This window comes from Pelecanus crispus, chromosome 2, assembly GCF_030463565.1.
Source record: "Pelecanus crispus isolate bPelCri1 chromosome 2, bPelCri1.pri, whole genome shotgun sequence".
NCBI lineage: Eukaryota > Metazoa > Chordata > Aves > Pelecaniformes > Pelecanidae > Pelecanus > Pelecanus crispus.
This window is the reverse complement of record NC_134644.1, coordinates 120,615,010-120,749,011: the sequence shown is the minus strand read 5'-3', so window position 1 is coordinate 120,749,011 and position 134,002 is coordinate 120,615,010. Positions and strand designations below refer to the sequence as shown.

The 134,002-nt window shown below is 40.0% G+C and overlaps 1 protein-coding gene across 1 annotated transcript; it reads left to right on the top strand.

Annotated features, from left to right (window-relative positions):
- Positions 1-31,079: 31,079 nt before the first annotated feature.
- On the top strand, positions 31,080-122,997 carry SMCHD1 (structural maintenance of chromosomes flexible hinge domain containing 1). Its single transcript, XM_075705054.1, has 48 exons — positions 31,080-31,262; positions 43,649-43,724; positions 44,183-44,344; positions 54,302-54,384; positions 54,477-54,607; positions 56,491-56,605; positions 56,752-56,871; positions 58,935-59,101; positions 61,366-61,459; positions 61,724-61,934; positions 62,787-62,910; positions 63,012-63,195; positions 63,699-63,896; positions 64,030-64,143; positions 64,601-64,707; positions 64,982-65,064; positions 65,217-65,330; positions 70,320-70,397; positions 70,480-70,599; positions 79,443-79,587; positions 79,800-79,896; positions 83,443-83,515; positions 85,222-85,361; positions 86,374-86,508; positions 87,394-87,621; positions 88,341-88,489; positions 90,427-90,515; positions 91,680-91,798; positions 92,503-92,670; positions 93,947-94,072; positions 97,168-97,247; positions 98,783-98,940; positions 102,210-102,325; positions 102,783-102,844; positions 105,957-106,044; positions 106,455-106,586; positions 107,935-108,084; positions 111,088-111,214; positions 111,379-111,498; positions 112,897-112,982; positions 113,968-114,090; positions 114,357-114,547; positions 115,357-115,466; positions 116,818-116,888; positions 118,477-118,648; positions 120,672-120,830; positions 121,549-121,666; positions 122,687-122,997. Exons 1-48 carry the CDS (start codon positions 31,080-31,082, stop codon positions 122,832-122,834), a joined length of 6,144 nt encoding a protein of 2,047 aa, XP_075561169.1. The 3' UTR covers positions 122,835-122,997.
- Positions 122,998-134,002: the final 11,005 nt, after the last annotated feature.

The following is a 134,002-nucleotide window of genomic DNA, read 5'->3' as shown; positions in this document are numbered from 1 at the left end:
CCTCTTTGAAAATATCAGTAGTAGTTATACAGTAGTCTTGTAAATAGTCTAGAGAAAGATAGATAGTCAGTTTGAAAACAAAGTTCTATCTCTAACTGCTCATAGTCCCAGATGAAACCTCACTCTACTTCTTGAATATGTATATCAGAGATAGCTCAAAGTAGGACAATATATGAATTCTGGTAGCAGAGTGAATCGCTTGTTGATTTGGCTAATGTTGGATACATCAAAATGGTCTAAATTGAGTCTGCTTGTTGTTCTTGTTAGAACAGTAGGACAAACTCTATTTGATTTTTCTTCCTCAGGAAAGTAGCAGTAAAATTAGTGCATGGGGAGCTACAGTCCAAATACATTGAAGAAAATGTAACCCCACCTCTTGAACATGTACTTCTTTGTTTGGTGCTATGTGGAAGTATGTCTCCTTATCTGCTCTGTATATACCTTTGTATTTTAAAAAAAAAAAAAAAAAATCCGTATTTATGTCTTGGATAGTTTAGTTTGTGAATGGTATTTCCTAATAAAAGTATTAAACTATTTGAGTGGTTTTAAGAGTTCAGTGATAAATGTCACTGATTCAAATATATGACAAAAACAATTTTGCAGTCTGTTCAAAAGTTTTTTAGCAGGTGATAGCTAAATGAAGTTTCTCCTTAATTCTATAATTAGACACAATATTTGGATGAAACGCAGATCCCTAGGATATAAAACAAAACTTAAGTTGGACCATCTGAACACAGACTGCAAATAAAAACTGAATTGTCTAATTCTAGGCTATTTTTGCAGAGCATATATAAAACTCAGTTGTCCTTAACATAGTGTGTGAAACTTGTGGCTCTGGTATGAGTATTTTGTTTCAGATATTATGATAATGATGGAATTATTTAAGCTTCTAACTTTATGTTCTTTTGTTATACTCCAGAAGTTTAATTTGACAGCTATGAAAGTTTTCTGACAGGTGGGTAGTGTTTCTGCTTTCTTCTGTTGTCCTCTGTCATTTTATCTTTACAAACTCTTACTGTTTTTCTGTAACAGCCTAATCCTTATCAAACCTCAGTTCGTTCCCTTTAGAAGCTTTTTTCTTTTGTGATCTTCCTAATATTTTTGTCATCTAAAGCAATATTCTTCTAATTAAGCAAAACTGTGAACCACACAGGATAATCATGTTCCTTTAAAATATGTGCTTATTTAGGGGCTATGCTCTCTCTTGGCTGTTTCATACCTGTTTGTCCCTGCTTCTATAACTGACTGTTCTTGTGTTCATTAGTGTCTGCAGGTTCTTTGCCATGTGGAGTAATCAGTTGACTGAGTAAATGAAAGCAAAATAAATGACATTTCCAAGGACTAATATTGACCTAGTGGTAATGGCTTAAAGAATCAAGGTCACAATGACCTTCCTTCATGTACTGGCAAATGTAGTATTCTGATATTAAGTAGTCTGAGTAATAAAAAGTCCATAGTTGTAATGTTGGCAACATGTTTTTGTTATTGGGCTGAACTATTGGTCTGCATGTCAATTAAACTGAATTGACTTTAGAACGAGCTCAGGCTTTGACCTAGGTTCTGTAAAATACTGTGGGGATTTTCATGTTGTAATATAACATAGATTAACATTAGCCAATGTTTACTAGGTAATACATCTTCACATTTTAAAATGGAGGTAATTTTTCAGTGCTTTTTGAGCTTGGCTCCTGTGTGATATTTGAAGTCAGGTGGTCAGTTACTTTTGATTTGTATTCTTTTAAATTTAGACAATAGACACTAGAACATAATTACTGCTCTTGATTTTGGTTTTGTTTCCTTTTTACTAGAATGTAAAGTCTTAATCAGAATGTACCGCTGGCACCTGCACATTTCAGTAGTGTGAGTTGTTTGTAAACTTTTTTGGTTTTTGTATGGATACATTTCCCTCATTGCTAGTGTATCTTTTGTACAGTTTACTTAATATGCCTTAAGTTTATGTATTTTTATACTCAAATAAAGCTTCTTAAACCTTTTTCTCTGAAGGATAGATTCTTACTGCAAGTATAGAAACATGACATAAAAAGCACAATTAATTTGATTTCCTGGAGGAACTAGGTAATTATCTTAGCAGTAGATACTAATTCCCTGACTGTCCTTGCTCTTAAGCATGCATTGTGTAGAAGAAAAATAAATATAGAAATGTCTGTTTCCTACAAATTGCAAAGGAATAAAAATTGTCATAGCCTTTTTAAGATAGATGTGTTTTTTAAATAGATGTGTTTTTAAAAACTCTAAGGAACAGAGGTCCAAGCTACTTTGACAACTGATTTATGTGTGTAGGTATCCCTTTGGTGTTAATCTTCCCAACTAACCTTTTGTTATCTTAAGCATGAAAGGACTATTTCCTTTACATGACCACTCTTTCATCTGATTTTTTTTTACCTAATTATAAAAAAAAAAAAAAACCACAAAAACAAAAAACACAACACTTGATGCTGTAGAAGCATGGTAGAACTCTGTGTATAGCTCTGTTCTCTTCCCTGGAGTATGTTGTTCAAATTTTGTTGTCAGAAACTTCCATCACTGTCAAGAACTGGGTAGTTCTTTTTGAAGTACCTCTTGAGTGCCTTATATGAGCCTGATAAGGCTTTAACTGTGCAGTGTCCATTCAGCTCATGTGTATGAGGCTACTCGGACCTTTCTCATTGGTTTTGCCAACGTACAGTACTGCATGTCTATGCAAGTCTTTAGTTCCAAGCTGGATAACAATATGTTGTTCTCCATTGGTTCTGTAATACTTCAAATATTTTGTGTACTTTGGCCTTTAATGGGAGTTCTCATCCCTGCTCCACCTTTTGTGGTAGAGTTGAAAAACCATGTATATATTTTTATCTTCTTTCTGGAAAGAGTACAGAAGAAAAGGCCAACAGCTGAAGACACTCCCTTTTCAATAAGAGAAGGGGAAACTCCCTGCAGTGATGCTCTGTAGTAAAAAGGATTCATGCCATGTGACTCTATGCAAAGCAATGGAGATTTTGTGGACAAAGGGTACTGACTACTACTTGCCTATGCCTATTCTAGAGATTATTTTGTATGTAAGTCTTTTGAGCACTGCAAAGAATCTGAAGAGACTAAATGTATTATCTTTCCACTCTTCTCTGGGGAGCATTGTTTTGTTTTAGTACTGGAAACCTTAATGTCTTCTTTCGAGGCATTTAACCTTTGTCTTTCGGCAGTAGTATAGAACAAGGACTTGACCTGGGTTTTTTTTCAATACTTGCTCTTTCGAGATTTTGGCTGTGAAAGGGTCCTGGCATGATGAAATCATGTATTGTTGAGGTTGAGGTCTTTTTCCTTGCAAAGATCTCCACCATATAGGACTACTGTATCTTCATTGGAGTTTTACATTTTAGGTGCTTGTTGAAAGTTTTTGATGGTATTCATTCCTTTTTAAGTAATGGAAGGAGCACAGAAGGCTCATACAGCCTTCGGTGTCCTCACCGGATGGGGGACTATTGATGCCTTAGCCTGTGTCATACCTCAGGGAAGTGCACGGACACCCTCAGTCCTGTATCAGGAGCTTGACTGCTCTTAATTTTGCTGGCTTTTTTGTAGAACTTGATTTGTTTACAGGATTTTTCTAGCAGATGTCAGTTTGCATCAGTACAACAGTAAGATCTGGCAGAAGACTATCTGCATGCAGTTTTGCTGTCTGTTTTTCAGATTTGCAGATTAAAAATTTACTAGAGGAATAAAAGGCAGTTGCTACTTATCACAGTAATGATCACCAAGCAGAGAAAATGCTCTGGGTTATTGCTCACACTTGAGACTGTCCATGGTACTGGTCTGACCACAGGGTACAACATAAAACATTACAGATGCCAGGTCTGCTGTGCTCTGCTCCACTCTGGAGAGTGGACCTTTTGTGAACCCCAGTTCATAAGAGTCTGCCAGTCCCAATATTTGCCCAAAGCAGATAGGATCACGTCTGTCTACAGGACCATTGACTGTGACAGCTTCATGATAACAAGGAGTCTTTGTGATATGTGGTCTGTACGGTGTTTTCCCTAGCACCTCATGCATGGGATCACAATTTTAATTGGCAGTGTCTTATCTGATCAGCATTTAAGTCTTAAGAACCCTTTGCACAGGGCCAAGATTTAAAAGGCACATGAAATTGTGTCTGTCATTCCAATTTCACCCCCGTGAAATATTTACCTGTTTGGCAACACTCCAAAGCAGAAGGAGAGACAGGTGCTGATGGAATATGTATAAATATTTTGAAACAAGCAAGATGTATGGAATTTGGTTTCACTTTTCATACCAGGATTCAGAATAGCAAATGCCTTTGTATCAGTAAAAACCACATGGCCCTTCCGAGAACACTGAACGCTAGCGCAGTCATGCGTGACTACTGGTGCATCCAGCTGAAAGGAAATTCCGTCACTGTTCTGCCTGGAAAAGAGCATCTGGAGTTACCAGTTCTCATCATCTGGCAGGTCTTAATTAGGAAGGGTCATTATGTTACATTTGAGGTGCAGAGAGGACACCAAAGTAATGGGCTCTGTTTGACTAATACTGTATAGTGACTTACTGTCCTCGCCCCCTCCCAAGGGTTTGGCCATCAGTTGTAAGAAAGTCCTAAGGAAAGCTGCAGTCACATGTGACAAGAAACCGAAAACTACAGCTAGAGGTTGCACTGTTCAGACAAGTGTTGGTTTTTTTAAGAGGAAAACCATCACCTTGAAAGATACAAAATTGTAAAGGAATAAACAGGAAAGTGGAGAATGGCAATTCAGCATTGCTGAGGATCTCTTCCAGCAAAGATCAATCTTTCCCACCTGACTGATTACTCAGAAGATATTCCTCAGGTGTTTTACTGCAGGTGCTGAGTACACAAATGCTTAGCCTAGAAGCTCCTTAAATCCTAGCTGACTTTTGCACGTGCTACAACAAAAAATCTGTGATACATGCTTACAGAATCTCTGCATGGCAAAAGATGCCCACAGTGAGAAAGGGCAATGGTTACTGTGTCACCATCCCAAAATCTGGAGCACAGGGCAACACCATGCAGAGACATTTAAATGGCTAAGCAGTCACCTGGTCTTGCCTGGCCTTTTGGCTTGGACTCCATGGTGCCACCGCTACTGGAGCTGGTGCTGAGAGGGTGCTCCTTGATGGTTCAGGAGAAAGCAGCCATTAGCTCAGGATAAAAGCAAAGAGCGAGAAAACAGCGCCAAAAGCCAAGGTGATACAAAGAGTAAAAGGAGGAAGAAACCTTCCAGAGGAAAAGCAAGTAGTAATGATGCTCATCTAAAAAAAGGCTGCAAGATACTCAAATAAGACCCTGTAGCAGCAATATCAACTTGAATTGAAATGCATAATGTCCCACACATCTAGTGGGACCTTTTCTGTGGCAATGTATTTATGAAGTTTTCCTATTTCTTACACATCTTACAGGAGAGAATGATTAATTTGATCCCAGTCCTTATGACTTGTAAGAGTGTGGTTGGAGTGACTTCTTCAGATGTGGCCTTAAAAAAAAAAAAAATCTTTGCAAGCATAATAGCAACAGTGTTCTATTAAAATACTAATGCTTGAAGACATTAATTTTATACCCCAACAGCCTTTCCACAAATTAAAAACTGTGTTTTCTCCCAGTGTGTATTTGTCAGATACATGTTTTTACATACTTGCTCAAGAATCATGATGTTTCTTTGTCTCTCGCAGGAAGAAAACTTTTAAGATTTGGTCTATTGTCATTCAGTTCCTGTGAGAGAGGTGACTGGTACTCACAAGGTGCAGCAGCTTACTATCAAACTTACTTCACGACCACTGCATTTTTGGCTGCAGTCATTTGTCCCTGGCAGGGGCTTTTTGCTGGTTCACTTTTCACAGAGGTTCCCTGGTATTGCCATGGTTTCCGTCAAAGATTTCCATGATAATCCTAGGAGAGCTGCCAGGCTAAATCCCACAAGTATCCATCTAGTCTGATGTCCTCCTTCCAAATACGACTTTGGAAAATGGTGCAAAAAATTCTACAATGATCAGCTATGGGATGACTTATTTTCCAACTTAAACTCTTCCTACTCAGTAATATTTGGATATTTTATCCTAAGGCCAACGTATATAATTTGTATGTCTCCTGGTAATAATTTCATTATTTATTTTTTCTTGTTCTTTATCTCCTTTCTATTCATATAAAGAAAAAAATAGTTTTAAATCTCACTAAATTATTAATTCCCACTATGTGAAAACATATTTCACAGTTCAATCAAATGTTTTGTGAAAAGTATATCTTCCTATCAGTTCTGCATGTTTTTTAATATAATACCATGGCCCTTCTTCTTGCTTTAAAAGATAGACTACAAGTTCCTGATTATCTTTCCTATTTTTATACTTTCAACTATAATATTTTCTTAGTTCAGAAATCCCAGTCATCTTAGGCACACTTACCACAACTAGTTATATCCTATCTGTAGCCGTCAGAGCCATTATTTCCACTGGATATTAAACGAACATAGAATCATAGAATCATCTAGGTTGGAAAAGACCTTTAAGATCATCCAGTCCAACCATTAACCTACACTACCAAGCCCACTCTAGACTAATCAAGGGTAGACCAGACTAAACCATATCCCGAAGTGCCACATCTACCCGTTTTTTAAACGCCTCCAGGGATGGTGACTCCACCACCTCTCTGGGCAGCCTGTTCCAATGCCTGACCACCCTTTCCGTAAAGAAATTCTTCCTAATCTCCAGTCTAAACCTCCCCTGGCGCAGCTTAAGCCCATTTCCTCTTGTCCTATCGCTAGCTACTTGGGAGAAGAGACCAACACCCACCTCACTACAACCTCCTTTCAGGTAGTTGTAGAGAGCGATAAGGTCTCCCCTCAGCCTCCTCTTTTCCAGGCTAAACAACCCCAGTTCCCTCAGCCGCTCCTCATAAGACTTGTTCTCCAGACCCTTCACCAGCTTCGTTGCCCGCCTCTGAACACGCTCCAGCACCTCAATGTCTTTCTTGTAGTGAGGGGCCCAAAACTGGACACAGTATTCCAGGTGCGGCCTCACCAGCGCCGAGTACAGGGGGACAATCACCTCCCTGCTCCTGCTGGCCACAGCATTCCTGATACAAGCCAGGATGCTGTTGGCCTTCTTGGCCACCTGGGCACACTGCTGGCTCATGTTCAGCCGGCTATCTACCAACACCCCCAGATCCTTTTCGGCCAGGCAGCTTTCCAGCCACTCCTCCCCAAGCCTGTAGCGTTGCATGGGGTTGTTGTGACTGAAGTGCAGGACCCGGCACTTGGCCTTGTTGAACCTCATACAGTTGGCCACGGCCCATCGATCCAGCCTGTCCAGGTCCCTCTGCAGGGCCATCCTACCCTCGAGCAGATCGACACTCCCACCCAATTTGGTGTCGTCTGCAAACTTACTGAGGGTGCACTCGATCCCCTCATCCAGATCATTGATAAAGATATTGAACAAGACTGGCCCTAAAACAGAGCCCTGGGGAACACCGCTCGTGACCGGCCGCCAACTGGACTTAACACCATTTATCACTACTCTCTGGGCTCGGCCACCCAACCAGTTCTTTACCCAGCGAAGAGTATGCCTGTCTAAGCCGTGAGCTGCCAGCTTCCCGAGGAGGATATTATGCGAGACGGTGTCAAAAGCTTTGCTAAAGTCGAGGTAGATGACATCCACAGCCTTTCCATCATCTACCAGGCGGGTCACCAGGTCATAGAAGGAGATCAGGTTGGTCAAGCAGGACCTGCCTTTTGTGAACCCATGCTGGCTGGGCCTGATCCCCTGGTTGACCTGTACTTGCCTGTGGAGTTCGCTCAAGATGAACCTCTCCATAATCTTCCCCGGCACCGAGGTCAGGCTGACAGGCCTGTAGTTCCCCGGGTCCTCCTTCCGGCCCTTCTTGTAGATGGGCGTCACATTGGCAAGCCTCCAGTCATCAGGGACCTCCCCTGTTAACCAGGACTGTTGATAGATGATGGAAAGTGGCTTGGCAAGCTCCTCTGCCAGCTCCCTCAGTACTCTCGGGTGGATCCCATCCGGCCCCATAGACTTGTGAGCGTCCAGGTGGCATAGCAGGTCATTAACTGCTTCCTCCTGGACTATGAGGGCTCCATTCTGGTCCCTATCCCTATCCTCTTGCTCAAGGGCCTGAGTACCCTGGGGATGACCGGTCTGGCTGTTGAACACAGAGGCAAAGAAGGCGTTAAGTACTTCAGCCTTTTCCTTGTCCTCGGTGACAATGTTCCCCCCCACATCGAGCAAAGAATGGAGATCCTCCTTGGCTCTCCTTTTATTGCTGATGTACTTATAAAAGCATTTTTTATTGTCTTTTACAGCACTGGCCAGATTGAGTTCTAGCTGGGCTTTTGCCTTTCTAATTTCCTCCCTGCAGGACCTAACAAGATCCCTGTACTCCTCCTGAGCTGCCCGCCCCTTCTGCCAAAGGCGGTAGACTCTCCTTTTTTCCCTGAGTCCCCGCAAAAGCTCCCTATTCAGCCAGGCCGGTCGATTTCCCCTCCGGTTGGTCTTACGACACACGGGGACAGCCCGCTCCTGCGCCCTTAAGACTTCCTTCTTGAAGAGGGCCCAGCCTTCCTGGACCCCTTTGCCCTTCAGGACCGCCTCCCAAGGGACTTTCCCAACCAGGGTCCTGAAGAGGGCAAAGTCTGCCCTCCGGAAGTCCATGGTAATAGTTTTGCTGCCCCTCCGCTTAGCATCACCCAAAATTGAGAACTTTATCATGTCGTGGTCGCTAAGCCCGAGACGGCCTCCGACCTCAACATTTCCCACAAGCCCTTCTCTGTTGGTAAACAGCAGGTCAAGCGGGGCACCTCCCCTGGTAGGCTCGCTTACCAGCTGCATTAGAAAGTTATCCCCCACATAACATGTCACATTGTATTTTTGTTAACAAAGTACACAATGAACAGTGAGAATTTACATGAGTTTTACTCACAAAGCTCAGCTGACAGAGTTAATTTGGACCACAGGAAGGTGAAGGAACGGTTCATTGTGCCTCCTGCTCCTCCACCATCTCTCCCTGTATTGCCTTCAATTTTTAAAAATATAATTGAATCTGTTATCACATTGGTCAGATATATCAGAATCATGGACTGTCTTTACAGTCCTCTCAACTTGACTAACTGGATTGTGTTTCACAAATTTTGTCACTTTAGTTGCTCACTTTTTTTTTTTTTCAAGTTACTGAGAAGTAAATGAAAAAAAAAAACAGATAGCACTTCAGTAACCCACTTCTGCACATCTACCTTAGCTTACATGTTATGAAGACAATTCCCTGTCTATTTCTGTTCTTCAGTTCCTGTCTCTCAGGCGGTTTTCTGAGTAATGACGCGGTTCAAGGAATGCTGCTGGTTTGTTTTGCGCCTCAGGGGTTCTCACTAAGGTACTTTTTGTAACGGGCCATGTCAAAGGTCTATGGAGTTCTAAATGCAAGATGCCACAGGCTCCTCTTCTATAAAACCTTTGTTACCTTAAGGAAGAGCAGTGCTTCTTGTTAGATAATTTGGAATTTGTAGTTTTGTAGCTACAAACCATACACGTAGGCAGCAGCATCCAGTATCACTCAATAGACTGTGCCACTGCAACAAGCCCTACTAGAGGGGCTGTGTGCTTTATTCTAGTAAAGAGACAGTGATTTTCATTACATGTATACAAAATATTTGCTATCTAAAAATGTCCAGTGCTGGAACTTATTTCATTTTTTCCCTTAATACAAAGAAATCAGATACTTAATTTATTCCTTGAATGAGAAAAATAGATACACGCAGGACATAATGCTAAATACGTTCCCACACACACATAAAAAACACACTCCTGAGCATCATCTGAAAAATCAAATGGCAAGATGAACAAATAATTGGTTACTCTACCGCTACTATTAATTTTGAAAAATAGTGTGACATCTGACTTTAAAATCCAGTAGCTCAATATAAGCAATATTCCTTTTTCCAGCAAAGTTCTTTTCCATGATGACTGAAAATAATTACTCAGTTGTTAATAGAACAAAATACTTCATACTGCAGAATTAAAACTTTGCAACTGTCTGCACTCTTTAAACCAGCTTTTAACGGCTGAATAATGAGGAACTTGTTTTCATGCAAGTGAAGTGCCTGCATTTCAGGTAGAACCATCCTTCCCCCACTTGGCATATTAATTTTGAAACTACATGAAATAATTCACCATTTTTTTCCCCAAAAATACTTAGCATTCTGAAATGGAAGTGCTGTCTCAAGTCTAGAAATATTGCACTAGTATGCTGAAAAACAAAATTCTGTTTAATGAACTCATAAAGTGATGAGGTTTGATATGGCCTTCCAAATTTCATCAAGTCATCATTTAGAGGGGCTCTGAGTAGTAGCCTACATAAAAACTCTTAAGAAACCCTTCCTCTCTTAACTGGGTAGCACAAATGTTCTTTGTTCTCACAAAGCTCTGCAGTGCTCTATTCCTCTACGCAATTTGCTTTCTTACAGTCCCACTGCACATGGCGGTGTGCTCCCCGCCTCCCCCACTGCGTAGGCAGTAACCAGCAGTGGGGGTCCTGATGGCTGCATCCACCTTATGCTGGACTTTGGAGATGGGTGGCAACAGCGTAGCCAGGGGCTGTCTGCAGCAGGGACCCAGACCTGCTGGTTTGCAAACACGACTGTAAGTCAGTCAATGTCCTGGTTTCAGCTGGGATAGAGTTAATTTTCGTCCTAGTAGCTGGCATAGTGCTGTAGTTTGGATTTAGCAGGACAATAATGTGATAACACACTGATGTTTTAGTTGTTGCTAAGCAGTGATTATACTAAGTCAAGGACGTTTCAACTTCCCATGCTCTGCTAGCGAGGAGGTGCACAAGAAGCTGGGAGGGGGCACAGCCAGGACAGCTGACCCAAACTGGCCAAAGGGCTATTCCATACCATGTGACATCATGCTCAGTACAGAAACTGGGGAGAGTTGGCTGGGGGGCAGCAATCACTGCTCAGGAACTGGCTGGGTGTTGGTCAGTGGGTGGTGAGCAGCTGCACCACTTGTTTTTCCAGGGTTTTGTGTGTCCCCCCTGCCCCCTGTGTTTTCCTTTTCATTACTTTTTTTTTTTTTTTTTAATTTTCAATTATTAAACTCTTCTTATATCAACCCATGAGTTTTCTTACTTTTGTTCTTCAGATTCTCTCCCCGATCCCTCCAGGGCAGGGAGGGTGAGCAAGCATTTGTGTGGTGCTTGGATGCTGACAGGACAGTCTTTTTTGGCACCCAACCTGGGGCACAAAGGGTTTGAGATAATAACAGATTGACCAGACTGTATTAAGGAATTCATATCTGTTAACAGCTGCGGGTCACAATATTGATTCATCTGTTCTCAATATTAGTTTATCTGATGTGCACCATGCTCTTTTTTTTTGCTGTACATGTTAAAGATTGGTGTTGGGTTTTTCAGTTTGCTGTGCTCTGCAGTGATTAGCAATGTTTTGCCTGGGAGATTTGTTATTAAAACACTGGCCTTGAGCTTAACCTGGTATTTGAGTTTTGTACTGAACCCACTACTGTAATTTGGGTACCACCTCATGGAGACAATTAGCAATTATACTTCTTCCTCTGAGAGTTTTTTTAGGGAGAAAATACAGAATGGCACCTTCGCTACCTTCTTCTATGATATTTCCTCCTTCATTACAATAACTTTTCAGTGTTTTGAACATCCTTGGGTAGTTAAGATACTTCTATTTCTATTTCTTAGGAATATTGTTTTGATTTTGTCTAAGGTTAATAAGCAATTTAAGAATATCATCCAGAGATCTGCCCTGAGGCCGCAGAGTTATGAGTAACAGGGTGTGTGGGATAGCATGGGCAAATGCCTAGGACAGTAGGCACCTCCAGTGTTTTGGAACTTCACCCCTGAACAAGTGCAGAATCTCGAAAAAATTAGTAGAATATTTGGAAAAAGTGTGCTGCCACCCTGGCAGTTCTAGGGAGACACAAATCACTGCAATGTGCTGGGGCCTGGCCCATGCCTACCAAGCCCTGTTCAACAGTATTCAGTACCCTCAACGGGAAGAGAAGGTCTCTGGATCTGACGACAAAACAGGCACTGCAGCTACTCCAGCCCCCACGACAGGCACTGCGGCTGAACCAGAGAACCAATCTGTGCGGTATCAGTTGCCCCTATACACAAGAAGAAATATTGGAAGCAGAAGTCAACTCATTTAGCAAGGGATGAAGAAGCTTCTTCTAAGAGGGAGCAGGAGGAAGAAGTAGGCAAGGCAGACTACTCTGAAGCAGGGCCATCACAATAACAGGAGGAGGAAGAACTCATAAACGAGGTGATAACCACCCACTACCTATCCCTGAGTGAGCTACGAGATATATGAAAAGATTTCAGCCATCATCCAGGCGAGCACATCATCACCTGGCTGCTCTGATGCTGGGGTAATGGGGCCAGCAGTCTGGAATTAGAAGGTAAGGAAGCCAAGCAGCTGGGATCCCTTTCTAGGGAAGGGGGCATTGACAAAGCAGCAGGAAAAGGGGCACAAGCTGTCAGCCTCTGGAGGCAACTCCTGTCTGGTATGAAGGAAAGGTGTGCCTTCAAGGAAGATGTTATATGTCACCCAGGCAAGTGGACCACCACAGAGAGAGGTATCCAGCACCTGAGGGAATTAGCCATGCTGGAGGTGATTTACAGTGACCTGGACAATGAGCAGTTATTCAAAGATCCAGTCGAAGTCCGGTGCATGCAACCCATGTGGCGGAAGTTTGTATGGAGTGCATCGTGGTCGTATGCCAACTCATTGGCAGTAAAGTCCTGGAAAGATGGAGAGGGACAAACGGTGGATGAATTGGCTGGCCAAGTCCAGCAATACGAAGAAAGTCTCTCTTCCTCCCCCATCTTGCCTGTGGAGAAACTGGTCCAGCAACTCAAAGAGGATAGAACCCACTCCCCACCTGTGCAGACCAGTATCTCAGCTATTAGGAGTAAGCATTCCTCTGCTCAAGAGGGAGGATATAGCAGATACACACCACAGGCCACCCCGTGGTTTTACCTGCGTGACAGTGAAGAGGACATGAGGAAGTGGGATGGAAAATCTACCTCGACTCTAGGGGCATGTGTGCATGAGTTGCAAGGAAAAACAATCACAAATGGGGGTTCTTCCAGGAAAATTGCTGCTCCAGTTTCCAGTGGGCAGTTCCCCAGACAGAGTGGAAGGGCTGATCTTACTCTTGATCTTAATGAAGGGACTTCTGATTCATATTTACAAGAACTGAGTAACAAATACTATGACCAGCACTAGAGGGGCCCTGCCTCCAGCCAGGTGGAGGAAAGGGACAACCGGGTTTACTCAGCTGTGTGGATTCAGTGGCCTGGCACATCAGACCCACAGGACTATAAGGCTCTAGTGGACACCAGTGCACAGTGTACCCTAATGTCATCAAGCTATAGAGGGGCAGAACCCACCTGTATTTCTGGAGTGATGGGGGATCCCAACAGCTAACTGTATTGGAGGCCGAAGTGAGCCTAACTGGGCTTGAGTGGCAGAAGCACCCCATTGTGCCTGGCCCAGAGGCTCTGTGCATCCTTGGCATAGACTGCCTCAGGAGAGGGTATGTCAAGGACCCAAAAGGGTACCGGTGGGCTTTTGGTATAGCTGCCTTGGAGATGGAGGAAATTAAACAGCTGTCCACTTTGCCCAGCCTCTCAGAGGACCCTTCTGTTGTGGGGCTGCTGAGAGTCGAAGAACAACAGGTGCCAATTGCTACCACAACAGTGCACCAGCAGCAATATAGCACCAGCCAAGACTCACTGATTCCCACCCATAAGCCGATTCATCAACTGGAGAGCCAAGGAGTGATCAGTAAGACTCGTTCACCCTTTAACAGTCCCATATGGCCAGTGCAAAAGTCTAATGGAGAGTGGAGATTAACAGTGGACTATCATGGCCTGAACAAAGTCACACCACTGCTGAGTGCTGCCGTGACAAACATGCTAGAACTTCAATAAGAACTGGAGTCAAAGGCAGCCAAGTGGTATGCCACAACTGATATTGCTCATGCATTTTTCTCAGTCCCTTTGGCAGCAGAGTGCAGGCCACAGTTTGCTTTCACTTGGAGGGGCATCCAGTACATTTGGAATCAACTGCCCCAGGGGTGGAAACACAGCCCTACCATTTGCCATGGACTGATCCAGACTGCATTGGAACAGGGTGAGGCTCTGGAACACCTGCAGTACATTGATGACATCATTGTGTGGGACAGCACAGCAGAAGAGGTTTTTGAGAAAGGGAAGAAAATAGTCCAAATCCTTCTGAAGGTCAGTTTTGCCATAAAACAAAGTAAGGTGAAGGGACCTGCACAGGTGATCCAGTTTTTAGGAATAAAATGGCAAGATGGGTGTCGTCAGACCCCAATGGATGTGATCAACAAAATAACAGCTATGTACACCCCAACTAGCAAAAAGGAAACACAAGCTTTCTTGGGTGTTGTGCGTTTTTGGAGAATGCATGTTCTGAATTAGCCTGATTGTAAGCCCTCTCTATCAAATGACCTGGAAGAAGAACGATTTCAAATGGGACACTGAGCAACAGCAAGGCTTTGAACAAATTAAACGTGAGATAGTTCATGCTGTAGCCCTTGGGCCAGTCTGGGCAGGACAAGATGTAAAAAATGTGCTCTACACCACAGCTGGGGAGAATGGCACTACCTGCAGCCTCTGGCAGATAGCACCATGGGAGACTCGAGGTCAACCCTTAGGTTTTGGAGTCAGGGACGCAGAGGATCCGAGGCCTGCTATACTCCAACTGAAAAAGAGATATGGGCAGCATGTGAAGGGGTTCGAGCTGCTTTGGAAGTGGTTGGCACTGAAGCACAGCTCCTGCTGGCACCCCGACTGCTGGTGCTTGACTGGACGTTTGATGGGAGTGTCCCCTGTACACATCATGCAACTGATGCTACATGGAGTAAGTGGGTCGCACTTATCACACAACAGGCTCGAATAAGAAGCCCCAGTCACCCAGGAATCTTGGAAGTGATCATGGACTGGCCAGAAGGCAAAGATTTCAGAATATCACCAGAGGAGGAGGTGACTCATGCTGAAGAGGCCCCACTGCATAATAAACTATCAGAAAATGAGAAACAACATGTCCTGTTCATGGATGGATCCTGTTATATTGTAGGAAAGCATTGGAGATGGACAGCTGCTGCATGGAGTCCTATATGACAAATTGACGAAACTGCTGAAGGAGAAGGTGAATTGAGTCAATTTGCAGAGGTGAAAGCCATCCAGCTGGCTTTAGATATTGCTGGATGAGAAAAGTGGCCAGTACTTTATCTCTATACTGATTCATGGATGGTGGCAAATGCCCTGTGGGGGTGGTTACAGCAATGGAAGCAGAGTATGGGTTGCTGCATTGTGGCAAGATATTGCTGCCCGGGTAGAGAACCTGGTTGTAAAAGTACATCACGTAGATGCTCACATACCCAAGAGTCAGGCCACTGAAGAACATCAAAACAACCAGCAAGTAGATCAGGCTGCTAAGATTGAAGTGGCTCAGGTGGATCTGGACTGGCAACATAAGGGTGAATTATTTATAGCTTGGTGGGCCCATGATACCTCAGGTCATCAAGGAAGAGATGCAACATATAGATGGGCTCATGATCGAGGGGTGGACTTGACTGTGGATACTATTGCACAGGTTATCCTTGAATGTGAAACATGTGCTGCGGTCAAGCAAGCCAAGCGGTTCAAGCCTGTCTAGGATGGAGGATGATGGCTGAAATATAAATATGGGGAGGCCTGGCAGATTGATTATATCACACTCCCACAAACCCACCAAGGCAAGCGCCATGTGCTTACAATGGCAGAAGCAACCGCCGGATGGCTGGAAACATATCCTGTGCCCCATGCCACTACCCAGAACACTATCCTGGGCCTTGAAAAGCAAGTCTTATGGCGACATGGCTCTCCAGAAAGAATTGAGTCAAACAACAGGACTCATTTCTGCAACAAACTTGTTGACTCACAAAGGGAGTTCATTACCCGGTGTGCAACAATCCAATCCACACACTAAGTCGAGATATCGATTTTATTTCATTTCTGTGCAGAGATGGGTGCTAGGTGGTAACTTCACAAAGCGAGCACACTGAACGAGACTTTCTGCACCGTATTTATATACAAAACTTACAGAGTTAGTAATCATTCTTTTTACAATGATTGGTCCTTAATTACCATCCTATCTGCTATTGGTCAACTATATTCTAATTAGCCTCGCTTGCTATGTAAATTAGCACGCATGCTTCTTACGGGTGTGGGGGGAGCAAATCTTTTTGGTCCTGAATTGAGTTGGTGGTCACGATCTCCCCCTGCCAGAATTACCTTTCCCTCAGTTACTGTTTCTTGGTGCCTTCTGGGGTAGGATGTTCCCTTTTATCAGTTTCTCGGCACCTCTTCAAGGTCTAGTTGCTCCAGGATGTCTTTGGTTAAAGGATACTGAATGTTTGTTCTCCTGATTAGGGATGATTAAGTGTCCTTTACTTGCCAGCTTACAAAAACATCTTGGCTTGATACAGCATTAGCTGAGTTTCAGAGTTAACCTTCAACAACCTCATAGACAGCTGGGCCAAAGAGCATGGCATTGAGTGGGTATATCACATCACCTATCATGCTCCAGCCTCCAGGAAAATTGAACAATACAATGGACCGTTAAAGACTACTCTGAGAGCAATGGGTGCTAGGACATTCAAACATTGGGATACACATTTAGCAAAGGCCACCTTGTTACTCAATACAAGCGTTCTGCCAATCGAGCTGGCCCTGCCCAGTCAAAACTTTTACACACTGTAGAAGGGGATAAAGTCCCTGTAGTGCACATAAAAAATATGCTGAGAAGACAGTCTGGGTTATTCCTAACTCAGGCAAAGGCAAACCCATTCGTGGGATTGCTTTTGCTCAAGGACCTGGGTGCAATTGGTGGGTGATGCAGAAGTATGGGGAAGTCTGATGTGTACCTCAAGGGGATTTGATTTTGGGTGAGAATAGCCAACAATTTGAACTGTATGATACTAATTGCTACATAACACTGTATGTCATTACTACTACAGTTGCTGTATGCCATATCAATGGTATTATAGAATCATAGAATCATAGAATCATAGAATCATCTAGGTTGGAAAAGACCTTTAAGATCATCCAGTCCAACCATTAACCTACACTACCAAGCCCACTCTAGACTAATCAAGGGTAGACCAGACTAAACCATATCCCGAAGTGCCACATCTACCCGTTTTTTAAACGCCTCCAGGGATGGTGACTCCACCACCTCTCTGGGCAGCCTGTTCCAATGCCTGACCACCCTTTCCGTAAAGAAATTTTTCCTAATTTCCAGTCTAAACCTCCCCTGGCGCAGCTTAAGCCCATTTCCTCTTGTCCTATCGCTAGCTACTTGGGAGAAGAGACCAACACCCACCTCACTACAACCTCCTTTCAGGTAGTTGTAGAGAGCGATAAGGTCTCCCCTCAGCCTCCTCTTCTCCAGGCTAAACAACCCCAGTTCCCTCAGCCGCTCCTCATAAGACTTGTTCTCCAGACCCTTCACCAGCTTCGTTGCCCGCCTCTGAACACGCTCCAGCACCTCAATGTCTTTCTTGTAGTGAGGGGCCCAAAACTGGACACAGTATTCCAGGTGCGGCCTCACCAGCGCCGAGTACAGGGGGACAATCACCTCCCTGCTCCTGCTGGCCACAGCATTCCTGATACAAGCCAGGATGCTGTTGGCCTTCTTGGCCACCTGGGCACACTGCTGGCTCATGTTCAGCCGGCTATCTACTAACACCCCCAGGTCCTTTTCGGCCAGGCAGCTTTCCAGCCACTCCTCCCCAAGCCTGTAGCGTTGCATGGGGTTGTTGTGACCGAAGTGCAGGACCCGGCACTTGGCCTTGTTGAACCTCATACAGTTGGCCACGGCCCATCGATCCAGTCTGTCCAGGTCCCTCTGCAGGGCCATCCTACCCTCCAGCAGATCGACACTCCCACCCAATTTGGTGTCGTCTGCAAACTTACTGAGGGTGCACTCGATCCCCTCATCCAGATCATTGATAAAGATATTGAACAAGACTGGCCCTAAAACAGAGCCCTGGGGAACACCGCTCGTGACCGGCCGCCAACTGGACTTAACACCATTTATCACTACTCTCTGGGCTCGGCCACCCAACCAGTTCTTTACCCAGCGAAGAGTATGCCTGTCTAAGCCGTGAGCTGCCAGCTTCCCGAGGAGGATATTATGCGAGACGGTGTCAAAAGCTTTGCTAAAGTCGAGGTAGATGACATCCACAGCCTTTCCATCATCTACCAGGCGGGTCACCAGGTCATAGAAGGAGATCAGGTTGGTCAAGCAGGACCTGCCTTTTGTGAACCCATGCTGGCTGGGCCTGATCCCCTGGTTGACCTGTACTTGCCTGTGGAGTTCGCTCAAGATGAACCTCTCCATAATCTTCCCCGGCACCGAGGTCAGGCTGACAGGCCTGTAGTTCCCCGGGTCCTCCTTCCGGCCCTTCTTGTAGATGGGCGTCACATTGGCAAGCCTCCAGTCATCAGGGACCTCCCCTGTTAACCAGGACTGTTGATAGATGATGGAAAGTGGCTTGGCAAGCTCCTCTGCCAGCTCCCTCAGTACTCTTGGGTGGATCCCATCCGGCCCCATAGACTTGTGAGCGTCCAGGTGGCATAGCAGGTCATTAACTGCTTCCTCCTGGACTATGAGGGCTCCATTCTGGTCCCCATCCCTATCCTCTTGCTCAAGGGCCTGAGTACCCTGGGGATGACCGGTCTGGCTGTTGAACACAGAGGCAAAGAAGGCGTTAAGTACTTCAGCCTTTTCCTTGTCCTCGGTGACAATGTTCCCCCCCACATCCAGCAAAGAATGGAGATCCTCCTTGGCTCTCCTTTTATTGCTGATGTACTTATAAAAGCATTTTTTATTGTATTTTACAGCACTGGCCAGATTGAGTTCTAGCTGGGCTTTTGCCTTTCTAATTTCCTCCCTGCAGGACCTAACAAGATCCCTGTACTCCTCCTGAGCTGCCCGCCCCTTCTGCCAAAGGCGGTAGACTCTCCTTTTTTCCCTGAGTCCCCGCAAAAGCTCCCTATTCAGCCAGGCCGGTCGATTTCCCCTCCGGTTGGTCTTACGACACACGGGGACAGCCCGCTCCTGCGCCCTTAAGACTTCCTTCTTGAAGAGGGCCCAGCCTTCCTGGACCCCTTTGCCCTTCAGGACCGCCTCCCAAGGGACTTTCCCAACCAGGGTCCTGAAGAGGGCAAAGTCTGCCCTCCGGAAGTCCATGGTAATAGTTTTGCTGCCCCTCCGCTTAGCATCACCCAAAATTGAGAACTTTATCATGTCGTGGTCGCTAAGCCCGAGACGGCCTCCGACCTCGACATTTCCCACAAGCCCTTCTCTGTTGGTAAACAGCAGGTCAAGCGGGGCACCTCCCCTGGTAGGCTCGCTTACCAGCTGCATTAGAAAGTTATCCCCCACATGCTCTAGGAACTTCCAAGACTGCTGCCTCTCTGCTGTGTGGTATTTCCAGCAGATGTCCGGCAAGTTGAAGTCCCCCATGAGAACAAGGGCTAGCGATTGCGACACTTCTGCCAGCCGCTTATAGAATGCCTCATCTACCTCTACCTCCTGGTTAGGTGGTCTATAGCAGACTCCCAACAGGACATCCGCCTTTCCAGCCTTCCCCCTCATCCTTACCCATAAGCATTCCACCTTGTCATCACCACTGTCAAGCTCTATGCAGTCGAAACACTCCCTAACATACAGAGCCACCCCACCGCCTTCTGAAGAGGTGTCTATCCCTTCTGAAGAGCTTATAGCCCTCCAGTGCAGCACTCCAGTCATGAGAGTCGTCCCACCACGTTTCCGTGATGGCGACTATGTCATAGCCATCCTGCTGCACAAGGGCCTCCAGCTCCTCCTGTTTGTTGCCCATGCTACGTGCATTGCTGTACATGCACCTAAGCTGGGCTGTCGATTTTGCCCCCAATGTTGCCATGCCGCCCCTGGGCTCCTTACTAGCGGGCCTGTTTATATCCCCTTCCCCCTTCAAACCTAGTTTAAAGCCCTCTCAATGAGTCCCGCCAACTCTTGGGCGAGAATCCTTTTCCCCCTTGGAGACAGCCGATCCAATTACAGTAACAATCACGCAGATTAATGAAGAATGAACTTTGATGAAATGGAGCAAAGTGCAGCTGTGATGCAATCAGAACTGACTTCAGCATGCAACAATCCAACACCACATATCATCTCTCCTGCCCTGAAAGACTGTTATAACAGATGGAACCCAAAGTCATGGACTGAATGAACCCAACAGACATTTTAGAGGGACGGTCCATAGACCAAGGGAATGATATCTGTGTGTATATGTGAAAAGACAGGAAAAGTGGTGGTGATTCATTGGAATGTATTGGAAAGTATGGGAGCAGGGCATGACGTAGATGGTATAGAATAAGGGGTGATAGTGTCCTGGTTTTGGCTGGGATAGAGTTAATTTTCATCCTAGTAGCTGGCATAGTGCTGTGGTTTGGATTTATCAGGACAATAATGTGATAACACACTGATATTTTAGTTGTTGCTAAGCAGTGTTTATACTAAATCAAGGACTTTTCAGCTTCCCATGCTCTGCTAGCGAGCAGATGCACAAGAAGCTGGGAGGGGGCACAGCCAGGACAGCAGACCCAAACTGACCAAAAGGGTATTCCATACCATGTGACATCATGCTCAGTATATAAACTGGGGGGAGTTGGCTGGTAGACAGCAATTGCTGCTCAGGGACTGGCTGGGCATCGGGTGGTGAGCACTTGCATCACTTGTTTTTCCAGGGTTTTGTTCTCTCTCTCTCTCATTTTTTTTCCTTTTCATTACAATTTTATTATTATTGTTATATTTTATTTCAATTATTAAACTGTTCTTATCTCAACCCATGAGTTTTCTTACTTTTGTTCTTCAGATTCCCTCCCCCATCTCACCAGGGAGGAGGGTGAGTGAGCAGCTGTGCGTGCTTGGTTGCCAGCTGGGGTGAAACCACAACAGTCAATCACCTTACTCTATAAATAGGACAGCCCAGGGCCCATTGAGCTCTCCTGCATGGTAGCAGGTTGCCTGCCAGGATCTCCTCTTGAGTAGGGACACCTCTCCAGGTTACTCCTTGAGGTTGAGAGATTCCTTGCTGCAAGAGATCCTCAGTAAGTGACTAATAGCATGCTAAACTTTGAAACCTTAGCTAAGTGATATAAAGGATTGATTGTGCATATAGAATCCTTTAAACATAAACCATTGACCAAGTCTGGGACTAGGATTGGATCCAGCCACACCTAGACTCCTCCCTGAGAAGTTTAGAAAGCAAGGGGGTCCTTTCTAAACCTCATGACTCAATGGGAGGGTCTCCCTGACAGTTTTGTCTGACCCTGTCCTCTATGCAGCATATAGTAGTAAATAACCAAGCATACCTTGCCATCAAATCTTGTTAAACCACTGTTGCATTTACCATTGAACTTTGTTAATTCACTGTTTTCTATCAATAAAGTCTATTCTTTGCTTTTCTCTTATGAGTGAAGTGCACTCTCTCTCCTGTGACCAATTGCCACAGTTGGCAGGATGGCAAGTAGTATCACTGATTATTTACAGTGACATGGAGTGAATCTGAGTCCCAAATTCTCAGAAGAATGGGCTCATAACAATTGGCATAACTGGAAAGCCATTGAAGAGCATCTAAAAGTAACTAGGCGCTGCACAAAGGATGAAAAAGAGTTACCTGCAAGATGCTAGGTACCTGTTTAGAAGCTACATATCAAGAAAGGAAGCATAGACATAGGAAGGAGCAGGACCTAGAGAAAGAAACAGAAGGTAGGAAGGCAACTGAGTTATTACTGTCTTTAAAAATTGAACAGCTGCAAAAACAATTACAGGAAGAAAAGGAGAAAAGACAAAAGTTGGGAGAAAAGGTTGAAAACATGCTTATGCAAGCTCCCCACCCCCCTGACATTGTACAGATTAGGAAACTAATAGTATCCCCTGAAGACTGGGATGGAGATATCTGGGGTGATCCCGATGACAGCAAGCCAGAAGAGAACAATCCTTTGTTCTCCAGAAATCCTCCTGAATATGAAACCAGACCTGTTGTTAAAACAGAAAGAACTGTGGGACCACGGGGTGGTCAACCAAGACATACTACGTGAACCATCTCCTGGGATCCATTGCAATTGAGAAATTTGCGAGAGAGATAGCAGGAAACCAGGTGACACTGAAGCTGAATACTTGTGACGAGTATGCCTAAGTGGTGGTGATTGAATAATGTTGAGTGAGGATGAAGCAAATGGCTATTGGGGTCCCGGAGTTTTCTTAAATTTAGGACCCGAACTGGCAGACACACCCCATTCTACACCAGCCAAGTAGGCCACTGGGCTGGAGGAATAGACACCATGGAGCATCATTCTTGAACCCCATCTAGCTACAAAAGGAGATGAGATCAAGACAGACACAGAACACAATGAGGAACTGGGTGATAATGCTTAAAATGCCCGCAAGCAACTCCTTGCATGGCCGGAATTAATGCACGGCACTGTTAACTACAGCTGTGAAATGGGCTGGGACGATGCACCAGCTGAAAACCTAAACCTGAAGCCCCGGGGAGATGATCACACAGAAAGACCCGTGGAACAGGGAACAGAAACTAGAGCGAAGGGCAACAAATTTACAAAACCCGCAAACAGAATCTCGAGATCAGAGAAATGAATTGCGGAGGAATGCATTATCCCCAGGCATTCCCAGAGCCGCGGTTCAAGGCCAGCCTACCGGCAGGATCTTGAGTCTGACTGAAGCATTCCAGAAACGAGACAGCAGTGAAAGGAAAGAGCGTGTTTCAGCTCCTCCGGCGCCAGCCCCCAGAAAGGAAGATGACCATTTACTCCCCCTTAGGGAGGAATTGCAGGGCACGATGCCAAAAAATGAGAAATGCCCGGAAGGCAATTGGGTCTGCCTGTCTGAACAGTGGAAGCTTAGCAGTAAGAGGTGATGATGGCCCGTACATTTTAACTCCAGTTGGTCCTCAAGGACAATTGGTGACATTTTTAATAGATACGGGAGCACAACTTTCAATACCAACAGAAGATGCGAGAAGCTGGGCGTGCAATCCGGACGGCAAAGGGTTAAGATTAGCGGTGTGATACGAGCGAGCTGCCAAACTTCCCCGGGTCAATTGATGGCTCCCGGGCGAGAAGCGCATGTCGACTACTGGCTCTGCAATTAAAGATCATGGTGAAAATATTTTAGGTTTCGATGTTTTAAACGGAGGAACCTGGCACCTGCCGAATGGCAGCGTGTGATCCTTCGGCTCGAAGAGCGATCCCGACCCCGGCAGAAATTCGGGAGGCTCCAGCGGGGGCACTTGGCGCAGCCCCTGCCCTCCCCGAGGCAAAAATCACTGATGGCACCGCAAAATCTGATTTCTGCTGCGGCACAAAATGGAATTTCTGAAGTCATAGCTGATATGGAGAAACGACAAATGATGTCCAGAACCCACTCCCTGTTCTCACTCACCTGCCTGGCCAGTTCGGAAAGCGGACGGGAGGTGGCGTTTAGCAATTGATTATTGGTGCCCGAATGCCAATAACAGCCCCGCTAACAGCTCCTCGACCGAAGGCTGCAAAAGGAACAGCTACTCTGCAAGCAGCTGTGGCACCCATGGGTGGCGGTGCTAGCTGTGAAAGATGCGTTCTTTACGGTTCCCTTAACAGAGGAGGATAAGGAGAAACTTGCTTTCACTCGGGAGGGAATACAATATACCTTTAACAGGCTCCCACAGGGGTACAAACGTTCACCCACAGGTGCTCTTGCCCCACTTTTACAGGTGGTCTCACTCCCCCAAGAAGTGAAACTGTGCCGGTAGACACATGCTATTCTGGTTGGAGGAATTTTCCCCGAGAAGGTGGGGGAAGCGGCAGCAGCAGTATGGCAAGCACTAAATAAAGCAGAAATTGAGATTCCACCCGGAAAATATCAGTGACCAAGTAAAGAAGTAAAATTTTTAGGTACTTGGTGGATAGCAGGCAGTGCAGTGATTCCTCCGGATACCTTAAGAAAAATCGCAGAGCTGCAAATGCCCCAATCAAGGAAGGAGTTACAACAATTAATGGGAACTTTAGGATATTGGAGGAAGCATGTACCTGGATTATTTAATCATTTCCCATCCATTATACTCACTCTTACAGAAAGGTAAACCCCTGGAAGTGGAAATCAGAACATAAAGAGGTGGTCAAAACTCTAACTGCAGAATTAAAAGCATATCAGTCACTGGGACCAATACACCCCTGAGACCCTGTTATAGCCTAATGGGGTTTCACTGAACACCTGTAACCTGTTCCAAATGGCCCAACGGGCCAAAAAGACCTTGATTGTTTAGCTCAATCGCATTTAAAGAAACAGAACAATGATACTCTGAACAGGAAAAGGGACTTTTATATTTAGTCTGAGCAGTTAAACAAGTTGAGAAAATACATCAGAGACAACCTGTGCAAACTAGAGGACCATTTAATTTACTAGAAGCAATCCCAAAGGGGACTGCTCCCTTGGAAGGAGTTGCACAAAAAAACATTATCAGAAAATGGTATGCCTGCCTAACAGGAGTTGCAGAAAATATGCAATTAACTGAAGGACACACTAAGGTTTCAAAATTGCAGATGACCATAAACAGAGACCCTTTAGCATTACAACAACCTTTTAAACCTTCGCCCTTTCTGGATGCACCGCCCCTCACTGAGGGTACACCAGCAGAAAACGGTTAGCTTACAGATGCTTCAGTAAAAAAGGTAAATGGTAAATGGCAATATAAGGCCATTGTTGTTGTCCCAAACAGGGCTCATTTACCTGGTGTGCAATAAGCCAACCTTCACACACTGAGATGAGATATTGTTTTATTTCATTTCTGCACAGAGATGGGTGCTAGGTGGCTTTCCACAAAGCTAGCACACCAAATCATCAAGTCAGCATCTGTTTATACACATTCATTACCATATTTAATTCCCTAATACATATGCAGTGCTATGATTGGTTAAAATCTCTTTTTGTTTAATATTTAAATTAGTGAGCATGCTCAATTGTCCTTCTATTTGAGTCTGGGGTGTAATTGTGGTAGGGGGCTCATGAGTTGGTGGTTGCGATCTCCCCCTGATGGAATTACCTTTCCCCTAATTTCCTTCTTGGCAGATCTTAAGCAACTTCTCGAGGTTTCCTGATCAAGTCAGTAATACATCACCCAGACTTCTGCTCTCAGACAATCTGTTCACTAAACAAAAACATATTGTATAACTCAGGGTCACCTAGACTTTTGCTCTCAGACAATCTGTTCACTAAGCAAAAGCATAGTTAGGGTAAGGCCTTACAATGGACATCTATAGCAGCAACAGTTTTGGACAACAATTGCATTACATATTAACACTGGCAAACAAGTAATAGAAGAAGGTGATGGCAGTGTACAAGTAGGAGAAATAAGAGCAGTTGTTTTGGCAGCACAGAATGGACCAAAAAATCATATATGTAGACTCTCATGCTGTGTGGGCCGGTGCCACACAGTGGCTCTGTCAGTGTGAAACCTTGAATTGGGAAGTAAATAGATCCCTGGTTTGGAGACATAAAGATTGGCAATTATTTCTAGATGCAGCCAGGAAAACACCTTTCCAGATGGGATGGGTAAAAGCTCATGCTAAGGATAATCAACCAGCAACAAAGTGGAATCAAAAGGTAGATGAGCTAACTAAAATTAGGAAAATCACCTTAAATCCTGAGTGGTATCAATTGGGAGAATGGTTACATCAAAACCTAGGCCACACAGGTAAAGAAGCACTTTGCCGCACAGAGTAAAAGCTGGCCTATAAACAGAAAAACTTGTGAAACTATTCTCACAGAATGTCCCCAGTGTAGACTGAAATTACAAGCAAATGATCCTGCTAAAGCACCACTGCTACATATTGATAAGGGGAAAACTTTACGGTCTACATGGCAAATTGATCATATTGGACCATTCAAATCCTCTGCGGGATGTCGATACATCCTCACAGGAGTGGAAGTGGTCTCTGGCTTGCTTATGGTGACTAAATGTCGGAAAGCCAATGGGCGAAATACAGTACCAGGGCTATTGTTTTGGTTCTCAAATCTACCTACTCCTGATGGTATCCAAAGTGATAATGGCTCAATTTTTTTGTGTAAGGAAGTGCAAAATTAGGCAAAACAAGACAGAATTAAATGGGTATTCCACACCCCATACTACCTTCAATCGAATGGGATGGTAGAAAGAGCTAATGGCTTATTGAAAAGGAATCTGAAACCACATGAGGCTCAATGGGATACGCCACTCCCCAAAGCACTCCAGCAATTAAATAATCTAAACGGGCCTACTGGAAACCCTGGAAGCTGAGCGTTCTCTGAAAAAAACTGAGCTTAGCACTCCACCTACTGGCAAAAGAGAATATCCGACAACATTACGGCCAGGACAGCCTGTGGAGGTCAATCTACCATCCATCGGTACCGTGCCTATGACTTTAACTAAACCTCGTGGCCCACTTGCCTGGGAAGCTACCGATAGCAGTGGTGCAAAACATCGAATTAGCGCACGATGGATTTTCCCTTCTTTTTAATGGGGTAACCTGTTTAGACTCTCCCCAATGAAACAAGTCCCTATTTTTCTCTTACAGCACCCCGCAGGATGACAAAAGGAAATGCTGTGTTCATGTTACTAGTCCAAACCCTGACAATGCTGCTTCTCTTAACCTGTGGTCAAAGAACACTAGAGCAGCCATGGTCTCAAGCTCGTGTTAAGTACACCGGGAGGATAGCACGCTAGTAAAGGAGATTTAAACCTTTCCACCACGGTCACATACGGAACTGAAACATACTTAGAAAACCAATGGAACTATACTCTATACATTAGAACATACCAAGCTTGGGCCCAACAAAAAGGAAACAAATGGCAAACTGTTGATGTTAATCCATGTGTTGTACAGGAACAATGAGGATTTATTTGTGAGAATAACACCATCAAAGCCCAAGACATTTGTCTTGACACTGAACCAAATGTTTGTCATTTTGAAATACATCCTGATGAAGCCCCTGAAACTGTACTTGTATATATTGGAAAAGGATGTGTCTGTATAACCCTTTGTGATTTTATATTCATAGATAACATTACTGTAATTACAAGCAATCACCCAAATATCTGTTTGTAACTTTACTAATGTCCTGGTTTTGCCTGAGACAGAGTTAATTTTCTTCTGAGCAGCTGGCATAGTGCTGTGGTTTGGATTAACACACTGATGTTTTAGTTGTGGTTAAGTAGTGCTTACACTAAGTCAAAGACTTTTCAGCTTCTCATGCTCTACCAACTGAGAAGGCTGGAGATGCACAGAAAGCTGGGAGGGGGCACAGCCAGGACAGCTCACCCAAACTGGGCAAAGGGATATTCCATACTGTATGACGTCATGTTCAGTACATAGAATGAGGGGAGCTGGCCGGGGCGGGCAGCAATTGCTGCTCAGGGACTGGCTGGGCATTGGTCAGTGGGTGGTGAGCAGCTGCATCACTTGTTTTTCCTGGGTTTTGTACCTCTCCTTTTTTTTTGTTGTTTTCCTTTTCACTACAATTTATTATTAATATTTTATTTCAATTATTAAACTGTTCTTATCTCAACCCATGAGTTTTCTTACCTTTGTTCTTCAGATTCTCTCCCCCATCCCACCAGGGAGGAGGGTGAGCGAGCAGCTGTGTGTGCTTGGTTGCCAACTGGGGTTAAACCATGACAACTAAAGTTATGGGATACGGCTTTAATTGTTCAGCTCCTGTTACATCTTATCAATTGTTACAATCTAATTATACATTCAGTCAAGATTTATTGCATACCCCCATCGGAATGAATCTTACATTGGTGAAGAAACTACTACATCACGATGACCTGTGTCAACTGCTAGAATGCATCTGAAACAATGGACACAAATGTGTAATGACCATTCGTCATGATACAGAAGAGATAGACCATGTCTTGGAAAGAGTGAAGAAGGATGGAGAACACCATTGGTGGGAAACTCTTCTTGGATGGTCACCAACAGCAATGGGAGTGTTTGCTCTTACGCTTCATCCGGTTGTGATTTTACTAACTCTAACTTCATTACTTATATAATATATATATTAATTGCTTTTAATTGTATTGTATATAAAGGTTTGGTACCCAACTTCAACCACCCAAAACATACAAATTAACGCATAACAAACGGCAGTGCTTCACTGTCTACTTACCATGGATCTATAGGCGCACAAACTATCAATATACCATTTATAGCACAGAGGCAAGAGGTGACAGCACCACCACTCTGTGAAGGTAGGATGAATTGACTATAGCCATGGGGTGCAGTGTGGTGGTGTGCTCCCCACCCCCCAGCCCCGCGTAAGCAATAACCAGCAGTGTGGGTCGTGACTGTGGCATCCAGCTTATGCCGGACTTTGGAGACGGGTGGCAACACAGTAGCCAAGGGCTGTCTGGAGCAGGGACCCAGACCTCTTCCTGGTATGCAAACATGACTGTAAGTCGTGTCACCTTACTCTATAGTGGACAGCCTAGGGCCCACTGAGCTCTCCTGCATGGCAGCGGGCTGTCTGCCAGGATCTCCTCTTCAGCAGCGACGCCTCTCAAGGTTACTCCTCAAGGTTGAGAGACTCCTTGCCACAAAAGATCCTCCGTAAGTGACTAATAAACTTTGAAACCTTAGCTAAGTGATATAAAGAACTGATTGCTCATATAGAATCCTTTAGACATAAACTACTGACCAAGTCTGGGACCAGGATTAGATCCAGCCACACCTAGACTCCTCCCTGAGAAGTTGTTTAGAAAGCAAGGGGGTCCTTTCTGAACTTCTTGACTCAATGGGAGGGTCTCCCTTACAGTTTTGTCTGACCCTGTCCTCTATGCAGTAAATAATCAAGCGTACCTTGCCATCAAATCTTGTTAAACCACTGTCGTATTTACCATTGAACTCTGTTAACTCACTGTTTTCTACCAATAGTCTATTTGCTTCTCTCTTACGAGTGGAGTCTCACTCCTTCTGCGACACTGCATGAACCTCAGTTCTTGCATGATGGAGTTTTTTTTCTGTTACTTATTCGTCACTTCCACTGTTTTACAAACCTCCCCTACGTGCTGTTACAATCCTTTCCTTTCAAAGCCAAGAGTCCTTAAAACAGAAGCACCTGCACTCTTCCGAGCATTCTTGTTTGTACATTTTCTACGCAAGCAGGACAGCGCATGTAGGAGGATGACTGTGTTCCTTTGGACAGTTTTCTCTCATTTCATATTCCTATCCTAAGAAGACTACACACCCTATGTACCCCTTGAGCACTGCTAAATGAGAGATCAGTGAACATGCAGTTTTGTACCAAGAAAGCTTGAAAGTAATTGATTTACAATTGGGGGGGGGGGGGATATAATCTTTTTAGAGGTCAAAAAATCAAAGTGTCCAGCCATATGTGTCTTCTAGATCTCAATCTGCACAAGCAGTTGTATCAGATAATGAAAACATCACCCTCAAATTAAAGTGACTACAAATAAAAATGTTTCCACTTACAACATTTATGTATTCTTGGACCAGAGACTTCTCTCAGAAATGACAGCAAATACTGAGGAACTGAAAGGCTATGCATAAAGTCAGAATATAAGAACACACAGCATGAAAGAATGAACTGCAAGTACAAGAACACACAAAACTCAGAACACATTGTTTCTGAGTTAAACCCATCAAAAGCATCAGCTGCATCTTCCAGAAACTTGAATGCATAAATTATTGAATTTCTTTCCCTAAGCTTGTTTATAAAGTGTATCCCAAGTAAGTCCCTATTGTTTACAACAGGAAGAAAAGCAATTAGTCTGCTCTACAAAGAATGACAAATCAAAAGCTCCTGACAGTTTCCTGACAAGTATGTTGCGCTGGTTCCTCAAAGACTGCGAAGACTCTATGTTTAATTATTTCAATTGCAGTTTTGCAGCTACTGTAGTCCTGCCATTCTTCTGTAACGGCACAATGCAAAAGCTATCAGGGTTTTACATACACAAAACCCCAAGAACGTTATTAGAAGTTTTAATTAAGTTTTAATGCCATTTGATTTTAAAGACTGAAGACAGGACACCAACTCTTTCCTTCAGAGGAGGAAAGCGCTTCAAGCAATAAACGTTAAAAAGACTAAGCAACAGCTCATGGATCTCGATCGCCCCGCGTATTTTAAGGCAGACGAGCGAGGCCTTCACGCCTCCAGGCCTAAGCCAAACGCCGCCGCAGCGGCCCCGCAGACAGGCCCCTCCGTCACGCCGCCACGGCAGCTGCCGGGCGAGCACTCGTCGCGCACGCCACTGCCCGGCCTCAGCCGAGGCGCTGCCGGCCGCCGCGGCCCGGGGTGGGGCGGCCATGTGCCGGCCAGGCGACGGCAGCCCGCTGGCGGCCCCGACCACGACGCAGGGCCCTCGCCGCCGCCGCCGCCGCCACCCCCCGCGTCGATCAGGCGCCGGCCTCGGGTGCCTCAACCGCCGGAGCGGCTGCGGCGGCCGGGCGCGGCACGCGGTTCCCCCGCCCAGGCCGCCTGCGCGCCGCCGCCGCCGCCGCCACCGCCGCCTCCTCCAGCGGCAGCGCCGCGCCTCCCGCTGCGGCCCGGCCCGGCCCCGCCCCGCCCGACGGCGGCGGAAGTGGCGTAGCGCGGAGGGCGTGGACTCGTTCCGAGGTCGCCGCGCGGGGGCTCGCTTTCGCTTCCAGGCCGCTCCCCGCCCGCCTGGCCCCACCCCTAGCGCCGCCACGGCCGCCGCCGCCGCCGCGCCCCCATCCCCTTCCCTTCCCCTTCCGGGCCCCGGCGGCGCCTCAGCCCCAGCCTCCCGCCTGGCTCCTCCTCCTTCCCCGGCCGGGGCTTCCGCGCGCGGGGCGGGCAAGCGCCAGGCGGGGGAGCTCGCGGGGCAGGCAGTAGGTGCCGCCGTTGCCGCCGCCATCGCTGCGGGACGGTTTCCGTCTCCCTCCGCTTCCCAACATGGCAGCGGAGGCGGTGGGAGGCAGCCGCGGAGCTCGGAGGCCAGTGCTGCTGACGCCCCGCGGCAGCGGGGACCGCACCGTCTTCCTCTTCGACCGGCGCCAGGAGCAGGCGGATCCGGATGAGAAGGTGCTCAGCTACGGCAAGGACAGCTACCGCGGCTTCCGCAGCGCCGTCTGCCAGGTACTGGCGGCGGACGGGGGGGACGGAGGGCGGGCGGGCGCGGCGGCGGGGCGGGCCGCGGCATTGACGCCCCTCGGGCGGCGGCGGCGGCGGGGCGGGGGGGTGGGGGGGGCGGGGAGGCGCGGCCGGGCCTCGCGGCGCGGGGGGTGTCCGGCACGTGGCGCATCCCCACGTGCGAAGGGAGGCGCGAGGGGGACCGGTCCCGGCGCCGCGTGCCCGGCCGGTGCCCGTTGGGCGGCCCGGGGCTGAAATGGTGGGGGGGTGGTGTGGTGTGTGTGCCTCCTCCCCGCCGGCGGGCCTGCCTCCTTCCCCCAAACTTTCAGGCCGGGACAGGTGGGCGGGCGTCGAGGAGAGACTGCGCCCGCCGCCCGGGCGTCCCCCTTCCCCCGGGCACCGCGCCCGCCGCCCTGAGAAGGCCCGTCCGGGGCGGCGGGGGGTGCGGTGCGGCGGGGAGGCAGCAGCCCCTGGCGGCGGGCGGGAAGGGAGCGGGCGGCCCGGCAGCTCCCCCGCGCGGCCAAGCGGCGGCGGCGCACGGGGCGGCGTCTCCTCGGGCAGAGGGCGGCGCGCCGGGGGGCCGGGCCGGCGGTGGTTCTGCTGTCCAAGGTGTCGGCGAGTAGCGCCGGTCCTCGCCCGCCTGGAGCCCCTGCCAGTGTCGCTCCGAAGTGCGCGGCGGCGGCGGCGGCGGCTGCCTTTTACGTGCTGTACCTGGCTGGTTCTGCGCTGCCTCGTGTGCCCTTTCGGTTTTCCTTCGTTATGCAAAACAAGGACTTGCTCTGTCGTCAGCTCTATTGGAGGTGGAGATTTCCTTCTACCTACGGGCTGTTTACTTTAGTTTGCTAGTGATACCGGTAGGCACCGCCTATTTTCTCTCATAGTTTCGTTTTCTGAGGGAGTGATAAATGACATAAACCCATTAGCTGCGTGTGTTTTGTATTGTGTAGTGCACACGAAAATCAGCTGTTAATCGTGCACTAATTTAGTCTGATAAAACATTGTGATTCGGTTGCCTTATCCAGTGTAATTTGCACTTTGTTCTCTAGCATATAAAGTCTTCGAGGAAATTGCTTGGTTTGTGCTATGTCTGTTTAACGTAATGGTTTCCTACGGCGAGGGAAACTGAGTTATCAATGTCGGCAAGAATAGCTGTCACACATGACTGCCTCCTCCTGGCACGGTTCTGCTTCGGTGTTCAAAACAGCGTATGCGTGTTCTGTTAGAGGTACTGAATCTGTACTACTCCTTAAGGTGCTACTACTCAGCAGTAACTTGGCTATGGAGTGTTAGCACACCCCTTGATCTGGTCAGAGCCCCTCAAGTTCAGAACACTGGAAGAAACAAGTAACTGAATGGAACAGAGAAATTGGTACACTTTATGCAATGTAAAACACTGAGAAGTTAGACAGTGGGGTGGGTTCATGGCCTTCTAAGAACCAACGTCCTCCTTAATGGAGCATCATTACAGGGTTCGTATCTCCTAAGAGCAATTATAAATGTTACGTGATTTCCTCCAACAGTTGTCTTAATGGATCCCATCTCAACTGTACCTAGCGGTTGAATTGCAAGGATGCTTCATATTTTCAGTATTCAGGGCAAATATGTTGATGACTAACCCATCTTTTTTCTTAGCTTTTGTACTTTTGTAATTAATTGATGGGCTGAGGTTACCACTAATTTGCAACTTTTTACAGACAAGAGAGTCTTTCTTTTCTTGGTTTTTTTTTATATATGCTGCACACTGCAGTGATTTCAGTTTCCGTTCATCCTCACGGTGTTCAGTAGTTCACAGAGCTTTTGGTATATTTGCAGTCTTCTGCAGAAATAAGCCATCATCACAAGATGTGACAAATCTTGGGTACAAACAGCTTCAGGGTTTCCTTATCTTGAAAATGTATTGACATTGTGGATTGGTACTTTAATGCCATTGGGCAGACCGCTTAGATGCGCAACACTGCGTTTGAAAAGTCTGGCGCTGCAAAGCAGAACTTGGTGTGTTTGGATTTAGTGCCTGTGAAAGTTAAATTTTCAAGTATAGTTTCTTACCATGTCAACACCATAATCTTTATCACCAGTCCTGGTGGCTGGTTTGGGGTGTTAAGGATAATGGAGTCTGTGCTCTGACAAACTTGTGCAACAAGGACCTCAAATTATTGTTCCCTTAGAGAAAGGCCTTCTCCGGTAATGTGTTGACTGCGAGTTCAGTCAGAGATGGCTCTGTCACAGCTAATTTCAGTGTGGTGACTCTTTGCACCTTAGAGCTTTCATTATCTTGCATATGGGACATCTAACTCTGAAAGCATGCTGAGACAGATGGTTTGACATGACCAGTAAATGCTGGTGCAGTGAAAACTGGACAGGCTGAGGTCCAGGAAGTTTGGTGTCTGATGTGTCCCACACCAACAGTGTACGGGCTCTCGTTAGGCTTCTGGAAGAGCATTCTGGCATTTTGGTGCCTCTGGGAGTTTTGTGCATTGTGTGTGTTTCTCTGGGTGTTGTACTCGAAAGTGCTGAATTTCTGGCCTCTTGAAAGTTGCAACTAACTAGTTTCAGGAAAAAGGTGATGAATGGCTTCACCTGATTGGGACAGACTTTCCCCACTTCATGGTGCTGAAAATGTGTCAGGGAAGCAATGATAGTTCAGGAAGAAAGGTTCTTCTGATAAGCAAGTTTTGAATTGTTCAGACTAAGATGAAGTGGAATGTTATATTTGCTTTTCTCCAATTAAAGCTCTTAGAGACCATCTGAGTGCGGGATCAGGCAAATGTTGCTTATCTGGCAGTGTTGTTTCCACAGCTTCCATGCTGTCCGGTGGCTCAGCCTCAGTACAGGCTCAGCTTTAAGTTGACTTTCATTGGCAGTTTGTCGTGTGACTGAATGATTCTACTGTAGCAGTGAGGGTGCACATACATTTTCCAGTCTGCCAGCTGGGCTGTGGGGGTGGTAATGTCTGACAGGGACGCCAGAAATATTAAGCTGTTGGAACTATTTCTGTTGCGAACATCTTCTTGTGGCGTAAGAGAACTCCTTTGGATGTAACTGGATACGTAGGAATCAAAGGAGAATATAAATCTTGAAAAAATAATGAAATTAAACATGATTGCAGTATGTGATGATTCTGAGTTGAAAATACTTGAATGCCTGAAAGCACAGTCTTAAGCTGCTACTTCTGAGACTTACGTTTTTTTCATAATGCAGAGAGAAGGTATTTTCTTGTTTGTGTAGCAAGATAACTGAATCTTGAGGCAAGAGATTCAGCCACCGAGAGGTCAATGTAGGAGCTGATTCATGTCCTCTCTGTTGAGGAAGAAAATAATTTTCCATTATTATTCAAAGGTTCTTTATTATTTTTTGAAACTTTTGTTTATTTTTTTAAGCAAATATTTGTTGTCACCTTGTGAATTTTTTTTACGATACCCTAACAACAAGTTAATGCATGGCAGTGTGGTTGGATGTGGGTTTTTCTACTGACAAATTAGCGTTTCCTTCTGAGTCGGGGGGGGGGGGGGGCGGGGAAGATTAAGAAAAAGAATTTTCTTACAAAATTTTTCTTACAAAAGAAGCTGGAGCATATATAGTCTTCACTCTTCTTCCTTGCAGTGATCAATCCTAAAGCGCAAACCTCTGAATTAAAAATGATCTGTTAGCTTGATTATTCCATTTGAGCAGTCAAGCATATGTGGAGCAGTCATGTAATTTCAGTTCCCAAAACCAAGTTTTAAGATGAGTAAGTGAATTAAATATGGAGCTTCACCTCTTTTTGGGAGTACTATCGCTTGTACACCTTCCTGTTGTCTTCTGTTAGGTATATGCCCCACTGCTTGTCCTAATGTTTAGAGTATAATATTTACCTGCAGTGAGCAGAATGGAGCTAAACTTTGTTGGCAGCTAATCCTAGATCCCATGCTCACGTTGTCCAGGTACACAGTGAAGCTGGAGCACTTCAGTTTGTTGCTAAGCTGGCAGGAATCCTTCCAGACACTTACAGAGGTCACACCCCTTTTAAAGCAGAAAGGTATCTGTGCTGAAAAATGCACAGAAGTTTTGCTATGTGTGAAGGGGTTTTTGAGAGGCGTTGAGGTGAAGTACCAGTCTGAAGAGAGCTAACAGTACTAAAATTAGTGTTACTTCTTAAATAGGAATTGAACACATTTGTAAATGCTTCTTTAATTCTTTTGAAACTTTTCACCATTGTTGTGACCTCCTTGTTTGGAGAAATATATAGGAAATACAGATCTGTAATCTGTATAGAAAGTAAATATCTGTAATTTAAGTAAATACTCAAAATTCAGACATCGCAATAAACAAAAATATTTTGCTTCTAATCTTTTGTCGCACCTTTTGATGAGCTTCCCATTGTATCCTAACAGTCTACCTATTATTTAAGCAGATTATTTTGCCAGTCCACCAAAATAAATTCCAGTGTATCAATAACCTAAGAGGTAGACAAGGATGTTCATTAAGAGGGAGTATGGAGAAGAAGCATAGCTGTGGTGGAAACTCAAGAAATAAGTGTAATTTTTTTTTTTTTTGGTGAATCTTTGCTTGCCAGTGCTTAATAAATAATGTATAATGAAATTATTTGTGATCGATGAAAAAATAGTAGCAACTTCTGCTGTTTGTATCACCAGAGGGTAACTCTTAAATGTATTTAAGAGGTATTTGGATTACTTACCAAGATACTGTTCTGATAAACTTGCTCAATAAAAGTACTTCCATTCTTAATGATGAAATCAATCCATCTTGCAATAATTATATTTTTGTGTTGTAAAGCCTATGTTCATTTACTCACTTTTCAAGATTCTGTATAATCATAAACTAAAAATTGATACATTTTAAACATGCCGTGCGTACACAAAACAAGTTTTTCCTTGATTTTTAAAGAAACTGTTGTAGGTACTGGGAGGTATGTATAAGATGCAACAATATTGTGAGTTTTTTTCCAAATCTGTCATTTTGTATTTTAGGCTTCACTGAAGTGCTTGTGAATAGCATCTTTGTTACTGACATTTCAGTGGGAAGAAGGATGCAGTTTGCATACCTTTGTGCACTTAGGTACTACCTTACTATGTGTTGACTGACTTGGAAAGCTGTGTGGTTTTTAAGTTCCTGCTCAGATTTGAGTGCTGGTGATACGGTCAGATGCATAGTATCTGCATTCTTTTAGCATTAGTTATACAGGTGCAGCTTCTTAGATGTGACCAAGTATTTTCTGCTTTTGAAGAGTGGCTTTGAAATTCTTGTTACTTTAACAAGTGATGCCATACAAAGTATTTTCATGGTGGAAGCTGTATGGAGTTGATGTCAAAATTTTGGCGGATCGCTGCACTCATTGGTGATTGTGCTTTTAGACACAATGGCTTGTGAAGGTCCGATGAAAGTTACTATGTTTGTCTAGACTCTGGATAAGTCTAGTGATGACAGTGTGCTCTTTGCAAAATTCTAGGGTCCCCAGCTTCTTTCCGCTTGTTAAATCTTGCAAATCTTGAAAAGATGTTTGAGTTAATTCATTGTTCTGGACAAGATTTCCTTGATTTATGTATGTGGCTTTTGTAGAGAGCTTCTGTCACGCAATTTCCCTCTCTCTGTTTTCTCTCTGTTTTTCCACCACAACTATGATAAAGCTTTAAGATACTGCATAAAAACTTCTTCTATTACTGGATCTTGTGATAGGTAGCAATGTTCTTAGTGTTTCTGTTGAACTGTCTGTTCACTTCTTAACACCTTTTATTGATATCTTTTTGTAAATATTTAGAAATGTATCTATTGAACTTCAGAAAACAGTGAAACTTTTAAGGACAAGGCACTTCAAGTTCTGCAAATGTTGTCTTCTGTAATTTGTTATTTAGATGGAGGTGACTGTCAATAAAGGATGTTTGGAAAATGTTTCAGAACACTAGTGTTCACTGCTAGGTTTTGTCTGTAGGTTGTCTGTAGTGACCATCTGCCCAGAAGATATGGGCTACTGGGTGTTCCTGTATTTCTGTGATGTACAACTCTTTGCTTTGAGCTCCAAGAAATGCCTAGAAATAATTTCTATCTTTTTGGAATGCGGCTGCTTTTCTAGAGACTTTTGGATCCCCTTTCTGTTGGTGTCCAAAGATGGTATACATTTGTGTTCTGACATTAGGCAAGCTCATTCAGATTATGATTAAAGATTATTGTTACCATACGTGCTCTGCTACCGTGAGTGCTCAGTACCAGATCCTCGCTACCAGGTCCTCAGCAGGTTGTTATCATGTTGAGACTAGCTGACCCAACAGTGGACTGGAAGAGTTTATCTGATTAGTACTCTTATGAGTTACATACAGTTGTTCTCAATTACTTCCAACAAGGTCTTTGTCTCCACTTAATCTGTTTGAATCTTAGTTTTTGTATTTGCTAATTTGTATGAATGACCTTAATATTATTTAGTTATATGAGTAATTGAGAGCGGTGATGCAAATATCTCAGTGTCCATAAGCACTACTGAAAGACAGTTCTTGATTTCAAAATCTGAGATTTGAGAATAAAATGCTTTTCCTTAAATGTGTGTTATAGTTTCATCCATTTGTTGATCTAAGAGATTTCTCTCAGTTTGGACTGATAATTCTTTTTAATGTGGCATAAAGCAGGATAGCTGACTGATAAATGTATATCTTCCAGGTGATAAATTGGCAAATAGCATGGGACATTCAGTTAATCACATGTAAAGTTACAGAAGGCTACAGGCCTCAGAGTTTGGATGTGACATTTAGGTTCTTTTTTTAGATTCTTGAATAAGTTCCTGCAAAGGATCCGCTGGACCAATGTGAAATACTCAAAGCTGTATTGCTTTTTATCACGTTAGGTAGCTGAGGTATGTAGATAAGTTGTGTGCAAATGAGTAGCTATGAAGGACAGCATTGAAAATGCCATTGCCAGATTTCTTTACATTTAACTGATACAGTTCAGGCCCCCTTTAAGAGGTTTGTATAGGCAATACAATTCCTTTAGCCCAGAAAAAAATTTATGGCTAGGTGCCACTTTGTGGAAGGTGGCTAGATGGATGTTATGTCTCTCTTATCCCTTGGCTACGCTGCCAAGCTCTGAGGCCAGTTCTTCACATCATTCTTATGCGTCTGCCCGCTGGCATTGGTTACCATAGGAGGAGACAGAGCATTTTAGAGGTGTGGAAGATGCTTACTGTAGGAAGCAACTGTTTGTGTTGGAAAAGTTTGGATTGCAAGGGGTTAAATGCTTCTCTAAATATATTGTAGTCACTGTTTTAATGTCTGTCATGTTTGAGACTGTTCCATTCCTTTAGTTTGAAAAGTCAGTACCAGGAATTATTGTATGCTAATAGACTTGAGGACCACTGGAAGCAGACCAATGATTCTGTGCTTAGAGTGTATTATTTCTCCTTCAATTACCACTTCAAGCCTATCCATGTCATCGCAAGCCATGGTGGTGTACACACAAAGTTGAACATTTGGTTGTTGAACACCTTTTCCAAGGCAGGTGATAAATCTAGAGGCGAAATCTATGTTGACTTCATGTTAAGTGTTGTAGTTGGCTTAGTAGCCAGGTAAGCCTCGCCGTGTGTGTTGAGATGAAAGAGCAGCAAAATTTGCTTTGGTGCTTATGGGCTAATATTGTGAAAGAAACAAGAAACTGAGGCCTATTTGAAGGAGTCTTAGCTGCTGAGGAGTTGTCTGTGATTTGTGGGCTTGTGTTTTGTTTTGAGGTTTGTTTTTTTTTAGTTTATGAAGAAAACCTGTGACTGAAGCAAGTATATAAATTGAACCTTGCTTCCTGATTCACATTTAAGGGTTAGAGAGATCACAGTTCATTCACACTTTCATATATTGTACCTGTAAATTGCTCTGCTGAAAGCGTCTTGGGTAGCTGGCATTCATTTGGCTGTTTGAAACTCTTACCTTTTAGCGTTATATTAATCTCATATCATAAACATCCACTGACAAATTGAGAGCTATTAGCTTTATTTATTTATCATGAAACATCGGCAGTGCTCCAGACTGAGCCTTCAGTTTATAAAGAATGCATTTCTTTTCTTTGAACAAAGACAGCTTTTTGGCATATGTATCATTTCATAGGTATAATGACTGACATCCTGCTGTGGGCAAAACAGGCTCGACTCGGGAATTTTTCTTCATTTAACTTACTGCCAATTAACACAAACTTTTGATTATTGATTGGGGGGGCAATTAAACAAACACTTAGGGAAATGCCTTTCCTCCCCTTTCTCCAAGCTCATCTGCTGTCATACACCTCTCTTCCCCCATTCCTAGTCTAAACTTCCGTTGTTCTCCCCGTGCACAACGCTCCATCAATCCCAATTCCCTTGGTGAGGCAACAGGTGGTGTAAGAGGTTGGGGCCATGTGCAGGGTTTCCCTCTGCTGTTGCTCCTCCTCCGTGCTCTTTACTGGTTTTCTTCTGCTCTGGTGAGTTGTCTGCAGGCCACAGCCATGTGGGAGTAGGAGGACAGAGAGGGGAAATTCCCTTCCCTGACATGGATACGCCATGGGCCCCAGCACCTTTGGGGCCATCCCTGCTCTGGCATGGAGCACCTGCTTCCAATGTGTCTCCAGTGCCGTCCCTAGCAATGTCTCCTCTGATGCATCTCCTCTGTTGCTTCTCATTTGTCTTCTCTATTTCTTCCCCAATATGTTTGAGCAGAAGCAGCATGTGCCCTTTTCGATTGAAATTTTGGAGCGCGGTGGGTTGTTCCCATCAGTTTGAGAGCCATCTGGCACTAGCTATGACTGGCCTAGGGTACTTCATGGCCTCCTACTGCACTGGTCACCCCTACAGCCCTCTGGCACCAAAACCCTGCAGTGCGCACTCAGTACTTCTCCAGGTGTGGCTTAGCAAACAATTGAAATGGCTTTTAGTGAACAGCTATGGTCACTTTCCCAGACTATTAAAAATTTCGCTCATTGATATAAGAGTCTTCTATACTTTTTAGGTTTTAGGTGGCTTTTTTCTCTTTTGTATGTATATAACTGTTCGTCATCTAAACGGTTCTATGATTCTGGTTTAGTGTAGACTTGGTAATGTTAGGTTAATGGTTGGACTGGATGATCTTAAAGGTCTTTTCCAACCTGAACGATTATGATTCTATGATCTTTGTAACATTCTGACTTTTGCATTTGCATGTAGTGATCATACGTAACCAATAGTTTAGGAATCCTTGTTTTTTCACATATCTACCTCTCTTTTTAAAGAACATACAATTATTATTATTATTTTCTCCTGGGTTGTAGATTAATTTGGAGCTCGTCTCTGTTTTTTCCCAAAAGTCTTTTCTTTTGTATCCAAAAAAATAAAAGCTTTCTGCTTTGCTGTTTTAACACAATGACCTCCGAACATGCTTTCATTGTGAATGTGCAGAGGCATTTTTGAGTACAGTGATTCTATTGTACTCTTCAAGATTTTGATGACTTTTGATTAAGATCATGATTGTGCATCTGGACAGTATGCAAAAGAATAACCAACAGATTTATAACCTGAATGTACTGCTAGGTTGTCACATGAATCTTCCGAAGTCAAGAAGTGAGTACATCTTCAGTGCTTATTTGAAAAAGGGCAAAATGCTAGGGTGAAAGGGGCTCAGCAGTGGAACCTGAACTTTATATCAAGTCAACAAAAGATACCATGATGTCTATTAGATGTGAGAATCTTGGTGAGAAATGAAACATTTGACCAAACATTGTTTATCAGAATCAAATGAAACATGATCAACTGTTCAAGTAAATTACCCAGTAGGTTCCCTTTTATTCAGGGATGACCAGCTCATTTTCCTGGAGACCACATCCACATAATGGGACAGCTGTGCAGCCACCTCACCGCTACCTGGCATAATGGGAAGAGACAGGGGCTGGGATAACTAGGAGTATAGGACAGAGGGAAAGAGGAAATAAAACAAATAGGTCTTGTATACAAGTGAAGCTTTCAAACTGAGAAATTTTCTAAGTTGGCCAAAGTTTACAAAGGATGTTGCATCTTTAATTCTGTCATGGACAAGAAAAACAGGTTATCTGCAGTTAGGACTGCCAGACTTGGTCCATGAACCTGCCTAGTAGCTTATCTCTAAATGACAGTCATTTGGAGTGAAGTGGAAAGGACCTGCTGCCAGTAGATACAATAGTGCTGGGCTCACCCAGGAAACTCAGGTGTAGCTCTGCCTGTGAGGCTGTTGTGGTCGGCTTAGTTGAGGCTCCCCCATGGAATGGGGGAGAGGGCCAGATGGAGGAGGCTGCCCCTGCTTGGTTAGCAGGCTGCTGTCTTGTGCATGCACTACCTCATCCTAACTTCTTGCTGCCTTAAAGTAAATACTGCACTCTTCATAAGGTTTTGAGAGCAGAAGAGCTTTTGGGAGATAGAGAAAACAAGGAAGCTGTAATTATACCGGGAGGGAAAAGATGCTTATCTGTGCTTTCAAATGTAAAACTCTCCAGTTCAGTTATTCTGTATTAACCATTAACCTCGAATGGCACAGTAGGATGTTAGTTTTATAATATCCATAATTTTTATTGCTTATTTTCCTTGCTCTGAGCAATGTTTTGGTTTTGGGGTTTTTTTTTTCCTGCATAGGTTTGCTATGTGGAAATTTGTGTAATGTAAGAGGTTAAGTTGAAGTGATCTAAACTTAGAAGAGCTAAAAAGTAATGATTACTCCAGACTTTCAAGTTTGAACATCAGTCTCTGTGTCATCTCCATTTGTTTCACTTGCACCAAGTGCTATGCGAAATTTGACAATTTTGCTAATTTTGCTGATGGATACTAACTGTATCTTTGACATAGTCATGGAATCGTAGAATTGTTTAGGTCGGAAAAGACCTTTAAGATGATCCAGTCCAACCATTAGCCTAACACTACCAAGTCCACCACTAAACCAATTAAGGGTAGAGTCATAATTAATTTCAGGTTTCCTGGCTTGGTGGCTGGATTATTTTTTAGTGAAAGTAAAACTAGGATAGAATCGCTAAGGTTGGAAAGGACCTCTAAGATCATCAGTCCAACCGTCAACCCAACACCACCATGCCTACTAAACCATGTCCCAAAGCACCACATCTACCTGTTTTTTGATCACCTTCAGGGATGGTGACTCCACCACCTCTTTGGGCAGCTTGTTCCAATGCTTGACCTCTCTGTGAAGAAATTTTTCATAATATCCAATCTAAACCTCCCCTGGCACAACTTGACGCCATTTACTCTTCCTATCGCTAGTTACTTGGGAAGAGAGACCAGCACCCACCTCACTACAACCTACTTTCAGGTAGTTGTAGAGGGCGATAAGGTCTCCCCTCAGCCTCCTCTTCTCCAGGCTATACAATCCCAGTTCCCTCAGCCGCTCCTCATAACATAGAGTTGTGACTAGAGAGAAAGTAACTGAAAGATGGAAAGCAGACTTCTAATCAAACCTTAAGCAGTGTTTTGAAAATATTTATGTGAGTCTGAGTACTAGGGATGGAAAGAAAGAGGTATGGGAAACAATGAGGGCAAGCTGCTACAGGGAATGCAGGAGTTTCAGGGAAGAATCTGTAAGTGCAGAAGGCACCTGTTGGAGTCATGACCACAGGACTGAAGGGGTTGATGGAGTTAAACAAGACCGGAGCTGACTTTTACTTGTGTTTCAGAGACCTGGAAAGGCAGGAGAAAATACAGATATTTAGTTTATTATTTTGAGAAAGAGATTAGTGTTGGATGTCAGGGTGCAAAAATGAGGGCAAATGTAGAGGCATATAAATGTATGTAGAAAGCAGGATAAAAAGTCCAAAGCTGCAAAAACATACTCAAAAGTTGGAGGCAGCAGAATGGCAAAGGCTGTTTAGGTTCAAAAGAATATACTTCAATGTTTTAATGGTAAGGAATTTTCTAAAAGAAACCTTGATTTTATTTTTTTTTTTTTTTAGTGTATGATATAATTGAAGAACAAAGACTGTAATGTGTATCCAACATTAAGAAATACTTGGTTTAATGTCTCAAGAGAGTGCAATTAAATATGGGACACCCTCTAGATCATGACTATTGCTGTTGTACTTGTGCAGTCTGAAGTAGAGCTGTTTGGTCTCATTGCTGAGACCTCAAGGTGACTACCCATAAGACAGTTCCTCCTCCTTAAAATTCCTGTTGCTCGCTAGAACATATTTTAAGCAGGTAAAAAACCAAACTGCTCTAGTACAGACAGTTTGGGGTAAGTTGAGAAAGGAAATGAAGTTAAGTTCTGGAATTAAACTGTGTTCTACTTCTGAGTTAATATGGGGAAAATATTTGGTCACTTCTCAGTAGTTTGTGGCAAAGTGAATAGAAAGACTGCTTTTTTTTTTTTTTTTTTTATTTTTTCATTTATCTGAATACTTTATGGAGTACATAGTTATCATAACTGAATAACCTCCAATTTTTGTAGGCATTTGGCATAGCTACTGATGAAAACTTTGTTATCACCACAACAAACAGGAAGGAAATTACAGAAGACAACTTCAGTAAGTATCTTAGAAGGCAAAATAAATACAGCTATTTCTTATATTGATTGTAAAGACTGCATGATTGTTTATATTCTATGACATGCAATAATTAACTGGAAGTACAAATCCTATAGTAGTTTGCCAAGAATTGTTACAAAATTGACTTTCACAAACAAGTTTTTAACAACTACTCGTTAGTATGGCAGTTATACGGGGTAATTTTTTACCTTCCATCACAAATTCTGTAAATGATAGGAAAAATGACATGTAAATAGCTGTCACCTGAGAAAACTCGCATTATTAAGCTTGGAGACATGAAGATATTTTAAATTAAAATGTTGCTAGGAGGCTGAGTAGTCAATGCCTAAGAAAATATAGAGATTACCTGAGGCTAAACCTGTACTGGTTTTGAAAGCAAAAGTTGACTGATGCAGTGAATGCTCTTCAATATACTTCATATTTCATCTTCACTGCAGGTGAACTTGTTCAAGATGGAGTTACTTTATATCTGCTACAGTCAGTTGATCAAATGCTGCTTTCGGCAACCAAGGAGCGAATTGACTTCCTGCCCCACTACGATACGCTTGTCAAAAGTGGGATGTACGAGTACTATGCTAGCGAAGGGCAAAATCCTTTGCGTAAGTACTTTCCAAAATAATCTTGTGTAAATGATGTTTAGATGAATATAATGTGGTTATGAGAAGTTTAACTTTTAGTTACAGCTGGTGAAAAAAAATAGTTTTAACTGTAAAAGAAAAATTAACCATGTTCTTTATACAAATTTTTATTTTAAAAATGACTTAAAATGGCTGTGTAAGAATCCAGATTTGCAGAGGTACCTCCTGAAATGCTACTTTAAGAAGTTTGAACATTTTAGAAGTAAAATTACTTCAGTCTTGATAATAATCTTTCATGTGTCCTCCAGACAGTTCAGCGTATGTGTTATCAGGTTCTTGTCTCCTGTACTGACTTTGCTTGAACTTGGTGACCGGTTTTTGTATGAGCTACCATAGAATTTTGTCTGCTGTCCCATCTGTGGCTCTACACTACAGGGCCTAACTTACCAATGAGAGCAAGTATTTCTTTAAAAAGATGCTGCTTTAGTTTTTCTCTAACTGGTATATTAAATATGTAACCAGCATTTTGTATTGTTTTATTGAAAAAATGAATTTCTGTTTATGGCTTCTCTGAAAATTCTGTCTGTGGCTGTGATTACTTTTTAAGTACATACATCTTAGGTACAGCAGGCTCAAAATCATACAGAAAAAATGCAAACATCAAAACTCAAGCATTATACCATTCCCACAGCGATTTCTGTTCCAAAACAATCTCAACAATGTCTATAACTAGCAACTGTATTTTTAAGTACCATTCTCCTTTTGCCCCCTCCATCTTTCTGCACTTCATTTGTTTCCCGTTCTGCCAAAGACGCTGTTTTGGTTCAGGTTTGGGGGCACTGTGCTCAAGGTGCACTAATAGTTTGGAGGGTGATGCGTGTATCTCTGTGCACAGGAATTGCTGTATTAGACCACACAAAGCATTCTGTCTAGGTCTGTGCTATGTTCCTACTAGCAGCTGGTATCGGATACCTGAGAAATACTAGGAGAACAGAAAGGCCGTGCAGAGATGCAACAAAAGTGATTCAGGGACTTTTGAGTTCCTGTCTATGGACTGCTCTTTTCCATGAACTTGTTATGTGGTTCAGAAAGTAACTGGACATCTTTAGCATTCACAGTATTTTGTGGTATTGAGCCCCCAAGCTTAATTCCATGTGATGTGAAGTGTCATGTCTTTTTGTATTATGTTGAACTAGTTACCAGTTTCTCACCTGTTGACCCTACTTTGTATGCTGGGAGAGATCATAAACATTGCTGGCAGATTGGCTGACAGTGAATCACACTTTAAGCTAACAAACTTGGGGGTTGGGATGCTAAGTCATGACACTAGTGTACTCACAAGCACTAGGGTGGATGAGTGCATCTACCGGAGTAGTGAGGAATGACCTCAACCCACCACAAAGGTTCCACCAAAAAAATGAGACAGTCAGCAGTCTGACTGAAGTGTCTCTATACCAGTGTACACGGCATGGGTAACAAACAGGAGGAGCTGGAAGCCGCTATGCAGCTGGAAAACTACAATGTGATCCACTATTACTGACACTTGGTGGGATGACTGACATGATTGGAGCACTGCAATCGATGGCTATAAACTGTTCAGGAGGGACAGGCAAGGAAGAAAATGTGGAGGGTCACCCTGGGAGGAAAGGTGGGATACCCTGGAAAACCGCCCTCAGGGATAAAGGAGCAGAAGAGAGCTGGCAGCTATTTAAAGACTTTTTTTCGTGGAGCGCAAGAACTATTGATTCCCATGTGCAAGAAATCAGGCAAGTAAGGCAGGAGACTAGCATGGCTGAGTAAGGACCTCCTGGTCAAACTGAAACACAAGAGGGAAATGCATAGGCAGTGAAAGCAGGGGCTGGCATCCTGGGATGAGAAGATGAGGTTCAAGACCATCTGAGGAACCTGAATGTACAAGTCCATGGGACCCAGTAAGATGCATTCCAGGGTCTAGAGGGAACTGGCAGATGTAGTCACTAAGCCACTGTCCATTATATTTGAAAAGTCATGGCAGTCAGGCAAAGTCTCCAGTGGCTGGGAAAAGGGAAACATCACACCTGTTTTTAAAAAGGAGGGCTCTGGGAACTATGGACCACTCAGCCTCACCTCAGTGCCCAGTGAGGTCATGTGACAGATCCTCCTGGAAGCATATGGATGACAGGGAGGTGATTAGAGACAGCCAATATGTCTTCATCAAGGGCAAATCATGCCTGACTAATCCAGTGGCCTTCTACAATGGAGTGACTGTACTGGTGGATAAGGGAAGAGCAACTGATGTCATCTATCTTGACTTCTGTAAGGCCTTTGATATGGTCCTGCACAACATCCTTGTAGCTAAATTGGAGAGATATGGGTTTGATGGATGAGCTATTTAATGGGTAGAGAATCGGCTGAATGGTCACATCCAAAGACTTGCAGTCAACGGCTCAAATATCCAAATGGAGATTGGTGACAAGTGGTGTCCCTCAGGGGTCTGTATTTGGACGAGTACTGTTTAATATCTTCATCAATGACATAGTGCAATCAAGTGCACCTTTGGCAAGCTTGCAGATGACACCAAGCTGAGTGGTGCAGTTGTTACACACTTGAGGGAAGGGATGCCATCCAGAGGGACCTTCACAGGCTTGAGAAGTGAACCTCATGAGGTTCAACAAGGCCAAGTGCAAAGGTCCTGCACCTGGGTCAGGGCAATCCCCAGTATCAGTACAGACTGGGGGATGAATGGATTGAGAACAGCCCTGCAGAGAAGGATTTGGGGATACTGGTGAATCAAAAATTGGACATCAGCTGACAGTGTGCGCTTGCAGCCCAGAAAGCAAGTTGTATGCTGGGCTGCATCAAAAGTGTGGCCAGCAGGTTGAGGGAGGTGATTCTGCCCCTCTACTCTGCTCTTGTGAGACCCCACCTGGAGCACTGCATTCAGTTCTGGGGCCTCCAGCACAAGACATGCATGGACCTGTTAGAGCAGGTCCAGAGGAGGGCCATGAAAGTGATCAGAGGGCCAGAACACCTCTCCTATGAAGAAAGGCTGAGAGAGTTGGGGTTGTTCAGCTTGGAGAAGAGAAGGCTCTGGTGAGACTCTACTGCAGTCTTTCAATATATAAAGGGTCTTATAAGAAAGATTGAGAGAGACTTTTTACTAGGGCCTGTAGTTAACAGGACACGGGGTAATGGTTTTAAACTAAAAGAGTGTTGATTTAGATTGGACATAAGGAAGAAATTTTTTTACAGTGAGGGTGGTGAGAACTGGAACGGGTAACCCAGAGAAATTGTAGATGCCGAATCCCTGAAATGTTTAAGGTTAGGTTGGATGGGGCTTTGAGCAACCTGATGTAGTGGCAGATGTCCCTGCCCTTGGCAGTGGGGTTGGAACTAGATGATCTTTGAAGGTCCCTTCTGACCTAAACCATTCTAGGATTCTGTCATCCCTCGTTCATGTTTTCTGTGTCAGTCAGGGATCTCAGGACTTCATTTTTCCAAGCATGTGCATTCTGTTCTGCTTAATAAAGTCTCTTGTTTTTACTTTTTGAACAAAACTAATAAATCTAAGGTACAGCAGTGCAAACTAGCCTGACTATTCCTTGTCTATGCATAGCTTCTTAAATTGAACTTGATGCTTCTGCCTCTTTAGCTCAGCTCAAGACTTTGTAAAGGAAGGCTAAATACTATTTCATTTCCTTGTGACACTGAATTGATGGCTGAACCTGACATGGTTAAAAATGAAGGCCTGTGTATGGTAATCATTATCTGCAGTAGCCATCCAAGAACTTTTCAGGGAAAGATTGGGAGATCTTGGACACGTGGAACTATTATATGGCATCCTAGAATAATTTAGGTCAGAAGGGATCTCTGGAGGTCATGTCATCTAAATCCCTGCTCAAAGCAAAGCCAATTAGATCAGGTGGCTGGACAAGTCCAGTTGAGTTTTGAGTATCTCCAAAGAGTAGAAATTCTACAACCTGTTTTGGCAACCTGTTCCAGTATTTGCTTATAAAATAAATACATCTTTGTCTAATGAGTTTTCCATGTTCCACCTTTTGTCCGTTGTTTCCTCTTCTATCACTGTACACTGCTGAGAAGAGTCTGGCTTCATCTTTATACCCTCCTAGCCATAAGGTCTCCCTTAGCCTTCTCTTCTTAAGTCTGAACAATCCCAGTTCCCTCAGCAGCCTCTCCTTGCGTGTCCGGTGCTCATGCCCTCTGATTATCTGGAGGACTCCTCTGGACTCACCTCAGTATTTCAGTGTCTTTCAGAGACGCCTAAAGCTGTACACAGTACTCAGAATGCAGTCTCACAAGGACTGGATAGAGAGGAAGAAACACTTCCTTGACTGTCTGGTTGACACTTGGTCAGTGTCTCTGTATTCCGCCTGGGTAGCCCATCCACTCTTCAACCTTATGCATACTTCCCATCAGCACTTGAATTTGCTCAGGAGTCTTTTGCATCAATTCTGGCCTTCTGCCGCACTTACTTGAGTTTCTGCACATTGGAGTGAGGTACTCTTATTCTTTGAGGAGGTAGTCCTTGGAGATCAACCAGCTGTTGTGAGCCATCTGGGGCAACTATTAAATACGCTCACCAAGGGCAAGAACTTAATACAGAAACAAAGTATCAAAGGGGTGTAAAGTAGAAGAGAGCGCACTGTAAAGGTATAGATCAATAAGGATTGGTGGATAGATTGGGGTGGGTTGTGTCTGTAAAACATACGTTTTCCTTTTCTTTATATGTCGAGCTTTTTTTCTTCCCTCTACTCTTCATGACAGTAAGATTGTTGATTGCATGGCAAAGTGTTGTCAACAGCAGGGCTGTTCTTTTGGAGAATATAACTGTATGAAGCTGGCAGATACCATACCTCATCATTGTATTTGTGCCATGGTGATAGATCTTCAAGCTGAACAGTAGTAGTTTTTCTGCTGAAAATGAAGTACTGTAAAATCATACCCCTAGCTCCTGTGTCATGTTTCAGTGAAATGCACTGTGGCTTACTGGGAGGTGCATGTAATGGATGCTGAAGCCATGCTGAGGTAGTTGGTTAGCGTCTTAGGCTACTCTGATCTCTAGCTGCTTGACTTTTCTGCTAATTTTATCTGTCAGATTTTTTTTTATTGGCAAATGTTTTGTTATTGTTTCTTCCACTCTCATCCTGGGTTTGAGGGTCTCTGAAGTGATTTGTTGTTAAAAGCTGTGTTTTTCCATATTTGATGGATACTACAAGAGAAATAAGAACAAAAGCAGTAGAATGAAATACTTCTCCGTTGTGATTTTATCAGTGTCGCTGATAATGCTAAACTGGATGGTGAGGTGTACACATCAGATGGGAGAGCCGTCTTACAAAGAGACCTGGACAGGCTGAAAGAGTGGGCAAGCAAGAACTGTATGAAGTTTAACAAAGACAAGTGTAGAGTCTTGCACCTGGGACAACATAACCAAAGAGCCCAGTACAGGCTTGGGTCTCTGTGGCTGGGGAGCAGCCTTGCTGAAAGGGGCCTGGGGATCCTAGTGGACAACAAGCTTAACATGAGTCATCAGAGCACTGCTGCAGCAACAAAGGCAAATTGAATCGTAGGCTGTACCCCCAGTGGCATTACTAGCAGAGCCAGAGATGTGAACATCCCACTTAGCACTGTTTAGGCCGTGCCTGGAGTGCTATGTCCAGTTCTGGTCCCCACAGCTCAAAAAAGACACAGACAGACTGGAGAGGGTCTAAAGGAGCATCGCAAAGATGATGAAAGGACTGGAGAACCTGCCTTGTGAGGAAAGATTGAAGGAGTTAGGTCTTTTCTCCCTGGAGAAGAGAAGGCTTAGGGGGACTTCATCACAGTATTGCATACTTAAAGGGCAGGTACCAAGAAGGCAGAGGCTCTCTCTTCACAAGAAGCCACATGGAGAAGACAAGGGGCAATGGGTACAAGTTGCACTGGGAGAGGTTTGATCTCAATACAAGAAAGACCTCTTTTAACAGTGAGAACAATCATTCATTGGAACAACCTCCTCAGAGATGTGGTAGAATCCACATCACTGGAGGTTTTCAAGATGCGATTGGACAGGGTGCTAGATAATATCATCTAGGCTCCCTTTCCCATGAATCATAGAATCATAGAATGCTTTGGGCTGGAAGGGGGACCTTTAGAGGTCATCTAGCCCAACCCCCCTGCAGTGAGCAGGGACATCTTTAACTAGATCAGGTTGTTCTAGTTGAAAGGATGGGCCTGATCTTTTGAGGTCCCTTCCAACCTGGATTGTTCTGTGATTCTATGAATTATTGTTAGTTTACAGACATTAATGCTGACTAATAGGGGAAAAAAGTGTGCCAATAGCATTTTTTTTAGGTAAATGCATATATTTCAAAAGTTGCAGGTAGAAATCCTGTTCTTGTAGCTAGATTCATGTTAACTGGAAGCATTTCTGTTCTTTCAGTCACAGAATTTCACGACATTCAAATGAGCACTTCTGGCGGTCAAACCATAGTACGTTCCTGAAACTGCAGAGCATTTCAGCCTTGATTTGAAGGCGTGCACCTTTAGCAACCACATTGGATGACTTAAAAAAAAAAAGATATATAGTACTTGAGCATGAGGGTGTAAGTAGGAAATAATATCAAAACGCATGCAACCCATCCACTGGGACATCAAAATCATGACCAAAAGAAAACTGTTCATTCTGTGGCATATCGAGACGATGTGAGGTGTTGACTGCAATGGTGTGGACACAGAACCTTCTGTTACTTGACATTCAGCTGCAAAACCAAGGAATTTTGCTACTATCCATTCATGTTTCCCTTTTATATATATATAACATAGCTAGACAAGGATAATACTAGCACAACAGAACTTATGGGACAAGAAGATGATGGGAGCTGCAAATTGGGAGCAAGGAACTATATACTGCAAGAATGGAGAGATGAAGGGTAGAAAAATGGAGAAATCAAATCTAGTCCTCTGTCATATAGTTACTGTAACCACGTTGTATTAGAACTGTTAAGCTCTGAGGAGGTATACATAGGCTGTGGTTTCTTGTATTCATTTTTCTGTAACTGTTATCAAATCTCCCAATCCCTGTTCCTCTATTAAAAAAAAAAAAGTCTAATCTGAGAAGAAAAAGAGGATTTTAGTCAGAGTCAGATATCATCCATTTAGCTTTACTTATGCTAGCATTTAAACAAACAGGTTTGTACGTTAAATGCAGGATGATGCATGGTCATCAAGTTCTACAATAGAACTTGAAGAAGTTCCTTCTCTTTTTATGGTGTCTTATGTCAAGCAAACAAATGTTTAAACAAGTTTTCAGTTTAGAAATATATTACACTTTTAAAGAGTTTTTGTTTCAGTGTTGCCTTTTTTTTTTCCTAAATCAAAATTTAAATTATTGAATAAAATTAATATATACTGAGAACTGTAACTATTCTACGTTGGAGAAATTCCTCAGTATGTGCATAACAATCTGACTCTCTGTTTTCATGGTAATAAACAGCACTGCAAACAAACAGTTGTTTTGTGAGACGGAACTGTTACATCTCATAAGACCTTCATGAAGTCATTCAATACTGCACTTCCTATAAGTGTTGATGTGATTTGTAGCTACTACTCATCTCCCACAAAATGCTGAACATTTTCTTGGTAGGAAAACCTCTTTTTCCTTCTCTCAGCAGGCTTCAGAATAATAATATGAGATGAAAAAGGATAATGTGTGCATATATTCAGTTTTCCTATAGTTCCTCACACGCATGACTTCTTTTCCTTTTCCCTCCTTTTCTTCATAGAAGAGGTTTTCCACTTCTATTGCCTCATGTTATGATGACCTCCCTGTATGTAACTCCAATGATAACCTCTTGTGTTATCCAGAGGTTTTTGTGTCAAGGTCAAATCCGCCATCCACATGTAAAAATATTGCATTTTACAATGTGTTTTGAATGTAAAATATAGCAGCATCTTTGACAGATTTATTTGTAATCCAGAAGTATTGAAACAGGAAGAAAGTATATCCCCAGGAGAGGAAAAGACTTTGATCGTGCCTGTCAATGTCTGTGGGCCTAGATATCAAAGTTTCTCGACAGTCTTGCTGTAGTTTAAAAACATTTTGAACTTCTGTTTGGGACCATCTGGCAGTATCATCAACATACATTCGCTGTTTTCCCTCCCTGCATACTGTTTCCCAAAAGCCTGAGGCATATTTATTTATGAGTCAGATAAGTGATTTATATATGGGATCTCCATGTTGTCTTTTTGAAGTCCATTGATTATTTTTTTAGTAGTAAAGAAAACTTTACTGCTACTAAGGGATAGGTAAACTTTTTTCCTACACTTTCCACTGTCATGTCATTGCTAAAGCAGCTTGCTAAGGTGCTTTAAATCATCATTCTCTCTGAAAGACAGTGAACAAGCTTCAGGTGTTTGTGAGAAACTTTTCTTATGCATTTAAGTCAATTCTTGATCTTGTCTGTACTCTGCAATAGGTGACACAGGGAAAAGGAGGATTCCTGCTCTGAATGTACTGCACGTGTTCATGCCGCTAACATAAAAGCCTTTAAAATGGTCCAAAAGTTCTGGTACTACTTGTTGCCCTAAGTTTTCAATCCTAAAAAGACTGCAATGATCAAGACTACAAACAGACTAACTTTTAGATCCACTTCTGTAATGACATTAGTGGTATATTTTTTCCTAATGTGTTACTAATTCTCACTCTTTGAGACCCTAATGCAGTCATTTGTGAAATTCTGCAACACACCAGTAATTAAAATTTGCAAAACAGCTATATTAAACTGTCTACTTTTGTTTATTATGTACTAGAATTGACTGTTAGAGCAAATAGCAATTTTGAGCATGTGTAAGTGTGCTGTAGCTGATGCTCCTTATTTAAAACATCTTTAAGGGCATGCGTAACCAGTTTTATGTGTTGATGAAGGGCCATTGTTCTTTGATATGGAATAGTAAGTATGGATCGCATAACTGATGCTCAACTCCTGTTGTTAGCAGTGAAGAAAATTGCAAAGAAACTGAGAAATGTTTTTATACTTCAAAAACAACTTGAGGGAAAATGCCAAATGCTTCAATGTTGCTATATGATACTAATACTCAAGTGATTTATTTTGCATGTCTGAAGTGTGTGGCCAGTGTAATTCCACTGTAGCACTCTGAAGAACCTTGCAGATTGTAGGGAATAAAACTTCCTTATCAGAGAGACTGAATGGAAATGTTTCTTTTATTCACTAGGGCTGACCGGTTGGAGTAAATTAATCTGAACGTGATGGTTTTTTTTCAGATTGATACTGTTGTCCTAAATTAAATGCAATTTTTCACTAACGTTAGGTAGTCTTAACTTGAATTAGGTAAAGGCTTCAAGTGTTAATGTTTAGAAACAACGAACTTGTGCAAGTAGTTTGGCTGACTGTTTCTGCTATGTATTGCCACCTACCTGACAGAACTTTGGTTGTATTTACCACTGACTAAATTCTTCAACCATTTTTACATTTTTCTTTGTCTTCTTTTTATAAACAAATAACTTTGCATTTTGGAAATTGTGCAACATTTCTGTTCAGGTTTTTTCAATTAGTTCATTCTTCCCTCAATATTTTAACAAGTCAAAGTCAGTTTTTTACATACTTTGGACTTCCATATGAATCATACAAATTCATTCCTAATCATGGAAAAAGACAAGTTTGCCTTGTGGTAAGGAGCCTGTTAATTCATCACTGTTCCTAGGTACTTCAGTAATTGTGTTCTTACCATCAAGAGATTATCAAGAGATAATGAGAGATTCAGTGATGAAACAAATCATAAAGTATATGTACAAAAGCTTTTTTTAAAATCAAGATGTTTTATAATTTTGGTGGTTCTGACAGTGCTTAGCATTTGCCTGTGTTTAGGGAATGTGTTATCCTAATTGCTCAGAAGAAACTACTGTGAGTGTGTGTGTGTTTTCCGAGTGCTGTCTTTTGAGAACAAAGTTTTAATAGCATTATTTTTCTTCAATTTCTTTAGCATTTGCCCTTGCTGAGTTGATTGACAATTCTCTATCAGCTACAGCCCAAAATACTGGTATTCGGAGCATACAGATAAAATTGGTAAGATAGAAATACTTCACTTTTTTCAGGTGTAGTTTGCATTATCTTTCTTTTTCCTGGTGCTCCTTGTTTTTTGTTTTTTACCCAAACAGTTATTTGATGACTCCCAAGGAAAACCAGCTGTTGTTGTGATTGATAACGGAAGAGGAATGACTTCTAAACAGCTTAACAACTGGGCTGTATATAGACTGTCAAAGTTTACAAGACAAGGTGACTTCGAGAGGTTAGAAAGTTTTAATCATTTTTACAACAATTGGCAAACTCTGTGAACATTCACAGAATATCATTTTAAGACATATCTCTATACCAACACTTAGCTAAAACCTGTCATTCTATGATTACATGTAAAAAAGCATATATTTTCTGTAGGTAGGAAATAGAGAAGCTTCATAACACAGAAACGCTCTTCTAATGTTATGATACTGGTTCTCACACTTGTTTTTTATTCTTGTGGCCTTTTTTAAGCTGTCTTGGTTTTGACTTGCCTAAATACAGTTAGGGACATTCAGTGTTCTGGAGAGTTTTTTCTTATAGTGTAACCTGAAAGCCTTTCAATAGTGCATTAAGGAATGCATTCAATGTCTGTCATGCTACTGCTATAATGGATATGGGGTTTTGGTTTAGGTTATCTTTTCTTTTCTTTTTTTTTTTCTTAATCATGTACAATGTAATGCAAAATTATACCTAAATATGTCTATTTATTGAAGAAGGCTAGGCAAAATAAATCTTTCACTTTTAAAGAAGCAAGTAGAGGTTTATGGTGGGTTTTGGTGCTTATATGAATTCATTTTACAGTTTTGAGTCTGCTCCCAAGAGATTTTCCACCTGCACAGCCTGGCTTAACCCTAGCGTAGAAAATTCCAGAGAAGCAGTTATGTACAGTTCTCGAGCTTTAGTCACTTATTAAAATACCTTAAGCCTAGGACAGTAAATTTAAAGGTAAGGATCACAGCCTTAATCCTAACTTGTCCTATGAGAAACTAGTGTAAAAAGTCAGTAGAAAGTGATAATAGAGCTGAGGAGGGTTTTTTTTGCATTGGATACATCTCCAAATAGAACACTCCATATCTATCACACATCTAGAAAGAAGTGCATAAAAAGTAATTCTGGGTCATCTTATCTAGTCATTTGTAGAGAAAATCACTGGTTTTTGAAATTGCTGTAGGTGAATTTAGTAACAGTAGAAATGGACAGTATTTTTAAGCTACAGGTTTAAACTGTGGGTTGATACCATTCAGTAGGAGCATAGCTGTAAATTATACCAGGATGCTATCTACACTTTGTTTTCATTTGGAATTGCTATGATTTAAAACGAGATGTTTGTCCTACTATTTGCTTAAACTAGGTAATACTGTTCATCCATTAAAGCTGACTCAAAAGACATAGAATTTAATTATTGATGACATATGTAGTCTCTCCAAGACTGCATTTAATAGTTGGTTGGCATTATATTCCATTTTGACTCAAAACTATTTCTGTGAAAGGGTGGTGTCAGGAAGATCAGTCTTGTGTTGTCCATTTTCATTTGCAGCAGCTTCGCGGTTAATATCTTGCCATAGTCAAAGGGAGAGCATTGAGGGGTTTGCCTTTTACCTTCTACCATTAAAACTGTGGGTAATTGCTGTTACCACAGTACCTGTCACGCAGACCTATTGACCATGTCCCTGTTGCAGAGTTAACAATGGAGAAAAGTTTTCAGGGTAGTAGTTTCTTTTTCTATCAGATTCTCCCTGCCAAATGTTTTCCTCTCTTTCATCTGAACTTCAGTGTAGAAAACTTGTACATAGAAGGTAATAAGCAAAAGAGTTATTCAGATTAAAAAATTGAATGTGTATGACTGAATAAAATTTGGTTTGCTAGAAGGGACAGAAGTGTCTTACAAGATGACTTAGGAAAAGAGTTACTCTGTCAACATCCTTTTAAAAAAATATGTCCAGAATTTTAGGCACTTTTTAATGTTGCAATTGTAATAGATCTAAAATGAAGGATTTTTGAACAAAGTGACTGCAGGAAGAATTTAATACAAGCTGTTTAGATCAGAAGTTTGCGGTTTTTATAAATGACATTTGTCTTGAGAAAGTTTATTAAAGCCACTTTTATTGTCAGTGATCATTCAGGATATGTACGCCCTTTGCCAGTGCCTCGTAGTTTAAATAGCGATATCTCATATTTTGGAGTTGGAGGCAAACAAGCAGTGTTCTTCGTTGGACAGTCTGCCAGAGTAAGTAAATTTCAATCTTTATTCTAAAACATTTTTACATCATCAGATTGTTACTGTTCTAGCTTTAATTGCAGCATTAAGCTGTTTTATTATATTCACTTAAACTCTTGTTTTGATTTTAAATGCTGTTTCTTTAATAAAAACAGATGATAAGCAAACCTGCAGATTCCCAGGATGTTCATGAACTTGTCCTTTCTAAAGAGGATTTTGAAAAGAAGGAAAAAAACAAAGAAGCAATATATAGTGGATACATTCGAAACAGGAAGGTAATGGCCTTAATACTTTCTTTTTTTTAATTGAAAGCCTTTGCCAGGTTAACATGATTTCACTATGTAATATTCTTGTAATACTTATTCGGTGATACCTTTATCTTATAGATCATTCGCACTCTGGAATGTGAAAGGAGGTAATGGGAAACTTGAGACACTATATCATAAGGTTTTATTTGTGTGTGATTATTTTTTCAGTTTAGCTTAAAGGACAGAAACACCATATAGTTTGACATATTGGCTTAAGAAAAATATCTAAAAAGATCTTTCTAAGAACAGCGTTTTTTTTTTTTTTTATGTATGAAACATAAAGAAAAATGTCTGTTCTCTGAGGTATTAAGGAATAAATTAGGGAAACAAACTGTGTATTATATAGAAGTACGTAGAAGAACTACCCTGCATATGGGAGAAAAGTCAGCCAGATCAACAAAAACCCTGATGGTTTTTGCAAAGAAGTAAAGCTTAAGCAAAAACCTGTAAGATAAGCAGGAAGACTGAAAGGAACTGTTCTTTGGACATTTTTGAGCAAGCAGATAAAGGCAAAGATATAGCTAAGGGTGCAGATGGGAGTGTAAGTGAGTGCTGTGTATGACAAGGTAATCAGACCTTGATTATAGCCTTGATTATGTGCTTTTTGTAGAGGGCAGAAATGCTTTCCCTCCACATTTGATATTAAAAAGGGAGGGTGGGGGATAGAAAAGTAGGAAATAAGCTAACAGATACTAAGTGGAGGAAACTAGCAGAATGCGATGCATAGATACTACTAAAGAACTCAAGAAGGTGGTGCAATCAACTGTTTGAAAAGTTGTGGTGATAATATAAAATGAAAGTTAAGTCAATGCAGTTAAAAAAAAAAGTAAGTAAAGTTCTCTTAGAGGTAAAAAAATAACTTGTAAATATCTAAGAGGGAAGAGACGATGTGAAGCCCTCAAGTAATGGAAGTGTGGAGATAATGGATAGAAAACTCAGGTCTAAGAAAATTTTACAAATCATTGAAATAGCCAGGCCAGTTTGTTATACTGGTGTGAAATTAAATGTGTGAATTTGTCTCTTTAATGCCTTGAAAAATGGTCTGCAGTGCACATAGGTGAGCAAGAGAATACTATGACAGAAATATAAGTTGTAATGGATTACTGCAGTGTGAGAAGAACAAGTGAATCTTTGAGGAATTGAGTTGGTAAAGGAAGTTACTTTTGCAAAGAAATCAAGATGTAATTACGTAGGAGATGTGTCCTTTCCCAACTCAGTGATGTGTTTCCTTTTTGCCTGTTTTACTGCAAAACAAGGCATGAAGCTGCATTTACTACAGCATGGAAAAGCATATATTCTCAGTTGTACCAATTGTTTGCAATTGCTATAAAGATCTCAATCTTTATATTAAAAACATCTTCTTTTCTGGATGCACCAAATGTAAAGGATTATCCACTGGTGCAGCATGAAGCATGGCATCAACCACTGTGTTTCTATGCAGCTTAAAAACCTCATGTTGTAAGAGAAAAGTGCATCCATCCAGGAAAAGACAATCAGGACTTTGTGGAATCAGGCATTTCTGTTTCTGTGAGACTACTGGTTATTTCAGCTGGAACTGAGGATTCACCCTTTCTCTTTCACAGCAAATGCATGTGTCTCCCACTTCAATTTCTATTATAGAAAGCAGCCTTTCCACTTAAAAGCAAATAATTTTTTTTCTGGCTTGTTTTTCTTAAAAAAGACTTATGTCTTGTAGACATAATAGTTCTGTTTGATGGATGAGAACATGCTGATCACACAGTGCCACATTAAACATGATTAAATACATTTCTAGACTGAACACTTAAAATGCTGTGATGAAAGTGAGTTCAAAATGAACTGCATCAGGTATGTCACATTCTCAGTTTGTTGACTTTAAGTTGGAAGCTTTTATTTTAAGCGTTAATCCTTTGTGATACTTAGCATCATGTGTTCTGTATTACTTTCCTGTTTTGTTTTTTAATCCCTTTCAAAGTTGGTGGGAGTTCAGAAATTCAGTAAGTGTAATGTAGATGTAAATTCATGCTCTTATTTTTTTATTCTTTTTGTAGCCATCTGACTCTACTCACATCACAAGTGATGATGAAAGATTTCTTCATAATCTAATATTAGAAGAAAGGGATAAAGAGAGTTTCACAGCAGTTGTCATTACAGGTGTGCAACCAGATCACATGCAGTACTTGAAAAACTACTTTCATCTTTGGACAAGGCAGCTGGCGTAAGTTAGTGATTTAAAAGATTTGATTTAAAAGTGGACTAGTAATAAGGTCAGATAATTATGAATTACTTCCTTTTTGTACATAGTCATTGGCTTTATTCCTGTTAAGGCTGTTGATATGTATTTTGTTGGTGACACAATTAGTCTTCCTAGCTAACTGATTTTACAGAAACTAGCACAACAGACTGGGGTCCCCCATCCAAACAGAGATGTTTGCGAACATCAGTTTCAATGTGACTTGAAAATTGATACATAATTATCCAATCTAATTATTAATAGCCTATTCAATTTAATACTTTAATAATTAATGTAATAATTAGATATCTAATTATTAGTAATTTGATGTTACTTTTCTCACAGCTGTGCTTCTAACCTTGCTATCTAGCTCTCTATTTACAGTTTTTTGTTTTTTGAAACAACAACAACAAAAAAGCTGCTGCTTCATCCCAGTTTAAGAGGGAGAATGATATATGGTACTGTCCACTCAGTACTGTAGTAGTGTCATCAGTGGGCCTGCAGAGCCTGGAGATATGGAAGTCTGTGATACCTGTGAATCATGTGGGCTTATCTGTTAAAATGATGGATCTACCTGTGAATGTAAACCGAACTATGAAGTCATAGCCCAACTTTGAAATCTGTCAAACCATAGAACTTGATTTTCAAGCTATAATTTTAGTGTTACCTGTAATCTAATAATAATATATAATACTTAATATGAGGATTAATATAAGGATTAGGTAGTACCTTATTATATGAAACATCATTCAGTGTTGCATGTAAGAACTTGTGGCTGAAACCCTTTTTAATCTCATGAAAATGTAGGGGTACATCTACATTGACAGGTAACTTAGGTCCCTCATTAACTCCTAGGTGCTCTTCTGTGAACACCCACACTTGGGTGTGTGTTAGTTCATTCCAGCGTTCTCTTGAAGTGGAAGAACTGCCTCCATTTGAGATGAAACCCAGATGCAATTATTCAAGTATATGCCCTGTAGCTATTACAGTAAAACCAGATTTAGCTTCCCAGTGCTACGCAGTCCTGCATCACTATTTCAGCTGTAATGGCCTTTTTCCTTTCAAACACCTCCACATATCCTTCTGCCATGCCTTTTGCCACACATACATGATACTAGTTTCATTCTGCTTTAATGGGCTACAGCACAGCCCTCATATTGTTTCAGATGCTTTGAAGTGGAGGGAGGGGAGATGAACCCCAAAAATAATTACATCTTAAGGCCATGAGAGTACCGTTTGAAGTCTGGAAGAAATGCAGACAAAATACTAAGTGGTTTAGACATACTAGTTTGCTCAAAAGTCCTGAGCAATGATACCATGAGGAGTTTTTGTCTGGGAACTAAAATTTCTCTTTGGGGTGCATTTAGTGCAGTGGATGTCAGAAGCAAAGCAATTATAAACACTTGCAGGTGCACTTCCTTCATGCATTCAGTCCCATTGACTTGTATAATCTCATTTTTCTGCAAACCACCACCCTGAGGTTTAAGGCCTCAATCGTTGAAGTTGGAAGAATTAGCTAGTTTGCTGAAAAGTTGAAGTAAATGGAGTTAAATTCTTCAGTTTTCTCAAACTTCGTATCCTGTGAAAATAATTAATGTATCTGACCATTTGGATTTTTTTTAGTTTCTTAAAAGAGCACAAGTGCCATTAGAAAATAATGGTTACAAATAGTAAAATTGTTTCTAATGACACAGATCACATCCATGATTACTGCCTATATTCAAATGGGGTATTACTTTTTTATAAATGACTGAAGGATAGTGATTGTTAGTTAAATGTTTCTATTACTATTAGACAATCAATACAAAACTGATATCAGAAACAATGCATGGAAAGCTTTTTGGGTTTAGTTCTTTTTAATCTCCATAGTGCAGAACAAATTGCAGTAGTTTTATTAATTTGCACTTTTGATGTAAAGGATCTGTTGCCACGTAACAATCACAATTGTTTTCACTTATGTATTATTTTCCAATTTGTAATGTTTCTAATTATTTTATTTTTAAAATGATCCTAATATGATTGTGCATGAAGGAGATGAGAGTTGAAAGGAGTGAAAAGGAGTCACTCACTCGCTTTAGTAAATCTTCTGTATGAGATATACATGTTGTCATGGAGTTAATTTATAACAATGCAATGAACCAGTTATATTTTAATAAAAATACAAGTTTATTTAGATTTTTGAAAATTATAATGTGCAATTTTTAAATTTAATTTTCTGATATTTATTTTTCCTATAAAATGTATTTCAGACATATCTATCACTATTATATCCATGGACCAAAAGGAAATGAAACTAATGCTGTAACAAAAGACGTAAGCCCTTTCAACAACATTGACATTCAGGTGAGAGATTTTATACTTACCAGTCAAAATTCTTCTTTGATTGCAACTTATTTCACATTGTGCCTGCTTTCCTTTAATCGTGCATTTTGAACTGCAGCAGCATTTTAAGATATGTATGTAATTTGATTTCTTAAAAGTAATACGATTTATCATTGCAGCATAGGAACTGATTCATTTTGCTAACAGTTAAGATAAATGTAAAATATGCTAATTACTGTAGGTTTTTTGGTCTACAGAAAATGAAATTGTTTTATTTTTTTCCAGATTTCAATGTTCGAAAAAGGAAAAGTACCAAAGATTGTCAATCTTAGGGAGATCAAAGATGACATGCAGACGTTGTATATAAATACTGCAGCAGATAGTTTTGAGTTTAAGGCACATGTTGAAGGAGAAGGTATAGTGGAAGGCATCATCCGGTATCATCCCTTCCTGTATGATAAAGAAACATACCCTGATGATCCGTGTTTTCCATCAAGTGAGTGAAACATTTTGCTACTTATCAGTCCTATTATAGACAATCCTACTACTCTAAATGTTTTAAATGAAATATAGAGAGTAGAACAATTTAAATTGAAATGTAAATTATTATCTAATTTGGGTTGTGGCAGAACAGAAAAGTTCACATCCTTTTGGATGAACAAAACCTGTGAACAAATTGGCTGTTGTGATAACTTGTTCATGCAAACCTGATCTTTGACATAATGCCATCTGATTTCAAATTATAAACTCTTAGTCTGACTGAAACATTTCCACTTTCCCGACTGTTAGATCTTTGCTCCAAGAAAGTAATGAAACACCAGCAGTTTGAGTCAAGAGATTCTAACATTGGAATACCACAGAGGACAACATGTAGTCTAAGTCCGTAATTTAAAATCTGTTTTATCCAGTCTTCATGAGTTTTCAGATGCTAGGGTTTTAAAATAATTTGTGTACGTGCTTTTTTTCTTTTTTTTTTTTCTTTTTTTTTTTTTTGACAAAATAAATCTTGAGTTTAATTGTGACAAGATTTTACAATATGAAAATAACATCAGTTGAAACTAAGAGGAAAAAGTAATATTTATTCAGATTTGAAATTTGCGAATTGGTAATAATATTCAATCCCGGTTTAAAATTTTTCATTAGCTTTCCTTAGTTTTTCTGCTTCATATTTCTTAAACAGAAAAAAAAATCCTATTATTGTATATACCTAGCTTGATATCATGTGTACTGCTACTGTGCCTAACTTAATAAGTATAGATAATCATTAATTTAGACTGCTCTGGTTTTCAATATAATATTAGTTTTTTAAACAAATTTATTCATGGAGACTGTCTTCTTTTTAATCAAGAATTAAATGATGATGATGACGATGATGACGACTGCTTTATAGTGGAAAAGGGTGCCAGAGGGAAAAGGCCTATTTTTGAGTGTTTTTGGAATGGAAGATTAATACCATACACAACTGTGGAAGAGTAAGTGGTAATCTGTTTCTACAATGTAAACCAGTCTGTTTCTATAATGTAAACCTCTCTTTATAAAAAAAGGTTTTAATGTCTTTCTCCTTTTGTTTAAGTTTTGACTGGTGCGCTCCTCCAAAGAAGAGAGGATTGGCACCAGCTGAATGCTACAACAGAATTTCTGGTGCTTTATTTACCAATGACAAGTTTCAAGTCAGCACAAACAAACTCACTTTCATGGATCTGGAGCTGAAGCTAAAAGATAAGAATACTCTGTTCACGAGAATCTTCAATGGACAGGTAATCTTTTTATTCTGTTAAGTATTTCTTTGTGGCAAAGTTTAATGCATATGATATAGAAACCTTTACTCACTGGTCATTTGTTTGTGTCACTGAATATTGCCTGGTTTCTGAAGAACTTTCACCTTGGGCACTTTTGCAGGACTTTGTAGCAGACACTTCTCTCAGTTTTAGTGAGTAGTAAAGCCAACTTTTTAAATCTGAAAAAATAAGATTTAGTCTCTTTCCTTTTGTTTTCTTAAACAATGACTTCAGGTATTATATGACAGTTTTTGTGAAAGACCCTCTTCATAGAGGAATATGTGTGCTGGGGGAAACACTTTCTCTGGCTTGAAGTATAGCTTTCCTAAAATTTTGTAATGTTTCCGATCTTCTTTTTTTTTTTTTTTTTTTTTTGAGTACAGTATCACTGTACTCTTATAATTGTTCATACTTCTGAAGTTGTCAGATTTAAATTTTGTAATACATTAATAATATGTATTTATTTTGTAACCTCTTTATAGGAGCAGCGAATGAAAATTGACAGAGAATTTGCTTTGTGGCTCAAAGACTGTCATGAAAAATATGACAAACAGATAAAATTCATAGCCTTTAAAGGAGTAACTACACGTACTGATTTACCATCCAAAAGAATGCAGAGCCCTTGGACAATGTATGCTGCAATAGAGTGGGATGGGAAAACATACAAAACTGGACAGCTGGTAAGTTAGTTGTTCACCAATGTTGGGGTTTTGTTTGTTTTGTAATAGAGCATTTGAACCCTATAAAAGGCAAATACTATACATTTGATGCAGAAGTAACGTAATGACATTAATTGTTGTCTTCTCTTTACAGGTGAAGACAGTTAAGACTCTTCCAATATTCTATGGAAGTATTGAGAAATTTTTCTTGTATGGAGACCATGATGGGGATATATATGCCACTGGAGGAGAGGTTCAAATTGCTTTGGTAAGACAAATATAAAAAGGATTCACATACCTAATATGCCTATGGAATCTTTAAACATGATCCTGGGTCAGACTTATTTAAACAACTTTTAAATAACTGTTGAAAATTATGGTATTTTTTTGAGATTCAGCAATCTAGAAATAATCAAACTACTTAGTTATGTTAGTTATAATGTAAATATATTAAAATTATTATTCATGATCAATGATCTGATTTATTTAAATTTGCATATGAAATAAAGTGTCACAGTTGGTGTCAATAGTATGTTGTGCATCCATTCTTAACCCTTGTGATTTCAGCAAATTTTAGAACAGTGTCTTGTGGTGTTACCAGGTAGTATTTGTTAGCATATTGCATTATGTCTGTGTCAACTTGTCTAGTCCCTTGATAGAGGTATTTCTTCTCTGACATATTATAATCTGTCTGTTTATAACTGCACTCAATTTTAATTTTTCAGGAACCTCAGGCATTGTATGCTGAAATGAAAACTATTCCAATCTCAAAACTTGACAGAACAGTGTCTGAAAAAGCTGTTAAAAAATACATAGATGATGAAATGGCAAGGTAAGCTCTAAATTGTAATTATTTACTTGTGGAGTTCCTAATACTAGTTTTAGTATTTCTTCAGGAACAAAAAAAAAGTTCAGTTTATTCCCAAATGGGAAAGCAGTCAGCTGTTTCAGTAGAAACCAAAAAACCTAGAACTCTAAATCAAGAAGAAATAGTTCAGGGGTTTGTTTTCCCCCCAAAAAAGTAGCTTTGTGTATATTCTACTAAAGATACGTTACCCCTGTTGTTTAACTCATAGAAAAACTGTTCATTCTTTCTTTTTCACTAGACTTCCTGACAAATTATCAGTAACATGGCCTGAAGGAGACGAGTTATTACCAAATGAAAAAAGATTTGCTGGCACACCAATAGGTATATATTTTTCTTCCAAATACTAAAAAGTAAAATGTCAATTTAAAAATATATTCTGCACTCTTGTTAAAAAAATAAGCATACAGAAATCTCCAATCACTTATAATACACAGCATATTTTAAAAGTCCATCATTTTCCCTTTTAAATACAGGAGCATTAAGAATAGTGATTTTGAATAAAAAAGGAGAAGCCATGCAAAAACTTCCGGGTACAAGCCACGGAGGTTCAAAGAAACTTCTTGTTGAACTCAAGGTTATTTTACATTGTAAGTATTTCAGTATATTTAACTGAGTCTTTATTAATGCTTAATGGACAATGTATTTCTTTGTGTATATACATATAATATATATTAGAATTTGATAGATGGATATAGCTGTTAATGTTAAGGACAATATCCCGTCAGAGCATGTAGTACTCCAAAGCCACATTTCACAAAATGACAATTGCTTCAATGCCGAATGTTTGATATCTTAATGCTATATTATGATTACACCTTCTGTCACATGTAAGGAGGGCCTATCCATTTCATGCTATCTACTTAATATGCATAAGAACATGATTAAAATGGATAATGTTTCTGTAATTAACATAGCAATGCATGGGAGCTGCATAAAAGTAGGGACCAGACTTTTTTAGTACCTAATGTAAAATCACTTCAGAATTTAAAAAAAGTCAAGTTTCTTGTGAGTTATTGTTCTGTGGTTTCCGTTGGTGCTTCACTTGATATTCTTATATTGCATTTGTTGAAGAATTGCGTTCTCTCTGAGGCAGCTGAAATTACTCAGTTGTGTGTTGAACACAGAATTAGAACACTAAATTCTCTGAAAACTCCAATCCTGCACATGTCAAATATAGCTGAAATTTATAGAAACTTAAAGTCTTGTTTGCCTTGTTTCTTTCCATATACAATAGGAAAATCCAATTCCTTTATCTGATAAGAGTTGTAAAAATACCTTTCTGGAGCACTGAGGTTACTGTAGTGATATATGTCAAAGGAAACCAAATGGAAATACCTTATCTTCAGTTTAGTATATGTGTCATAAGACTATACATGGTATTTTAATGGCACTTGTTGTGTGGGGACTGCCTGCTGTGCACGTCCATTGTCCAAGGTAGTGTACTGGGGCATTGTCATGGTTTAGCCCCAGCCAGCAACTAAGCACCATGCAGCCACTCGCTCACTCCCCGTACCCCGATGGGATGGGGGAGAGAATCGGAGGAGTAAGAGTGAGAAACACTCCTGGCTTGAGATAAGAACAGTTTAGTAATTGAAATAAAGTAAAATAGTAATGATAATAATAACAATATAATAATGATAATAACAATAACAATATACAAAGCAAGTGATGCATAATACAATTGCTCACCACCCGCCAACCGATACCCAGACAGTTCCCGAGCAGCGATCGCTCCTCCCCAGCCAACCCCCCCCCAGTTTATATACTGAGCATGACATCATATGGTATGGAATAGCCCTTTGGTCAGTTTGGATCAACTATTCTGGCTGTGCCCCCTCCCAGTTTCTTGTGCACCTGGCAGAGCATGGGAAGCTGAAAAGTCCTTGCCTAGCATAAGCAGTACTTAGCAACAACTAAAAACATCAGTGTGTTATCAACATTCTTCTCCTGCTAAATCCAAACCACAGCACTATGCCTGCTACTAGGAAGAAAATTAACTCTATTCCAGCCGAAACCAGGACAGGCATAAAAAGGGTAGAATTGAAAAAAACATGTTCAAATAATACAGGTTATCAGATTGTATTTGCGAACAGCCTGGGGGACAAATCAGTGTTTTGCAACCTTAACTAAGGTAGACCATCCTGACTTCAGGATGGATAAAGTTGAAAGAGGCATGGTGTTTCTGTTGTTGTGTTTTGTCAGTATCGGTGCTAGGAGAAGTAGAACTAAGTTTGCCCTTTGCCTCTGATTACTGAAAAGTCAATCTTCAGACCTTTTATGTCTCCTGACCACTTTGATTCATTGATGGAAATTTGTACTTATAACTGGTTTTACTGCTTCATATGTTAACTTTTGTCTCTAGTCAATTGAGGAATCACTAGTGTAATCCCCCTGTTCTTCACCAGAACAACGGGTAAGTCCTGTAAGTGACAGTTTGGGCATGGCATATCTGTCAAACTCTACCCCCTAGTCTTCCTGAAAATATAAAGCTCTCATTTGTACTAATGTAGTTATACCCATCTGAAGGCCAACAGCAAACTTCTTAAAATGTACAAAAAGTTTCTCTTCTCTTTTGAAGAGTGAAATACCTGGCAAAATATACTGTGGACTGCCAAGAGAGTTGAGCTATGAGAAACTTCTTACCTGGTCTGTTACTGGGGAGCCTTATACAAGGTTCGATTTAAAATTAGGGTTTGAATTAGGGTTGAGAGAATAATAAAGTTGAGGGGTCCGGTGGGGGTAAAAGGAGCTGCCAAAGGAAAGGGTGGGATAGCAGGAGAAATAGACTGCGAGAAACTTCTTGTCTGGGCCGTGGCAGGAGCACCTTGTCCAGGGTTTGGACGAGGAAAGCAAGGGCTGGCAAGACAGCTGGGATATGAGAAATTTTTTTTATCTGGGCCATGATGAGGTGGGGCTTGTAAGGTTTGGCTAAAAAATAAGGTTAGCTTTATAGGTTAGAGCTGAGAGGAGAAAGCTGAAGGGTCTAGGTGGAGCCAGAACACAAAGAGGCTACCAAATGGAAAAGTAGGATAAAGAGAGGGAGGCTTGCCTATGAAGTGTCTGCTGAAGGGAGGTGTGGACTGCCAGGAGAACAGGGCTGTGAGGTTCTTTTTGGGTTTTGCTTGTTTGGATGTGTTGGGTTTTTTCCTGAGCCATCAGTGGGTTGTTTCTCTAAGGCTCAGTCCTAAAATTTCAGGTTAGGGTTGATGGAAGGGGGCTGCCAGGAAAGCTGGTTTCTGGGAGATTTTTTTCCAAGGTCATGCCTGGGTGGTTCTTGTCTAAGGTGAGGCTGAGAAATAAGCATTTCTGTCTCAGGAGATTATTTTTAAATCATTCCTGATTACTCAGTTAAATTGCATGTACTTCTGTTAAAATACTCGAGTAGGTTCTGTGGCATCTTTTAAGATTTTTGAGCTCTTCAGCAAACTGTTTTCACCACTGAAGTATTTATTTTGGAACTTAGTTCATTGTTCTTCTGACCAACTATCTTGCCACTTCCCTCCAGTAAACCACAATGGGAGATGCTGTTCAGATGCGTGTCTCTCACACGTGCACCATTGAATTCTCCCAGTTCAGGAAGGCTATGGCTATTGGCTATTAATATGTCATTTGAAACAAAACTACAGCCTTTTTTCTCTGTCTGTACCCTCCATCGATTTATATTATACCATAGCAGGGACATCTAGTTATCCATTGTTTTCAGAATATTATACATGGAAACCTTGTTCATATGAGAAGCAAATGTTAGTGCCGTAGTAATCCTGTGAGTAAAAGGTATCTTTTGTCTCTAGAAGAACACTTGTTTCCAAAAGGTTTCAGACAATAAACAAAAAAACTCTCGCAACAATGAATGAGAATTCTCTTCTGTTTCTGCGTGAGGAAAACCAACCAAATTTAAATACTTTAGCCTCAGGTTTGTATTTTTTGCAAAACCCTACAGTGTCTATAAAAACTTAATTTCTTGTGCTGTGTGCAGTACACAGTTTGCACTAAGTACAGCTTTCTGTATCTCGGTGATTGTAGGGATACTGATAATATTCATAAATATGTTTGTGTGTAAGTGTCAAGAAAAGAACACGATGGTTAGGAAATCCTAATGGTCCTTTCTAGCAAAACCACAGAGTAGAGTTCATTAGTCACTACTAATACGAAGTGCTTGAAGGGCTTTTCCTCTACCAAAGGGAAAAATGGAGAAATTCCCAAGAAAGTTCTAAATCTTTGTATGTGGCTCCACTGAAATAATTTAGTCTGTTGTTCAAATAAAACACCAGGATGTTTTTTCCACACAGAGACCACAACATTGGACATACCTGATAACTTTCATACACAGAAACTGCTCTTGGGATTGTCTCCTCTTTCAGAAGAGAACATCAGAACGGAACAGCCCTGTCTTTAAAAGCTAGAGTTTTCTCATTTGTTCTCTTCCAAGATCCCATTTGTTTTATTGTCATCTTTTGTGTATTACTATGCACAGACTTTCTTCACTTCCTATAGATAAATTTCCACCTTAGATTATCTGTCTATATTGGGGCAATACAAGAAGGAAGGTGTCCATCTTCCAGGTGTGCATCTTGCATAATACAGACTCTTAGTTTAACTTGAAGGTGGCACTTGGCACTGCAATAGGAAAACTGCACTCATTTGAGAAGTTCCATTTTCTCAGTGTTAGTAACTACCAAAAGTGGAAAAAACCCTGATACAGAAAACTGATTTAGCTCTTACTACAAAGCACCATCAAAATGTATTTTAATAACCCAGTATTCCAGAACTACACATTCAAAGAAATACAGCTAAGAAAGTTGACACTATCACTTTATCTTATATACACAATTTGGTGCAAGAACAGGGTTTGAAACAGTTGTACTTAGCTATAGAACAATGTATATTTTTACTGCATTTCAGTTTATTCTGTGTAGTCTTATTGCAGTCACATTCTGTATTTATTCTATTTTGAAAAACAAATATATTAATGCCTCTTGAAGTTTCAAGCAATAAATCTTATTCCTGTATTTATCTTAGGATATAGAACCAGTCACTAAAACATTGCCTCGAAGTTTCAGTGTGTTCTCTTTCTGTATGTGTCTTAATGCTGCAGAAGTGTTTATAAAGACAGATAGAGTAATTTGGAGAAAAAAAGGAATGTTCTTTTTTCCTTGATAATATGTTCAGTCAGCTGCACATTTTTACCATTTCTACCATTTAAGCTAATTTGTTATGGTCATTTGTCAAGTGGATCAGTTTCCAGCATGGTGTGCACAGCCTACAAGTGCTAAGACTTAATGGGGAACGTATAACCAAAGAGCTAATAAAAATCCATCTTTACAAACCTGCTGCTTTCAGTTTAATGTGTCTGAGGCTAACAATTTTAGATTAAAATGGGATTAGGTAGGGAATTAATTTTTTTTTTTTTTTTTTTTTTTAGCTGTGATCAACATGCTTAATTGTGAAGCTGAATTTATATTTATTAGATTTAGAAGTGATAGTAATACTTAATAATGAGTGATAGTAATACTTGAAAAAATGAAGAATTATGGTGTAAAATCTAAATACATGTAGCTTAATTGTTTGTTTTGCAGCACCTACTGGGAATAAAGAAATAATTTCCCATATCAGTCAGCATGGAGGCAAATGGCCATACTGGTTTAAAAAAATGGGTAAGTTCACATATGCAATAGTTTCCATTTATTTATAATTTTACTTTCTTTGCTTTCTAATTGTATTTGTATTTCTGTTTAGAAAATCTTCAGAAACTTGGGAACTACACCTTGAAACTGCAAGTAGTATTGAATGAAAGTAATGCAGATACTTATGCAGGAAGGCCTCTACCATCTAAAATATTTAAATTTACTATTGTAGGTAAGAAGTCCACTCATGCCAAATTTCTTCTAATGTTTCTGTTTGATTCATTGTGTATCAAAATTATTCATGTTTTAGTTGAGAGGTCATTTTCAGCACTGGAAAGTAGCATTTGCATGTCAAATAGGAAGTATTTTCAGAAAAAAATAGTTTTTTGTCTAATAGGTTTTGATGTCACCTGTAATGTGTTGGCTCTGCTATACAGTCAGTACAAAAAAGTAGTGTTGATGGAATCAAAAGCTTTTCCCTGATGTGAACCTTCCTAAATGTCCTTAATAAAACCAAACTTTTACTTAATTAGAATCACCCTTTTTCCTCACATCATTGGCATATTCTTTCATAAAACTAGTATTCATTAAGCCAACTTTAATGCATAAACCTCAGAAGTGTATTCAAAAACAGGTTATGCATTTAAAATAAGCATATTGAGATTGAAGTCTCTTTTTTGTTAATTAAAAGAAGAATCCTATGCAAAACTAAATTCTTATTCAGTTATAATGGGTGTGTATCTTTGGATTAGCCATCATAAAATACTGGAATACCAGAATAGAAATAATACTGTTAAATATGTCTGGTATGTATGTATGTGGCCTAAAATAGTATGTGACTGATTATATCTTCCCAAGAAAATTTATAGATTCTGATTTTAATGACAGTGTTGAAGACCGTAAGATACACAATGTATGGTTACATCATGTTTCTGGTACAGCTTTGCTAGTCCTATTTCTCTCATCCTCTAAGATGTTAATTTTATTTCCTAATTTATTTCTCTGCATTTATCTGTTAGTGGCTGGTTGGTTTTTGTTTATAAGCCTTTCTTGGATGGCTATAAATTCTTCAGAAGGGATAGGCAAGGAAGGAGAGGCGGTGGGGTAGCCCTGTGTGTTAGGGAATGTTTTGACTTTCTAGAGCTTGATGATGGCGACAATAGGGTTGAGTCTTTATGGGTAAGAATCAGGGGAAGGCCAGCAAGGCAGAGATCGTGGTGGGAGTCTGTTACAGACCACCCAAGCAGGAGGAAGAGGCAGACAAAATATTCTGTAAGCATCTGGGAGAAGTCTCACAATTGCTAGCCCTTATTCTTGTGGGGGACTTCAACCTACCAGATGTCAGTTGGAAATACAGCAGAGAGGAAACAGTCTGGGAGGTTCCTGGAGTGTGTGGAAGAGAACTTCCTGACACAACTGGTGAGTGAGACAACTAGGGAAGGCGCCCCGCTGGACCTGTTGTTTGTGGATGGAGAAGGACTTGTGCGTGATGTGACGATTGGAGGCCATCTTGGGCATAGCAATCATGAAATGATAGAGTTTTCAACTCATGGAGAAGTAAGGCAGGGGGTCAGCAGAACTGCTACCTTGGACTTCTGGATGGCAGGCTTTGGTCTGTTGAGGAGCCTGGTTGACGGAGTCCCTTGGGAGGCAGTCCTGAAGGGCAGAGGAGTCCAGGAAGGCTGGACATTCTTCAAGAAGGAAGTCTTAAAGGGGCAGGGGCAGGCCATCCCCATGTGCTGAAAGACAAGCCGGTGGGGAAGAAGACCAGCCTGGCTGAACAGAGAGCTTTGGCTGGAACTCAGGGGGAAAAAACGGAGAGTTTATGGGCTTTGGAAGAAGGGGCAGGCCACTCAGGAGGACTACAAGGATGTTGTGAGGTTATGCAGGGAGAAAATGAGAAAGGCCAAAGCCCATCTGGAACTTAATCTGGCTACTGCTGTAAAAGACAATAACAAATGTTTCTATGAAGACATTAGCAGCAAAAGGAGGGCTGAGGAGAATCTCCAACTTTTATTGGGTGTGGGAGGAAACGTAGTGACAAAGGATGAGGAAAAGGCTGAGGTACTTAATGCCCTCTTTGCCTCAGTCTTTAATAGTCAGACCAGTTGTTCTCGGGGTACCCAGCCCCCTGAGCTGGATGACAGTGACAGGGAGCCCCCATAATCCAAGGGGAAATGGTTAGCGACGTGCTACACCACTTAGACACACACAGGTCTATGGGGCTGGATGGGATCCACCCAAGGGTATTGAGGGAGCTGGCGCTCACCAAGCCACTTTCCATCATTTATCAGCAGTCCTGGCTAACCGGGGAGGTCGCAGTTGACTGAAGTTTAGCAAACGTGATGCCCATCTACAGGAAGGGCCAGAAGGAGGATCCAGGGAACTACAGGCCTGTCAGTCTGACCTGTGTGCCAGGGAAGGTTATGGAGCAGATCATCTTGAGTGCCATCATGCAGCACATACAGGACAACCAGAGGATCCAGCCCAGTCAGCATAGGTTTATGAAAGGCAGGTCATGCTTGACTAACCTGATCTCCTCCTATGACAAGGTGACCCGCTTAGTGGATGAGGGAAAGGCTGTGGATGTTGTCTACCTGGACTTTAGTAAAGTCTTTGACACCATTTCCCACAACACTCTCCTGGAGAAACTGGCTGTTCATGGCTTGGACAGGTGTACTCTTTGTTGGGTAAAAATTGGCTGGGATGCTGATCTGCTTGAGGGTAGAAATAATCCCCAGAGGGATCTGGACAGATTGGATCGGTGGGCCGAGGCCAACTGTATGAGATTCAACAAGGCCAAGTGCCGGGTCCTGCACTGGGGTCGCAACAACCCCATGCAACACTACAGGCTTGGGGAAGAGTGGCGGGAAAGCTGCCTGGCCGAAAAGGACCTGGGGGTGTTGGTAGACAGCCGGCTGAACATGAGCCAGCAGTGTGCCCAGGTGGCGAAGAAGGCCAACAGCATCCTGGCTTGTATCAGGAATAGTGTGGCCAGCAGGAGCAGGGAGGTGAACATCCCCCTGTACTCAGCGCTGGTGAGGCCGCACCTGGAATACTGTGTCCAGTTTTGGGCCCCTTGCTACAACAAAGACATTGAGGTGCTGGAGCGTGTTCAGAGAAGGGCAACAAGGCTGGTGAAGGGCCTAGAGCACAGGCCTTATGAGGAGTGTCTGAGGGAACTGGGGTTGTTTAGTCTGGAGAAGAGGAGGCTGAGGGGAGAGCTTATCGCTCTCTACAACTACCTGAAAGGAGGTTGTAGTGAGGTGGGTGTTGGTCTCTTCTCCCAAGTAGTTAGTGATAGGACAAGAGGAAATGGCCTGGAGTTGCTCCAGGGGAGGTTTAGAATGGATATTAGGAAAAACTTCTTCCCTGAAAGGGTTGCTAAGCATTGGAACAGGCTGCCCAGAGAGAAGTGGTTGAGTCCCCATCCCTGGTATTTAAAAGATGTGTAGATGTGGCCCTTAGGGACATGGTTTAGTGGTGGACTTGGTAGTGTAGGTTAATGGTTGGACTGGATGATCTTAAAGGTCTTTTCCAACCTAAATGATTCTGTGATTCTCTGAAAAAGTTTTATTTCTTTTTGCTGAAAAGACTTCATTTCCTGGGAAAAGAGGGATATGTTTATGAAAAAGGGTAAAGCTGTAGACTAGTTTGAAGTTCCTCCTTCTGTCCAGAAATATGAAAGGCAATTAATTTTTAAATTATAAAGCAGTAATATGGGATCTGTAAATGAGATTTCATAGGATTTAAAAAAAAAACCACAACTGTACTTTTGATTTTGTACATCATAGTTCATCTTTTAGAAAATCTGTAGTTATATTACTTGCTAAATTCATTTGCAAAAATACATGCTGACTACAGATTATAAATTTCCTGCTCCGTCTTATCACCAAGACTCATCCTTTTATGTAAGTGTGCTTGTAAATTTTAATAAAAAAAATTGTGGCCTACATACATTTAAAAAAATAGGTCTTCTCTTGGTCTCTGGCTCTCAGTCTCCAGTTCAAAAGGAAAAGTGTTGTTCAGCCCTTTTGCCATGCTGTGGCTTTGCCTTTTTCTGAAGTGGCAAAAACCAAGCCAAAAGTAAACTAAGAATGACAGGGGAGGAAGAGAGTTACCTGCAGCACTTTGAGGGAGTGATAGACGTGATTGGTGAGCAAGGGGCCTGGAGTGATGTGACAGAAAAATCACAAAATCAACAAAATGGGGCTGCACTGGGCTCATATCCAGCATTTGCATGTATGCAAGGAAATGCCTACAAGGCACCATTATGGAGAAATCACCAAAACCCTTTCTGGGAATGCTTTGGTGCCTCTCTGAACTGCATATAGACTAGTGCATGCAGCATGGGGAATAAATGTGACGAGTTAGACACAGCAGGGCTATGATCTTGCTAGAATCATGGAGACATGGTCAGATGGCTCATGTAACTGGAATGTTGCAATGGATACAGGCTCTTTACTAAAGACAGACCAGGAAGACCAGGAGGTGAAGTTGCTCTTTATGTAAGAGAACAGCTGGAATGCATGGAGCTCTGTCTGGAGATGAATGATGACCCAACTGTGATCTTATGAGTGAGGATTAAAGAGCAAACCAGCGTGGATGACACTGTAGTGGGTGTCTGCTGTAGGCCACCTGACCAAGAAGAACAAGTGGATGAGGCCTTCTACAGACAGCCAGAAGCAGCATCATGTTTGCAGACCCTGGTCTTTGTGGGGGACTTCAACCACGCTGATACCTGCTGGAGGGACAGCACAGCAGGGCTTAAGCAATCCAGGAGGTTCCTGGAGTGCATCAATGAAAACTTCCTGACTCAAGTGATAGAGGAACCAACAACAAGAGATGCGCTGCTGGACCTCATACTCACAACGATGAGGGGCTCACTGGGGATGTGAAGGTTGAAGGCAGCCTTGGCTGCTGTGATCATGAGATAGTAGAGTTCAGGACTGTGAAAGGAAGAAGGAGGACAAAAAGAAAGCTCACAACCCCAGACTTCAGGAGAGAAGACTTTGGCCTCTTCAAAGATCTGCCTGGTGGAGTTCCATGGGATTAGGCCCTGGACGGAAAGGGGGCCCAAGAAAGCTGGTTAATATTCACAGATCACCTCCTCCAAGCTCAAGTCTAGTCCATTCTGATGAATAGGAAGTCAGGCAAAAATGCCAGGAGGCCTGCATGGATGAACAAGGAGCTCCTGGCAAAACTCAACACAAAAAAGAAGTATATAGAAGGTGGAAGCAGGGATAGGTAACCTGGGAGGAATACAGAGATACTATCCGAGCATGCAGGGATGGGATTAGGAAAGCCAAAGTCCAATTGAAATTGAAACTGGAATCCCTGGCAAGGGATGTCAAAGGCAAAAAGATGGCCTTCTATAAATACATAGGTGACAAAAGGATGACTGGGATAAACATGGGCCGAATGTTGAATGAGGCAGGGGACACATGACATGGAAAAGGCTGAGACACCGAACACCTTCTTTGCCTCAATATTTACCAGCAAGATGGACCTTCAGGAATCCCAGGCCCCAGAGACCAGTGGAAGGTCTGAAGCAAGGAAGGTACACCCTTGGTGGAAGAGGTGTACACCCTTTAGGTCAGGAAATACCTAAGCAAACTGGTCATATATAAGCCTATGGGCCGTGATGGGGTGCACATAGGAGGCAGAGAGAGCTGGCTGATGTCACTCTCAGTAATTGAATAATCATGGCAGTTGGGAGAACTGCCTGATGATTGGAGGAAAGCAAATGTTATTCCTGTCTTCAAAAAGGGCAAGAAGGAGGACCCACGGAACGACAGGCCTGTTGACTTCGTCTCAGTCCCTGGGAAGGTGATGGAGCAACTAATCCTGGAAACCATTTCCAGACACATGAAGAAGATGGGAGTAGTTAGCATGGATTCCCCTTCTATGATGAAATGAGTAGCTTGGTAGATGAGGGGTGAGCAGTAGACGTTGTCTACCTAGACTTCAGTAAGGCTTTCAGCACTGTCTCCCATAAGATCCTCATAGAAGCTGATGAAGTACAGGCTGGATGAGCAGACAGTGAGGTGGACTGACAACTGGCAGAGCAGCTGGGCTCAGAGAGTACTGATCAATGGCATGAAGTCTAGTTCAAGACCAGTAACTAGTGGTTACCCCAGGGGTCAGTAGGGTCAATACTGGGTCTGATGCTGTTTAATGTCTTCAGTAATGATCTGGATGATGGGGTAGAGTGTACATTCAGCAAGTTTTCTGATGACACAAAACTGGGAAGAGTGGCTGATACACCAGTGTTGTGCTGCCATCCAGAGGGACCTCAACAGGCTGGAGAAATGGGCTGATAAGAACCTCATGAAGTTTAACAAGGGGAAGTGCAAAGTCCTGCGTCTGGGGAAGAACAACCCCATGTGCCAGTACAGGCTTGTGCCCAGCCGACTGGAAAGCAGCTTTGCAGAAAAGGACCTGAGGGTCCTGGTGGACAACAGGGTGAACATGAGCAAGCAGCGTGCCCTTGCTGCAGAGGAGAGCAATAGCGTCTTGGACTGCATTAGGAGTGTTGCCTGCAGGTTGAGGGAGGTGATCCTTCCTCTCTGCTCAGCATTGGTAAGGCCACAACTGGAGTACTGTGTCTGGTTCTAGGCACATTACTTCACAACACAGAGACATGGACATACTGGAGAGACTCCAGCAAAGGGCCATGAAGGTGGGTGAAGGGACTGGAGCATTGCTCATATGAAGAAAGGCTGGGAGAGCTGGGGCTGCTCCACCTGGAGAAGAGAAGATTCATGGGGATCTTATCGATATCTGTAAGTACCTGAAGGGAGGGAGGGTGCAAAGAGGCAGGCTCTTGTCAGTGGTGCGCAGTGACAGAACCAGAGGCATGGGCATGCACTGAAACACCGGAAGTTCCCTCTGAACATCAGAAAACACTTTCTCACTGTGAGGGTGACCGAGCGCTGGCACAGGTTGCCCAAGAGGTTGTGGAGTCTCCATTCTTGGGGATATTCAGAAGCCATCTGGACATGGTCCTGGGCAACTGGCTCTAGGTGGCCCTGCTTGAGCCAGGGGCGTTGCATAAGATGGCCTCCAGAGAACCCTTTCAACCTCATCCATTCTGTGAGCTTTATCTACAAGGGGGATGGGTGGGGGGAAGACAAAAAAGTACTACTTCCTTTGCATTTAGTATTAAAATGGGTATTTTCATCACAAGTTTGGGAGTTAGAGCTAACATCTGTTTCCAGAAGACCAAGAAAAAAATGGATGCTTGCAGTAGCCTCCTATTTTTTTCCACAAAACTAGAGGCTTTGAATGCAAACCATTTAGGCAGAAAAGGGTTCTTTGTAGTATATTCTTCTAAAAGCCTCTGCAAAAGTACTGTTGGCAAGAGGTATTCTTTTATGATAATACAGAAAAAATGTTTGGCATTACTTTAAAAGAGAAATTATTTAGACATATGTCTGAAAACCTGGCATTGAAGTCTCAAGATACTTCTGTGAGGTTCCAAGAAAAGGGGGGGGGGAATCTTTCTCTGAATGAATACATAAATTAACCTTGTCTACTCCTTCTTTATCAAAGCAAGAAGAGAATATTAAAAGTTGCAAAGTTGTCTTCTGTATTTTCAAATTCTTTTTCCGATAGTATTGTGGCTTTCCCCAGCATGGCAGCCTTCAATTAAAGGTTCCTTTGGCCATAACAATTGAAATGAACAAATCTCAGAAAGGAACATACACTCTAAAAATCTAATGAACTGATAGTTTGGTGCTTTTAACACAAGGGGTACCAAAAGCAACTTTTTCTCTCTGTTGCTGCTTTTTTATCTAGTCAGAAGATAATTTGACATTTTTAATATCTTCAGTCTTGAAAAGTGAATATTTCAAGTCTTTATTTTTGCAATGTTTTGTGTTGTCTCAGAGGCAGCCATAAATCCTCACGTTCATCATTCCCAAATATTAACATTTGTGTGACCTTTTATGTATATAGATTCTAAAAATCTAGAAAAGAACAGTTAAAATCTAAACTGAAATCAACAGCTTTTTTGTCTGAGAAACAATTTAATTTATTTCTCTAACAGCAGGTTGTTGGCTCACTGTTTACAATTCTTGGTAAGCTAAAAAATCATCATAAATGTCAGTTAAAACTGAACTTCCTAAGTTAATCTATAAGTTTTGTGATTTTGGTTCAGACACATTCTTTTGGCAGTTACGCACGTTGACACTACAGAAGTTCTTTTATTTTGTCAAATCATTTTCAGGTTTTATCATTCACTTGTAAATAAAAGTGTAAACACTGTAAGGTTGAGGTCTTTTTGTTGTTGTTGTAACCAATAAATAATTTTGGCCGATACAAGGTGACATTTTCCCTCCCCCCATAATTTTCACATCTCTTGTACAAAAGAAGCTTCCTGATAATGGCACGTGTAGGTAGTGAAAGTAGTTGTTAATTTGAGTCCGAAATAATATGGTAGGATATTTATCTACCATTTAGCTCAGCACTGTATTGCTTCTTTTTTCAAAGACCACTTGGCCAAGACAGTTTGATTCCACAAAACATTACTCTGATTTACAAGCTCCCATTTGTACCCCTCTGTCTGGTCTCATTTTTTAGTGCCTAGTTGGAGGCAGTCTAACAGGGCCAGATTTCACAGGAAGGATGCACTCATGTTTGTATTTCAAATACTCATCATTACTCATCTTTATCTCTCAAATTTGGGATAGTTGTAGAACAAAAATGTTTTGTTGCATGAATGATTTTGTTTTAACAGAATTAAAGCAATTAAACATTTAGGAAAAGCGTCCCACGAGGAACTTGTCTACTTTCAGGTGCTGTATTGATGTTCTAAGTACTTCTGAAGTTTTGGTTGTCCTGTTATGTTTCTTATACCGTAGTCTACTGCTATTATGTTTTAAACAATTGTTTTATGTTGGTGTAAGTTTAAAAAAAAAAAATCAATAAACCATGGTTTTGGTTACAACAGTATTCTGAACAGCCTATTTACTTTGAGGCTGAAAACCATGTGACTTATTTGCAGCCTTAAGTAAGAAAAAGCCAATGAACGCACATAGTTCCTTCTAAAAATGTATTCTTCTTTTCTCTTAGAGGGCAAACCAGAGAAATTTTCAGTGGGTCTTTTGGAGCTTCCTTTTCGAGTTGGAGTACCTTTTAATATTCCTTTGGAATTGCAAGATGAATTTGGTCATGCAACACAGTTGACAACTGACATTAAACCAATTCTTGAAGCTAGGTAATTCAACCATCTCTTCCCCCTCCGCCTTTCTTCATGTGACATGAATGTAGTAATTCTTTGGGGTTTGTCCGAGTGATATACTGGATACTTTTTGCATAAATTAACTGGTATTTTTGCTTTTATTTCCATAATATCTGAAGGTATCTTGTGTAGTAAAACACTGTCTGTTTTTAAACTGATTCTGTTTTGTTTTCTGTGTATTTTTCTAGTGGATTGACATTGCAGTATGAAGAAATAACTGCAGGAACAAAGTGCATGATTAAGGGTGTCACTGCTAAAGGCTGTGTAAATAGTTGCCAGGGCAAGGTAGGCTAATGAATTTAAACTTGAAGTAACATATTAAAAAAATAAAAGCACAGAGAAAATGATTTTTTTGTAAAATGGATTGTCACATGGTGTTATCTAAGTTTGGTTTACACTAATGACTACAGGTATTTCTTGGGATATTTTCAAATGATCTCTTACAGCTCTACCTGGAGCAATTTGTCTTTCCCACAGCTGCACTCTGTTAGCTGATGGGATTGGAGCTGGTGGGGCTGAGCAACACATGGGTGTGTGGTAGAGTGTACCGAGCATGCTAAATCAGCTGTCTTAGTTTAAACTGGTGCTGAAATTGGTTTAAGCCAAATCATCCTGGTGACTTTTGCACTGAAATAGCATAGGGGGCACTGAAATCTTTCATTCTTGTAGTTGAGATGGTGAGTAGTAGTAGTTAATAGGAGTGGTAACTACTCAAGCTTCTCTAGGCATTTCCAAAATGGTGTTTTCACTTCTGTAGCAAATATATGTCATCCAAATCCAACCTGTTACTGACAGATTCTCAGCACCTAGTCAAGCTGCTAATTTACCATAAAAACAAAAACAGATGTTACATGCTAAAAAGATTTATTTCATAAAACAGATCTTTATGCTTCTGATAAATATAGATTTCAATATATTTTTTAAAATAATTTTGAAATGATGTATATGGCATATTTACACAGTATTCTAACCAGGTCCTAATCCTTTCATTTAGTCTTGCAGTCTAGCATAGTAAAGACAAAGCTAGGAGCTGAGGTAGCTGAAGATACCTCATTATACTGTTGCTGTTGTCTTTAATAGTTGGACCAGTTGTTCTCCCATGCAACACTACAGGCTTGGGGAAGAGTGGCGGGAAAGCTGCCTGGCCGAAAAGGACCTGGGGGTGTTGGTAGACAGCCGGCTGAACATGAGCCAGCAGTGTGCCCAGGTGGCGAAGAAGGCCAACAGCATCCTGGCTTGTATCAGGAATAGTGTGGCCAGCAGGAGCAGGGAGGTGATTGTCCCCCTGTACTCGGCACTGGTGAGGCCGCACCTGGAATACTGTGTCCAGTGTTGGGCCCCTCAATACAAGAAAGACATTGACGTGCTGGAGCATGTGCAGAGAAGGGCAACGAAGCTGGTGAAGGGTCTAGAGCACAGGCCTTATGAGGAGCGGCTGAGGGAACTGGGGTTGTTTAGCCTGGAGAAGAGGAGGCTGAGGGGAGACCTTATCACTCTCTACAACTACCTGAAAGGAGGTTGTAGTGAGGTGGGTGTTGGTCTCTTCTCCCAAGTAGTTAATGATAGGACAAGAGGAAATGGCCTGGAGTTGCTCCAGGGGAGGTTTAGAATGGATATTAGGAAAAACTTCTTGTCCAATGCTTGACAACCCTTTTGGTGCAGGCTGCCCAGGGCAGTGGTTGAGTACCCATCCCTGGAGGTATTTAAAAGACATGTAGATATGGCACTTGAGGACATGGTTTAGCGGTGGACTTGGCATTGTTAACAGTTGAACTTGATGATCTTAAAGGTCTTTTCCAACTTAAATGATTCTATGATTCTATAAATACAGTGTAATTTTCAGTGCTTAATTTAAAACAGGAAGCAGAGAAGAACATAGGAGAAATTTTCTGCACCTTAAAAGTTGATTTTGAAATGTTAGCAGAACAGCTAAAATATCTCAGAGAAACAGCTAGTAATAGGATTCTGGAAAGAATTTAGAAGGAGAAAGTGAATGAGAGAACAACAAAGAGGAACAAATGGAGAGCATGGAAAAAATTAAAATTAATTTTTTTGGAGAAGGGAGTAAGCAAAAAATGACAAAGGAATAATGCCAAATGAGAAGAGAAACTTGATTGAGATAGGAAATAGAGAACATCACAGTCATCAATGAAGGAAGCACTGATAGAGAAGAAAGAGAAAGCAGACTTCATTTACTTCTGTACCCATTGATTTAATTCCACCCAAACCAGTCAAGACAGGAAGAAGCATGTTATGATTGAGGGTGAAATTAAAGAGAAAATTGTAAGACAAGTGTGTAAGCAATAGCAAGAGGACTGCTCCCTTAGAGGATTTTGAATTCAGTCAGGAGAAGGGTGATGAAGGGAGTTTAAAAAAGGAAAATAATATTTCTTTATTCTTCTTTTCATTTTAAAGTACTGCAGTATACATAGAAGCAGACTTGAAAGCAAAACAAAAGCAGGTAAAGGGATCACGAAGGTGGTGGGAAAAGAACTTCCCTAGAGGACACAGATGTTGAAAGATTAAAAGGAATGAAGTTAAAAATGTAAACTGATTAATTAGAGGCAGAAAATAGTGCAATATTAAGAAGAGAGTATTAAGTAAAAAATCAGTATTGCAGAAAAGGGGTTGAAAATAAAGGAAGGGGAGCATAGGAGGAGTGTCTAGTGCATGAATACGAAGCTTGATTGAATGAACTACTGAAAAATTCAACTTACTAACATTAAATGGCAGCTATCGGCTATACTGGTTTCCTGTGTTTCTACCACCTCCCTTATTTTTCCGTTCTCCACCCCCACCCCCCCCCCCCCGCCGCCCCCACCGCCCTGTCCCATCCCCCAACATGTAACTTCAGTATATTTCACCTTCCCCTTTTCTCCTGATTCACCATTTGGTTTAATGGGGCTCCAGCTGATATGTGCTGCTTGGCTTGCAGGCAGGCAGTATGGTTGCCTGGCTGGTCAGAGCTGGAGAGTTTTCATGCACCTCTGTGGCCAGCCATCAGCTGGGGAGCTCATGTGTTTGATGTGGCTGCAGTTGTGATGCACCTGCCCGGGCCTCATTGCACTTTCTGCTTCTCTTACCCAGCAAACCAAAATAATTGAGTGTTTTCATGCAATCTACCAGGTGTTAATGTTGCACATACCCTGTCAGGCATGGGAAGGGCATAAGCCAGGATTACGAAACTAAACCTTTCCAGAGACAGCATTTCTGACAGTGTAAAAATGGCAATTCATGAACTGCAACTAAGTGTTCTCAGATATCAAATATATAAAATAAGAAATTCATATATCTGCAGTGCAACTAGTTTTTTAAAGTTGGAGTTTTTAAAATCGTTGATTAGACTGCTTCATTCTCCGATCTTAATGTGAGAATCAGTTTTAGTGATGCAGTTCTACAGCAGTTCTTTTTCTTATGGCCTTATTCAAAGATGAGGTGGATAGCAATTGTGGTGCCTTGCTTCAGGCAATTAGCTGAGGAATAATGAACACAGAACTTGCAGACCCTTTCTTTGAAACTAGGTTTTTTTTAATTGATATATTTTTCCGCTACTAAAACAGCCTCTAAGCAGGCAAACACAAGTTATGATAGCTACTTTTAATGGTTTCAGAACCATGTAGTTTAACATGCAAATCCTGGATTGAATGTCTCTGGGAATAACATGAAAAAGACAGATTTTAGTACAGGAAAAAATTCTTGATTTATGTAGCAGTGCAGGAAAATTTGGATAGACTTCTGAAATTTACATATATATTAATTGACATGACTATGTGAGATAATTTATGATCTGGTTTTGTTTAAGGTTAATATTTAAAATATTCTTTTCATTAGAACTTTAATCTGAAGGTTACTCTTCCTGGTTTGAAAGAAGACACACAAATCTTTAAAATAAGATTGCAGCCTGGTAAGTATCCTTAAAATGTTTAGTGAATTTCTGTTGATCTTTGTTTTGACACTATTAATGAAATGCTTCTTCTACCAAGAAGGTAAAATATTTAGTGAGGCTTAAAAAAGGATATTCTCGCTCATCCAAGTGATGACTGAAACTAAATAAAGCTAAGGGCCTGTCATTCTTGGCAGGAATAACATCAAACTCACAGCCCAATCTTGTCTGTTATTCTAGCAGCTGGAATTTGTTTTCTTAATTGAGACTGATTTTTCCCTTCTTTTTTTAATTATTTTAAATCTTTAGCACCATTGAATGAATGAATTTCTTATCTTCTCGATTTTCTTCAGCATTAAGCCCTTTAACCTGTACTAATCTGCATTGACCTGTTCTCCCTCTAGAAAACATCTTGTGAATGAATAAGTGCTCATTTATTTTCTTACCTCAGCAAAGGGGGGGGATGCTTTGGCAGTTGGGATTGTGTCTGAAATTTTTAGTGTTACATGTTGACTTTATCATAATGCAAGAGAGGAATATAGAAGTCTGTAAGTCCACTGCCCTTACCAGAATTTTGTGTTTTGTGGATGTCTTGATACTGAGGATTCCCTTATATGGTACCTGTTATTCCTTGCTACCTGGGTTTTTCTGGATTTGGGAGATAAGGTATAGTTTGAAGGCTGATTTTTTTTTTTTTGGCCTACCAGATTACCAAACTTTAGGCTTTCCCATCTCATTTTGCGGAGAAATTGTGTACTTCAAGCTTTGTTAGACTAACAACGCAGAGTTTATTCCATTATTCTTTATCTTTTGAGGAGTTAAGGCTTTGTGTAGAAAATGGAGTGGAACGATCTGACTTGAGACAGATTGTATTGTGTATTGCTTAGTTATTTACCTTGGACTGAAGGCAACTTCACCCTTGATTAGAATCTTTTGCTTTTGGCAATGTAGAGATGCTTCACTACCTCTTTCTTCTTGTTGGATTTATCCTTGGCTTTTAAAGCGTTTTTTTGAGGAAGGAGTGAATAAAACCTATTTCAGTCTTTCCTGTTCTTCAACCAGTGAGTTTGAAATGGAAGTTTTAATGAATGATGCATAAAGGATATTTCTGAAAAATGGCCTTCTTTGTTCCTACAGAACTTGTCTTTTCATAGTAATCTATTACTTCCGTCTCTTCTTTAAAACTGATAAAATAATTATATGTTCCAGGGGGTAGACTTACTTGAACAGCTTCACTTTACTATCCAAGTAAAGCCAGCAAAATTTTCTTTTGCTTTTCTTTGCCTGCAAGTTGTAGCTGTGGTGGCTTTGGTAATTAAACTGCTGTACATCGTGATTGATCAGATATCTCAACATTAATATCTTTGGTTTTAACATGTCAGGAGAAAGCTCCAAGTTTCTTCTTGATGAATGTGAATCCATATAGTATGTAAATAGCACTGCGTCATGTGTTTACACCTTGTGTATGCTGAAGTTCATCACGTTTGTCTAACTATTCCTTACTGAATTCATTCAAAAGATTGGCAGGTGGTATGTATTGAAGGACAGGAAGTGTCTAGAACTTTTCAGCATAAACCAATACACTTGAATTGGTCTAAATGGTTTATTACCACACATATCTTGGTAGTTCGGCTTTAAAAACTTTTTGAGATAGCAAAAACTGAAACCCCGTGTCTCACCAGTTATCTAAAATATAACCACTGTTCTGCAATTCTGCATTTTCACAGGCCCTCCTCGTCAATTGAAGGTAAAGCCAGATTCTGAAATTCTGAAGATTGAAAATGGTACAGCTTTCCCCTTTCAGGTTGAAGTACTGGATGAATCAGGAAATATAACAGCGCAGCCAAAGCTGATAGTTCATTGTAAGGTAAACTGCATTGTATTATGTGTCATAAGGATTTTGATACTTGCTTTTTAAAGGGCTGGGAAAAGAGCCTATTTTGGTATCTAGATAGAATTTATTATCTTTAATAATGCTTTTGAAGTTTCTGTAGCTTGGTAGCCATAACGGTGACTCTCTTGCCTCGTCTATATGAGTCATTCAGTAAGTTTCAGAATCAGAGGAACCTGGCCTTAGAAATGGAAGACAAAATTATGTGATGGTATATAGCTACAATTTTAAGGTATTTCAGGTCATATTTGCCATATATAATGCTAAAATTTGTTCAGGAAAAAAGTTTCATAAAGCTTAGTTTTGATTTTTTTAAAGATGAAAATGCAAGTCTACTGCCTAAAAATAATATTAGATAAGACTATTATCATAAGCACTTATCTAAGTTCAGAAGGGAATGCAGGTGTTACTGTGGCTTTTAGAAGTAAAAAACTTTTTCCCTTTTGGACCTAGTTTTTTTTACCTCAAGAAAGTGACTTTTCCAATTCTAGTGAAATCAGTCTTACAGCAAGAACAGGTAAACAAATAAAAATATTTTTTCCTACTTCAAAATAGTCTGCATCCCATTTACACTTTATATGTGTACATTCTCTTCCTGTAGACTGGGTCCGCAGTTAGTGTGATGACATGTTGAACTTCATATTTAAATTCTGTTTACTGTGTGATTTTTAGAAAATTAATGAAAAGGGGGTTTATTTAACAACTTAATTGAATTTATTGCCATAATGGCAAAAGAGACTAGTGTTTATGTGTTAATACAAAACAGTTGACTAGCTAGTAAATTTACTTCTATAACTTCTTCCTTTTTCCCACATCACCTGTGAAAAAACATAGGTGTTGATCTTGCAGGCTTCTGGAAAACTGAAATCTATCAAATTTATCTGTAAATAATCCTATATATGTTTGGACTTGTACAGATAATCATTTATGGAATAATCCTAGTAGTTCTGTAAAAGAAGTCTGAAGTTTAATTTTACATTTTAAATAGTTTTTAGGTGCTTCAAACCTTCCTGTGTATTCTGTGGACTGCAGTAATGCAGGAACAAACATTTTAACTGGTCCAGTTATACATGTACAGAATATCAAGAAAGACCAGATGCTGAAAGCAAGGATTGAAATACTTGTAAGTATTGATTGGGATGCTTGGATGAACAAAAGATCGAAAACAGTTTATTGGACTGTCTTGCTAGCTATTCATCTTTTATGAATCAACTTAACCCCCAAAACTTACTGTTTTAGTTACCATTAGCCTGATAATCAAGTGGCTGCCCTTTTTCCTCTCTGGGAAATCATAAAAAGGCAAAGAATTTTTTCCATTTTTTTTCTTCACCCCTTACTTACTTACTTACAGGGATTTCTGAAATCCCTGAAGTGTTTCAGAAATATGCATTATTTCTGGGATTTTTCTTCCCCCTTTTACTCCCAGGATCCTTCTGACAAATTCCCTTCATTGCATGTACATTTAGAGCCAGAATAGGTATGGCAACATGTTCCCCAAAACTTTAGTGAAGAAGGATATATTTTTTCAAAGGTTAAAAATCAGTAGCTTTTTGTAGCATTTCAGTCTTAAAGCTCTTGAAGTTTGAATTTTTTAAATGCTGTTGAACACCCCAGTTCTCTGGTAGTCAGGAGAGCCACACGGCTGGAGAAAGTAAAACCTGTGGTGGTTTACCCTGAAAAATGTGTAACAAATACAAATATGGCAAGATGACCTATATGAAAGGATACTTATGATTACTCTTCTTAAGAAGTATTTTGTAAGTTTTATAACATAGTACTCTTGGAATAGAAAATGTTTTCTAAATAGCTAGCATCAATTCTAGTATCTGTTAAAAGTTGTAAGTATTCTGGCATATCATTCTGATTTGCTTTTGACAAGTCTAGCTGCTTTCATGTTTGTACACCTGGTCACACCTGCTGATCCATAGGCTATTACAGAGTGATATTTATGCATATATGTATATTTAATATCTTAAATTATATATTCTTTTTTTCCCCCCATGTATAGAGCTGTAAAGATGTGCCACCAGTGGAAAAGATTATTAAACTTCTTCCTAGCAGTCATGTTGCAAGACTACAGGTCTTGAGTATGGACGGACAAAAAGCTATTCAAATTAAACATCAGGATGAAATTAATTGGCTCGCTGGCGATGTCATGCACAACCTTATATTTCAGATGTATGATGAAGGAGAAAGAGAGATACACATAACTCCAGCTGTGGCAGAAAAAATCAAGGCAAGTACTTCTGAGTAAACAGCAGCATAATGTGGGGGAGAGTTGCAATGCTGATTCTCTAAAATCCGTAAATGTCAAACTACGAAATAATATTCCTCAAGACTGTATTATTAAACATGGGAACTTCACTCTCTGCTTAATAAATTTTTAAAAATAATTCTATTAAAATTGTGTCCTGAATGAGATAAAGACATTTAATGAAATATTAAATAATGCTTCAAGGTAGTATTATGAAAAGCAGGTTAGTAATTACCAGTGTTTCTCCTAAACACAATAAAATAATTCCGACATAGTTATGATTCTTCAAATCTGGGGTTTTCCCAGCATTTAGGAACCTTGAATAGGCATGTTCCTTCATGAAGATTTTCTTACCTATCTTACCCCTCTGTTTGTGTACGTATATGGAGCCTAATACAAAGGTAGAGCTTCAGCAAATATGTGACAATTTTTTTTGGTGAGGTTTTTCAGAATCAGATCTTTCCGAACTCAAGATAAATGAGGGAAACAATGTATGTTTTGTTTTGTTTGGCTTTTTTTTAGAGTAATTTTCTGTATTTTGGAAGATAGCATTGGTTACTGTTGGGAAATGCACAGGCTTTCCATTGAAAGCTTCTCTTGCCTGTATGTTACTTCAGCATATTTAGAATGTCCACAGAGGTATTATGTAGCTAGTCATTAATAATTTAGCTTTTGATTAATTTAAGAAATTTTAATTTTAGGTTAACTGGACACCTAGAATTAACAGAGAACAGTTGATTCAGGGGTTATTACCTGATGTAAAAGTACCAACATCAGTAAAAGATGTACGTTACTGTCTAATTACTTATCTTGATGACCATGTGTCTTTGGAGAGTGCCTTCACAGTCAGGTTTGTTCATTTGAAATACTTTTTTACAAATTATGTTGTTGGCAAAGGATTGTAGGTCTGTACTTTGGGGTAAAAAAATCTTTCTACAGAAGGTGAAATCATGAAAGCAGTTGGCAAATTAACAGGGGAATGTAGGTTTGGGTGGGTGGGTGGGAGTTTTTATGCAAATTGTTTACAAACAAGAACATTACCTATGTGAAGGACTCCATAATGATCTGTTTGTATCCAGCCCTATAATCACTTTTGTAAGTATATATACACCGAAGAAGATTACTGCTATCTTTGAAAACTTTCAGTAAACATTAGCTTATAGGATAACTAGTTTTACTGAAGACTCAGGTCACTGGTTACCAAAGAGAAATATCACTATGAAGTTAATAGTTACCCTTACAGAGGTTATTACTTTGAAGCTAAAGATAGTATTTATCTAGCCAAATGCTGGATGCCTGCATCTGGTATGTCAGTCAAAAGTGACAGGCTGTAAATTGAACTTTAAAATTGCCTGTTTATCACTCTTAATGAGTCTAGGCAGTTAGGTCTACTTACTGTATCTTTATAACGTTTGTTAAGATGAATCTGATTCTAAAATACTTTAGTGTATTTCATGTGTTCTTAATAGGCTAAAATTAAGTAACTAGTTCACAGCACACTGATGCCAGAGGAAATTTGCAGCAATTAGGCATTTCACAGATCTGCAGTAGAAAAAAAATTACACAACCAAGCATTAAGATTCTTTAAAATCTTGGGAGCATAATGCTTGTAAAAAGCTTTCAATGATGCAGCGCTGTCAGAGACAGAAAATTTTTCAGTTAAGTAGTATTTTCTGTTTTAAGAAGAGCAGAAAAGCAGACTGAATTGATACCTCTCTTCTTGAAAGGAAGTAGAACAATGGATTGATTTATTGAATATTTTTAATACATTTTTGCTTGTCATTGAAAAGCAGTCTGAAATCAGGGAACTTCTATACAGGGGTTATTCTACTGTAGTTGTCATAAAAATTAACTGGAGGTCATTCTAATGGGATTTTTAAAGATCTCAATGTAATTTTTAGCTTAGAACACACAAAAGGAGTAAAAAATACTGTGTTGAATAACTCTTAAATCTTAAATAACTTACAGATGTCACATAGCTCTTAAATATTTGGGGAGCCAGCACAAAACATATATTAATCTTCATCAGGTAAAGGGAAGGAAAGGCTGAGATTGTTTGAAAGCACCCCAGAAAATATTTTTAAGAGACTACCATTAGGCATAGTTTAGACTGGTGAGTTCTGCTTTATCATAGCAAGAGAGGAAATGGAAATCTGATTTTTCTTTTTTTAATGGTTGTTCATCTTCTCCATAATTTTTCTAATGTGCTCTGGTTTTGGGGTTTTTTTGAGGAAAAACTGTATCACTAAAAATTTTAAGCTATGTTAGTTGTAATCAGGTCCTTAAGAAGTCAGCAAATATTTTTATAGCAAGGGAGATTGTGATACCTTTGTATATACATATCAGGGTTAATGTTGATATTATAATTGGTTTTACAGTAATAGATGTATTTTAATATAGAGACAATTGTATGTTACTTTGACTTAGAGGTGTTGGGGATGGTTTTTTTTCAAGATTTAAAATACTCCGAACTTGACTTCTGCTTTATCTGGCTGATGATCTGATTTATGGTAAAATACTGGTAGGCAAGCTATTACAGATAAGGTAAAATCCCATAACATTGCTGTGGTAGTGTCTGATAGGCTCCCCCTGATAAGATTGAGGTGAAAGCTACTGTGTAACTTGTGTGCACATGAGGCTTGATCCTCTAAATACAGATAAAAGGATAAAAAATAAAAAATCCGGTCACAGATGAGTGATAATTGCTGTATGCTTTATAATGCCTGCTACTATAAGTGATTACCTTTATGAGAATGATTATAAGTCAATTTTCATATGCTGACTTAGACCACTTCCTGATGAACCCAAACACATTAAATGCAAATTAAAAGGACCAAACACACTGCAGCTGGGTGAAGAACTACAAAGTGAAATTGGTGAGTGCATATTCTTCAGTTATCTTGTAAGATACATTTCTTTTTCTTTGTAGTTTATTAGCCTGTTATGTATACAGATGTCATCAAGACTGAATTGCCTTCAACTATTTTAATATAAAGAACAGGTTTACATTCTCATTCATGGAAGGATGATCAGACTTCTCTAATTGCCATTTTACAATTCTGGAGTTACTCTCCGACAAAATTTGCCTCTTAGTTTGTACATTGGGACATTCATCACACTGAGTGCAAATTGTTCGTACATTTTTGTTTAGGTCATGTATTCTGAAATCTACAGGCCATAACAGCATTCAGACTATTTCAAAGGCATGGACTTCAAAGTGAAACATTTTAAGGTTGACTTTAACCTGACAGGAAGGTATTTAGAGATCAGTCTTCTCCTTTGGTTTCTGTATGTGGTTGCTACATGGCATAGTAAGAAATTTAAAATTCTTACAGTATTTTGGGACGTTGAAAGCTTGTGTGTGTGAGTACATAGGACAGTTACATATCTTACCTGTTAGGTACAGGTTGAAAAACAGCTTTCAATTTTAATATTTTTTTTCTTTTAACTTTATAGCAAGAAATAATCCTTTTATTCAAAAAAAGTGGGAAGCACAAATATGTGATAATGACTATACAGATACTTTTTTTTTTATACCCTTTTGATACCCACAAGATGGAGGGGACCTTATCAATGTATATAAATACCTGAAGAGAGGATGTAAAGATGAGGGAGCCAGGCTCTTCCCAGTGGTGTTCAGTGGCAGGAAAAGAGGCAGTGGGCACAAACTGAAGCACAGGAGGTTCCCACTGAACATCAAGAAACACTTTTTCACTGTGAGGGTGACTGAGCACTGGTGCAGATTGCCTGGAGAGGTTGTGGAGTCTCCATCCTTGGAGATACTCAAAAGCCATCTGGACATGGTCCTGGGCAACTGGCTCTGGGTGGCCCTGCTTGAGCCAGGGGCATTGGACCAGATGACCTCCAGGTGCCTTTCAACCTCAGCCACTCTGTGATTCAGTGATACTGATGTAATTTTCTCTATATTGTGTGTATGTTGTATACATTTATATTCCGTATGTTGTATAATGTTTCATTAAAGCAGCTGCTGAGGTAATCACTTTAATAATCATTTTAATCATCATCATCTTTTTTAACAGATGTAATGATTACAGATCAGTATGGAAATCAGGTTCAGACAGTGACATCTGCGTGTGTTAATTCCCTAGGAGTTTCTGGGCCTGGACTTGATAAATCAAATTTGAAAATAACTTGGCAGGTATTTATAAGATGTCATACGGTTTATTTCTCTGTAGCCTTTGTGTGGTAATTGTCTTAATTCTGTCACACAGAATTGAACCAAAACTGTGGACAGGTAGTAAAATTAAACACTAGTTGGTAAGCTGTGAGAAGATAAGAGACTTAAAGCATTAAAATCATATGATCCTGTTCTAAGGAATACAGCAGCATCTGTTAAAAACTTTATCACTGCTGCAGCTGTACAATATGGGGGCCAGTTCACTTCATGCTTGAGTCATGTGTGCTTTGTTTCTAGTCCGTTGTTCTATCTCTCTTCTTCTAACCTGTTTTTAGTCTTTTTCTGTGTCTGTTTATGGTGGTACAGTTGATTTTATGATCTTTTAAAGAACCTCATAGAATGGACTACTGATACTGTCTGCCACAGTTTAATGTAAAATTCATTCTATAACTTTTAAAGTATGTCGGATATAACTAAGTTGTACGTAACTCTTATACATTGAAAAACAGGTTCCTGAGAAATGCTGGAGTTTGAAATTGACCGCTTCTTACACAAGAAGTCCATTGAAATTTAACAAAAGGAATAGAACTTGTAGTTTAATTTTTAGTCCACTGTCTCACAGTAAAAAGCAGGCATAAATATTAAAATAGCATATGGAAAAAAATGAATAAATTATACTTCCCTTTATTTGTTCATGATAAAATCTTCTTTTTGTTTCTCAATAGGAAAGTACTCTGACAATGAGAGTAAAAGGTATTCGGTTTAAACCTTGTTTACTTGGAAGCAAAGAATTGTGCTTTGCTTGGCGTGAATTTTCTGACTTTCTCAGAGTAAATTTAACTGCAGGATCCCCTGCTAAATTGCAGTTTGTGGATTGGCCAGAGTTAGAAACGGTACGTTGAACACTTTTTGTTTGGAATAAAACAACGGGGTCACTAGTCAGCAGGTCTTTTATTTCCAGAGCTTTTTCGAGCACAGGATGCAAAGCTGAAAACCCTGATTTATTAGTATTAATACTTCTAAAAATTGACGGAATATGACAGCTCTAGAGACTTTTTTTAATTCTGTACAGGATAACATAAAATTAAGTAAGTATTTTGCAATTGGTCTAATTATGTAGAGATGTTTTAAATGGGACTGTAGATGTGAAGCATTTTTCATACAATAGCTAACTATGTTAGTTTTTTAAAAGTAAACTTATTTTGGAGTAATCTAACTCGTGTGTGTTTACAACACTGTATTCATTAGTATTTCTTAGACTGTTTATTCTGTCACATTTGCATTTCTGATGTATTTTTCTTTGGTGCAGCAGTTTTACTGTGGGCTGGATCCTAACACCCATCTTCCACTGCTGTTTGCCAAAGATACTGTGCTTAATGGTAGTAATAGTTGGCAGCTCGTCTCTCCTTTATCTGTTACTGGGGGGGGTTTTATGTTTAGGATGTAGGAAGGCAGTCCCAAATTTATTTAAGTTTACAAGTGTTTGCAGTCCGCAAGTGGGGAAGGGAGTACAGTACTTATATCAAATGAAAAAGATGGAGATTTTTGGTACCATCCATTTATTTGCTGGGGGTTTTTTTTAATTTTTCAATGTTTACTTTGTCTATCCAAGTGATAGTGCTGAAGTTGCAGCAGAAAGCAAAACAGGGGAGTGGAAGCAGGTAAAAGAAAATTGGATCTCTGAGCAGAGAACAGGAGTAAAGATTGGCATGTTGGGAAAATGGAGAAGGAAAGTTACTGAAGTAAAAAGTGAAACAAAAGGTTCAGGGAGTATCATAACTATTTTTACTCTCTAGAAAGCTGTCAAGGTATATCAGAAGATAACAGTTTTAGGCCATTTGCTCTTTCTAGAACAAGGAAACTAATAAGCCTCTTCAGAAGCATGTCCTTCCTTTTAGTCACATCAACACAAGTAACACATGCAATTCAAGTAGTTCATTTTATAATGACAAGAGAATGTAAATGGGAAAACACTAGAAATACCTTCCTGGCATCTTACGATTCTGTCATGGTCTAGCTGTTATGTGAGACAAATAGTATGGAAAAGGCAGACACTATTGCTCTGGGGATTCCTGACGTCTGAGATAGATATAGATATAGATAGATACATATATGGGATGTTTGATATACTTAGAACAGAATAGTATAATGCATCTGTATCTCTTCCAGCCTGTTGCAGTGATTAATGGCAGAGAATTGCAGAAGCCCCTTATTGTTCAGCTGTGTGATCAGTGGGGAAATCCATGTCCTGAACCAAATGTAAAAATCAGCCTTATAAAGGGTAACAACTTAAAGGTAAGCATAGGCTTTATTATGTGAACTTTGTTTAACACAAATTTCTGTTGTCACGTCTACATTATCTTCTTCATTTTCAAGATATTTTTGGAAAAGTGAACAAAATATTGTAAGGACACAAAAGAATAATGAATCTCATATAATAATAGTGTCAACAAGTAATGTAAACAGTTCCCAGGATAGATTGCTCAGCTCCCTTTCATTATAACAATCATAAATATAACAGAAGTCCTGTAGTACAGTGTCCAAGTGTAATTAGTATACATTCTGGATCTTCTACTGAACCTCTTTCCAAATTCTACATGCACACCACCCGACCCCACCCCATCTCCCACTTTATTTGAGGTAATTTACTGAAGAATAATGATCATATGGTCCAAACTGGCAACCAGATAATTTTTATCTGGTGGTTCCTTGATTGTGGTTCCTGAATGTATGACTTACGGTCTGTATGTAAAGCTAGTCAGCACGGTTTGCTCTCTACTTGATTATCCCTGTGAAAAGCATTGGCGGCATAAACCAAATTAAAACAATGAGGATGTAAACCTAACCCAAATTTAAGTGGTTACTGTCCTTTCCATGAGTGAGGTATGAGTGTCAGGTGGTGGTACATTGGTCTGTATGAAGAAAGGAGTTTGACAGAATTCTCCATTCATTAAAATTTTGGTTCTTGTTATTGGGGAAAAAAAAAGTCAAACTGTCAAATGTTCCTGTCGGTGCAGAGACTTTTATATTGAATGTGTACATTATCAATACAGGATATATTCATCCATCTCTGGACATGACATTTTCTCATGCAGGGCTGGTCTTGTTCCCTTTTTGTTCCTGCTTGCCATGCATTTGTGTCCCTCAGTTCTCTCAGAACACTCAGCAGCCAAGAAATTTCTTTTGCTCACCTCTCAAGAGCTGTGCCACAGCCTCACCTTTCCCTCAGTTTAACTATGCTACTATTACTTTTTTTTTTTTTCCCCCTAAGGAAATTTCTTTTTATCTTGAACATTTTTCTTCTGGCTCTTTTGAATCTCTTGCCATAGAAACCTGCCTCATAGTTTGGGATTTTTTTTTGTTTGTTTGCTCCAACTACTGCCTTTATGGTGGCAGCTGCAGCTCCTTGGGGCTTCTAGTTGTGTTGTTTTTGAGAGAACGTACAACCTTGACAGTAACACTGTGTGGTTGTGCTGCCTGATCAAAGAGATGTGGTGGCATGCTGTGTCTTTTCAGATACTATGCTTTCCTCAAGGGAGGATCAGCAGCATGTCTTGGATAAAGAGCATGAAGACTTTCTAAGTGGAATGTGTCCAGGAGAAGTGTTCTGAAAGCCAAGGTGGATCATTGTTATAATGTGTTTATTACAGTGCTCCCTCCCAGAGCTTAACACCGGTATAATTTCTAAGAGTTACTTTCATACATCAGCAGAGTAACCAACTGCTATTTGCTGGACAGATACCAGATCAGTGTTCACAAGTATCTTGGAGAACCTCTTTAGAGAACTGTCTTGCCTTGGCATTTCAGATAGGTTATATGCACAGTCTCCCAAAGGAAACGAGAAGCTTCTGGGAACTAAAATTCTCAGATAAGCTGTCTATCTATATTTCACATCCCATCCTCTAAGTCTCCTAAGCCTGATATACTGCAGTTGCAGCATGCATTTGCTGTACTCCATTCTCTATCTTACAGGTCCAAAACTAAATGAGTATGGCTGAACGGAAACACTCTGAACTCTTACATGCAGCTTAGTAGTGGAAATGCACAAAGCACTGGTTGCTGTAAAAATTAAAACTTTCTATGCTGTGATGTACAGTAACTTCAAATACGGGCTTATTTTGTTGAGTTGAATATACTCTTCAGAAGAGTTTATGAAATGTCTGGCAATTTTCTTAGTATTTCTTAGCATATCTTTACAATGCTGCCTTCCATTTGAACCATTAAGCACACATTTTTTACCACTGCCTTTCTCTAGCAACGTGGTAGGATAAATTCATGCTTCCATAGCTGATTATGAATCAACTTTCACAATCTTTTTCCTAACATAGTTTCATTCTTTTAACTTACTGACGTAAGATTTGTAAAAGAAAATAATTTTGGAAGCAGCCTGCCTAATTCAAGTATTCCAGAAACATTGGTTTTGTGTGAGTGAACACTAGGCACTTAGTCTCCTGAAATTTGTGCTGAAGTAGCAAAGGGAAATGACTTAAAGGTACTGCCAATCGTAAGACTTCACTTCTTCAAAGACAGGGTGCACGTAGAAAACACACCTTGAATAACACCCATGAGTTAAAGGGGAGTTATTTTCTAACACTGGGATTCAGCAAGGATTCCTTTAAGTCAATAGTAGAATTTATATTGACTTCAAAGGACTTAGAATCAGACCTAATTAATGTGCTAGGTGAATAGGAGATGTATAAGGCATTTGTGGTGTTATCCTAAAACAACACTGACAAGAAGTTATCTGTCATTATTAGCATCTGATTAAGTGACGTTTCTTATGGTATAGAGATTAGTTCTTGTTTGTCATTAAGTTTTGATAAACAAGGTACTATACTTCATCAGTTGTCATAACACTTTTCTCTAGATTGTCTAGCAGTCTTACATTTTTGGCAATGGGACTAGAATGGGGGAAGGGGAAGAGAGAGGCAGGTGTTTCAGTTATTTTTACTCCAGTTGTTTAATTCTTCAACTTTTGCTGCCCAGGAATCTCTGTGCAGAGTGGAGAAACACTGTAAAAGGGGGTGAATAGTTTGTAGAAGGTTTTAGAATGTGAAAATATACTCAGATTAACTTGTGCTATGGATGATATCATAGCATCAGTAGCAATTAAAGAAATAGCATTAACAAAATATTTGAACATATTAATGAACAAAAATATCCTAGTTCAGATAAAGTGATTGTCTTCAAAAACTGGCAGAGAAAATTCTGAAACGTCTTAATATGGTATTCATAACAATGTATCTTTCCCTAATTTAGAGTGCAAAACTACAAAGAAGCTATTGCTCAAATGGAATGAGAGTATGGAAGCAAATGAGTTATACATTTTATTCTAAGACTTGATACTCCTTCTGTGTCACTGAAAGAATAAAAAAAATTTTTTTTGACAGATTGTTCCTTCAAACCAGCAACATAAAACTGATGAAAATGGTAGGGCTAACCTGGGAGTTTTTAGTATCCACGCACGTCGGTAAGTAGTGAAAACTATATGGAAAAAATTTGAATTCTCAAATGTCACTTGCTAGATGTATTTAAGCTGCACACTTCATAAAGTACCTACCAAGAATGAATCTAGAGCTAAGGTCACACATTTATTATTTGTATGCCAGTGGAAGGCCAGATAGTGAGCTTTAAGAAATTAAGGGCTTAACTAAATAAAATTCAATAGCTGCTTCTTTTGGTCTTCTGAGAATCTGCTGCTCTAATTTTCTGGATCCTGTTTTTTCTGGTCTTGGTAAAACACAGCTTATAATTGTCAACCCGTACCTAGTGCAGATGGTGTCATAAACCACTTAAAATGTTTGAAATGTACAGGCTTTGGGTGACCAGATCCAGACGCTATGCTTTCAAAGTAGGAGCACATTTTAGGAGTGTTGAAACCCCACTTCCTCTGGGTGCTAGCCATTGTTTTAAAGGATTAGGTAAAGTGTCCAAAAGAATTTTAAATATATATATTTATTTTTTCTTATTTGCAGTAAAACTCATGAAGTCTCATTTCCTGCAGATGTGTGTCCTGTGGCTCCTGCTTCTTCATGTCAGTCATTCTGGCTCCCCTTACACTCGCATGTCCCATCTGACTTTCCAAATTCATTATTTCTATATCCTCTTCGTGTTCACAGTTCTGCTACCCACTCCCTGTATCCCTGAGCTTTTCTTGCAAGACTACGTTGGCTTTAGGTAGCTTAGAAGCTAGCAATAAGTGCTTGTTCTTAAAATTCTGAAGTATTTCATGTCAGTTAATATTTTTGCATTCATATCTGCAGGATTTGACCCATGACATTATTTTGCATGTGGAAGAAAATCTATTTTAAATGCTGTTGATGGTGCTTAGCGTATTTATAATGCCTGCATCTTGGTAGAAGGATGATGAATATTAGTTATCAAAATATTACTGGAGGTTAGAAACAGGTGTGCTCAGTGGTAACATCCTATGTTTTATAGCATAATCAAAACTGGCTGGGAAGCACAGCCTCTATGCAGTTAAGTATCATATTCCCAGTTCTGTTTAAAAACTTAAATTTCAAGTTTTTGATACTGTAAAAAAAAATGAGTTTCTCTATAGTAATGAAGTCATCATATACTTGCAATGCACTTTGCTAGATGTGAGTTGTATGTAGATTCACACTTTGGAAACTGTCAAAGCAGAATGCTCCTTAGACAGCATTTTAATTAGCTGTGCTTGCTTTCCACCTTAACGTCTTCTGCAACTTAAAGCTGTAGTTGCTAGTGTCTCATAGACAGGCAACGAAACATGATGAAGCTAATGAATATTAAAGCAAAAAGTAAATTTAATAAGCAAATATCTTAAGAATACCTTAAACTTATGATCTTACTTGTCTAACTTTGCATTAACACTTCCATTTTTTTCTTCCCTTTACTACTGATAACTTCTGGGGTGTTTTTTTATCATGCTTTCATGTACATGATTCAGACTGAAGTCTGTTGAAAATTGTTTTTTCAGAAGAGATATTTTATAACAGTTTTCATGATTTCTGTATATTTCAGGGGAGAGCACACTATACAGCTTAAAGCCTCATACAACAAGACCACATTAGATTGTCCTGTAATCACATTAAATGTCCTGCCTGATCCTGAGAAACCTGTCTGTTTGAATGTTAAATATGACAAAAATGCTTCTTTTCCAGCAGGAGGTACCTTCCCTGGTAAGTATAAGGATTCTTTGGTGGAAAGCAGTCACTCAAGAGCCTTGTAAACCTATGGAAAACTATTTTGTTGATTCTCCTGGTGTATTTTCTTACTTTTTTTCCATCTGTTTTGTCTCAGTTCTTTGTAACAGCTGTATCTGAGATGCTTCTGTAACACTTAAGAGAGAAAAGATATGTACATCATCTTTGGAAAGCATTTCAAAAGACTTCTTATTTATTTGTTCCAAATTGTTGACTTTGTCTATAAATGGTAAAACTACAGAATCTCTTCTTTGTCCTTAGTAAAATACTGTATTTCAGTTTTTTATTTTCTCCAAAGATGATCTGAGCTAGTTCATGCATGTTTTCCCTCATCTCATTTTCTGTGGAATAGTAACAAAGGAGGTAGCTATGAATTTATAGGCCAGCTGTGAGCCAAGAGGAACAAAAAAGTGATCGGAAGTATGCCAGGGTTAGTACAAAATATTCTTCTCTCTTGCTGTATTCTCTTGCAAAAGGATGATCTTTGCTTTCTAGCTAAGGGTGCTGAGTCATAAAAGAGAAAAACCCGTCTCATGTTTTCATTAATATGTATTAGTATGTAGTAGTATTCACAATAAGGAAAACAGATGAAGAAGAGCAAGTTATGAGGAGACCTCTTTTGCTAAAAGCCAAACAGAATTTGAAACCTCTGCTTTTTCCTATAAGGAAACTTTGGCATGAATAAGAGACCTATACATTAACTCGGGAAATAGATGTTCTTTATGATAACCATGGGAGATACAGTTCTTGAATTTGCCAGTGAAGTATACAAATTTACTAGCCCCTCTTCCAGAAAATTTTCCTTCTAATTTGCAATAACACAATTTGCACTATGAAACCATGACACAAAGATACTCTTCAGAAAGCTGAAGTCTTGAAGCCTGCTGTATTTTGTCAGTGGTACCTGTGAAGGAGAGTAAGGTAGTTCCAAACTACTTTTTTTCCCATTTGATCCCATCCTTGGTTTTAAGAAAAAAATAAAATAAAAAAATCACGTTTGAATCTTCAGTAGATGACTTTTAGATCTATTTGATGAAGTAAATACTATCAAGTTTCCTATACTGAATAGCATTCACTTAAGAATTATCAATTCATTTAGGCATGAAATTGCTAAGTTACTAACGCTGATATGCTAATCCTATTTAATTTGGCCTTTATTTGAAAGGACTAAATTAAGGTGACAAATCTGATGCAGTTTTAAAAAGTCTCAGGAGAGGTCAGGGAAACATTTGATGAGAAGATATATTTTCAGTACTGGGCAGTTGTTGAAAGGAATATAAAGAATATAATTAAGTCAGGATATGGATAAATGTAGAAATGGGAGCAGGTTGGGAACTACGTGGCTTTTGTACAGGAAAGTGGTGCCTTGCAAATGTGTTTGAAGGAGTTGACAGCTGTGTGAATGTGAGTGATCCTGCTGATACAGAGTACTTGGTATCTCAGAGAGCATTTGGCAACTTCCTTAACTAAAAGCTCTTAAAGTAAGCTGTTGCAGGACACTGTCCTTCCTATACTTCAGTCTTTCCTTTGCCTTTAGGTGGACTTAAAACAAAGAAAAAAATTGTCTATCTAAGGAGTGTTTTCAGTTCTGTTGCTGTTTCACAGTGTGATTTCAGCATAAGCATCTGAATTTTTCCCACCTGCTCTCTTTACTCCTTTGTAAATACTCCTAGGTTCCCAGATGATAAACATCTCTTAAAGGTGACAAAAAAATCAGTAAATCTGCTTCATACAAATCCATTTGTTTTATCCCAAGCCTGTCTGAAATGCCTGCAACATCTGTTCAAAATTTAGAACAAAAAGGATTTATTTGTAGTCGTAGGAGTTGCGAAGCAGAATACCTCCCAAAATATGATATCTGTGGTGTGGGGGCTTGTTTCTTGACCAGAGAAGGTTCATATTCAAAGATAATAATTATACTGTCATAACTTGATGAGCCAACATTTTTATGGAAGGAGGGTTTTGTTCTTTAAAATACTCCATACAGTGTTAAGAACTTGACTAAATTCACAAGGTATTTTAGTTTTGCCTAGAGGAAGCATACTATAGAATCATAGCATCACAGAGTGGTTTGGGTTGGGAGGGACCTTTAAAGATCATCTAGTTTCAACCCCCCTGCCAAATAGACCTTTTTCAAATGTAGTATGTAGTAGAAATTAACCAGGTTTTGAGAGAGGAAGAGAATTAAACAGCTTCCTCAGGAGTTAACATAGTATATATGACATTAAATTTTCATATAAAATTAGATACTAAATTCCTTATTAACAGCCTCGTATTGAATTAACACCCTAATTATTGGATTTACTGGTGAACTCAGGTACACCTGAGGGCAGGCACCATAATCTTGGTGGAAGTCATGCCTGAATTTTTCATACACATCAAAGCACAGTCCTTCCTTAAGGTGCAAAATTCAGTTCTACATGAGCAATGCTGCTTCAATTACATGCTTGAAATCCACCTCTAACCATAGTGTCAAAGTGCTTAGTTCACATTTTCAATTAGAAGAAGGGTAGCTTTATTCTAGGTTGGATTCCATTTCCTTCAGACCACTAAACTTTCTATGGAATATATAGGATAAGCTAAATTTTTCAGATCAGGATATAAAATGGCAAGTATTTTGACTGCAGGACCAGGCCCTGTATCCTACTTCTAACATTTAAGTATGTGATACTGGTCTGTAAGAAGTAGCCAAACTTGGCTTAAGATTCATAGCCTGAGTCCTTCTTTTTATTACAGTGTGGCTAATAAAGGGGGAAAATAGTAGTGGTGTTGGTACAGTCTCTTTCCAACTACTACGCCTTTCTATCCAGGAGTTTAATGGCTAAAGCGCTTGTGAAGGAAGAGGCAGATCTGGATTTACTGTCCTTGAAGGAAGGAATCAGCTACTTAACTAGCTAATGATCGTTCTTTCCTGAGAGCAAGCAGCAGCCTGGTTTGCTGTTTTGATAGGAATGATAATCTAGGAAAGGCAGACTTGAAATTTGAGGGGGTTTTCTAAGCAGTCATTGGATGAAGTAGGTGGGTTTTTTTTTTCCTAAGGATTGTTACCTGGTCTAATTACAGGGCTGGGGAGAGAAGGTTTTCCATATCTGGTTTTAAATTTTTTGTTGTTTGGGTCCTGTCTGGAATGTGGGGTTTGTGTGTTTTTCCTCTAGGTATGAGACAGACACAGAAATTCATGGAGTTTGATCTTCTTAATTCTGAATAAAAATAGTCTTGAAAAAATGTTGTCTTTCATTCTACAGATTTTATGGTTAGTGTTCTTTCTGAAGATGATAACATTATTAAAAATATTAATCCAGCACGGATTTCTATGAAAATGTGGGAAACACAGAGCAGCGGAACTAGGATATCAGTTGATGTAAGTCATCAAAATGCATTTTCAAAATGGATATCAAAATGCCACCATAGGACACACATATTTGTAATAGAAACTTTCCTTCATTTAACTTGGATCAATATCCTGTACTAGATTTTAAATAACAAGTACTGCATATCAGTCATATTTGTTCATCGATATCTGTCCTGTCACAAGTTGTCAGACTGTTCAAATGTCAAGACTATACTAAGGACAAAAATGCTACTGCTCTGCAGAAGCTAACTGATAGCAGGGAGACTTAAAAGTTGCCACCCTGAATTTTGCAAAGAAAAGACTTCAAGAATTAAAAATATGAAGCTAGCGTCTAAATTATAGGTGATCTCATTAAATTTCTGTATGCTATCAGTACTGCAAATCATTAAGACTTGATAGCATATTACAAGTAAGGTACTTCAACTTTCAGTGTATTGCATTAATTTTTTTGCATCTCTCTTTTCAGGTTACAACATTTAGCTGTAGTAAAGTGAGGGATGATAAAGAAGATGGCTTCTTTTACTTCAGGTATAGCAGCACTTATAGTTATGTATTTTGTACAGTAAGTTGCATCAGTATTTGAAATAGAAACGAGTTTTAGGTTTTGATAATAACAATCTGTTATAGAATTAGTATGATACAGTGCTGTGAAACGGTAAAAGGTATTAGCAAGATGCAATGAACATGAGGATTGAATTCTTCCTTAGAGACATTTGACATTTGTTTAATCTGAGAGTAGAAGAAAGGAGTCTGAGAATATATTAGAATACATGATGAGAAATGCTAGCAATGAAGGGACTACATCATCTGCTTGTCACTTGTCTAACTTAATTCTTTTTAGTGTTACATTCAACTGCTGTAGAATTGCAGGCTGAACAAAGTGGATTTAACTCTGTCTTAATACCTTCTGTAGCTGTGTGTTAATCCTGAACCGTGACCTTGGCCCTGTCAGTTTAGTGGTCTTTCCTTGGGTTACTTACTCAGAGATGGTATCTTAGATGACACGCAGCAGAACTAGAGTTCATCATAAGCTGGTGCCTGACTGCCACATTCTTTCTACATCTATTCCTGGCAGGCGTGCTATGGGAGCAGTTAAATCGTTGTGCTACCGGCTGTTGATTCAAGCTCTTGCCTCCTAGGAACAGACTTTCCTTCTGCTTTTAGAAAGCGGACTGTAGGATCACCTTAATGCAGCAGATAGCACTGTTGCACAGCTGATCCTGGTTCCTGCATCAGAGGAACAGAGGCTGCTGCAGCTCAGCTGTGTCAAGATTCCAGGAGCATCTGAGTGGCAGCACTTCAAGAGGTGATAGGAAGTTTCCTCACTTGCCTCTCAGCTGTGGCTCTCCTCCCTTTCAAGGTGCATAATAGAGTTCAGGAAGCCAGGCATCCAATTTGTAATCTTTGGGAACCTATGTGCTTTCAAGACCTTGATGTAGCATTAAGTCTTCAACATATTTTTTCCTGGGGAGCCAGTTAGCTGAGGCTCAAATCCAGGATTCTGACCCAGCTTGATATGCAGTGCAAACATGCCTCCATCTGTGATTCCCTCTGTCATATCCAGCCAAGAAACTATCCCATCTCAGAAGGCAGTTGATATGACATTTGTTTATTTGGTCTTTTTAAGCTTCTCAGATGGTGTACAGCAACGTAATGTATTTGTATTTGAAGGATTTTTCATTTAAGAGATTATAACTAATTCAAAAAGCTATTTAAACATGGCTTTTTGTATCATTACCAAGATGTGTCTTTACCTTGAAGGCACTCGAGGTTCCAAAGCCTTCTAAGGCTGAGTTTGGTAGCTGTAGCACAAGGAGACTCCCAAATAACGGTGCAGTTTTGCTTTTAACAGAGCAGAGCTTTCTGTGTGGCTAGTCCAAGGTTAAGGAAGGTTTCTCCAGAAACCAAGGATCACTGCAGACTTGCACCAAGTATGAGGTGCATTTCTGTGACATTGGTCATTCTGAGAAATTCTTAGTTATAGGTGTAGTTAAAACATGAGAACTCTCTAAAACATTATCAAAACAAGGCACTCTGCGTCATATATTTGTAGCTCCAGAAAAAGAAAACTAGAATGAGTGTGCCAATGTGTAGTCATGCTAATAAGTGTTCTCCTGTGAAAAGTACTACAGTGGTCAGTGTGATATAAACTAACCTATATAGAGTTAAATACATAATTATGAAAATCTTGACATTAGTACCTGTAGCTTACTAGTTGTCCACGAAGGTCTGGAATTAAAACTCCCAACCTTATTGAAAAATCTGAAAGAGCAGACAGTAGGTAGAGACTACCCATTAGCAGCCCGTGTAGGAAAGTACATGTTACTCATTGTTGCCAGTGCCTGTGGCATCACTGTCTACCACCTGGTTTCTCTCAAGTTTTCCTGTTCAGTCACAGATGGTTTTCATCTGTTTAACACAAATCGGTAACATGGATGCTATTACGCAGTCTTACAACTTTCATAACAATTGCACATTCTCTTCTTTTTCTAAAGCATATTTCTGGATAGATAGTGTTCAGCCATGAGATCCTTAGCAGATTATTTACAACTCATTGTTTTAATGCATCCTGACAAGGCAGATGCTACTTTACATCTTAACCTAGCTAAAATGCAGAAAGGAAGGTAGAATTCTTCTTACTCTATATGAAATACCAAAAAGGACAGTCATGGCTCATTCTAGAAATAGGTAAAGCTTGGGGGTTTTGGTTTTTACAAGTTAAGCGTTTCAGGAAGTCTTGCATCTTACTCCTTCCCAAACAAAATAAGAGGAAAGAAATCGCTTAATGTTAGTGACAAACAGATAAAATGATGTAGGTTGAAAACAAAAATCTCATTAACCTATTCAAGAGTGCCACAAGTCATCCTCTCAGATGAATTTTTGAATCTTGGTTAGAGATTCTTTGCATCTCCTCAAAAGTTTCTAAGCATTTATAAGTCACTGCTGTCCCTTGTTAAACACTGCAGCAGTCTTCTGGATGCTGTGTGGCCTTCCTTGCTAGGTGAAGTTCTGTTTATAGCAGTAGAAGTGCAGGCATCTGTATTCCCCTCATATTTTGATGTTAGGGGTTCTTTGCCAGTAGTCTGTACTCTGGAACACTGTAAGGTAGAATGAAAACTCTTTTCTGTCTTACTATACTCAACTTTGGCCACTGGTCCAAGTTGACCAACTTCATACACTTTCTGAGTAAAGAGAAGGAATTAACTACTCATATTTATGTAAATTCAAGCCAAATGATTAAATTTGGAGAGCATTTATTGCTGTTGCAGATCTAAGCATCAATATGCTCTGTTTCAGTAGCTTTACAAAAATTCATTGAATGGAAAGTGAAATGAGGTAGACTTGCAGATTTCTGAATTATAGGCCCACGACAAACTTCCTGTCAGCTACTAGAGACAAACTCTTCAGGAGACTTTCCTCATCCAAGCTTCCAAAAGCCTTATTCTAGTTCTTGAGAAACTTCCATGGCGTTCTTGCTGAAGGAGGAGTATTATGGAGGAGTAGTAAAATATGTCATGCCTTAACAGGACTCTTAACTGTTTTGGAGGACTACTCAGAATTTGAATTGCTTGCATACTTACATACTTGTCACTTCAATATTGATTCACTTTTGCTTGGCTTTTGTTTTTGATTTATTTAGGGATAAAGTGGTTCCAGAGAGAGTGGGCACTTACAGTATCCAGTTTACCTTTGCAATGGATAAGATAAATGTGCTCAACAGTGACCAGGTTTGAATCTATAATTAATTACATGTAGCCAAGAATGTGTAATACAGAATCATCTGGGAGAAATATTATTATACTTTGTAGATTCAGAATGCAAATACTTTCACGTGCAAGCTTTACAAAAAAATTATATTTCTATTTTTGATAGTTACTGATTTCAAACTGTTGATTATCAAAATATGTTTTGATTAGCTTTTATAACTAACCAGAAATTTTGTGGAATAACAGAGCTGCATAATTTGCAACCTAGTAGAACTTTTTTATGGTCGTGCTAATTTATTTCAAGATTGTCAGTAAATTTCACATGCATTTGTTGCAGTATTTTTTGAGCAACCCATGTGTTCAGGTGAATTGCAGTAAATTGTATCAGTCTTTATTTTATTTTATTTTATTTTTCCTCCTTTTTCTGCTAGATTATAGTTGAAGTTGTACCTAATGACCCTGTACGCTTGTTACCTGATTCTTTGCCAGCTACTCCGGCAGTTTCCAATGTTCGAGCTCTTACTAGCCGTACACTGGTCAAGGATTTATACCTCCATGTAATGGTAACTATACTTTAATACAAAGTCATAATTAGGGAAATATATAAGACTGCTAAAAATATGTTGAATTTTTCTGTAAGGCATTGCTGCTATCACTTTGCAGGTTAACTTCACAAAAAAGATGTAAATCGGTGATTTCCTGTATAGAACAGGTGCATCTTGTTCTATTTACATACAGGTGACCAAAACTAAACCATGCAATCCTTGCTGTCAATTGAAACCCATTTCTTGTTGCCACAGGAAAAAAATGTTTCAAGAATAGATTCTAGTGGGAAAACATCTATACAGCAGATATTTCTCTCCATGACTTTTTTTTTCAGGAGACAGTTTCTCTGAGGAATCTTGTATTACAAAAAACAAGGTTTCCTGAACTTTGAATATTCACAGGGATACAGGGAGATCCCTTACCAGTTACAGCCATGGGCAAAACAGATTCACCTTGTGGAAAATTAGTTTAATTTATCGCCAATTAAAACAGATTTGAGTAGTGAGAAACAGAGACAAAAAAAGTGAAGCAACACCTTCTGCCCCACCCTTTGCCAGGCTCAGCTTTGCTCCAGACGCCTACCGCTCCCGGAGTGGTGCAGGGGTGGGGAATGGGGATTACGCTCAGTCCATAACAGCTCCTCTCTGCCGCTTCTTCCTCTTCACAGTTTCCCTGCTCTAGTGTGGGTCCCTCCATGGGCTGCAGTCCTTCTGGACCAGGCTGCCCGGGGAAGTAGTTGAGTCCCTATCCCCAGAGGTATTTAAAAGACGTGTAGATGTGGCGCTTAAGGACATGATTTAGTGGTGGAATTGGCAGTGTCAGAGTTATGGTTGGACTCCATGATCTTAAAGGTCTTTTCCAACCTAAACGATCCTATGATTCTACAAACTGCTCCAGCATGAGCCCTCTCCACAGGCTGCAGTCCTTCAGCAAATACCCACCTGCTGCGGCATGGGGTCCTCCACGAGCTGCCATGTAGATATCTGTTCCACCGTGGTCCTTCATGGGCTGCGGGGGAATATCTGCTCCGGTGCCTGGAGCACCTCCCGCCACTCCTCTCGCCTTGGTGTTCCCTCTGCTGTTTCTTCCTCCCTCCCACCCCCCTTCTCCTACTCTGCCTGTGCATTTTTGTCCTTTCTTAAATATTTATTTTCCCAGAGGAACCACAATCTTGGCTAAGGGACTTGGCTGTGCCCTGCAGTGGGTTGGTTGGAGCGGGCTGGAACTGGCCATGTCTGGCACGGGGCCACCCCTGCAGCCCCCCCACTGCCAGCACCTTGCCCCATAAACCCAATACAGTATATAAATGGATTACTTATGTCAGTTCGTGTTCCAAACTAACTTCTTTGTCTTTTTTAATTACAGGATAAATACAACAACCACACTGGAATTGATCTAGTTGGCAGAATAATAGCAAAAATCAAAAGCCCAAATGAAGATGATACAGAGATCCCGCAGTTTCAGGGGAAAGTCAGTACAATTGAGTTTCCATTTGACAGAGGATCAGCTGAAATCGTAAGTGTGACTGAAATTCACAGCTAGCTCCATGAGCAATGGATCTAATGAGGCCTGTTTTCCTACAGTTTCAAAGCTGATCTTACACCTCATGGTTTGTGGAGGAGTAGCATATATTGTAGCTTTCCCTTACTGATGAGTAGATAAATTATTTCTTCTCTGTTTGGTTGCTGATTTTCAGAAAACCTGAAGGGAAGACATTCTTCAAACTGGTTATCCTTGCCAAGCGAGGGAAGTTTACAAATACATTCAAAAACTCAGTTAGGGACTGGGACACACAGGGGGATCCAGGATAAGTCTTTTCCTCATTTGAATTTCACATGTAAATAACACTTCACTAATTTGTAGTTAAACTATTAATATTAGCAGTATTTTACATTCTTATTTATAATACTATCTGGCTGTAATAGCTTAAAAACATTTAGTCTGACCTCTTCATATATATGTAGTTAAATTTTACCAGGTTATCTTTACATTTTGTCAAGCTAACTGGGCTTATATATGCTTTGCAAAAAGGCATCCTGTCTTCATTTGAAGAATTGAAGATAAACTACTGCTTCTCTTTATGCTTTATTTCGGTCATTAGTGCCCTTGACTGTTAAAAATGCTTCAGTTTGAATCTCTGGCTGTAGCATCATGCATGCCTCTGAAAGTACTGCATATTGTAGTTATGCCATCACAGTCACTTTTTCTTCAACAAATACAGACTGAATTTTTAAAACCTATGAGTTCCATTTGTGACAGTTGTTACAAAGTATAATGAAAGAAACAAGTTCAAACGTGCACATGCACAAAACCAGAAACTGTTCAAAACACACCAGAAAAAAAACCCCAGCTGAGTGTAGAGCCGCACATTTGTTGAGTGGAATGGTCACAGTCTCTCTCTTAAAAGCCTACAGAGAACTTCAGTCAGTAGGACTATTCATGTGGTGAAATGGGTATATATAGATCCACCCCCACCCAAAAAAAAAGTTGCTGAAGTATCATGTAAGAATTGCAGAGCAAAAGTGGAAATCACCACAATAAAATCCCAGTAGAATCACTGAAATCTACAGTGCCTACATACAAACTTCTTCATAATATATTTTATTCAGTACATTAGCTGCTTTTATGGAACTACATAGATGAAATGTAATGACATGGCATAAAAAAGAAATCTGTTGAAAGCAGTCAAGGACAGAACCATCCAGTTAACATGGGCAAACACTTTTCACTGAACAATCTGTCAAACTCTGGTCTACTCTGATCTGTAAGGAAAAGTGACAACATATGTATGAAAAACAAGCTAGAAAAATAAAATGCATGGACTGAATACAGGTATCAGATAAAATTAATATACTAATCAATTTATGGTGCACTCTGAGTTTCTCTTAGAGTCCACAGAGTGGGCTCTGACAGTTCAGATAAAATTACTGGACAATTTCTCAGACTCCTCACCGATACAGAAATAACATTTTTTTTACGTCCATGTGCTAGTAACCTGCTGTTGAGCCATTATGACCTAAATACTGCAGTCTTGCTTCAGTGACTGAGCTAACAACCTATGTAATGGGGGGGAGGGGGGGGCACGTTTGAGGGGTTTTTTGTTTGGCTTGGTTTGGATTTTTCTTTTGTAAGCAGATGCTTTTTCTTTCTACTTGTATATTCCTGGTTTGTTCAGGGGGTGGGGTTTGCGTTGTTCTGCTTTCTCATTACTGTGATCTGATGAGATCCTACTGCTTTTGACAATAACTTGTGTTCCCTACTCTTCTATTGGGAGTAATTCCATTTCAGTGAATCCCATATCTCTTTCCCTCTTCAGGCAGTTTTCAGTTGTCTAGTTTATACTGAGTTCTCTGACTCTAGACAACTCACAAAACTCATGTGGAAAGGATTGGTTGGTTGTGATGCAATGTACTTTTCATATAACTAGTAATGGGGAGGGGACACGCTAATGTTTTTTTCAAATATCTTGAAATTGTTCCATCTTGTTTATAATCATGTGCAATTAGCATCAATGTAATGAAGCTGATAATCTGACATGTTTACCCTTACACTGAGTTTCAGGAATACTAAACTTGTTTAATGAAGGAAAATGTTTAGATTTTAATTAGTGTAAATTTTCTAAGGAAAAAATATTTCCACTGCAGACTTCTGATTAAATATGTAGCTGCAATATTTTTGAAAGCCATGAAGACCATCTTTGAAGGTTATATATCTATCTCTTCTTTTAGGCTGCAACCACCTCTCTCTTGATTTGGCCAGTTGAGTAGCAATTTCTACATGTTAAAGGTGGAAACAGTATGAGTTTTATTATAAGCATTATTCATTTTATGCATGATACCTTTCCCAAAGTAACAGCACATCTAGATATTACCTATACTAATTTTAATTCTATTTACCGTTCCTTATGGTCTTATAATAATTCCTGTTTTTGTAAAGAAAGGCAAAGGATTTAGTTTGTCATTTCAATAAGGAATTGATAAGAAATGGGATGTTCATGTTAGTGTTTGGATATATATTGTTCATTCATTTGAAACCTGCTGTCTACTTCCATGGTAACAGCAGTAACTTTAACTCAGCACTGGGAATAGTTTGTTTTTCTTCCTCTGTGTTTATGCCTTGGGTCTTTCTTTTTAACGTTCTGTTTGCATTTGTTCCCTGCTGAATGAAGTACATCCAAGGAAATCTTGCTTATGGGACAGTGCAGATAGTATTTTTTCTGAGCATATGTCTCAAATAAAATCTACAGCCAAAAATAATAATACTCTTTAAACAGGTAAAATGACAATCTTAATTCTTAAGTAATAAAATAGTTACTGCTAAATCTTTTGTATTTTGCTTCTTTTTATTAGGTATAAAAGGCATTTTGAAGCCAATACTTAAAAATGTAGTAATATTGTATAGACATTATGTGTTAAGTAACTTTCTAAGAGTTAGTATTTGAAGAATGTTTATTTTATTTTGTGTATTACCTCAAGTGTGAACATAAGCTTATGTATGTTTGTGTGTTTGTTTTATTAGAATTTAGTGCTGGCTGAAAACAGTCCTGGAAGAGATAGCACTGAATATATTCTTGTATTTGAGCCAGATCTGCAAGGTTTGAAAAAACCTTTGGAACCATACCGTCTGTCATTTATGTTTTACAATGGTATGTTTCAATTACTCTAAAATGCTTGCTTTTCCTTAAAACCAACTATTTTTAGGTCCATAATACTTCTTCAGAACTGTAATAGCTTAATAGATTTTTGCTGATGTTTAAACCAAGTATGTTACTGTATTTTCTTCTGAAAATATATGTATTTATTTCTGTAGATTTCAAGAAGCAGCAACAGATGGCAACACTTACAAGGGAGAGAGACCAATTATCTCAGTCCATAGGTGTTTACAGAAGTTGGTTTGATACTACTAATCAGCTTGTAACTGAAATTAAATGTAAGTTCAATCAAATACATAAATAAATTTCCTGGGAATTAAACTTTTTTTCCTTTAATAATTTTGAGAATATAGAGAAGGGGAGAAAAATCGGTATTGAAATCATGAGATGCAGTAATTAGAGTGGAGTGGAAGGGAGTATATCTTTGCATTAGCAGGGAAGCATCTAGTTATTTGGATGGACCTACCTATAAAAAGGGTCTTGATTTGAGGTATAATGTCTTATGTCAGAATTGTCAAAAGGAGGAATAAAACATGGAAGTTGGTGGTCTGATGCTTTTTTTCCGTGACTGCCTTGCACTCCCATCTTTGCAATGGATATGTTAATGCTCATCTGTCTGGAAATTCAGCAGTTGCCTAAAAACTACTTTAGGGAATGAACTATAGATAATCCTCTTTAAAAAAGTTAGTCTTACATTTTCAAAATGTTACTTTTTCCCCCTATGTTTGACCTTAGGTACATTATTCAAAAGTATTGTGTAGCTATTTGTTGTTTATCTCTATGTTCTTCAGCAAATGTAATCATTTATAAAGTCTGTTAAACAGCAGAGCAGCGTGAGGGCAGTTTATGGGAATGGGAGAGACAAAGAAAACATTTTATTTGCATTATTTTTTTGTTTGAATCATCCTGTCTGTTGATCAGAAGGTTTGTTGTAATAGATGCATTTTGAATGTTTATTTTAAGTAATCGCTAAATGTAAATAAAGCATGCTGGAATTAGAAGATGCTGATGTTTCTTGTAATTGTAGTAGAGGGCTATGTTTCTGTTACTGGCTTACTGCGTGTTTCCATTATGGATGCAAATTCCTAAATTCCAGTGTGAAAGGCAAAAAGTTTTGCTTCATATTTGCAGATTTTTGCACACCTGTAGACAGTAAGTTAGAGCACAACTTTAAATAACATTTCCAAATATAAACCTGTTTGATTAGAGAGAGTGGGAAGCAACTCACTTTTTTACTCATTTGTTTTCAAAATTGCTTCAGTTCAGATATGAGAGTTGAGGAAACAGTGTCCAGACAGTGGTGTCCCATATGGGAGACAAAAGAGGGTAGTGCCAGCTACCACTCTTCCCTTCCCTCTTGCCATTTTGCCTGTTGAAGAACCATTTGAAAAGATAATTGAGGATGAAAAGAAAAAAGAGCTTACATTCTCAGATTGGTCTAAGACTAGCCCCATTGCTTCCTGAAGTTGAAGGAGATGGCAGCTGGTGAAATTGCTTAGAAGCTGGACAAATCACAAGATCTTTGTGGACAAATCCTGATATTCTGCGCTGAAACTGAGAAGTAGATACTATCAGCTATGGGTGGCATAATTCTGAAAAGTTATAAGAAATTCTGTAAGAAATGTTCTGTTGCTTTCTAATATGTCCTTACTCTTGGTTGATTTTATTGGTTTCAGGTCAGGTTAAAGAAGCTGAAACAAGAGAAACTCACCTGAAGAACGAATTGAAAAAACACCAAATTGAATTACCACAGACAAACACAGTATGACTTATTTCTTACTAAACTCCATAATATCTTAAAAATAAATCTAATCTTAACATGAAATTGATATAATTAAATAACATTATTGAATCACGCTGGTATACACACAAGCACCTGTTACAGAAACCCTGAAAATTTAAACCATGAGGAAAATTTGTGGATCAATGCCAAACTTAATTTTTTTATTTTTTTTTTTTTACTGTTCTGCTAGTGTGACTATCTCTTAAAGAAACTGCTAGAGAAATAAGAAAAAACTTCTCTTTTATATCCTGATCTTGTTTTTGCATTTCTGCTAGGGTTACCAGTTGTATTACTGGTACTGCTAGTTTTAACAATAGGTTTTTGCAAGCTGATCAATGTACATTGGATATATTCTGGCATAAGTAGACCAAAGGAAAACACTTCTTTTTAGAGAATTAGTGAATCTCAAATGTTACTGCCAAAGTTGATGTAAAAGTAAGTTTGAAAGATTCAGGGCAACGTACCCCATTTTCCCATAAATATCCATTAATTATCAGTTATCTTTAGATCAAATAAAAACAAGTGTTACAGTCATTAAACACAAATGTAAATTATACACATTCTGCAGTCGTGATACCCAAGTTCCCCCTGCTGGCTAAATTTTTCAGGCCTGGATATAGTCCCCTTCTAAAATGGTTTCTTTTTGTACATTTGTGGTTGCCTTTTCCTACTGATTTAAACTTTTCTCAGATTTGGCTTTAATCAAGCTCTGGTAGCTCTTCGTGAAAAGCTTCCTGAAAGTCTTTAAAAAGAAGCAGTAATAAAAAAGTTCATAGTCACAATTGCAGTGTGCCTCCTTTTGCTCTTTTCTGAGATTATGTGCAGTGCTCCCCTATATACTAAGAGTCTGTTTGAGTTTATTCAATGTTGTTTGTTAGGAACTTGATTGACAACAGGTAAAGTAACTACTTCTGCAGCTCGTCCCAACAATATATGCTTACTAAGTTTAAATTTTAATTCTCAGCTTCAGTATGTGGATTCTCTTATAAAACAGAAGATGCTGGATCAAGAAGGAGTAATGAAACAGCCAAGGCGAACTTGTACCCTCCCAAACTATCCCAAAGGCAACCAGGATATTTTAGGCAAGGTGAGTTTTCTCTCAGAGAGCCTTCAAATGAGTTTTGTTGGTTCCAGGAAGTGGTAGTGATGAAAAATTAGCCAACCAAATATGCAAGTAATTTTTGAGGAGTAGTAAAAAGAAGATAGCATTCTCAACACATCAGATGACCAGCTCTTCTAACAGAGCCATCAACAGGGGAATTAAATGTCTGATTGATGTTGCAGGATGATTTAGTATGAAAAGGGGTGATGGTCTTGGCTTCTGTTTTGACTGTTCTAACTTCTGTGGTACAGATTGCACATTTAGCACAAATTGAGGATAACGAAGCAGCAAAAGTTATCTCTTGGCATTTGGCAAGCGACATGGACTGTGTAGTCACACTGACTACTGAAGCCGCTCGTTCTATTTTTGATGAAACTCAAGGTCGACAGCAAGTGTTACCCCTTGATTCTATTTACAAGAAGACGCTCCCTGATTGGAACAGGTAGAGAAAAAACAATGAAACTTCTGCATTTGTGTTATGTACTACTTCAACTTTTTTGTCTAATTTCTTTTTTGAACTTGACTCCTATTAAAGATTTGAAGTATAAAATTTCTGGCTTCATAATTATAGCAACAGTAATGACACTTGAAATGTTAGCTGAAATCCTAGCTTTGTATCTTTAACTGTGTGTTGTTCTTTATTTAATAGGGTGTTTCTCTTAAACAGAGAAGACAATCTGCCATTTTTTTTTCTTTATTTCTACATGTTTTCTAGAGCAGGAACTTTTTTTTATTCATTCTAGTGCTTCAAATCAAATTCTAACTTTTTTAAAAAATCCAATTCCAGAGAACATTCCCTAAAATCATCTGTAGTAATAGAAATTCATTCTGCTGTTTTGGTTTCCTGGAAGGTAAAGGAAAAGATAATAATTCCGTGCCTGAAAATAATTTGCTTATGAAGATAACTGCTAGTATCCTAAAGAATGCCTTTTAGAAAAGATCTGATGTGCAGATGTATTTATAAGGTCCAAAATCTCAGGTTTTATAAAATAGTGTATTAAAACTTGTCTTGTAAAATTAGTCATATGAAGTTGTTGGATATGTCTCACTACAAATTAGTGTTTCACCAAAGCATCTTTAATATAACTGGCATTTTGGATAATGTTGGGATCATTTAGCACCTAATGTGGAAGTGTTAAGGTGCATTCAGTTCAGTTTGGGATTTCTGACTAGATTGTCAGAAACAATAATAAAATAAGGATAAATTACTTTTTTTCTCCTCTTCTCCCTCTCTCCTTTTTTTTTAACTAGGCCTTTACCTCACTTAAGAAATGGAAGAATCTTCTTCAGACCTATTGGAAATCCTGTATTTGCCAGAGATCTGTTAACATTTCCAGATAATGTAGAGCACTGTCAAACAGGTAAATGATATTTAAAAAATTGTTCATAACTTCTTTCTTTTTAATAAATTAAATACCAAACCATCACAAATCATAACCCATTCAGTAATCTTCATTGAGACATTTCCAAATACCAGTGTACATTCCTCATGAGGTCTGCTGGTAAAAAGAGGATGACATTAGTGTTAAGTATTTGCAAACAACAGTTGTGAAAATTTCAGCAATGACCACTGTCTTCTGCTCGTTGTCTTTTATTTTCTCTACTGTATATACTAGAGGTTTTTTTCTTTTTTAAACTACTGCATTACCTTATTCGCAAGCTCATGTAAGCAGGAAGTGACAATCACGATACTAGTTTTATATTTTCATATTGCAGAAGTTACTGCTTTTGTTAGGCTGTTTCTCCAGTCCTTCTCAAAAATGTGTGATGTATAGATTTATATACACTCAGACTGAACTGTACATGACTATATATGTTATACTTAAATAGTTACAGTGAGAATAAACAATTCTTATGTAGATTTCAGTTTAGGGAACCATCATCCTCTTGCTCTTTTCTAACAACATAGCAGTACCTACCTTTTCCTACACTCCTTTTCTTAAATTAAGTAGACCTACTCCTTTATATTGAGAGTTGGAATCTGTAATTAGTTCAATAAGTGTTTCATTTTATTTCACAACTTCCCAGTATTGAAATATTCCTCTCTACTGTTAATAAAAAATAATTTTTAGTCCAGTTTATTTTCAGAAAGTTAGATATTATCAGAGACCTTAACTATAAATTCCTCTCTGTGTCCCTCATTAGCAGATAGGCTATTACTTTTGGGGGGAATTTAAAAGCCGCATTGTTTGACATATCTCATGCAAGGCTACATCAAGTTAGACTTTGTATAGAACAGTCTTTTAGTAGCAGAAGAAGGGTCTTAAAATCAGTTGGATTATCAGCATGGGAATGTTTTTTTTCTTTGATAACCCACTGAATATTAAGAAACCAAGAATACCATTCAAGGAGGACTTAGGAAATCACATAAATGATAATTTTAAGACTTGGGATTTTATTATGTGTGTCTTCATAAATGTAAATATAAGATATCAAGAGAGTGCTTTGGTGGAAACAGTCAATTATGCCATAAGGCAACTTAACATACTAAACTTTTTTTTACTATTTTTTACTATGTCTTTGATGAAAAAAGAAGATTGCATATTTATCTCAATCTCAGAATAAAATTTCCTTGAAAAAACATCATGCACGTGCTATTTCCCTTGCACTTATCTGAAAAGCTGTAATAATGATGCCTCAGAATTGACTTTTCAAAACTCAAGTTATTTTGTTGCAGAGAAATTTCATGGTTCAAAAAATTACATTTTTCAGTGTTTGGGATGCTCTTGGGTGACACTATCATTATAGATAACTTGGATGCTGCCAACCATTACAGAAAAGAGGTATGTTTCAATATTCTTGATATTTTTTAAAAACAAATATATTGCATAGCCACATATTTAATACATTATAAACTTAAACTTGCTAAGTTTAATGCTGCATTAGCTGTAAGTGTGCTTACTGTCGGTAAGTCTCAATTCACTTAACAGTGAATGAAATCTTTGTTATTGGCACTGACAAAATTACCTCCATTCAACAAATTCCATTATGTGAATGTTGCCATGAAGCATGGGACCATGGTTTTAAAGATAAACATTTTTAGTTTTGCTGTTAGTGTTAAATGCAAATTCTTCACTACTTTCCTAGTCCCTGTATGTATAATAAAACACAGGAGTCTGAGGCACATGATGAAATTTCAGATCCACTAAAATCTTGATGTGAAACTTACTAGACCTTTTTCTGACCCATTTTATTTAGGTTTAATGGGACACATCTTAGCAGGCAAGAGTCTCTGAGGAAGTCCTGACACTGGGCACTTTCTGTTTCAGCTTATGAGTTTGCTAGAATTGAACTAAAGATTCAGCATAAGAGTGTAGAACTCTACTGATTAAACATTAAGCCCTTGGGGCTGGATATTCTTATTTTTTTTCTTCTCCAGAAGTATAAGAAATTGTACTGCAGGGTTGTTCTTAAGAGAACAACAAGTTAACAAGGAACCTCTGGTGGCATCTAAAATTGGTTGCCTGTCTTGTTGTTTCACAGTCAGTGCAACATGGATTTTCTGCTCTGTGCTCCGGGCCTGACCAGCAATTTTACTCTGCGATACCATTCCTTTTTTATTGGCTACTGCTAGCTGGTAACCTGGGAACAAGGACTGTCTTGAATGTTTCCAAAGAGTGTCTCAGAAATATGGATATAGTCATAGTAAAGAACAGATTATTGACATCAATATTTTCATTTTCACCATGTGTTATAACCATCTCAGTGTCCATCAAGTGAACAAACAGCTGTGAAGACTGCTTCTTTCATCAAAAAAATATATATCAAACAGAAGAGATAGGAGAGTCAGATCTCAGTTGTTAATCAGTGTCAGGAGACTGACCATCTGTGTCTGTTCAGGAAAAGGAGTTTGTATATGTGGTCATTTCTCAAAATGAGGTCTGGGTCGTTTAACTTGGTGAGTCTGTCACCCCATTTGTTTCAGTCACCCACCACAGGTAAATTTCATCAACTATATGGAAGTTTTATTGACTATGTTGTAAGAAATAAATCCCTTGGAATTTAGATGCTTTAAATCTTGTGCATTATTTAAAAAAAAGAAAAAAGCCATCTTCATCAAATAATTGAATGTTTACATTTTTTATCAACACTAATGTTTATTGCCATTACTTCATAGTATATGTTGATAATTAGCTTTTTTCCAGTATAGGGGAGGACACAAAAAACCCAAAAAAATCTAGTCTTCATAATTATCGACAGTACTGTTTACTTTTAATATATGCATTCTATTAATTGAAAGCAAAAGTCATGAAATGTAATTTCATAAAATACATTCTTACTACAGAACAACCTGCATCACAACAGCATTGCTGAAAACTTAGGTTTTTCCATGGAGTTACTAATTTAGTATCACTTTTTATACCTGTATAGGTTGTTAAAATTACACATTGCCCTACTTTGCTGACTAGGGAAGGAGACAGGATTCGCAGCAATGGAAAATTTGGAGGCCTTCAGAATAAAGCTCCTCCAATGGACAAGCTCAGAGGAATGGTATTTGGAGCACCCATGCCAAAACTTTACTCTACTTTCGCTGGACAGATAGGTGGGTTAATGAAGTCATGAAAACACAGAACTTCCAAAATTATATTGCTTGCCTATGTTTGTTATTCTCTTACGTAATACAAAAATGAAAACTTCAATTTAGCATGAAGTTATTTTAAGAAATACGACCTGTATGATGTCCTAGTTATGAATTTCCCTTTTCTTAAAAGCTTATAGCTATTAAATTTCCTGAAAGAAAAAATAATAATCATGAGATATTCCCCCTTTATCTTAGTCTTACTAAAGAAGGAGTATAAGCAGTGGTAATCATTGAAACAGCAGGCATGAGAAGCTTGAGCTGATTGAATTCTAGCATCTTGGAAAAACAGAAGTTTGGGGTCTTTCTCCTTCGGAAACACCACACATCAATTTAGAATTTCTTACTGTGCAAGTAAGCTCTATGAAGCAGTGGTAGAAGAATTCCTGTTCTCATCAAAGTCATGCACAGCATCTACAGTGTTTCCCTAACAAGAAGTTACCTTGTATTTCCTGTGGGATCACTTAATATTTCATTATGTGCTTGGATTCTTCCTTTCAGAATAAAGGTTATAAATGAAGTTAAAAGATGGCAGCTTCTGACATGTAACAGCTGACCTGACTGACTTGTAAAACATTGAAAACTCTTATTCACAAATAAGCTTGTTCTTAAATACTTAATTTTTCAAAAGAAAAGACATGAAGTTTTTCCATGACAGTACTCCTAGAAATGTGCAATGGAGAAGCGGAGGGGAGAATGAGAGAGAGAGAACACACGTGCCTACTGAAGTAGCCTTATATATGAGCAAACTACTTAACATTGACCAGTTGAGGAAGAAAAAGACTAAAAAGATCTCTCCTAGGCATTTCAGTAAAAATATATTACAAGTAGGAAAAACATAGTAAGCATTTCAGCTACAGACTGAAATATGCTGGGTTTAGCAGACTTTCTATCTGTCTATCAACACATTTTCAATTGTTGAACTCGGTTATTACCCAATGTGAATTAAATTGGAATTGTCTATAACTTAGTACAGGAACAACCATGGTAGAAGAAAAGGGCATGTTTTAATTTCACTTGGATAGTTACTAGACATTTAGAGGAAAATAATAGTGAAATTCCATATAAAGGACAGCGCCTCATTACACAAGACTTGTTTTGAACTGAATTTTAGCCTTAACATTAGTTGTGACTTGTTCTTCTGTATTTGTAGCATAAAAGGGAAGTAGTTACTTAAACTGTGATTACACTGACAAGGTACTTCTAAAATAAACCATACTAAGAATTTACAGTGCCTTTTGTCAGTCTGCAGTAACTATCTATGTGAACGCTTTCACCCTGTGGCAAATGTAAGGTAATTTAGTGTTCATTTAAACTTCGTGCAAGCTACCTCGTATTCACCACAAAGCAAAATGAATGAGCCTGGGCTAACATGCTTGAATCCTTTCTTTATTACCTGACATATTTATTCAATGCCTGGACAAAGAAAAATTCTTTGTCTCATATATTAAAAGAGGAGCAGAGTTTGTTAGCAAAATATGCCCTTGTTGGCCTGAGTCTACTGCTGTCTCCTTGTTTGAATTTCCATAGGTGGGACAAAGTGAAACTCAGTAAATGTTCTCTTGTTCCACAAGGTGGACTAGAATTCAAGTCAGTAATACAAGCTTCAGCTTTGTAGCACTAAAAGCAAAACAGACTGCAAGCACACTTAATGGCATCAAAGGTAGAGAATTCAGTTTGGAGCACACAAGTGACAAGATGTGTAAAGAAATACCTGTTCGCCATGTCATTTTCAGAGTTGCTGGTACTTTACAGTGATCTAAGATACGGGCTCAAAAAGAAAAGAGAAATCAGTGTCTCTTTACAGTCATTTTAAGAACAGCCACTGGTCCACTGTAAGTTTGGGTGGGTTTTTTAAGTGGTGCGTTTTGAAAGATAGGTATTCTTGTGAATCTTACACATTGTCTGGATTGTATTCGGTAGCCTTATAACTCAAAATGTCCACTTATTTTCTGTTTTGTGTTTCACTATTTTATTCTTCAATTAGATCTTCTTCAGCAATACCGTGCAGCAGTGGTGAAACTTGATAAGGTGAATAAGGACCTGGATTTACATTTGCAGTCACTTAACACTCCAGAAATGCAAAAGAAAAAACAGGAACTTGCCGAACAAGAGAAAAACCTCAAGCTAATAGAAAAAAAATTGGGTAGGTTATTGTATTATATTTTTGGTGTCCTAATGGAGAACTGTTAAGTGCATCCAGATGTATTCTACTTTTACAAACTAACAAGTTCAAACTATGAAGGAAGATTGTTAAAATTAATTAAGAGCTTAGAGGTGTCTCATTTTAGGGAAAGAACAGAAGAACTATATGTAGTATGAAGCTGTGGATATTGCCTAGACCAGCACTGCCCTGTAATGTGTTCAGACAATAAAAATGTGGTCAGTTAGTGTCTTGTGAACATGAAACTATGATCTCACTAATATGAGATTATATAACTGTTAGTCTGCCTGGCCCAGTGGTAGAGAACATTGACATTCTTTTTGAAATGACTGCGTAGTAAAGAGCTGAATTGCTGTTGCTAAGGAAACACAATCAAAACATTGTGCTACAAAAAGAAACACCCCTAATTCTGCAAGGATACTATTTCTTAGTTAGAAATGTTTTTTATGTCAATATCGAATAATTTATGATATTTCAAAATATATTTAAAAAAACAACATATACTTTGTAACAACTATAAATAAAGTAAATGTTTTTACTTGTCATCTTTGAACTCAGTTTCGGACATAAGGTAACTATAAAATTTATGGCATGTCTAAAGCCTTACTTCAAAGGTTTAACACTACTGTTACAGGAACCATTTATAACCAATAAGATTAATATTTTTTTAAATTTGTTCTTACTCGCAACTTTTTCATAGGTATGACTCCATCAGATAAAGTCACTGAATCATTACTTCAGCCTGTAATATTAGATATGTCTGATACCCCCATCCCTCCCAAAAGAATGCGAAGAGAATCAGTAAAAAAATTGTATAGGTAAGTCTATTCTGAGTCTAGTCAATACTTTCCCATATCCGGAATTCAAAGCAAGAAACTAGTTTGGTTTTTTGCATGGAAGACTTCTTTTTTTAATTCATATTTGTATACAATAACCAACAACGAGTAGAGTTTGCGTAAGGCTGATTTTCAAGGTAATGTTTATTTCTTTAAAGTTTCTGCTGTTATTTAAGGTTGATGTAAAGATTTGCTTGCTAATTCTAATTCTGTTTCTCTTTATGAACTGATTGATTGGCATCTTTGTGCATTCACGTTCCCCATATTTTCTGGTATATTCAACTCTGTTACACTCCAGAAATATTTGAGGTGGTTTGGTCTGTAAACTCTTTTAAGGTTCGATGTCAAATACTGGGAAGATGAACAGATAAAGAATCATTCTTACATAACTTTTTCTAAGTAACTGTCTGAGGTGAGCTGGTGGTAAAGTATTTAACACAGTTATCTCTTTAGCTGTGTATCTACTTCTGCATTGCTTCTGTGGCAATGAATATTTGTGCACACACAAAAAAAACCATCAGGGAAATCTGTAAGTCTGTATCTTTAAAATTACATGGAACTGACTTTCCATTTCTCATGTCTCTCCTCATGACTGCATCATTGTCTTTGCTGAGCTGTGGTCATTTTTGAGATTATTTAAATCTTATTCAGTTCTGTAAATCTCAGAATAAGTTTTCGCTATATTACTATTCTCTATTATGTATATTTGTTATTATTTTAATTTTTTCATCCACATGTAGAGAACTTAAGTGGTTATGTATTTAAACTATCTAATATTAGCCTGATGCTATTCCTAATTTTAACAGAATAATTATAAGAATAAGATGCTGTGCACAAATATGGGGTTTATAATATTTATGCTAGTGGGAGCTCTGTGCTTTTGCATCATTTATATCAAATATAAATATATATATATAAATAAGATATATATATATACACACATATATATAGTATATATATAAAAGCTTGGTTTATAACCCACTGTGCTATGTTTTTGTTCAGCTCAGAAGAATGGATCTCCTCGCCCACAAAGAAGCAGCAGCAGCCGCAGCCGCCACTGCCACCGCCTCCACCACTGCCACAGCCACAGCAACCACTGCAAATATACCCTTCAGAACTTAATGGAACTCCACGAAAGAGAAAGGCATAGACTGATGAAACTTGCTGGAAAGAGCTATGTATTGAAAATGTGAATACATTCAGTTAAAGGAAATATTCATGATGTATTACCCATTATTACGAAGATTTTTATACTGATAGATATAAATGTATTTCAGTTATAGCAGTAACAAAAATTTAAGTATTTAACGTTGATAGCCTAATTTTATATAGTTAATTTTCCTTTCTAAAAGCTTTCAGAGTTTTTATGTTCATGTGCGAAAAAAGTTTAAAATATATCCTTTTTTATTTATGAAAAAAATCAATCTTTTCAATAAAACTGCTTCAATACAAAGCACTGCCAATATAATTGATTGCAATAATTAAGTCAACAGATTGTGCCATGAAATGAGATTTTCATTTAAAAAGCATCCCCGGCTGTCTTGGGGAAGAGAACTTTCTGGACTGCTCTTTTTTGATGGATGAAGTGTCAAGGTACTATCAATTTAAAAGGGAGGGTTTGAGCAGCGGTATACTGAGATCTAACCACAGCCATTTGTAGAGTCTCTGGGCAGTTAACAACAAGACAGTATCTAAGGATATGTCCACAGTGTTGACGTGGAAATTCCTATCTCCTTCAGATAGTGCCAGTGGAAAAAAACGAAATAGCAACTTGTGAGTATGAAGAGTGTAACAGGTTTACTAGGAGGCTCTTCTACGGATTGGGAGAGTGGTGAGGAGGGATACTTCATGGGTGCAAGTGAGATATAGTACCAATGCTAAGCACTTTTCAACATCTGTATTAGCACAACCCTCATGAAAGAACCTGGCTACTTAAGCAGATCAAAAATTCATCCTTAAATTGGTCCTTGATAGCAAAAATGTAACTATGACAGAAGGATTTGAGTGGGAGACGGTAATGTCACAAAGGAAAAAGAAAAATCCTTACAGCTGAACTGTGTGTATGCATTTTAAGAGTTGGAAATGGAGACTTAAGCTGGAGGTAAAGTAATTGTGTTGGGAGACTGGAAACCTGGACAGAATTTTACTGTCTCCAGCTTTGGGGGAAAAAAAAAAAAAAAATTATTCTGTTGGCTTTCATAAATACCTAAAGAAAATTAAAGTTTTCCATGGTTTAAGAAACAGAGTCTTAAAATGCTAGAGAAAGCAGTCAACAGGTAAATGAGACACAAAAAAAGTTTAAAAAAAAAAAAAGGGAGAGTCAAAGGTCCCCTCTAGTGATCTGCATCACAAGGATTTTATTAATGTACAGGGCAGAAAAGGACCAGGCATGATTAAAGATACAATTTCAGCCAGGGTCAGAATGAGCAGTTGGAAATAGGTTTGATTAGATGAAAAAGATAGGGCAAGAAAGCTAAACTTGCAACAGTATAAAACTATTATTTGAAGCTATGTAAATAAAGAACGTAGGAGGAGAAGGTGTTCAAGGATGTGGACATGTTGGTTCATACCCGTCTCAATTTCTGCTTTGGCATGAAAGTTGATATCAAATCTACTGATTTATACTAATCTACTCAGCAACAAGCATTTTATATACAGCTTTTCTGAAAAGGGACTTTGAACTTAAAAAGACCTGATGACATCCTGCTGGAAGTTTCAGAATGCTGGTCACTAGTGCACATCTCTGTGACATTTCTAATAGAATGAAGTTTCTCCAAATTAAGGATGCAATGCATTCTGTGGTGGAAGGTTCTCCGAAACCTGGTGTCTTAATGGTAGCCTAAATTATTTTAGACATCAATCTGTCCTATTCTTAAAAAAATAATATATATTCAAGTATAATGTAACATCAGCCAAAGACTACGCCAGCCCTGCCTCAGCCCTTTTTCCTGTTATTCTAAACAAGACTTGAACGAGGCAACCATAATGGAGGGTTTGCCACGTAAGAAATTGCCTCACCACTCTAAATTACGCAGTAGCACTTCTTTTAAATGCATTTATTTGAATTCTGACATGTGCCTAGCCTGAGCCTTCAACCTCTGGATGACCTTGAATCCTATTTGATTAAATATCTATTCTAGCAGAAGTGTTTGCTTTTGAAATTCATCTATTGCCCTCAGTAGTCAGTATAGGCACTACCAGTATCATGGGATGTATCTCCCCACTGGCAGAAGCGAACAGGAAATTAAGGATGGTTTGCAGAGTTCTACAATAGCTATTGGAGATTTCAGGAAATTTCACCAGGGAATTTTCAGGATTTTTCAGCAGAGTGATTGCAGGTTTTTACAGTGTGAGTTACTGCTTTGCATAGCTGTTCAGGGCAGCCGATTTGGTCCTGACAAAACACTCAAGCTCAGAAGGTATGTGTCAATTTTTTTTTTTTCTTTACCCATTCTTCGCTGCATAACAGAGCAAACTAGGGACTGAAAATGAAGGTGTGTATGTTGTGCTTGCTGGTTTCATGAGGGGCTGGCGGAGAGCGGTACAGGAAACGTGAGAGGAAGCGGTTCTTGCTGGGGCCTGGGCCAGCTGATGGGAACAAGGAGCTGGTTTCTGATGGAGGGCGGGAGCAGCTCCGGGTGGGGAAGGGCCGCTGCCTGCCGCTGCCCCGCGGGGAGACAGAGCAGCCGCTCAGCAGGGCTGGGCCGTGATGGGGCGGAGGAGTGGGCTGCAGGCACGTCAGGTCGGGCACGGGCTGTAGGGCAGCCAGTGGCACCAGCCACAGAGCAGGGCTGGCTGGCAGTCCCCTTGGTTCCCTCTTGTCTGCTGGCACCTCGCCCAGCCCAGGGAGACAGGACATCACCTTCTCCCTTTTTTTTTTTTTTTTTTCCCAACAGAGCCTCCCAGAGACGTTTGCACGGTGCTGCCGTCCCGATGTGAGGTGGTGTCTGCAGTGGGCACTAGGGCGCAGGGGCCCTCTCACTGTACCCTGTCAGGGAGCGGAGTAGGAGGCCCATTGCTGCGCCAGGTGACCCCACTCCACACAGCGGGTCCTGTACCCCCCCAGCAGTTTTCCTGCTTGGAAGGTAGACAAGATTTCCCGCAGCAAAAGACCTGAGAACTTGCACTTTCCCTAGCTTGTGGCTTTCGTTGCTCCCTGCCCCATCAGACCCCAATATCATCGTGTTGTATGCTGGGCTTATCAGTGAAGATGGAAATTAGAGCACCTGTCACTTCAACAAGGAGAGACAGGGGACTGCACCTCTGTGGTGTGAGCTGCTGAGTTCTGCAGGACGGGGAACCTCTGGCAAAAGTGTATCGAGAGGAAACCTAATGTGAGTCCTGTGCCTGGGCTTGTGTCAGCAACTGTACTTACCTTCTTCCTGGTCTCCCCCCCTTCAGCAGAGGAGAAAACGTCAATGGTAAGGCTTTTTTGCCTTTTTTTCTTTCACCAGCCCCTAAAGGACCATAGTTTGACTCGGTGCTTAAGTTCTGCTTCCCTTAGGCTGCTGTGGACTTCCATGCTTTCTGCTCTTCCTCTAGCAAGCAGGGATGCAGAGAGTGCCTGTGTCAGGTGCATGGGGATACCCAATGTAATCCAGTGATGTTGGTGGGTGACCAGTCCTTCCTTTCCAAAGCACCCTGTGGTGGTGTTACAGCCCCACCGTCAGTACCATGGCCCCAGCTCCACAACTCTACCATCCCAGTATCACCATCTTCTCCAGTACTTCTCTAGCCGCATGCATCTCACCTGTGGCTTCCTTCTGCCTCCTCCAGGGCCCCTCTGAGTCCTTTTGTCAGCCAGGGCTCCAGATCAGGGAAAGAGCAGTGAGAGGGAAGGAGGAAAGGATGATGCCCAGGGGAGCTGAAGGAAGGCAGGGCAGTAAGTGAGGCAGGGAACCGCTGCAGGATGATGCTATGCTATTGCTACGTCAGTAGCCTGGATGAAAAACACACCCATTCCAAATTTCCATTCAGACACCTTGTGAGACTTGAGCAGTGTAATTACTGGATGTTTTGCTTCTGAAGCCTCCAAATTAGGTGCATATTTGATGAAGCTAGGTTTATATTGCTATTCTGAACTCCATTTCAGCTAAGCTGGTCAAGAGATTTGCAGTCACCATTGATGAATGGTTCATACTGTCAGTTGCTCACAATAGGAAGAGAGGTAAGTTGCTTGCTGTAATGTGTTTTTTCAGGGATGCAGTGTCCACAGGTACATTTTGCAGTTATTCTTCCACCCCTTTTGCTGTGTGATTCTAGATAACTGGGATCCAGTAGTTCAGTTGGGGGGGAGGGGGAAGTGAAACAAACTCAGTTGTCCTTGGTGAATGAAGCACAACTCAAGTTGTGAGCACTCAAAGCAGGTCTAGCTCACTAAGGCGTGTGTGTTTGGTGATGCAGGAACAGCAACCCTCCATGACATTTGGGAAGTCATGGCAGTCAGGTGAAGTCCCTGGTGACTGGAAAAAGGGAAACATTGCACCCATTTTTAAAAAGGCTAGGAAGGAGGACCCTGGGAACTACTGGCCCGTCAGCCTCACCTCTGTGCCTGGGAAGATCGTGGAACAGATCCTCCTAGAAGCTATGCTAAGGCACATGGAGGACAGGGAGGTGATTTGAGACAGCCAGCATGGCTTCACCAAGGGCAAGTCCTGCCTGACCAACCTAGTGGCCCTCTGTGATGGAGTGACTACATCAGTGGACAAGGGAAGAGCTACAGATGTCATCTATCTGGACTTCTGTAAGGCCTTTGACACAGTTCTCCATGACATCCTTCTCTCTAAATTGCAGAGATATGGATTTGATGGGTGGACTGTTCGGTGGATGAGGAATTGGCTGGATGGTCGCATCCAGAGGGTCGTGGTCAACAGCTCAATGTCCAGATGGAGATCAGGGACGAGTGTGTCCCTCAGGGGTCCGTACTGGGACAAGTGCTGTTTAGTATCTTCATCAATGACATAGTGGGATCAAGTGCACCCTCAGGAACTTTGCAGATGACTCCAAGCTGAGTGGTGTGGTTGACACACTTGAGGGATGGAATGCCATCCAGAGGGACCTGGACAAGCTCAAGAAGTGGGCCTGTGTGAACCTCATGAGGTTCAACAAGGCGTAAGGTCCTGCACCCAGGTTGGGGCAACCCCAAGAATCAATACAGGCTGGGGGATGAAGGGATTGAGAGCAGCCCTGCGGAGAAGGATTTGGGGGTACTGGTAGATGAAAAGCTGAACATGAGCCAACAATGTGTGCTCACAGCCCAGAAAGCCAACCGAATCCTGGGCTGCATCAAAAGCAGCGTGGCCAGCAGGTCAAGGGAGGGGATTCTGCCCCTCTGCTCCGCTCTGGTGAGACCTCACCTGGAGTACTGTGTCCAGCTCTGGGCTCAGCACAGGAAAGACATGGACCTGTTTGAGCAGGTCCAGAAGAGGGCCCCAAAAGTGATCAGAGGGCTGGAACACCTCTCCTGTGAGGAAAGGCTGAGAGAGTTGGGGTTGCTAGGTGGAGGAGAGAAGGCTCCAGGGAGACCTTACTGCAGCCTTTCAATACTTAAAAGGGGCTTCTAAGAAACATGGGGACAGGCTTTTTAGTAGGGCCTGTTGCAATAGGACAAGGGGTAATGGTTTTAAACTGAAAGAGGCTAGATTTAGGCTAGATATAAGGAAGACATTTTTTACAATGAGGGTGGTGAAACACTGAAGCAGGTTGCCCAGAGAGGTGGTAGATGCCCCATCCCTGGAAACATTCAAGGTCAGGCTGGACAGGGCTCTGAGCAACCTGATCTAGTTGAAGATGTCCCTGCTTATGGCAGAGGGTGTTGGACTAGATGATCTCTAAAGGTTCCTTCCAACCCAAACAATTCTATGATTCAATCAAAGAACTCCATTTTACTTGACGCTGTTCAGGTCTTTGAAGATTCACTAAAAATTAATATTAATTGTTCAGGCAAATATACCATTCCAGGAGTCAGTTTCCTTCAGACTTTCCATTCTTTCTTTTTGTTGTTAATCCTAACAGTCATTTTCTACTGATACCTTCATTGTCCTTTATCACAGTTTGCATTTTCTGACTCCTCAAGTGTAGTTCCCTTCTACTTTCTTTTTTTTCCCATGTCATAGCAGCAAAGTCAGCATTGTTTTTAAAGGTCTTTTTTTAATCTCTTTTCCCAGCCAGTGGAACAGGGGTTCTTAATCAAAGACTTCCACGATTATAGAATGTGGCTGGGGTTGTGGTGCTGTCATTTTATGGACATTTAATAAAGCATTAGTAAGGAACTGTCATTAAAATGTTGTCTGCCTTCATGCATCAGCATTTTCTCCCAATAAATTCTGCTCCCAAGTTTTTTTCATATTTAGGAAACAAAGCCGGTTAAGATTGCATTTCATTAGCACACAGCAAGTATAACCATTTCCACTGAGGCAACCATCACAGAACAGATCCGCAGTCAATTCCTTTTCACCTGCCAGGATGCAGTCCAGCACAGGAGAAGCCAAAATTAGTTTTAGTATTTTCTTTTTAAAAAGTCTGTTTGCTTATCCTCTAGGAATTAAAATACATTTTATCGATGGTAGCAGTCACAGTATCTTTCAGTATAAAGCAGCTATTAGCCTCCCTTTCTGCCTGTTGCTGGAAAGGGTGTATCCAGTGATTTTGACATTCCTGCCACACCAGATCATCTCCCCAGGCTTCAGCAACAGTGATCATTTCTGTTTCATAAAAAGTATAGACATGTCTATGTGCATACACACACAAAGATGTATATGTATATGCATACATATAATTACTATTCTGTATTTCTGTAAACAGGCTCTTCCACACATGTTGGGACTATGGAAATGCATAAAATCACAACAGAGCTGCTGTGTTGACTAGATGTACTTTAGCTGCACAGATACTCGATCTCTGCCTGTATTGTGTGTCTTGTCTGCAACAAAATGGTTCCAAGGAACAGAGCAGCTTCAGCTTTAGCAAAAAAAGCTTGCATAAAAAATGTGTGCATGTAAACTAGTTGAACGCAATTTTATTTTAAACCAACCTATATACAAAACTAAGAAAAATGTTCAGATATTAGAGGCAAACAACAAGTACCTTCAATCTGCAAATATATTAATTCCACAATTTTTACTGTATGTTTAATGTATGTTAATGGGTTCTTACAACTCTCACTAGTTTTTATAGGACTGAGTATTTATGAGGGCTCTGAAGAAATCCCCACTCATTACTTTGTGGGTAATTATTTTATAGTATGCTAGCAGCTAGCTGTTTACAACTACAATATTTAGGCCCTGTTTGTATGCACACAATCAAGCACACATGTAGTTTGCAACAGAAATGGTCCACAAATAGACCTTCCTTCAACTTGCCAAAATCGAAAATATTTTACAACACCAGAACTATTTGTTTCACAATCTTACATAAGAACAAATTATGTAAGATTGGGGTTTTTTTATCTAATAACATAGTCCAAGAATTTTTGCCTAAACTATATAGTATTTGCTCTTTTTAGCAAAGGAATTTTACATTCTAGTTGCTTGAAGGACATTTAGTGGGCTCTCATTTCCTATTATCCACTCCCTCTTTATCCCTCATCCTATGACTTTGGCAAATCAACTAAACCACATCATGCAAGAAATACACAAATTCTTGCATTCAAGCCTAATTTCTAGAACAGAAAAATTATTTTCCCCCAATGTACTTATAAGTTTGGAAGAATGGTGAACCAATTAACTAACTGCAGGAACCTCTCATTCATCATTTTTCACAAAAACTGGGTAGGTTTAAAAAGTTACTGAATAAAAAGTGGGCTATTGAATTAAAAGATGCTGCTACTTTGTTTAATGGAAATTATTCCAAAAAACTAGAAGTTAACTTTCTCCAGTAAACAGCTAGTGAAAACAAATATTTCATATTACTTATAGCTCCTACTTTTAGCATGTTCTTACAACTAGCTCGAAAATATAGTAGAGAAATGAAATGGCAGTATCATAAAATTAGTACTTAATTAAAGACTGCCTCATAATAAGTGGGCAAGGTGGACTGGCGTGCTCTCCCTTTGTCTTACTTTCAAGAACCTGTCTTTTTAACTCTAAGGATCTTTTAGCATGTCCATGCACTTGTGTGCAGGTATAATAATGACCTAATTTAATGACTGCTGTGTTGGAAGATACAGATCGCAGGTCCAGCTCTGCTCAAGCTGGAAGAGCTGGTTGTGCAAGAGGAAAATTGATGACAGCCTGAGGAATGCAGTGAAAAGAATTCTTTCGAAACAATGGAGGGGGCCATTCTACAAGTTGCTCAAGAACTTCTTTTCTTCAGCAGAGTCCTGGGGCAATTCTAGAACAGAGGACGTCCTGTGAAAAGTGAGAAGGGATGGTCAGAAGTCCTCTTAATGTTAGGGACTTCTGGCAGAAGCAGTCATGAGAGTAGTTTGAGTAATGCATACCAGAGCTAACTTAGTGACAGGAAATCAAAGCAGGGCTGCTGAAGTGGAAGCACACTGAAGACTGGTACACATGCAAGAAGCCTTGCATGCTGAAACTGAGCGTGCTTCTGTTGCAAATTGGTAATTTGGGCAGATAAATTGGCTCAGTGAGCTGCCTTCAGTACAGCAACTTCATCTTCCGTCACCCACGCCTGAACTGACCTGAAGGTATACGACAAGGCTGGTTGAGTCAAACTGCTGCAACAGCGTGGTAAAAATGGGGATGGGTAACCCCGTTACTAAGTTATGGTGTATTGCTGTTGCAGTGTGTTGTTAGACAGACATGTGAAAGCTTGCAACTAATCGTGTCCTTCATTGGCATTTTAACCACCGTTTTGAAGTTTGTAATTACTTTCTGAGTGGAGAGCCTTGAGATGCCAAAGGCAGTTTATTGTCATGCACAGCTTGAAAGGAAAAAAGTCCCTCTTGAAAGTGGGTGGTCAGGCCAAGACTGACTTATCCAGCTGGACTCTGGATGGAGATTTTATCTACCTGCAGAACTGAGCCTATCTGGAAGTCAGCATCAGAGTATCTAACCTGTACAAGATTTGACTATTCTTCTCCTTACGCTGCAAACAGTGAGGCCTACAGGAGTGCCAGCGGAGGGCTGTACCTGTTTCACACTGCCCAAAGCCAAAAAGATCTTTACTTTTTCTTCTTAACTGTTACTGAGAGTAAGCTTGTGATGGTGGTAGAGTCTCTCTCCTCTACCAAACTTTGCTGCCCACATGTGCCAAGATATTTCAAATATAAACAAGAGCCATCGGAGAAGTCTCAATGGAGGAGCGTGTGGCAGGGAAGGGTGGAAGCAATGGAGAAGGCACAAGGAATCAGACATCACTGGCTTTGAATTTTGGATCTGAAGTTTCACATCTCCCAGAAGGAGACCTGACAGTCTGTTAGGCCTCTGTTTGTTGTTGGACGCTTCCAAGACTGAAGCGGCTTGGCGTTAGAGATGAACCAGCCATGGAGGCTATTGGCAGGTAACTTCAAGAGCCCCCAAGAGACTCACCTCTGTGGCGGGAGTTCCCTACAATTAGATGCTGACGGCACAGAGAAGACAAGCAGAAAACCAGAAACTGCTGGAGTTCCTGAAAATAAAATCCCAGGTTAAGTATGCAAGAAGAATCGTGAAAGCTGACCTGAGAGATGGACACATCTATCAACATCAGAGAGACCTACTGTGGTAGATGTATGGATGACCTCACCAGCGAGACCCCTAAAGCCTATTTCTGTTTCCACACTGACAGATAGGCGTGGATTAAGGATTCTAGTGATTTTACATTGCAAAACCCCTATGCAGTGGATTTGCAGCTTATGCCAAATACCCTGTCCTGAAAGACTTTTTATGGGCCACTTTTCCTCACAATTGTGATCATGTAACTTCCCTGGATTGCTGAAAGGTCACACAGACAGAATCAATTTCAACCAAGGTTTGGTGGTACAATAAGCCGTTTTTCTTATGGGAACGAAAACACTCTGACTTTTTTTAGATTTCATATCTTCCTTCTGGGGTTTTTTGTGGCTCCCAGAGCCATCTAATCCCCAGTTACTCAACCACCTACTGAATCACAGCGTGGGAACATGTATTGTAGGCTATGCAAGTCCAAGTCATTTTTTATGTTACTATTTCAAAAGTGTGAGCAGAATTTTCTAGAAAATTAAGTTAAGTGGGCTTGAAGAAATAACTAACCATGGATATATGCAGATATACTTCATGTGCTTTACATACAAAATGTCAGGTATTCTGGAGAAGAGTTGTTCCTTGTATATTGAGACACTGATTCTTAAATCCCATAAATACATTTAAAATGTTCATATTGAAATTTTTTTTCTGAACTGCTTTACTTTCTCTTATCTTAGAATGGTAATATATATGACTTTTGGTGTAAAGAAAGATTGGAAACATTATTTTAACCAAATGTGTTGAAGTGCAAATAACAAGTGAACTTTTGAACTCTTTTGCATTCTCTGAGGGTCTGGAGGGGTCTCTGCCAGGCTTGGAGAAAGATCAGAATGTGGATGCTTTTGTTAGATTTTGGCAAATAGAATTATCTGGAATTAACATGGTTTACTCAGATTTGTTTATATTCCAGCTTTTACACTCGGGATGCTACTAAGGAAATTCAAACCTCATTCATGCTTCATGGTGTTGGATCAAGTGGTGTATTTTCACACCATTTTTTTCTTTTTGCTTTTTCAGATGGATCTTCTCAATAGCAGAACCGTGTTTTCAAGTGATCTGTTAGAATTGTCTCATGTTTTAGATCCTCTTGCACTCAGCACATAAGAAAACTAGCATAGCCATAAACCAAACGATATTTGCAATGTATTTGTTTTAGGGTCCAGCTTATCACTTCAAACTGGGTTTCTCTTGAATAAGCATTACCCAGTTTCTCTTCTGAAAGTTTCCTGTAGGTAAATGAGTAACAGTGACACTGTGTCAAATGCATGATAACATTATCAAAATAGAGGAATTTGGGGTCAAAGAGTTTGCTGGTTAGCTCTGCTGCCAAGACTGACTGTTCCAGAGCCTTATAAAGACATGCTGACACATCTATGTAGTGTGTCAAGGACCTGATGATGTGGAACATTTTCCACAGCACTACTTGAAATGTGAGCTTTTCCTTTGTTGAAAAACTCTCCTGCATGTGCAGAGATTGCATGTGAAAAAGAATAGTGAAAAATATGCCATCTTCCTGGAGGGTAAGAACTGGAAAGAAATCTGGGCTCTTTTTCCAGAGTTGGCAAAGCAGAAAGTAGTTCAGTGTTCTGCATTAAAATGCAATTTTGCAAAACATTTACAATACAGTTAGAACTTCAGAAATCAGCAAGTTTAT

Coding starts and splice junctions, on each gene's coding strand:
- SMCHD1 (XM_075705054.1), top strand. CDS start 31,080: ATGGCAGCGGAGGCGGTGGGAGGCAGCCGCGGAGCTCGGAGGCCAGTG. Junction 111,499..112,896: donor GCTTGTAACTGAAATTAAAT/GTAAGTTCAATC, acceptor TATTGGTTTCAG/GTCAGGTTAAAGAAGCTGAA. Junction 118,649..120,671: donor TACTTTCGCTGGACAGATAG/GTGGGTTAATGA, acceptor TTCTTCAATTAG/ATCTTCTTCAGCAATACCGT.